Source organism: Macaca nemestrina, chromosome 6, assembly GCF_043159975.1.
Source record: "Macaca nemestrina isolate mMacNem1 chromosome 6, mMacNem.hap1, whole genome shotgun sequence".
NCBI lineage: Eukaryota > Metazoa > Chordata > Mammalia > Primates > Cercopithecidae > Macaca > Macaca nemestrina.
This window is the reverse complement of record NC_092130.1, coordinates 126,028,479-126,172,657: the sequence shown is the minus strand read 5'-3', so window position 1 is coordinate 126,172,657 and position 144,179 is coordinate 126,028,479.

The following is a 144,179-nucleotide window of genomic DNA, read 5'->3' as shown; positions in this document are numbered from 1 at the left end:
TAAGAAACTGCTTAGTGCTCTGTTAATTCATCTCACAGAGTTACATCTGTATTTCGTGGATCTGTTTGCTAGCCTTATTTCTGTGGAATCTGAGAACAGATATTTCGGATCCCTTTGAAGACTGTAGGGCCAAAGGAAATATCCTCCGATAACAAAGACAAAGAAGCTTTCTGAGAAACTTCTTTGTGTTCTGTGAAATCATCTCACAGAGTTACAGCTTTCCCCTCAAGAAGCCTTTCGCTAAGACAGTTCTTGTGGAATTGGCAAAGTGATATTTGGAAGCCCATGGTGGGCTATGGTGAAAAAGGAAATATCCTCAGATGAAATCTGGAAAGAAGCTTTCTGAGAAAATGCTTAGTGTTCTGTTAATTCATCTCACAGAGTTACATCTATATTTCGTGGATCTCTTTGCTAGCCGTATTTCTGTTCAATCTGAGAACAGATATTTCGGATCCCTTTGAAGACTATAGGGCCAAAGGAAATATCCTCCGATAACAAAGAGAAAGAAGCTTTCTGAGAAACTTCTTTGTGTTCCGTGTAATCATCTCACAGAATTACAGTTTTCCGCTCAAGAGGCCTTTCGCTATGACAGTTCTTGTGGAATTGGCAAAGTGATATTTGAAAGCCCACAGAGGGCTATGGTGAAAAAGGAAATATCCTCAGATGAAATCTGGAAAGAAGCTTTCTGAGAAACTGCTTAGTGTTCTGTTAATTCATCTCACAGAGATACATCTGTATTTCGTGGATCTCTTTGCTAGCCTTATTTCTGTGGAATCTGAGAACAGATATTTCGGATCCCTTTGAAGACTATAGGTCCAAAGGATATATCCTCCGATAACAAAGAGAAAAAAGCTTTCTGAGAAACTTCTTTTGTTCTGTGAAATCATCTCACAGAGTTACAGCTTTCCCCTCAAGAAGCCTTTCGCTAAGACAGTTCTTGTGGAATTGGCAAAGTGATATTTGCAAGTCCATTGAGGGCTATGGTGAAAAAGGAAATATCCTCAGATGAAATCTGGAAAGAAGCTTTCTGAGAAACTGCTTAGTGTTCTGTTAATTCATCTCACAGAGTTACATCTGTATTTCGTGGATCTCTTTGCTAGCCTTATTTCTGTGGAATCTGAGAACAGATATTTCGGATCCCTTTGAAGACTATAGGTCCAAAGGAAATATCCTCCTATAACAAAGAGAAAAAAGCTTTCTGAGAAACTTCTTTGTTTTCTGTGAAATCATCTCACAGAGTTACAGCTTTCCCCTCAAGAAGCCTTTCGCTAAGACAGTTCTTGTGGAATTGGCAAAGTGATATTTGGAAGCCCATAGAGGGCTACGGTGAAAAAGGAAATATCCTCAGATGAAATCTGGAAAGAAGCTTTCTGAGAAACTGGTCTATGATGTGTGACTTCCACTCACAGAGTTACATCTGTATTTCGTGGATCTCTTTGCTAGCCTTATTTCTGTTTAATCTGAGAAGAGATATTTCGGATCCCTTTGAAGACTCTAGGGTCAAAGGAAATATCCTCCGATAACAACGAGAAAGAAGCTTTCTGAGAAACTTCTTTGTGTTCTGTGAAATCATCTCAGAGAGTTACAGCTTTCCCCTCAAGAAGCCTTTCGCTAAGACAGTCCTTGTGTAATTGGCAATGTGATATTTGAAAGCCCATAGTGGGCTATGGTGAAAAAGGAAATATCATCAGATGAAATCTGGAAAGAAGCTTTCTGAGAAATTGTTTAGTGTTCTGTTAATTCATCTCACAGAGATACATCTGTATTTCGTGGATCTCTTTGCTAGCCTTATTTCTGTGGAATCTGAGAACGGATATTTCGGATCCCTTTGAAGACTATAGGTCCAAAGGAAATATCCTCCGATAACAAAGAGAAAAAAGCTTTCTGAGAAACTTCTTTGTGTTCTGTGAAATCATCTCACAGAGTTACAGCTTTCCCCTCAAGAAGCCTTTCGCTAAGACAGTTCTTGTGGAATTGGCAATGTGATATTTGGAAGCCCATAGAGGGCTATGGTGAAAAAGGAAATATCCTCAGATGAAATCTGGAAAGAAGCTTTCTGAGAAACTGCTCTATGATGTGTGACTTCCACTCACAGAGTTACATCTGTATTTCGTGGATCTCTTTGCTAGCCTTATTTCTGTTTAATCTGAGAAGAGATATTTCGGATCCCTTTGAAGACTCTAGGGCCAAAGGAATTATCTTCCGATAACAAAGAGAAAGAAGCTTTCTGAGAAACTTCTTTGTGTTCTGTGAAATCATCTCAGAGAGTTACAGCTTTCCCCTCAAGAAGCCTTTCGCTAATACAGTTCTTGTGTAATTGGCAATGTGATATTTGAAAGCCCATAGAGGGCTATGGTGAAAAAGGAAATATCATCAGATGAAATCTGGAAAGAAGCTTTCTGAGAAACTGCTTAGTGTTCTGTTAATTCATCTCACAGAGATACATCTGTATTTCGTGGATCTCTTTGCTAGCCTTATTTCTGTGGAATCTGAGAACAGATATTTCGGATCCCTTTGAAGACTATAGGGCCAAAGGAAATATCCTCCGATAACAAAGAGAAAGAAGCTTTCTGAGAAACTTCTTTGTGTTCTGTGAAATCATCTCACAGAGTTACAGCTTTCCCCTCAAGAAGCCTTTCGCTAAGACAGTTCTGGTGGAATTGGCAAAGTGATATTTGGGAGCCCTTAGAGGGCTATGGTGAAAAAGGAAATATCCTCAGATGAAATGTGGAAAGAAGTTTTCTGAGAATCTGCTTAGTGTTCTGTTAATTCATCTCACAGAGTTACATCTGTATTTCGTGGATCTCTTTGCTAGCCTTATTTCTGTGGAATCTGAGAACAGATATTTCGAATGCCTTTGCAGTTTATAGGAACAAAGAAAATATCCTCCGATAACAAAGAGAAAGAAACTTTCTGAGAAACTTCTTTGTGTTCTGTGAAATCATCTCACAGCGTTACAGCTTTCCCCTCAAGAAGCCTTTCGCTAAGACAGTTCTTGTGTAATTGGCAAAGTGATATTTGAAAGCCCATAGAGGGCAACGGTGAAAAAGGAAATATCCTCAGATGAAATCTGGAAAGAAGCTTTCTAAGAAACTGCTTAGTGCTCTGTTAATTCATCTCACAGAGTTACATCTGTATTTCGTGGATCTGTTTGCTAGCCTTATTTCTGTGGAATCTGAGAACAGATATTTCGGATCCCTTTGAAGACTGTAGGGCCAAAGGAAATATCCTCCGATAACAAAGACAAAGAAGCTTTCTGAGAAACTTCTTTGTGTTCTGTGAAATCATCTCACAGAGTTACAGCTTTCCCCTCAAGAAGCCTTTCGCTAAGACAGTTCTTGTGGAATTGGCAAAGTGATATTTGGAAGCCCATGGTGGGCTATGGTGAAAAAGGAAATATCCTCAGATGAAATCTGGAAAGAAGCTTTCTGAGAAAATGCTTAGTGTTCTGTTAATTCATCTCACAGAGTTACATCTATATTTCGTGGATCTCTTTGCTAGCCGTATTTCTGTTCAATCTGAGAACAGATATTTCGGATCCCTTTGAAGACTATAGGGCCAAAGGAAATATCCTCCGATAACAAAGAGAAAGAAGCTTTCTGAGAAACTTCTTTGTGTTCCGTGTAATCATCTCACAGAATTACAGTTTTCCGCTCAAGAGGCCTTTCGCTATGACAGTTCTTGTGGAATTGGCAAAGTGATATTTGAAAGCCCACAGAGGGCTATGGTGAAAAAGGAAATATCCTCAGATGAAATCTGGAAAGAAGCTTTCGGAGAAACTGCTTACTGTTCTGTTAATTCATCTCACACAGTTACATCTGTATTTCGTGGATCTCTTTGCTAGCCTTATATCTGTGGAATCTGATAGCAGATATTTCGGATCCCTTTGAAGACTATAGGGCCAAAGGAAATATCCTCCGATAAAAAAGAGAAAGAAGCTTTCTGAGAAACTTCTTTGTGTTCTGTGAAATCATCTCACAGTGTTACAACTTTCCCCTCAAGAAGCCTTTCGATAAGACAGTTTTTGTGGAATTGGAAAAGTGATATTTGGAAGCCCATAGAGGGCTATGGTGAAAAAGGAAATATCCTCCGATGAAATCTGGAAAGAAGCTTTCTGATGAACTGCTTAGTGTTCTGTTAATTCATCGCACAGAATTACATCTGTATTTCGTGGATCTCTTTGGTAGCCTTATTTCTGTTCACTCTGAGAACAGATATATCGGATCCCTTTCAGGAGCATAGGGCCAAAGGAAATATCTTCCGATAACAAAGAGAAAGAAGTTTTCTAAGAAACTTCTTTTTGTTCTGTGAAATCATCTCACAGAATTACAGCTTTCCCCTCAAGAAGCATTTCGCTAAGACAGTTCTTGTGGAATTGGAAAAGTGATATTTGGAAGCCCATAGAGGGATATGGTGAAAAAGGAAATATCCTCAGATTAAATTTGGAAAGAAGCTTTCTGAGAAACTGCTTAGTGTTCTGTTAATTCATCTCACAGAGTTACATCTGTATTTCGTGGATCTCTTTGCTAGCCTTATTTCTGTGGAATCTGAGAGCAGATATTTCGTGTCCCTTTGAAGACTATAGGGCCAAAGGAAATATCCTCCGATAACAAAGAGAAAGAAGCTTTCTGAGAAACTTGTTTGTGTTCTGTGAAATCATCTCACAGAGTTACAGCTTTCCCCTCAAGAAGCCTTTCGCTAAGACAGTTCTTGTGGAATTGGGAAAGTGATATTTGGAAGCCCACAGAGGGCTATGGTGAAAAAGGAAATATCTTCAGATGAAATGTGGAAAGAAGCTTTCTGAGAAACTGCTTAGTGTTCTGTTAATTCATCTCACAGAGTTACATCTGTATTTCGTGGATCTCTTTGCTAGCCTTATTTCTGTGGAATCTGAGAACAGATATTTAGAATGCCTTTGCAGTTTATAGGAACAAAGAAAATATCCTCCGATAACAAAGAGAAAGAAACTTTCTGAGAAACTTCTTTGTGTTCTGTGAAATCATCTCACAGCGTTACAGCTTTCCCCTCAAGAAGCCTTTCGCTAAGACAGTTCTTGTGTAATTGGCAAAGTGATATTTGAAAGCCCATAGAGGGCAACGGTGAAAAAGGAAATATCCTCCGATGAAATCTGGAAAGAAGCTTTCTGAGAAACTGATCTGTGATGTGTGACTTCCAGTCACAGAGTTACATCTGTATTTCGTGGATCTCTTTGCTAGCCTGATTTCTGTGGAATCTGAGAACAGATATTTCGGATCCCTTTGAAGACTGTAGGTACAAAGGAAATATCCTACGATAACAAATAGAAAGAAGCTTTCTGTGAAACTTCTTTGTGTTCTCTGAAATCATCTCACAGAGTTACAGCATTCCCCTCAAGAAGCCTTTCGCTAACACAGTTCTTGTGTAATTGGCAAAGTGATATTTGAAAGCCCATAGAGGGCTATGTTGAAAAAGGAAATATCCTCAGATGAAATCTGGAAAGAAGCTTTCTGAGAAACTGCTTAGTGTTATGTTAATTCATCTCACAGAGTTACATCTGTATTTCGTGGATCTCTTTGCTAGCCTTATATCTGTGGAATCTGAGAACATATATTTCGGATGCCTTTTAAGACTATAGGGCCAAAGGAAATATTCTCCGATAACAAAGACAAAGAAGCTTTCTGAGAAACTTCTTTGTGTTCTATGAAATCATCTCACAGAGTTACAGCGTTCCCCTCAAGAAGCCTTTTGCTAAGACAGTTCTTCTGGAGTTGGCAAAGTGATATTTGGAAGCACATAGAGGGCTATGGTGAAAAAGGAAATATCCTCAGATGAAATCTGGAAAGAAGCTTTCTGAGAAACTGCTTAGTGTTCTGTTAATTCATCTCAAAGTGTTATATCTGTATTTCGTGGATCTCTTTGCTAGCCTTATTTCTGTGCAATCTGAGAACAGATATTTCGGATCCCTTTGAAGACTATAGGGGCAAAGGAAATATCTTCCGATAACAAGGACAAAGAAGCTTTCTGAGAAACTTCTTTGTGTTCTGTGAAATCATCTCACAGAGTTATATCTTTCCCCTCAAGAAGCCTTTTGCTAAGACAGTTCTTCTGGAATTGGCAAAGTGATATTTGGAAGCCCATAGAGGGCTGAGGTGAAAAAGGATATATTCTCAGATGAAATCTGGAAAGAAGCTTTCTGAGAAACTGCTCTGTGATGTGTGACTTCCACTCACAGAGTTACATCCGTATTTCGTCGATCTCTTTGCTAGCCTTATTTCTGTGGAATCTGAGAACAGATATTTCGGATCCCTTTGAAAACTATAGGAACAAAGGAAATATGCTCCGATAACAAATAGAAAGAAGCTTTCTGAGAAACTTCTTTGTGTTCTGTGAAATCATCTCACAGAGTTACAGCTTTCCCCTCAAGAAGCCTTTCGCTAAGACAGTTCTTGTGGAATTGGCAAAGTGATATTTGGAAACCCATAGAGGGCAATGGTGAAAAAGGAAATATCCTCAGAAGAAATCTGGAAAGAAGCTTTCTGAGAAACTGCTTACTGTTCTGTTAATTCATCTCACAGAGTTATATCGGTATAGCGTGGATCTCTTTGCTAGCCTTATTTCTGTGCAATCTGAGAACAGATATTTCGGATCCCTTTGAAGACTATAGGGCCAAAGGAAATATCCTCCGATAACAAAGAGAAAGAAGCTTTCTGAGAAACTTCTTTGTGTTCTGTGAAATCATCTCACAGAGTTACAGCTTTCCCCTCAAGAACCCTTTTGCTAAGACAGTTCTTCTGGAATTGGCAAAGTGATATTTGGAAGCCCATAGAGGGCTATGGTGAAAAAGGAAATATCCTCTGATGAAATCTGGAAAGAAGCTTTCTGAGAAACTGCTCTGTGATGTGTGACTTCCACTCACAGAGTTACATCTGTATTTCGGGTATCTCTTCGCTAGCCTTATTTCTGTGGAATCTGAGAACAGATATTTCGGATCCCTTTGAAGACTACAGGGCCAAAGGAAATATCCTCCGATAACTAAGAGAAAGAAGCTTTCTGAGAAACTTCTTTGTCTTCTGTGAAAACATCTCCCAGAGTTACAGCTTTCCCCTCAAGAAGCCTTTCGCTAAGACAGTTCTTGTGGAATTGGCAAAGTGATATTTGGAAGCCCATAGAGGGCTATGGTGAAAAAGGAAATATCCTCAAATGAAATCTGGAAAGAAGCTTTCTGAGAAACTGCTTAGTGTTCTGTTAATTTATCTCAAAGTGTTATATCTGTATTTCGTGGATCTCTTTGCTAGCCTTATTTCTGTGCAATCTGAGAACAGATATTTCGGATCCCTTTGAAGACTATAGGGGCAAAGGAAATATCTTCCGATAACAAAGACAAAGAAGCTTTCTGAGAAACTTCTTTGTGTTCTGTGAAATCATCTCACAGAGTTACAGCTTTCCCCTCAAGAAGCCTTTTGCTAAGACAGTTCTTCTGGAATTGGCAAAGTGATATTTGGAAGCCCATAGAGGGCTGAGGTGAAAAAGGATATATTCTCAGATGAAATCTGGAAAGAAGCTTTCTGAGAAACTGCTCTGTGATGTGTGACTTCCACTCACAGAGTTACATCCGTATTTCGTCGATCTCTTTGCTAGCCTTATTTCTGTGGAATCTGAGAACAGATATTTCGGATCCCTTTGTAGACTATAGGAACAAAGGAAATATCCTCCGATAACAAATAGAAAGAAGCTTTCTGGGAAACTTCTTTGTGTTCTGTGAAATCATCTCACAGAGTTACAGCTTTCCCCTCAAGAAGCCTTTCGCTAAGACAGTTCTTGTGGAATTGGCAAAGTGATATTTGGAAGCCCATAGAGGGCTATGGTGAAAAAGGAAATATCCTCAGATGAAATCTGGAAAGAAGCTTTCTGAGAAACTGCTCTGTGATGTGTGAGTTCAACTCACAGAGTTACATCTGTATTTCATGTATCTCTTTGCTAGCCTTATTTCTGTGGAATCTGAGAACAGATATTTCGGATCCCTTTGAAGACTACAGGGCCAAAGGAAATATCCTCCGATAACTAAGAGAAAGAAGCTGTCTGAGAAACTTCTTTGTGTTTTTTGAAATCATCTCACAGAGTTACAGCTTTCCCCTCAAGAAGACTTTCGCTAAGACAGTTCTTGTGGAATTGGCAAAGTGATATTTGGAAGCCCATAGAGGGCTATGTTGAAAAAGGAAATATCCTCAGATGAAATCTGGAAAGAAGCTTTCTGAGAAACTGCTTAGTGTTCTGTTAATTCATCTCACAGAGTTATATCTGTATTTCGTGGATCTCTTTGGTAGCCTTATTTCTGTGCATTCTGAGAACAGATATTTCGGATCCCTTTGAAGACTACAGGGCCAAAGAAAATATCTTCCGATAACAAAGAGAAAGAAGCGTTCTGAGAAACTTCTTTGTGTTCTGTGAAATCATCTCACAGAGTTACAGCTTTCCCCCTCAAGAAGCCTTTCGCTAAGACAGTTCTTCTGGAACTGGCAAAGTGATATTTGGAAGCCCATAGAGGGCTATGGTGAAAAAGGAAATATTCTCCGATGAAATCTGGAAAGAAGTTTTCTGAGAAACTGCTTAGTGTTCTGTTAATTCATCTCACAGAGTTACATCTATATTTCGTGGATCTCTTTGCTAGCCTTATTTCTGTGGAATCTGAGAACAGATATGTCAGATCCCTTTGAAGACTATAGTGCCAAAGGAAATATCCTCCGATAACAAAGAGAAAGAAGCTTTCTGAGAAACTTCTTTGTGTTCTGCGAAATCATCTCACAGAGTTACAGCTTTCCCCTCAAGAAGTCTTTCGCTAAGACAGTTCTTGTGGAATTGGCAAAGTGATATTTGGAAGACCATAGAGGGCTACGGAGAAAAAGGAATTATCCTCAGATGAAATCTGAAAAGAAGCTTTCTGAGAAACTGCTCTGTGATGTGTGAGTTCAACTCACAGAGTTACATCTGTATGTCGTGGATCTCTTTGCTAGCCTTATTTCTGTGGAATCTGAGAACAGATATTTCGGATCCCTTTGAAGACTACAGGGCCAAAGGAAATATCCTCCGATAACTAAGAGAAAGAAGCTGTCTGAGAAACTTCTTTGTGTTCTGTGAAATCATCTCACAGAGTTACAGCTTTCCCCTCAAGAAGCCTTTTGCTAAGACAGTTCTTTTTGTGTTGGCAAAGTGATATTTGGAAGCCCATAGAGGGCTTTGGTGAAAAAGGAAATATCCTCAGATGAAATCTGTAAAGAAGCTTTCTGAGAAACTGCTCTGTGATGTGTGAATTCCGCTCACAGACTTACATCTGTATTTCGTGGATCTCTTTGCTATCCTTATTCTGTGGAATCTGAGAACAGATATTTCGGATCCCTTTGAAGACTACAGGGCCAAAGGAAATACCCTCCGATAACAAAGAGAAAGAAGCTTTCTGAGAAACTTCTTTGTGTTCTGTGAAATCATCTCACAGAGTTACAGCTTTCCCCTCAAGAAGACATTCGCTAAGACAGTTCTTGTGGAATTGGCAAAGTGATATTTGGAAACCCATAGAGGGCAATGTTGAAAAAGGAAATATCCTCAGAAGAAATCTGGAAAGAAGCTTTCTGAGAAACTGCTTAGTGTTCTGTTAATTCATCTCACAGAGTTACATCTGTATTTCGTGGATCTCTTTGCTAGCCTTATATCTGTGCAATCTGAGAACAGATATTTCGGATCCCTTTGAAGACTATAGGGCCAAAGGAAATATCCTCCGATAACAAAGAGAAAGAAGCTTTCTGAGAAACTTCTTTGTGTTCTGTGAAATCATCTCACAGAGTTACAGCTTTCCCCTCAAGAACCCTTTTGCTAAGACAGTTCTTCTGGAATTGGCAAAGTGATATTTGGAAGCCCATAGAGGGCTATGGTGAAAAAGGAAGTATCCTCAGATGAAATCTGGAAAGAAGCTTTCTGAGAAACTGCTTAGTGTTCTGTTAATTCATCTCACAGAGTTACATCTGTATTTCGTGGATCTCTTTACTAGCCTTATTTCTGGGGAATCTGAGAACAGATATTTCGGATCCCTTTGAAGACTACAATTCCAAAGGAAATATCCTCTGATAACAAAGAGAAAGAAGCTTTCTGAGAAACTTCTTTGTGTTCTGTGAAATCATCTCACAGAGTTACAGCTTTTCCCTCAAGAAGCCTTTCGCTAAGACAGTTCATGTGGAATTGGCAAAGTGGTATTTAGAAGCCCATAGAGGGCTATGGTGAAAAAGGAAATATCCTCCGATGAAATCTGGAAAGAAGCTTTCTGAGAAACTGCTCTGTGATGTGTGACTTCAACTCACAGAGTTATATCTGTATTTCATGGATCTCCTTGCTAGCCTTATTTCTGTGGAATCTGAGAACAGATATTTCGAATCCCTTTGAAGACAACAGGGCCAAAGGAAATATCCTCCGATAACAAAAAGAAAGAAGCTTTCTGAGAAACTTCTTTGTGTTCTCTGAAATCATCTCACAGAGTTACAGCTTTCCCCTCTAGAAGCCTATCCCTAAGACAGTTCTTGTGGAATTGGCAAAGTGATATTTGGATGCCCATAAAGGGGTATGGTGAAAAAGGAAATATCCTCAGATGAAATCTGGAAAGAAGCTTTCTGAGAAACTGCTTAGTGTTCTGTTAATTCATCTCAAAGAGTTATATCTGTATTTCGTGGATCTCTTTGCTAGCCTTATTTCTGTGCAATCTGAGAACAGATATTTCGGATCCCTTTGAAGACTATAGGGCCAAAGGAAATATCCTCCGATAACAAAGACAAAGAAGCTTTCTGAGAAACTTCTTTGTGTTCTGTGAAATCATCTCACAGAGTTACAGCTTTCCCCTCAAGAAGCCTTTTGCTAAGACAGTTCTTCTGGAATTGGCAAAGTGATATTTGGAAGCCCATAGAGGGCTGTGGTGAAAAAGGATATATCCTCAGATGAAATCTGGAAAGAAGCTTTCTGAGAAACTACTCTGTGATGTGTGACTTCCACTCACAGAGTTACATCCGTATTTCGTGGATCTCTTTGCTAGCCTTATTTCTGTGGAATCTGAGAACAGATATTTCGGGTCCCTTTGAAGACTGTAGGAACAAAGGAAATATCCTCCGATAACAAATACAAAGAAGTTTCTGAGAAACTTCTTTGTGTTCTGTGAAATCATCTCACAGAGTTACACCTTTCCCCTCAAGAAGCCTTTCGCTAAGACAGTTCTTGTGGAATTGGCAAAGTGATATTTGGAAGCCCATAGAGGACCATGTTGAAAAAGGAAATATCCTCAGATGAAATCTGGAAAGAAGCTTTCTGAGAAACTGCTCTGTGATGGGTGACTTCCACTCACAGAGCTACATCTGCATTTCGTGGATCTCTTTGCTAGCCTTATTTCTGTTCAATCTGAGAACAGATATTTCGGATCCCTTTGAAGACTATAGGGCCAAAGGAAATATCCTCCGATAACAAAGAGAAAGAAGCTTTCTGAGAAACTTTTTTGTGTTCTGTGAAATCATCTCACACAGTTACAGCTTTCCTCTCAACAAGCCTTTCAGTAAGACAGTTCTTGTGGAATTGACAAAGTGATATTTGGAAGCCCTTAGAGGGCTATGGTGAAAAAGGAAATATCCTCAGATGAAATCTGGAAAGAAGTTTTCTGAGAAACTGCTCTGTGATGTGAGACTTCCACTCACGGAGTTACATCTGTGTTTCGTGGATCTATTTGCTAGCCTTATTTCTGTGGAATCTGAGAACCGATATTTCGGATCCCTTTTAAGACTATAGGGCCAAAGGAAACATCCTCCGATAACAAAGAGAAAGAAGCTTTCTGAGAAACTTCTTTGTGTTCTGTGAAATCATCTTACAGAGTTCCACCTTTCTGCTAAAGAAGCCTTTCGCTAAAACAGTTTTGTGGAATTGGCAAAGTGATATTTTGAAGCCCATAGAGGGCTATGGTGAAAAAGGAAATATCCTCAGATGAAATCTGGAAAGAAGCTTTCTTGGAAACTGCTTAGTGTTCTGTTAATTCATCTCACAGAGTTACATCTGTATTTCGTGGATGTCTTTGCTAGCCTTGTTTCTGTGGAATCTGAGAACAGATATTTCGGATCCCTTTGAAGACTATAGGGCCAAAGGAAGTATCCTCTGATATCAAAGTGAAAGAAGGTTTCTGAGAAACTTCTTTGTGTTCTGTGAAATCATCTCACAGAGTTACAGCTTTCCCCTCAAGAAGCCTTTCGCTAAGACAGTTCTTGTGGAATTGGCAAAGTGATATTTGGACGCCCGTAGAGGGCTATGGTGAAAAAGGAAATATCCTCCGATGAAATCTGGAAAGAAGCTTTCTGAGAAACTGCTTAGTGTTCTGTTAATTCATCTCACAGAGTTACATCTGTATTTCGTGGATCTCTTTGCTAGCCTTATTTCTGTTCAATCTGAGAACAGATATTTCGGATCCCTTTGAAGACTATAGGGCCAAAGGAAATATCCTCCGATAACAAAGAGAAAGAAGATTTCTGAGAAACTTCTTTGTGTTCTGTGAAATCATCTCACACAGTTACAGCTTTCCCCTCTAGAAGCCTTTCGCTAAGACAGTTCTTGTGGATTCGGCCAAGTGATATTTGGAAGCCCTTAGAGGGCTATGGTGAAAAAGGAAATATCCTCAGATGAAATCTGGAAAGAAGCTTTCTGAGAAACTGCTCTGTGATGTGTGACTTCCACTCACGGAGTTACATCTGTATTTCGTGTATCTCTTTGCTAGCCTTATTTCTGTGGAATCTGAGAACAGATATTTTGGATCCCTTTGAAGACTATAGGGCCGAAGGAAATATCCTCCGATAAAAAAGAGAAAGAAGCTTACTGAGAAACTTCTTTGTGTTCTGTGAAATCATCTTAAAGAGTTTCACCTTTCTGCTAAAGAAGCCTTTCGCTAAGACAGTTTTGTGGAATTGTCAAAGTGATATTTGGAAGCCCATAGAGGGCTATGGTGAAAAAGGAAATATCCTCAGATGAAATATGGAAAGAAGCTTTCTGAGAAACTGCTTAGTGTTCTGTTAATTCATCTCACAGAGTTACATCTGTATTTCGTGGATCTCTTTGCTAGCCTTGTTTCTGTGGAATCTGAGAACAGATATTTGGGATCCCTTTGAAGACTAAATGGCCAAAGGAAATATCGTCCGATAACAAAGAGAAAGAAGCTTTCTGAGAAACTTCCTTGTGTTCTGTGAAATCATCTCACAGAGTTACACCTTTCTGCTAAAGAAGACTTTACCTAAGACAGTTCTTGTGGAATTGGCAAAGTGATATTTGGAAGCCCATAGAGGGCTATGGTGAAAAAGGAAATATCCTTAGATGGAATCTGAAAAGAAGCTTTCTGAGAAACTGATTAGTGTTCTGTTAATTCATCTCACAGAGTTACATCTGTATTTAGTGGATCTCTTTGCTAGCCTTATTTCTGTGGAATGTGAGAACAGATATTTCGGATCCTTTTGAAGACTGTAGGGTCCAAGGAAATATCCTCTGATAACAAAGAGAAAGAATCTTTGTGAGAAACTACTTTGTGTTCTGTGAAATCAACTCACACAGTTAGAGCTTTCCACTCAAGAAACCTTTCGCTAAGACAGTTCTTGTGGAATTGGCCAAGTGATATTTGGAAGCCCCTAGAGGTCTATGGTGAAAAAGGAAATATTCTCAGATGAAATCTGGAAAGAAGCTTTCTGAGAAACTGCTTAGTGTTCTGTTAATTCATCTCAAAGAGTTATATCTGTATTTCGTGGATCTCTTTGCTAGCCTTATTTCTGTGCAATCTGAGAACAGATATTTCGGATCCCTTTGAAGACTATAGGGCCAAAGGAAATATCCTCCGATGACAAAGACAAAGAAGCTTTCTGAGAAACTTCTTTGTGTTCTGTGAAATCCTCTCACAGAGTTACAGCTTTCCCCTCAAGAAGCCTTTTGCTAAGACAGTTCTTCTGGAATTGGCAAAGAGATATTTGGAAGCCCATAGAGGGCTGTGGTGAAAAAGGATATATCCTCAGATGAAATCTAGAAAGAAGCTTTCTGAGAAACTACTCAGTGATGTGTGACTTCCACTCACAGAGTTACGTCCGTATTTCGTGGATCTCTTTGCTAGCCTTATTTCTGTGGAATCTGAGAACAGATATTTCGGGTCCCTTTGAAGACTATAGGAACAAAGGAAATATCCTCCGATAACAAATACAAAGAAATTTCTGAGAAACTTCTTTGAGTTCTGTGAAATCATCTCACAGAGTTACAGCTTTCCCCTCAAGAAGCCTTTCCCTAAGACAGTTCTTGTGGAATTGGCAAAGTGATATTTGGAAGTCCATAGAGGACTATGTTGAAAAAGGAAATATCCTCAGATGAAATCTGGAAAGAAGCTTTCTGAGGAACTGCTTAGTGTTCTGTTAATTCATCTCACAGAGTTATATCTGTATTTCGTGGATCTCTTTGCTAGCCTTATTTCTGTGAAATCTGAGAAGAGTTATTTCGGATCACTTTGAAGACTATATGGCCAAAGGAAATATCCTCTGATAACAAAGAGAAAGAAGCTTTCTGAGAAACTTCTTTGTGTTCTGTGAAATCATCTCACAGAGTTACAGCTTTCCCATAGAGAAGCCTTTCGCTAATACAGTTCTTGTGGAATTGGCAAAGTGATATTTGGAAGCCCATAGAGGGCTATGGTGAAAAAGGAAATATCCTCAGATGAAATCTGGAAAGAAGTTTTCTGAGAAACTGCTTACTGTTCTGTTAATTCATCTCACAGAGTTACATCTGTATTTCGTGGATCTCTTTGCTAGCCTTATTTCTGGGGTATCTGAGAACAGATATTTCGGATCCCTTTGAAGACTATAGGGCCAAAGGAAATATCTTCCGATAACAAAGAGAAAGAAGCTTTCTGAGAAACTTCTTTGCATTCCGTGAAATAATGTCACAGAGTTACAGCTTTCCCCTCAAGAATTCTTTCGCTGAGACAGTTCTTGTGGAATTGGCAAAGTGATATTTGGAAGCCCAAAGAGGGCTACGGTGAAAAAGGAATTATCCTCATATGAAATCTGGAAACAAGCTTTCTGAGAAACTGCTTAGTGTTCTGTTAATTCATCTCACAGAGTTACATCTGTATTTCGTGGATGTCTTTGCTAGCCTTATTTCTGGGGAATCTGAGAATCGATATTTCAAATCCCTTTGAAGACTATAGGGTCAAAGGAAATATCCTCCGATAACAAAGAGAAAGAAGCTTTCTGAGAATCTTCTTTGTGTTCTGTGAAATCATCTCACAGAGTTACAGCTTTTCCCTCAAGAAGCCTTTCGCTAAGACAGTTCTTGTGGAATTGGCAAAGTGATATTTGGAAGCCCATAGAGGGCTATGGTGAAAAAGGAAATATCCTCAGATGAAATCTGGAAAGAAGCTTTCTGAGAAACTGCTTAGTGTTCTGTTAATTCATCTCACAGAGTTACATCTGTATTTCGTGGATCTCTTTGCTAGCCTTATTTCTGTGGAATCTCAGAACAGATATTTCGGATCCCTTTGAAGACTATAGGGCCAAAGGAAGTATCCTCTGATAACAAAGTGAAAGAAGGTTTCTGAGAAACTTCTTTGTGTTCTGTGAAATCATCTCACAGAGTTACAGCTTTCCCCTCAAGAAGCCTTTCGCTAAGACAGTTCTTGTGGAATTGGCAAAGTGATATTTGGACGCCCGAAGAGGGCTATGGTGAAAAAGGAAATATCCTCCGAAGAAATCTGGAAAGAAGCTTTCTGAGAAACTGCTTAGTGTTCTTTTAATTCATCTCACAGAGTTACATCTGTATTTCGTGGATCTCTTTGCTAGCCTTATTTCTGTTCAATCTGAGAACAGATATTTCGGATCCCTTTGAAGACTATAGGGCCCAAGGAAATATCCTCCGATAACAAAGAGAAAGAAGATTTCTGAGAAACTTCTTTGTGTTCTGTGAAATCATCTCACACAGTTACAGCTTTCCCCTCAAGAAGCCTTTCGCTAAGACAGTTCTTTTGGATTTGGCCAAGTGATATTTGGAAGCCCTTAGAGGGCTATGGTGAAAAAGGAAATATCCTCAGATGAAATCTGGAAAGAAGCTTTCTGAGAAACTGCTCTGTGATGTGTGACTTCCACTCACGGAGTTACATCTGTATTTCGTGGATCTCTTTGCTAGCCTTATTTCTGTGGAATCTGAGAACAGATATTTCGGATCCCTTTGAAGACTATAGGGCCGAAGGAAATATCCTCCGATAAAAAAGAGAAAGAAGCTTACTGAGAAACTTCTTTGTGTTCTGTGAAATCATCTTAAAGAGTTTCACCTTTCTGCTAAAGAAGCCTTTCGCTAAGACAGTTTTGTGGAATTGGCAAAGTGATATTTGGAAGCCCATAGAGGGCTATGGTGAAAAAGGAAATATCCTCAGATGAAATCTGGAAAGAAGCTTTCTGAGAAACTGCTCTGTGATGTGTGAATTCCGCTCACAGACTTACATCTGTATTTCATGGATCTCTTTGCTAGCCTTATTTCTGTGGAATCTGAGAACAGATATTTCAGATCCCTTTGAAGACTACAGGGCCAAAGGAAATACCCTCCGATAACAAAGAGAAAGAAGCTTTCTGAGAAACTTCTTTGTGTTCTATGAAATCATCTCTCAGAGTTACAGCTTTCCCCTCAAGAAGCCTTTCGTTCAGACAGTTCTTGTGGAATTGGCAAAGTGATATTTGGAAGCCCAAAGAGGGCTATGGTGAAAAAGGAAATATCCTCAGATGAAATCTGGAAAGAAGCTTTCTGAGAAACTGCTTAGTGTTCTGTTAATTCATCTCACAGAGTTACATCTGTATTTCGTGGATGTCTTTACTAGCCTTATTTCTGGGGAATCTGAGAGCAGATATTTCGGATCCCTTTGAAGACTATAGGGCCAAAGTAAATATCCTCCGATAACAAAGAGAAAAAAGCTTTCTGAGAAACTTCTTTGTGTTCTGTGAAATCATCTCACAGAGTTACAGCTTTCCCCTCAAGAAGACATTCGCTAAGACAGTTCTTGTGGAATTGGCAAAGTGATATTTGGAAGCCCATAGAGGGCTATGGTGAAAAAGGAAATATCCTCAGATGAAATCTGGAAAGAAGCTTTCTGAGAAACTGCTTAGTGTTCTGTTAATTCATCTCACAGAGTTACATCTGTATTTCGTGGATCTCTTTGCTAGCCTTATTTCTGTGGAATCTGAGAACAGATATTTCGGATCCCTTTGAAGACTATAGGGCCAAAGGAAGTATCCTCTGATAACAAAGTGAAAGAAGGTTTCTGAGAAACTTCTTTGTGTTCTGTGAAATCATCTCACAGAGTTACAGCTTTCCCCTCAAGAAGCCTTTCGCTAAGAGAGTTCTTGTGGAATTGGCAAAGTGATATTTGGACGCCCGTAGAGGGCTATGGTGAAAAAGGAAATATCCTCCGATGAAATCTGGAAAGAAGCTTTCTGAGAAACTGCTTAGTGTTCTTTTAATTCATCTCACAGAGTTACATCTGTATTTCGTGGATCTCTTTGCTAGCCTTATTTCTGTTCAATCTGAGAACAGATATTTCGGATACCTTTGAAGACTATAGGGCCAAAGGAAATATCCTCCGATAACAAAGAGAAAGAAGATTTCTGAGAAACTTCCTTGTGTTCTGTGAAATCACCTCACACAGTTACAGCTTTCCCCTCAAGAAGCCTTTCGCTAAGACAGTTCTTTTGGATTTGGCCAAGTGATATTTGGAAGCCCTTAGAGGGCTATGGTGAAAAAGGAAATATCCTCAGATGAAATCTGGAAAGAAGCTTTCTGAGAAACTGCTCTGTGATGTGTGACTTCCACTCACGGAGTTACATCTGTATTTCGTGGATCTCTTTGCTAGCCTTATTTCTGTGGAATCTGAGAACAGATATTTCGGATCCCTTTGAAGACTATAGGGCCGAAGGAAATATCCTCCGATAAAAAAGAGAAAGAAGCTTACTGAGAAACTTCTTTGTGTTCTGTGAAATCATCTTAAAGAGTTTCACCTTTCTGCTAAAGAAGCCTTTCGCTAAGACAGTTTTGTGGAATTGGCAAAGTGATATTTGGAAGCCCATAGAGGGCTATGGTGAAAAAGGAAATATCCTCAGATGAAATCTGGAAAGAAGCTTTCTGAGAAACTGCTCTGTGATGTGTGAATTCCGCTCACAGACTTACATCTGTATTTCGTGGATCTCTTTGCTAGCCTTATTTCTGTGGAATCTGAGAACAGATATTTCAGATCCCTTTGAAGACTACAGGGCCAAAGGAAATACCCTCCGATAACAAAGAGAAAGAAGCTTTCTGAGAAACTTCTTTGTGTTCTGTGAAATCATCTCACAGAGTTACAGCTTTCCCCTCAAAAGCCTTTCGTTCAGACAGTTCTTGTGGAATTGGCAAAGTGATATTTGGAAGCCCAAAGAGGGCTATGGTGAAAAAGGAAATATCCTCCGATGAAATCTGGAAAGAAGCTTTCTGAGAAACTGCTTAGTGTTCTGTTAATTCATCTCACAGAGTTACATCTGTATTTCGTGGATCTCTTTACTAGCCTTATTTCTGGGGAATCTGAGAGCAGATATTTCGGATCCCTTTGAAGACTATAGGGCCAAAGTAAATATCTTCCGATAACAAAGAGAAAAAAGCTTTCTGAGAAACTTCTTTGTGTTCTGTGAAATCATCTCACAGAGTTACAGCTTTTCCCTCAAGAAGCCTTTCGCTAAGACAGTTCTTGTGGAATTGGCAAAGTGATATTTGGAAGCCCATAGAGGGCTATGGTGAAAAAGGAAATATCCTCAGATGAAATCTGGAAAGAAGCTTTCTGAGAAACTGCTCTGTGATGTGTGACTTCCACTCACAGAGTTACATCTGTATTTCGTGCATCTCTTTGTTAGCCTTATTTCTGTGGAATCTGAGAACATATATTTCAGATCCCTTTGAAGACTACAGGGCCAAAGGAAATATCCTCCGGTAACAAAGAGAAAGAAGCTTTCTGAGAAAAGTCTTTGTGTTCTGTGAAATCATCTCACAGAGTTACAGCTTTCCCCTAAAAAAGCCTTTCGTTCAGACAGTTCTTGTGGAATTGGCAAAGTGATATTTGGAAGCCCAGAGAGGGCTATGGTGAAAAAGGAAGTATCCTCAGATGAAATCTGGAAAGAAGCTTTCTGAGAAACTGCTTAGTGTTCTGTTAATTCATCTCACAGAGTTACATCTGTATTTCGTGGATCTCTTTACTAGCCTTATTTCTGGGGAATCTGAGAACAGATATTTCGGATCCCTTTGAAGACTACAGGGCCAAAGGAAATATCCTCCGATAACAAAGAGAAAGAAGCTTTCTGAGAAACTTCTTTGTGTTCTGTGAAATCATCTCACAGAGTTACAGCTTTTCCCTCAAGAAGCCTTTCGCTAAGACAGTTCTTGTGGAATTGGCAAAGTGATATTTAGAAGCCCATAGAGGGCTATGGTGAAAAAGGAAATATCCTCCGATGAAATCTGGAAAGAAGCTTTCTGAGAAACTGCTCTGTGATGTGTGACTTCCACTCACAGAGTTACATCTGTATTTCGTGGATCTCCTTGCTAGCCTTATTTCTGTGGAATCTGAGAACAGATATTTCGAATCCCTTTGAAGACAACAGGGCCAAAGGAAATATCCTCCGATTACAAAAAGAAAGAAGCTTTCTGAGAAACTTCTTTGTGTTCTCTGAAATCATCTCACAGAGTTACAGCTTTCCCCTAAAGAAGCCTTTCGCTGAGATAGTTCTTGTGGAATTGTCAAAGTGATATTTGGAAGCCCAAAGAGGGCTATGGTGAAAAAGGAAATATCCTCAGATGAAATCTGGAAAGAAGCTTTCTGAGAAACTGCTTAGTGTTCTGTTAATTCATCTCACAGAGTTATATCTGTATTTCGTTGATCTCTTTGCTAGCCTTATTTCTGTGGAATCTGAGAACAGATATTTCGGATCCCTTTGAAGACTATAGGGCCAAAGTAAATATGCTCCGATAACAAAGAGAAAGAAGCTTTCTGAGAAACTTCTTTGTGTTCTGTGAAATCATCTCACAGAGTTACAGCTTTCCCCTCAAGAAGCCTTTCGCTAAGACAGTTCTTCTGGAATTGGCAAAGTGATATTTGGAAGCCCATAGAGGGCTATGGTGAAAAAGGAAATATCCTCAGATGAAATCTGGAAAGAAGCTTTCTGAGGAACTGCTTAGTGTTCTGTTAATTCATCTCACAGAGTTGCATCTGTATTTCGAGGATCTCTTTGCTAGCCTTATTACTGTGGAACCTGAGAACAGATATTTCGGATCCCTTTGAAGACTATAGGGCCAAAGGAAATATCCTCCGATAACAAAGATTAAGAAGCTTTCTGAGAAACTTCTTTTTGTTCTGTGAAATCATCTCGCAGAGTTACAGCTTTCCCCTCTAGAAGCCTATCCCTAAGACAGTTCTTGTGGAATTGGCAAAGTGATATTTGGATGCCCATAAAGGGGTATGGTGAAAAAGGAAATATCCTCAGATGAAATCAGGAAAGAAGCTTTCTGAGAAACTGCTTAGTGTTCTGTTAATTCATCTCACAGAGTTACATCTGTATTTCGTGGATGTCTTTGCTAGCCTTGTTTCTGTGGAATCTGAGAACAGATATATCGGATCCCTTTGAAGACTAAAGGGCCAAAGGAAATAACCTCTGATAACAAAGAGAAAGAAGCTTTCTGAGAAACTTCCTTGTGTTCTGTGAAATCATCTGACAGAGTTACACCTTTCTGCTAAAGAAGCCATTCGCTAAGACAGTTCTTGTGGAATTGGCAAAGTGATATTTGGAAGCCCTTAGACGGTTATGGTGAAAAATGAAATATCCTCAGATGGAATCTGAAAAGAAGCTTTCTGAGAAACTGCTTAGTGTTCTGTTAATTCATCTCACAGAGTTACATCTGTATTTTGTGGATCTCTTTGCTAGCCTTATTTCTGTGGAATCTGAGAACAGATATTTCGGATCCTTTTGAAGACTATAGGGCCAAAGGAAATATCCTCCAATAACAAAGAGAAAGAATCTTTGTGAGAAACTACTCTGTGTTCTGTGAAATCATCTCACACAGTTACAGCTTTCCCCTCAAGAAGCCTTTCAGTAAGACAGTTCTTGTGGAATTGGCAAAGCGATATTTGGAAGCCCTTAGAGGGCTATGGTGAAAAAGGAAATATCCTCAGATGAAATCTGGAAAGATTCTTTCTGAGAACCTGCTTAGTGTTCTGTTAATTCATCTCACAGAGTTACATCTGTATCTCGTGGATCTCTTTGCTAGCCTTATTTTTGTGGAATCTGAGAACAGATATTTCGGATCCCTTTGAAGACTATTGGTCCAAAGGAAATATCCTCCGATAACAAAGAGAAAGAAGATTTCTGAGAAACTTCTTTGTGTTCTGTGAAATCATCTCACAGAGTTACAGCTTTCCCCTCAAGAAGCCTTTTGCTAAGAAAGTTCTTCTGGAATTGGTAAAGTGATATTTGGAAGCCCATAGAGGGTTATGGTGAAAAAGGAAATATCCTCAGATGAAATCTGGAAAGAAGCTCTCTGAGAAACTGCTCTGTGATGTGTGACTTCCGCTCACAGAGTTACATCTGTATTTCGTGGACGTCTTTGCTAGCCTTATTTCTGTGCAATCTGAGAACCGATATTTCAAATCCCTTTGAAGACTATAGGGTCAAAGGAAATATCCTCCGATAACAAAGAGAAAGAAGCTTTCTGAGAAACTTCTTTGTGTTCTGTGAAATCATCTCACAGAGTTACAGCTTTCCCCTCAAGAAGAATTTCGCTAAGACAGTTCTTGTGGAATTGGCAAAGTGATATTTGGAAGCCCATAGAGGGCTATGGTGAAAAAGGAAATATCCTCAGATGAAATCTGGAAAGAAGCTTTCTGAGAAACTGCTTAGTGTTCTGTTAATTCATCTCACAGAGTTACATCTGTATTTCGTGGATCTCTTTGCTAGCCTTATTTCTGTGGAATCTGAGAACAGATATTTCGGATCCCTTTGAAGACTATAGGGCCAAAGGAAGTATCCTCTGATAACAAAGTGAAAGAAGGTTTCTGAGAAACTTCTTTGTGTTCTGTGAAATCATCTCACAGAGTTACAGCTTTCCCCCCAAGAAGGCTTTCGCTAAGACAGTTCTTGTGGAATTGGCAAAGTGATATTTTGACGCCCGTAGAGGGCTATGGTGAAAAAGGAAATATCCTCCGATGAAATCTGGAAAGAAGCTTTCTGAGAAACTGCTTAGTGTTCTGTTAATTCATCTCACAGAGTTACATCTGTATTTCGTGGATCTCTTTGCTAGCCTTATTTCTGTTCAATCTGAGAACAGATATTTCGGATCCCTTTTAAGACTATAGGGCCAAAGGAAATATCCTCCGATAACAAAGAGAAAGAAGATTTCTGAGAAACTTCTTTGTGTTCTGTGAAATCATTTCACACAGTTACAGCTTTCCCCTCAAGAAGCCTTTCGCTAAGACAGTTCTTGTGGATTTGGCCAAGTGATATTTGGAAGCCCTTAGAGGGCTATGGTGAAAAAGGAAATATCCTCAGATGAAATCTGGAAAGAAGCTTTCTGAGAAACTGCTCTGTGATGTGTGACTTCCACTCACGGAGTTACATCTGTATTTCGTGTATCTCTTTGCTTGCCTTATTTCTGTGGAATCTGAGAACAGATATTTCGGATCCCTTTGAAGACTATAGGGCCGAAGGAAATATCCTCCGATAAAAAAGAGAAAGAAGCTTACTGAGAAACTTCTTTGTGTTCTGTGAAATCATCTTAAAGAGTTTCACCTTTCTGCTAAAGAAGCCTTTCGCTAAGACAGTTTTGTGGAATTGTCAAAGTGATATTTGGAAGCCCATAGAGGGCTATGGTGAAAAAGGAAATATCCTCAGATGAAATCTGGAAAGAAGCTTTCTGAGAAACTGCTTAGTGTTCTGTTAATTCATCTCACAGAGATACATCTGTATTTCGTGGATCTCTTTGCTAGCCTTGTTTCTGTAGAATCTGAGAACAGATATTTGGGATACCTTTGAAGACTAAATGGCCAAAGGAAATATCGTCCGATAACAAAGAGAAAGAAGCTTTCTGAGAAACTTCCTTGTGTTCTGTGAAATCATCTCACAGAGTTACACCTTTCTGCTAAAGAAGACTTTCCCTAAGACAGTTCTTGTGGAATTGGCAAAGTGATATTTGGAAGCCCATAGAGGGCTATGGTGAAAAAGGAAATATCCTTAGATGGAATCTGAAAAGAAGCTTTCTGAGAAACTGATCAGTGTTCTGTTAATTCATCTCACAGAGTTACATCTGTATTTAGTGGATCTCTTTGCTAGCCTTATTTCTGTGGAATGTGAGAACAGATATTTCGGATCCTTTTGAAGACTGTAGGGCCCAAGGAAATATCCTCTGAAAACAAAGAGAAAGAATCTTTGTGAAAAACTACTTTGTGTTCTGTGAAATCAACTCACACAGTTAGAGCTTTCCACTCAAGAAACCTTTCGCTAAGACAGTTCTTGTGGAATTGGCCAAGTGATATTTGGAAGCCCCTAGAGGTCTATGGTGAAAAAGGAAATATTCTCAGATGAAATCTGGAAAGAAGCTTTCTGAGAAACTGCTTAGTGTTCTGTTAATTCATCTCAAAGAGTTATATCTGTATTTCGTGGATCTCTTTGCTAGCCTTATTTCTGTGCAATCTGAGAACAGATATTTCGGATCCCTTTGAAGACTATAGGGCCAAAGGAAATATCCTCCGATGACAAAGACAAAGAAGCTTTCTGAGAAACTTCTTTGTGTTCTGGGAAATCATCTCACAGAGTTACAGCTTTCCCCTCAAGAAGCCTTTTGCTAAGACTGTTCTTCTGGAATTGGCAAAGAGATATTTGGAAGCTCATAGAGGGCTGTGGTGAAAAAGGATATATCCTCAGATGAAATCTAGAAAGAAGCTTTCTGAGAAACTACTCTGTGATGTGTGACTTCCACTCACAGAGTTACATCCGTATTTCGTGGATCTCTTTGCTAGCCTTATTTCTGTGGAATCTGAGAACAGATATTTCGGGTCCCTTTGAAGACTATAGGAACAAAGGAAATATTCTCCGATAACAAATACAAAGAAATTTCTGAGAAACTTCTTTGAGTTCTGTGAAATCATCTCACAGAGTTACAGCTTTCCCCTCAAGAAGCCTTTCGCTAAGACAGTCCTTGTGGAATTGGCAAAGTGATATTTGGAAGCCCGTAGAGGGCTGTGGTGAAAAAGGAAATATCCTCAGATGAAATCTGGAAAGAAGCTTTCTGAGAAACGGCTTAGTGTTATGTTAATTCATCTCACAGAGTTACATCTGTATTTCGTGGATCTCTTTGCTAGCCTTATTTCTGTGGAATCTGAGAACAGATATTTCGGATCCCTTTGAAGACTATAGGATCAAAGGAAATATCCTCCGATAACAAAGAGAAAGAAGCTTTCTGAGAAACTTCTTCGTGTTCCGTGAAATCATCTCACAGAGTTACAGCTTTCCCCTCAAGAAGCCTGTAGCTAAGACAGTTCTTGTGGAATTGGCAAAGTGATATTTGGAAGTCCATAGAGGACTATGTTGAAAAAGGAAATATCCTCAGATGAAATCTGGAAAGAAGCTTTCTGAGAAACTGCTTAGTGTTCTGTTAATTCATCTCACAGAGTTACATCTGTATTTAGTGGATCTCTTTGCTAGCCTTATTTCTGTGGAATGTGAGAACAGATATTTCGGATCCTTTTGAAGACTGTAGGGCCCAAGGAAATATCCTCTGATAACAAAGAGAAATAATCTTTGTGAGAAACTACTTTGTGTTCTGTGAAATCAACTCACACAGTTAGAGCTTTCCACTCAAGAAACCTTTCGCTAAGACAGTTCTTGTGGAATTGGCCAAGTGATATTTGGAAGCCCCTAGAGGTCTATGGAGAAAAAGGAAATATCCTCAGATGAAATCTGGAAAGAAGCTTTCTGAGAAACCTCCTAGTGTTCTGTTAATTCGTCTCACAGAGTTATATCTGTATTTCGTGGATCTCATTGCTAGCCTTATTTCTGTTCAATCTGAGAACAGATATTTCGTATCCCTTTGAAGACTACATTGCCAAAGGAAATATCCTCCGAAAACAAAGAGAAAGAAGCTTTCTGAGAAACTGCTTACTGTTCTGTTAATTCATCTCACAGATTTACATCTGTATTTCGTGGATCTCTTTGCTAGCCTTATTTCTGGGCAATCTAGAACAGATATTTCGGATCCCTTTGAAGACTATAGGACCAAAGGAAATATCCTGCGATAACAAAGAGAAAGAAGCTTTCTGAGAAACTTCTTTGTGTTCTGTGAAATCAACTCACAGAGTTACAGCTTGTCCCTCAAGAAGCCTTTCGCTACGACAGTTCTTGTGGAATGGGCAAAGTGTTATTTTGAAGCCCATAGAGGGCTATTGTGAAAAACTAAATATCCTCAAATGAAATCTGGAAAGAAGCTTTCTGAGAAACCTCCTAGTGTTCTGTTAATTCACCTCACAGAGTTACATCTGTATTTCGTGGATCTCATTGCTAGCCTTATTTCTGTTCAATCTCAGAACAGATATTTCGGATCCCTTTGAAGACTATAGGGCCAAAGGAAATATCCTCCGATAACAAAGAGAAAGAAGCTTTCTGAGAAACTTCTTTGTGTTCTGTGTAATCATCTCACAGAGTTACAGCTTTCCCCTCAAGAATCCCTTTGCTAAGACAGTTCTTCTGGAATTTGCAAAGTGATATTTGGAAGCCCATAGAGGGCTATGGTGAAAAAGGAAATATCCTCAGATGAAATCTGGAAGAAGCTTTCTGAGAAACTGCTCTGTGATGTGTGACTTCCACTCACTAGTTACATCTATATTTCGTGGATCTCTTTGCTAGCCTTATTTCTGTGGAATCTGAGAACAGATATTTCGGATCCCTTTGAAGACTACAGGGACAAAGGAAATATCCTCCGATAACTAAGAGAAAGAAGCTTTCTGAAAAACTTCTTTGTGTTCTGTGAAATCATCTCACAGAGTTACATCTTTCCCCTCAAGAAGCCTTTCGCTAAGACAGTTCTTGGGGAAATCGCAAAGTGATATTTGGAAGTCCATAGAGGGCAACGGTGAAAAAGGAAATATCGTCAGATGAAATCTGGAAAGAAGCTTTCTGAGAAACTGCTTACTGTTATGTTAATTCATCTCACAGAGTTACATTTGTATTTCGTGGATCTCTTTGCTGGCCTTTTTTTTGGGGAATCTGAGAACAGATATTTCGGATCCCTTTGAAGACTATAGGGCCAAAGGAAATATCCTCCGATAACAAAGAGAAAGAAACTTTCTGAGAAACTTCTTTGTGTTCTGTGAAATCATCTCAAAGAGATACAGCTTTCGCTTCAAGAAGCCTTTCGCTAAGACAGTTCTTGTGGAATTGGCAAAGTGATATTTGGAAGCCCATAGAGGGCTATGGTGAAAAAGGAAATATCCTCAGATGAAATCTGGAAAGAAGCTTTCTGAGAAACTACTTAGTGTTCTGTTAATTCATTTCACAGAGTTATATCTGTATTTCGTGGATCTCTTTGCTAGCCTTATTTCTGAGGAATCTGAGAACAGATATTTCGGATCCCTTTGAAGACTATAGGGCCAAAGGAAATATCCTCCGATAATAAAGAGAAAGAAGCTTTCTCAGAAACTCCCTTGTGTTCTGTGAAATCATCTCACAGAGTTATAGCTTTCCCTCAAGAAGCCTTTCGCTAAGACAGTTCTTGTGGAATGGGCCAAGTGATATTTGGAAGCCCATAGAGGGTTATGATGAAAAAGGAAATATCCTCAGATGAAATCTGGAAAGAAGCTTTCTGAGAAATTGCTTAGTGTTTTGTTAATTCATCTCACAGATTTACATCTGTATTTCGTGCATCTCTTCGCTAGCCCTATTTCTGGGGAATCTGAGAACAGATATTTCGGATCCCTTTGAAGACTATAGGGCCAAAGGAAATATCCTCCGATAACAAAGAGAAAGAAGCTTTCTGAGAAACTTCTTTGTGTTCTGGGAAATCATCTCACACAGTTACAGCTTTCCCCTCAAGAAGCCTTTCACTAAGACAGTTCTTGTGGAATTGGCAAAGTGATGTTTGGAAGCCCATAGAGGGCTATGGTGAAAAAGGAAATATCCTCCGATGAAATCTGGAAAGAAGCGTTCTGAGAAACTGCTCTGTGATGTGTGACTTCCACTCACAGAGTTACATCTGTATTTCGTGGATCTCTTTTCTAGCCTTATATCGGTGGAATCTGAGAACAGATATTTCGGATCCCTTTGAAGACTATAGGGCCAAAGGAAATGTCATCCGATAACAAAGAGAAAGAAGCTTTCTGAGAAACTTCTTTGTGTTCTGTGTAATCATCTCACAGAGTTACAGCTTTCCCTTCAAGAAGCCTTTCGCTAAGACAGTTCTTGTGGAATTGTCAAAGTGATATTCGGAAGCCCTTAGAGGGCTATGGTGAAAAAGGAAATATCCTCGATGAAATCTGGAAAGAAGCTTTCTGAGAAAATGCTCTGTGATGTGTGACTTCCACTCACAGAGTTACATCTGTATTTCGTGGATCTCTTTGCTAGCCTTATTTCTGTGGAATCTGAGAACAGATATTTCGGATCCCTTTGAAGACTATAGGGCCATAGGAAATATCCTCCGATAACAAAGAGAAAGAAGCTTTCTGAGAAACTGCTTACTGTTCTGTTAATTCATCTCACAGATTTACATCTGTATTTCGTGGATCTCTCTGCTGGCCTTATTTCTGGGCAATCTAGAACAGGTATTTCGGATCCCTTTGAAGACTATAGGGCCAAAGGAAATATACTACGATAACAAAGAGAAAGAAGCTTTCTGAGAAACTTCTTTGTGTTCTGTGAAATCATCTCACAGAGTTACAGCTTTTCCCTAAAGAAGCCTTTCACTACGACAGTTCTTGTGGAATAGGCAAAGTGATATTTGGAAGCCCATAGAGGGCTATTGTGAAAAAGGAAATATCCTCAAATGAAATCTGGAAAGAAGCTTTCTGAGAAACTGCTTACTGTTCTGTTAATTCATCTCACAGATTTACATCTGTATTTCGTGGATCTCTTTGCTAGCCTTTTTTTTGGGGGAATCTGCGAACAGATATTTCGGATCCCTTTGAAGACTATAGGGCCAAAGGAAATATCCTCCGATAACAAAGAGAAAGAAACTTTCCGAGAAACTTCTTTGTGTTCTGTGAAATTATCTCAAAGAGATACAGCTTTCTCCTCAAGAAGCCTTTCGCTAAGACAGTTCTTCTGGAATTGGCCAAGTGATATTTGGAAGCCCATAGAGGGCTATGTTGAAAAAGGAAATATCCTCCGATGAAATCTGGAAAGAAGCTTTCTGAGAAACTGCTTAGTGTTCTGTTAATTCATCTAACAGAGTTACATCTGTATTTCATGGATCTCTTTGCTAGTCTTATTTCGGTGGAATCTGAGAATAGATATTTCGGATCCCTTTGAAGACTATAGGGCCAAAGGAAATATCCTCCGATAACAAAGAGAAGGAAGTTTTCTGAGAAACTTCTTTGTGTTCTTTGAAATCATCTAGAGTTACAGCTTTCCCCTCAAGAAGTCTTTCGCTAAGAGAGTTCTTGTGGAATTGGCAAAGTGATATTTGGAAGCCCATAGAGGGCTATGCTGAAAAAGGAAATATCCTCTGATGAAATCTGGAAAGAAGCTTTCTGAGAAAATTCTTAGTGTTCTGTTAATTCATCTCACAGAGTTACATATGTATTTCGTGGATCTCTTTGCTAGCCTTATTTCTGAGGAATCTGAGAACAGATATTTCGGATCCCTTTGAAGACTATAGGGCCAAAGGAAATATCCTCCGATAACAAAGAGAAAGAAGCTTTCTCAGAAACTTCCTTGTGTTCTGTGAAATCATCTCACAGAGTTATAGCTTTCCCCTCAAGAAGCCTTTCGCTAAGACAGTTCTTGTGGAATTGGCCAAGTGATATTTGGAAGCCCTTAGAGGGTTATGATGAAAAAGGAAATATCCTCAGATGAAATCTGGAAAGAAGCTTTCTGAGAAACTGCTTAGTGTTCTGTTAATTCATCTCACAGATTTACATCTGTATTTCGTGGATCTCTTTGCTAGCCCTATTTCTGTGGTATCTGAGAACAGATATTTCGGATCCCTTTGAAGACTATAGGGCCAAAGGAAATATCCTACGATAACAAAGAGAAAGAAGCTTTCTGAGAAACTTCTTTGTGTTCTGTGAAATCATCACACAGAGTTACAGCTTTTCCCTAAAAAGTCTTTCTCTAAGACAGTTCTTGTGGAATAGTAAAAGTGATATTTGGAAGCCCATAGAGGACTATGGTGAAAAAGGAAATATCCTCCGATGAAATCTGGAAAGAAGCTTTCTGAGAAACTGCCTAGTGTTCTGTTAATTCATCTCACAGAGTTACATCTGTATTTCGTGTATCTCTTTGCTAGCCTTATTTCTGTTCAATCTGAGAAAAGATATTTCGGAATCCTTTGAAGACTATAGGGCCAAAGGAAATATCCTCCGATAACAAAGAGAAAGAAGCTTTCTGAGAAACTTCTTTGTGATATGTGAAATCGTCTTACAGAGTTTCACCTTTCTGCTAAAGAAGCCTTTCGCTAAGACAGTTTTGTGGAATTGGCAAAGTGATATTTGGAAGCCCATAGAGGGCTATGGTGAAAAAGGAAATATCCTCAGATGAAATCTAGAAAGAAGATTTCTGAGAAACTGCTTAGTGGTCTGTTAATTCATCTCACAGAGTTACATCTGTATTTGGTGGATCTCTTTGCTAGCCTTGTTTCTGTGGAATCTGAGAACAGATATTTCGGATACCTTTGAGGACTAAAGGGACAAAGGAAATATCCTCCGATAACAAAGAGAAAGAAGCTTTCTGAGAAACTCCCTTGTGCTATGTGAAATCATCTCACAGAGTTACACCTTTCTGCTAAAGAAGCCTTTCGCTAAGACAGTTCTTGGGGAATTGGCAAAGTGATATTTGGAAGCCCTTAGAGGTATATGGTGAAAAGGAAAATATCCTCAGATGGAATCTGAAAAGAAGCTTTCTGAGAAACTGCTTAGTGTTCTGTTAATTCATCTCACAGAGGTACATCTGTATTTCGTGGATCTCTTTGCTATCCTTATTTCTGTGGAATCTGAGAACAGATATTTCGGATCCTTTTGAAGACTATAGGGCCAAAGGAAATATCCACCGATAACTAAGAGAAAGAATCTTTGTGAGAAACTACTTTGTGTTCTGTGAAATCAACTCACACAGTTACAGCTTTCCGCTCAAGAAGCCTTTCGCTAAGAGAGTTCTTGTGGAATTGGCAAAGTGATATTTGGAAGCCCATAGAGGGCTATGGTGAAAAAGGAAATATCCTCAGATGAAATCTGGAAAGAAGCTTTCTGAGAAACTGCTTAGTGTTCTGTTAATTCATCTCACAGAGTTACATCTGGATTTCGTGGATGTCTTTTCTAGCCTTATTTCTGTGGAATCTGAGTACAGATATTTCGAATCCCTTTGAAGAGTATAGGGCCAAAGGAAATATCCTCCGATAACAAAGAGAAAGAAGCTTTATGAGAAACTTCTTTGTGTTCTGTGAAATCATCTCACAGAGTTACAGCTTTCCCCTCAAGAAGCCTTTCGCTAAGGCAGTTCTTCTGGAATTAGCAAAGTGATATTTGGAAGCCCATAGAGGTCTGTGGTGAAAAAGGAAATATCCTCCGATGAAATCTGGAAAGAAGCTTTCTGAGAAACTGCTTAGAGTTCTGTTAATTCATCTCACAGAGTTACATCTGTATTTCGTGGATCTCTTTGATAGCCTTATTTCTGTGGAATCTGAGAACAGATATTTCGGATCCCTTTGAAGACTATAGGGCCAAAGGAAATATCCTCCGATAACAAAGTGAAAGAAGCTTTCTGAGAAACTTCTTTGTGTTCTGTGAAATCATCTCACAGAGTTACAGCTTTCCCCTCAAGAAGCCTTTCACTAAGACAGTTCTTGTGGAATTGGCAAAGTGATGTTTGGAAGCCCATAGAGGGCTACGGTGAAAAAGGAAATATCCTCCGATGAAATCTGGAAAGAAGCGTTCTGAAAAACTGCTCAGTGTTCTGTTAATTCATCTCAGAGAGTTTCATCTGTATTTCGTGGATCTCTTTGCTAGCCTTATATCGGTGGAATCTGAGAACAGATATTTCGGATCCCTTTGAAGACAATAGGGCCAAAGGAAATATCCTCCGATAACAAAGAGAAAGACGCTTTCTGAGAAACTTCTTTGTGTTCTGTGAAATTATCTCAAGAGTTACAGCTTTCCCCTCAAGAAGCCTTTCGCTAAGACAGTTCTTGTGGAATTGTCAAAGTGATATTCGGAAGCCCATAGATGGCTATGGTTAAAATAGGAAATATCCTCAGAAGAAATCTGGAAAGAAGCTTTCTGAGAAAATGCTCTGTAATGTGTGACTTCCACTCACAGAGTTACATCTCTATTTCGTGGATCTCTTTGCTAGCCTTATTTCTGTGGAATCTGAGACCAGATATTTCGGATCCCGTTGAAGACTATAGGGCCAAAGGAAATATCCTCCGATAACAAAGAGAAAGAAGGTTTCTGAGAAACTTCTTTGTGTTCTGTGAAATCATCTCACAGAGTTACAGCTTTCCCCTGAAGAAGCCTTTTGCTAAGACAGTTCTTGTGGAATTGGCAAAGTGATATTTGGAAGCCCATAGAGGGCTATGGTGAAAAAGAAAATATCCTCAGATGAATTCTGGAGAGAAGCTTTCTGAGAAACTGCTCCGTGATGTGTGAGTTCCACTCACAGAGTTACATCTGTATTTGGTGGATCTCTTTAGTAGCCTTATTTCTGTGGAATCTGAGAACAGATATTTCGGATCCCTTTGAAGACTATAGGGCCAAAGGAAATATCCTCCGATAACTAAGAGAAAGAAGCTTTCTGAGAAACTTCTTTGTGTTCTGTGAAATCATCTCACAGAGTTACAGCTTTCCCCTCAAGAAGCCTTTCGCTAAGACAGTTCTTGTGGAATTGGCAAAGTGATATTTGGAAGCCCGTAGAGGGCTATGGTGAAAAAGGAAATATCCTCAGATGAAATCTGGAAAGAAGCTTTCTGAGAAACTGCTTAGTGTTCTGTTAATTCATTTCAATGAGTTACATCTGTATTTCGTGGATCTCTTGGCTAGGATTATTTCTGTGCAATCTGAGAACAGATATTTCGGATCCCTTTGAAGACTATAGGGCCAAAGAACATATCCTCCGATAACAAAGAGAAAGAAGCTTTCTGAGAAACTTCTTTGTGTTCTGTGTAATCATCTCACAGAGTTACAGCTTTCCCCTCAAGAAGCCTTTCTCTAAGACAGTTCTTGTGGAATTGGCAAAGTGATATTTGGAAGCCCATAGAGGGCTATGGTGAAAAAGGAAATATCCTGAGATGATATCTGGAAAGAAGCTTTCTGAGAAACTGCTTAGTGTTCTGTTAAATCATCTCACAGAGATACATTTGTATTTCGTGGATGTCTTTGCTAGCCTTATTTCTGTGGAATCTGAGAGCAGATATTTTGGATCCCTTTGAAGACTATAGGGCCAAAGGAAATATCCTCCGATAACAAAGAGAAAGAAGCTTTCTGAGAAACTTCTTTGTGTTCGGTGAAATCATCTCACAGAGTTACAGCTTTCCCCTCAAGAAGCCTTTCGCTAAGACAGTTCTTGTGGAATTGGTAAAGTGATATTGGGAAACCCATAGAGGGCTATGGTGAAAAAGGAAATATCCTCAGATGAAATCTGGAAAGAAGCTTTCTCAGAAAGTGCTCAGTGTTCTGTTAATTCATCTCAAAGAGTTACATCTGTATTTCGTGGATCTCTTTGCTAGCCTTATTTCTGTGGAATCTGAGAACAGATATTTCGGATCCCTTTGAAGACTACAGGGCCAAAGGAAATATCTTCCGATAACAAAGAGAAAGAAGCTTTCTGAGAAACTTCTTTGTGTTCTGTGAAATCATCTCACAGAGTTAGCGCTTTCCCCTCAAGAAGCCTTTCGCTAAGACAGTTCTTGTGGAATTGGCAAAGTGATATTTGGAAGCCCATAGAGGGCTATGGTGAAAAAGGAAATATCCTCAGATGAAATCTGGAAAGAAGCTTTTTGAGGAACTGCTCTGGGATGTTTGGCTTCCACTCACAGAGTTACATCTGTATTTCGTGGATCTCTTTGCTAGCCTTATTTCTGTTCAATCTGAGAACAGATATTTCGGACCCCTTTGAAGACTATAGGGCCAAAGGAAATATCCTCCGATAACAAAGAGAAAGAAGCTTTCTGAGAAACTTCTTTGTGTTCTGTGAAATCATCTCACACAGTTACAGTTTTCCCCTCAAGAAGTCTTTCGCTAAGACAGTTTTTGTGGAATTGGCAAAGTGATATTTGGAAGCCCATAGAGGGCAATGGTGAAAAAGGAAATATCCTCCTGTGAAACCTGGAAAGAAGCGTTCTGAGAAACTGCTTAGTGTTCTGTTAATTCATCTCACAGAGTTACATCTGTATTTCGTGGATCTCTTTGGTAGCCTTATTTCTGTGGAATCTGAGAACAGATATTTCCGATCCCTTTGAAGACTATAGGGCCAAAGGAAATATCCTCCGATAACAAAGAGAAAGAAGCTTTCTGAGAAACTTCTTTGTGTTCTGTGAAATCATCTCACAGAGTTACAGCTTTCCCTTCAAGAAGCCATTCGCTAAGACAGTTCTTGTGGAATTGGCAAAGTAATATTTGGAAGCCATTAGAGGCCTATGGTGAAAAAGGAAATATCCTGAGATGAAATCTGGAATGAAGCTTTCTGAGAAACTGTTTAGTGTTCTGTTAATTCATCTCACCGAGTTACATCTGTATTTCGTGGATCTCTTTGCTAGCCTTATTTCTGTGGAATCTGAGAACAGATATTTCGGACCCCTTTGAAGACTATAGGGCCAAAGGAAATATCCTCCGATAACAAAGAGAAAGAAGCTTTCTGAGAAACTTCTTTGTGTTCTGTGAAATCATCTCACAGAGTTATAGCTTTCCCCTAAAGAAGCCGTTCGCTAAGACAGTTCTTGTGGAATTGTCAAAGTGATATTTGGAAGCACTTAGAGGGCAATGGTGAAGAAGGAAATATCCTCAGATGAAATCTGGAAAGAAGCTTTCTGAGAAACTGCTTCGTGTTCTGTTAATTCATCTCACAGAGTTATATCTGTATTTCGTGGATCTCTTTGCTAGCCTTATTTCTGTGGAATCTGAGAACAGATATTTCGGATCCCTTTGAAGACTATAGGGCCAAAGGAAATATCCTCCGATAACAAAGAGAAAGAAGCTTTCTGAGAAACTGCTTACTGTTCTGTTAATTCATCTCACAGATTTACATCTGTATTTCGTGGATCTCTTTGCTAGCCTTATTTCTTTGGAATCTGAAAACAGATATTTCTGATCCCTTTGAAGACTATAGGGCCAAAGGAAATATCCTCCGATAACAAAGAGAAAGAAGCTTTCTGAGAAACTTCTTTGTGTTCTGTGAAATCATCTCACAGAGTTATAGCTTTCTCCTCAAGAAGCCTTTCACTAAGACAGTTCTTTTGGAATTGTCAAAGTGATATTTGGAAGCCCATAGAGGGCTATGTTGAAAAAGGAAATATCCTCAGATGAAATCTGGAAAGAAGCTTTCTGAGAAACTGCTTAGTGTTCTGTTAATTCACCTCACAGAGTTACATCTGTATTTCGCGGATCTCTTTGCTAGCCTTATTTCTGTGGAATCTGAGAACAGATATTTCGGATCCCTTTGATGACTATAGGGCCAATGCAAATATCCTCCGATAACAAAGAGAAAGAAGCTTTCGGAGAAACTTCTTTGTGTTCTGCGAAATCATCTCAAAGAATTACAGCATTCCCCTCAGGAAGCCTTTTGCCAAGACAGTTCTTGTGGAATTGGCAAAGTTATATTTGGAAGCCCATAGAGGGCTCCGGTAAAAAGGAAATATCCTCAGATGAAATCTGGAAAGAAGCTTTCTGAGAAACTGCTTAGTGTTCTGTTAATTCATCTCACAGAGTTACATCTGTATTTCGTGGATCTCTTTGCTAGCCTTATTTCTGTGCAATCTGAGAACAGATATTTTGGATCCCTTTGAATACCATAGGGCCAAAGGAAATATCCTCCGATAACAAAGAGAAAGAAGGTTTCTGAGAAACTTCTTTGTGTTCTGTGAAATCATCTCACAGAGTTACAGCTTTCCCCTGAAGAAGCCTTTTGCTAAGACAGTTCTTGTGGAATTGGCAAAGTGATATTTGGAAGCCCATAGAGGGCTATGGTGAAAAAGGAAATATCCTCAGATGAAATCTGGAGAGAAGCTTTCTGAGAAACTGCTCCGTGATGTGTGAGTTCCACTCACAGAGTTACATCTGTATTTCGTGGGTCTCTTTACTAGCCTTATTTCTGTGGAATCTGAGAACAGATATTTCGGATCCCTCTGAAGACTATAGGGCCAAAGGAAATATCCTCCGATAACTAAGAGAAAGAAGCTTTCTGAGAAACTTCTTTGTGTTCTGTGAAATCATCTCACAGAGTTACAGCTTTCCCCTAAAGAAGCCTTTCGCTAAGACAGTTCTTGTGGAATTGGCAAAGTGATATTTGGAAGCCCGTAGAGGGCTATGGTGAAAAAGGAAATATCCTCAGATGAAATCTGGAAAGAAGCTTTCTGAGAAACTGCTTAGTGTTCTGTTAATTCATCTCACTGAGTTACATCTGTATTTCGTGGATGTCTTTGCTAGGATTATTTCTGTGCAATCTGAGAACAGATATTTCGGATCCCTTTGTAGACTATAGGGCCAAAGAACATATCCTCCGATAACAAAGAGAAAGAAGCTTTCTGAGAAACTTCTTTGTGTTCTGTGTAACCATCTCACAGAGTTACAGCTTTCCTCTCAAGAAGCCTTTTGCTAAGAGAGTTCTTGTGGAATTGGCAAAGTGATATTTGGAAGCCCATAGAGGGCTATGGTGATAAAGGAAATATCCTCAGATGAAATCTGGAAAGAAGCTTTCTGAGAAACTGCTTAGTGTTCTGCTTATTCATCTCACAGAGTTACATCTGTATTTCGTGGATCTCCTTGCTAGGCTTATTTCTGTGGAATCTGAGAACAGATATTTCGGATCCCCTTGAAGACTATAGGGCCAAAGGAATTATCCTCCGATAACCAAGACAAAGAAGCTTTCTGAGAAACTTCTTTGTGTTCTGTGAAATCATCTCACACAGTTACAGCTTTACCCTCCAGAAGCCTTTCGCTAAGACAGTTCTTGTGGAATTGGCAAAGTGATATTTGGAAGCCCATAGAGGGCTATGTTCAAAAAGGAAATATCCTCAGATGAAATCTGGAAAGAAGCTTTCTGAGGAACTGCTCTGGGATGTGTGGCTTACACTCACAGAGTTATATCTGTATTTCGTGGGTCTGTTTGCTAGCCTTATTTCTGTGGATTCTGAGAAAAGATATATCGGATCCCTTTGAAGATTATGGGGTCAAAGGAAATATCCTCCGATAACAAAGAGAAAGAAGCTTTCTGAGAAACTTCTTTGTGTTCTGTGAAATCATCTCACAGAGTTACAGCTTTCCCCTCAAGAAGCTTTCGCTAAGACAGTTCTTCTGGAATTGGCAAAGTGATATTTGGAAGCCCATAGAGGGCTATGGTGAAAAAGGAAATATCCTGAGATGAAATCTGGAAAGAAGCTTTCTGAGAAACTGCTTAGTGTTCTGTTAAATCATCTCACAGAGATACATTTGTATTTCGTGGATGTCTTTGCTAGCCTTATTTCTGTGGAATCTGAGAGCAGATATTTTGGATCCCTTTGAAGACTATAGGGCCAAAGGAAATATCCTCCGATAACAAAGAGAAAGAAGCTTTCTGAGAAACTTCTTTGTGTTCGGTGAAATCATCTCACAGAGTTACAGCTTTCCCCTCAAGAAGCCTTTCGCTAAGACAGTTCTTGTGGAATTGGTAAAGTGATATTGGGAAACCCATAGAGGGCTATGGTGAAAAAGGAAATATCCTCAGATGAAATCTGGAAAGAAGCTTTCTCAGAAAGTGCTTAGTGTTCTGTTAATTCATCTCACAGAGTTACATCTGTATTTCGTGTATCTCTTTGCTAGCCTTATTTCTGTGGAATCTGAGAACAGATATTTCGGATCCCTTTGAAGACTACAGGGCCAAAGGAAACATCTTCCGATAACAAAGAGAAAGAAGCTTTCTGAGAAACTTCTTTGTGTTCTGTGAAATCATCTCACAGAGTTACAGCTTTCCCCTCAAGAAGCCTTTCACTAAGACAGTTCTTGTGGAATTGGCAAAGTGATATTTGGAAGCCCATAGAGGGCTATGGTGAAAAAGGAAATATCCTAGATGAAATCTGGAAAGAAGCTTTCTGAGAAACTGCTTAGTGTTCTGTTAATTCATGTCACAGAGTTACATCTGTAAATCGTGGATCTCTTTGCTAGCCTTATTTCTGTGGAATCTGAGAACAGATACTTCGGATCCCTTTGAAGACTATAGGGCCAAAGGAAATATCCTCCGATAACAAAGAGAAAGAAGTTTTCTGAGAAACTTCTTTGTGTTCTGTGAAATCATCTCACAGTGTTACAGCTTTCCCCTCAAGAAGCCTTTGGCTAAGACAGTTCTTGTGGAATTGTCAAACTGATATTTGGAAGCCCATAGAGGGCTATGGTGAAAAAGGAAATATCCTCAGATGAAATCTAGAAAGAAGCTTTCTGAGAAACTGCTCTGGGATGTTTGGATTCCACTCACAGAGTTACATCTGTATTTCGTGGATCTCTTTGCTAGCCTTATTTCTGTTCAATCTGAGAACAGATATTTCGGATCCCTTTGAAGACTATAGGGCCTAAGGAAATATCCTCCGATAACAAAGAGAAAGAAGCTTTCTGAGAAACTTCTTTGTGTTCTGTGAAATCATCTCACAGAGTTATAGCTTTCCCCTCAAGAAGCATTTCGCTAAGACAGTTCTTGTGGAATTGTCAAAGTGATATTTGGAAGCCCACAGAGGGCTATGGTGAAAAAGGAAATATCCTCAGATGAAATCTTCAAAGAAGCTTTCTGAGAAACTGCTTAGTGTTCTCTTAATTCATCTCACAGAGTTATATCTGTATTTCGTGGATCTCTTTTCTAGCCTTAATTCTGTGGAATCTGAGAACAGATATTTCGGATCCCTTTGAAGACTATAGGTCCAAAGGAAATATCCTCCGATAACAAAGAGAAAGAAGCTTTCTGAGAAACTGCTTACTATTTTGTTAATTCATCTCACAGATTTACATCTGTATTTCGTGGATCTCTTTGCTAGCATTATTTCTGGGCAATCTAGAACAGATATTTCGGATCCCTTTGAAGACTATAGGGCCAAAGGAAATATCCTTCGATAACAAAGAGAAAGAAGCTTTCTGAGAAACTTCTTTGTGTTCTGTGAAATCATCTCACAGAGTTACAGCTTTTCCCTCAAGAAGCCTTTCACTACGACAGTTCTTGTAGAATTGGCAAAGTGATATTTGGAAGCCCTTAGAGGGCTATTGTGAAAAAGGAAATATCCTGAGATGAAATCTGGAAAGAAGCTTTCTGAGAAACTGCCTAGTGTTCTGTTAATTCATCTCACTGAGTTACATCTGGATTTCGTGGATCTCTTTGCTAGCCTTATTTCTGTTCAATCTGAGAACAGATATTTCGGACCCCTTTGAAGACTATAGGGCCAAAGGAAATATCCTCCGATAACAAAGAGAAAGAAGCTTTCTGAGAAACGTTTGGGTTCTGTGAAATCATCTCACACAGTTACAGTTTTCCCCTCAAGAAGCCTTTCGCTAAGACAGTTTTTGTGGAATTGGCAAAGTGATATTTGGATGCCCATAGAGGGCAATGTTGAAAAAGGAAATATCCTCCGATGAAACCTGGAAAGAAGCGTTCTGAGAAACTGCTTAGTGTTCTGTTAATTCATCTCACAGAGTTACATCTGTATTTCGTGGATCTCTTTGCTAGCCTTATTTCTGTGGAATCTGAGAACAAATATTTCCGATCCCTTTGAAGACTATAGGGCCAAATGAAATATCCTCCGATAACAAATACAAAGAAGCTTTATGAGAAACTTCTTTGTGTTCTGTGAAATCATCTCACAGAGTTACAGCTTTCCCTTCAAGAAGCCTTTGGCTAAGACAGTTCTTGTGGAATTGGCAAAGTAATATTTGGAAGCCATTAGAGGCCTATGGGGAAAAAGGAAATATCCTGAGATGAAATCTGGAATGAAGCTTTCTGAGAAACTGCATAGTGTTCTGTTACTTTATCTCACCGAGTTACATCTGTATTTCGTGGATCTCTTTGCTAGCCTTATTTCTGTGGAATCTGATAGCAGATATTTCGAATCCCTTTGAAGTCTACAGGGCCAAAGGAAATATCCTCCGATAACAAAGAGAAAGAAGCTTTCTGAGAAACTTCTTTGTGTTCTGTGAAATCATCTCACAGAGTTACAGCTTTCCCCTCAAGAAGCCTTTCGCTAAGACAGTTCTTGTGGAATTAGCAAAGTGATATTTGGAAGTCCATAGAGGGCTATGGTGAAAAAGGAAATATCCTCCGATGAAACCTGGAAAGAAGCTTTCTGAGAAACTGCTTAGTGTAATGTTAATTCTTCTCACAGAGTTACATCTGTATTTCGTGGATCTCTTTGCTAGCCTTATTTCTGTGGAATCTGAAAACAGATATTTCAGATCCCTTTGAAGACTATAAGAACAAAGGAAATATCCTCCGATAACAAATAGAAAGAAGCTTTCTGAAAAACTTCTTTGTGTTCTGTGAAATCATCTCACAGAGCTACAGCTTTCCCCTTAAGTAGCCTTTCGCTAACACAGTTTTTGTGTAATTTGAAAAGTGATATTTGATCCCATAGAGGGCTATGGTGAAAAAGGAAATATCCTCAGATGTAATCTGGAAAGAAGCTTTCTGAGAAACTGCTTAGTGTTCTGTTAGTTCACCTCACAGAGTTACATCTGTATTTCGTGGATCTCTTTGCTAGCCTTATTTCTGTGGAATCTGAGAACAGATATTTCGGATCCCTTGGAAGACTATAAGAACAAAAGAAATATCCTCCGATAACAAATAGAAAGAAGCTTTCTGTAAAACTTCTTTGTGTTCTGTGAAATCATCTCACAGAGCTACAGCTTTCCCCTCAAGTAGCCTTTCGCTAACACAGTTTTTGTGTAATTTGCAAAGTGATATTTGAGCCCATAGAGGGCTATGGTGAAAAAGGAAATATCCTCAGATGAAATCTGGAAAGAAGCTTTCTGAGAAACTGCTCTGTGATGTGTGACTTCCACTCACAAATTTCATCTGTATTTCGTGGATCTCTTTGCTAGCCTTATATCGGTGGAATCTGAGAACAGATATTTCGGATCCCTTTGAAGACTATAGGGCCAAATGAAATATCCTCCGATAACAAAGAGAAAGAAGCTTTCTGAGAAACTTCTTTGTGTTCTTTGAAATCATCTCACAGAGTTACAGCTTTCCCTTCAAGAAGCCTTTCGCTAAGACAGTTCTTGTGGAATTGTCAAAGTGATATTCGGAAGCCCATAGAGGGCTATGGTGAAAAAGGAAATATCCTCGATGAAATCTGGAAAGAAGCTTTCTGAGAAAATGCTCTGTGATGTGTGACTTCCACTCACAGAGTTACATCTGTATTTCGTGGATCTCTTTGCTAGCCTTATTTCTGTGGAATCTGAGAACAGATATTTCGGATCCCTTTGAAGACTATAGGGCCAAAGGAAATATCCTCCGATAACAAAGAGAAAGAAGCTTTCTGAGAAACTTCTTTGTGTTCTGTGAAATCATCTCACAGAGTTACAGCTTTCCCCTCAAGAAGCTTTCGCTAAGACAGTTCTTGTGTAATTGGCAAAGTCATATTTGGAAGCCCATAGAGGGCAATGGTGAAAAAGGAAATATCTTCCGATGAAACCTGGAAAGAAGCGTTCTGACAAACTGCTTAGTGTTCTGTTAATTCATCTCACAGAGTTACATCTGTATTTCGTGGATCTCTTTGCTAGCCTTATTTCTGTGGAATCTGAGAAAAGATATTTACGATCCCTTTGAAGACTATAGGGCCAAAGGAACTATCCTCCGATAACAAAGAGAAAGAAGCTTTCTGAGAAACTTCTTTGTGTTCTGTGAAATCATCTCACAGGGTTACAGCTTTCCCTTCAAGAAGCCTTTCGCTAAGACAGTTCTTGTGGAATTGGCAAAGTGATATTTGGAAGTCCATAGAGGGCTACGGTGAAAAAGGAAATATCCTCCGATGAAACCTGGAAAGAAGCTTTCTGAGAAACTGCTTAGTGTAATGTTAATTCATCTCACAGAGTTACATCTGTATTTCGTGGATCTCTTTGCTAGCCTTATTTCTGTGGAATCTGAAAACAGATATTTCAGATCCCTTTGAAGACTATAAGAACAAAGGAAATATCCTACGATAACAAATAGAAAGAAGCTTTCTGAAAAACTTCTTTGTGTTCTGTGAAATCATCTCACAGAGATACAGCTTTCCCCTCAAGCAGCCTTTCGCTAACACAGTTTTTGTGTAATTTGCAAGGTGATATTTGGGCCCATAGAGGGCTATGCTGAAAAAGGAAATATCCTCAGATGTAATCTGGAAAGAAGCTTTCTTGGAAACTGCTTAGTGTTCTGTTAATTCACCTCACAGAGTTACATCTGTATTTCGTGGATCTCTTTGCTAGCCTTATTTCTGTGGAATCTGAGAACAGATATTTCGGATCCCTTTGAAGACTATAGGAACAAAGGAAATATCCTTCGATAACAAAGAGAAAGAAGCTTTCTGAGAAACTTCTTTGTGTTCTGTGTAATCATCTCACAGCTTTACAGCTTTCCCCTCAAGAAGCCTTTCGCTAAGACAGTTCTTCTGGAATTGGCAAAGTGATATTTGGCAGCCCATAGAGGTCTATGGTGAAAAAGGAAATATCCTCTGATGAAATCTGGAAAGAAGCTTTCTGAGAAACTGCTTAGTGTTCTGTAAATTCATCTCACGGAGTTACATCTGTATTTCATGGATCTCTTTGCTGGCCTATTTTGTGGAATCTGAGAACAGATATTTCGGATCCCTTTGAAGACTATAGGGCCAAAGGAAATATCCTCCGATAACAAAGAGAAAGAAACTTTCTGAGAAACTTCTTTGTGTTCTTTGAAATCATCTCACAGAGATACAGCTTTCGCCTCAAGAAGCCTTTCGCTAAGACAGTTCTTGTGGAATTGGCAAAGTGATATTTGGAAGCCCATAGAGGGCTATGGTGAAAAAGGAAATATCCTCCGATGATATCTGGAAAGAAGCTTTCTGAGAAACTACTTAGTGTTCTGTTAATTCATCTCACAGAGGTACATCTGTATTTCGTGGATCTCTTTGCTAGCCTTATTTCTGAGGAATCTGAGAACAGATATTTCGGATCCCTTTGAAGACTATAGGGCCAAAGGAAATATCCTCCGATAACAAAGAGAAAGAAGCTTTCTCAGAAACTTCCTTGTGTTCTGTGAAATCATCTCACAGAGTTATAGCTTTCCCCTCAAGAAGCCTTTCGCTAAGACAGTTCTTGTGCAATTGGCCAAGTGATATTTGGAAGCCCATAGAGGGTTATGATGAAAATGGAAATATCCTCAGATGAAATCTGGAAAGAACCTTTCTGAGAAACTGCTTAGTGTTCTGTTAATTCATCTCACAGATTTACATCTGTATTTCGTGGATCTCTTTGCTAGCCCTATTTCTGGGGAATCTGAGAACAGATATTTCGGATCCCTTTGAAGACTATAGGGCCAAAGGAAGTATCCTCCGATAACAAAGAGAAAGAAGCTTTCTGAGAAACTCCTTTTGTTCTGTGAAATCATCTCACAGAGTTACAGCTTTCCCCTCAAGAAGCCTTTCGCTCAGACAGTTCTTGTGGAATTGGCAAAGTGATATTTGTAAGCCCATAGAGGACTATGCTGAAAAAGGAATTATCCTCCGATGAAATCTGGAAAGAAGCTTTCTGAGAAACTGCCTAGTGTTCTGTTAATTCATCTCACAGAGTTACATCTGTATTTCGTGGAACTCTTTGCTAGCCTTATTTCTGTTCAATCTGAGAAAAGAAATTTCGGAATCCTTTGAGGTCTATAGGGCCAAAGGAGATATCCTCCGATAACAAAGAGAAAGAAGTTTTCTGAGAAACTTCTTTGTGTTCTGTGAAATCATCTCACAAGTTACAGCTTTCCCCTCAAGAAGCCTTTCACTAAGACAGTTCTTGTGGAATTGGCACAGTGATATTTGGAAGCCCATAGAGGGCTATGGTGAAAAAGGAAATATCCTCAGATGAAATCTGGAAAGAAGCTTTCTGAGAAACTGCTCTGTGATGTGTGACTTCCACTCACAAATTTCATCTGTATTTCGTGGATCTCTTTGCTAGCCTTATATCGGTGGAATCTGAGAACAGATATTTCGGATCCCTTTGAAGACTATAGGGCCAAATGAAATATCCTCAGATAACAAAGAGAAAGAAGCTTTCTGAGAAACTTCTTTGTGTTCTGTGAAATCATCTCACAGAGTTACAGCTTTCCCTTCAAGAAGCCTTTCGCTAAGACAGTTCTTGTGGAATTGTCAAAGTGATATTCGGAAGCCCATAGAGGGCTATGGTGAAAAAGGAAATATCCTCGATGAAATCTGGAAAGAAGCTTTCTGAGAAAATGCTCTGTGATTTGTGACTTCCACTCACAGAGTTACATCTGTATTTCGTGGATCTCTTTGCTAGCCTTATTTCTGTGGAATCTGAGAACAGATATTTCGGATCCCTTTGAAGATTATAGGGCCAAAGGAAATATCCTCCGATAACAAAGAGAAAGAAGCTTTCTGAGAAACTTCTTTGTGTTCTGTGAAATCATCTCACAGAGTTATAGCTTTCCCCTCAAGAAGCTTTCGCTAAGACAGTTCTTGTGGAATTGGCAAAGTGATATTTGGAAGCCCATAGAGGGCTACGGTGAAAAAGGAAATATCCTGAGATGAAATCTGGAAAGAAGCTTTCTGAGAAACTGCTTAGTGTTCTGTTAAATCATCTCACAGAGATACATTTGTATTTCGTGGATGTCTTTGCTAGCCTTATTTCTGTGGAATCTGAGAAAAGATATTTACGATCCCTTTGAAGACTATAGGGCCAAAGGAAATATCCTCCGATAAAAAAGAGAAAGAAGCTTTCTGAGAAACTTCTTTGTGTTCTGTGAAATCAGCTCACAGGGTTACAGCTTTCCCTTCAAGAAGCCTTTCGCTAAGACAGTTCTTGTGGAATTGGCAAAGTGATATTTGGAAGTCCATAGAGGGCTATGGTGAAAAAGGAAATATCCTCCGATGAAACCTGGAAAGAAGCTTTCTGAGAAACTGCTTAGTGTAATGTTAATTCATCTCACAGAGTTACATCTGTATTTCGTGGATCTCTTTGCTAGCCTTATTTCTGTGGAATCTGAAAACAGATATTTCAGATCCCTTTGAAGACTATAAGAACAAAGGAAATATCCTACGATAACAAATAGAAAGAAGCTTTCTGAAAAACTTCTTTGTGTTCTGTGAAATCATCTCACAGAGCTACAGCTTTCCCCTCAAGCAGCCTTTCGCTAACACAGTTTTTGTGTAATTTGTAAAGTGATATTTGGGCCCATAGAGGGCTATGGTGAAAAAGGAAATATCCTCAGATGTAATCTGGAAAGAAGCTTTCTGAGAAACTGCTTAGTGTTCTGTTAATTCACCTCACAGAGTTACATCTGTATTTCGTGGATCTCTTTGCTAGCCTTATTTCTGTGGAATCTGAGAACAGATATTTCGGATCCCTTGGAAGACTATAGGGCCAAAGAAAATATCCTCCGATAACAAAGAGAAAGAAGCTTTCTGAGAAACTTCTTTGTGTTCTGTGAAATCACCTCACAGAGTTACAGCTTTCCCCTCAAGAAGCCTTTCGCTAAGACAGTGCTTGTGGAATTGGCAAAGTGATATTTGGAAGCCCATAGAGGGCTATGGTGAAAAATGAAATATCCTCCGTTGAAATCTGGAAAGAAACTTTCTGAGAAACTGCTCTGTGATATGTGGCTTCCACTCACAGAGTTACATCTGTATTTCGTGGATCTCTTTGCTAGCCTTATTTCTGTGGAATCTGAGAACAGATATTTCGGATCCCTTTGAAGACTATAGGAACAAAGGAAATATCCTTCGATAACAAAGAGAAAGAAGCTTTCTGAGAAACTTCTTTGTGTTCTGTGTAATCATCTCACAGCTTTACAGCTTTCCCCTCAAGAAGCCTTTCGCTAAGACAGTTCTCCTGGAATTGGCAAAGTGATATTTGGCAGCCCATAGAGGTCTATGGTGAAAAAGGAAATATCCTCTGATGAAATCTGGAAAGAAGCTTTCTGAGAAACTGCTTAGTGTTCTGTAAATTCATCTCACGGAGTTACATCTGTATTTCATGGATCTCTTTGCTGGCCTTTTTTTTGTGGAATCTGAGAACAGATATTTCGGATCCCTTTGAAGACTATAGGGCCAAAGGAAATATCCTCCGATAACAAAGAGAAAGAAACTTTCTGAGAAACTTCTTTGTGTTCTTTGAAATCATCTCACAGAGATACAGCTTTCGCCTCAAGAAGCCTTTCGCTAAGACAGTTCTTGTGGAATTGGCAAAGTGATATTTGGAAGCCCATAGAGGGCTATGGTGAAAAAGGAAATATCCTCCGATGATATCTGGAAAGAAGCTTTCTGAGAAACTACTTAATGTTCTGTTAATTCATCTCACAGAGTTACATCTGTATTTCGTGGATCTCTTTGCTAGCCTTATTTCTGAGGAATCTGAGAACAGATATTTCGGATCCCTTTCAAGACTATAGGGCCAAAGGAAATATCCTCCGATAACAAAGAGAAAGAAGCTTTCTCAGAAACTTCCTTGTGTTCTGTGAAATCATCTCACAGAGTTATAGCTTTCCCCTCAAGAAGCCTTTCGCTAAGACAGTTCTTGTGGAATTGGCCAAGTGATATTTGGAAGCCCATAGAGGGTTATGATGAAAATGGAAATATCCTCAGATGAAATCTGGAAAGAACCTTTCTGAGAAACTGCTTAGTGTTCTGTTAATTCATCTCACAGATTTACATCTGTATTTCGTGGATCTCTTTGCTAGCCCTATTTCTGGGGAATCTGAGAACAGATATTTCGGATCCCTTTGAAGACTATAGGGCCAAAGGAAGTATCCTCCGATAACAAAGAGAAAGAAGCTTTCTGAGAAACTTCTTTGTTTTCTGTGAAATCATCTCACAGAGTTACAGCTTTCCCCTCAAGAAGCCTTTCGCTCAGACAGTTCTTGTGGAATTGGCAAAGTGATATTTGGAAGCCCATAGAGGACTATGCTGAAAAAGGAATTATCCTCCGATGAAATCTGGAAAGAAGCTTTCTGAGAAACTGCCTAGTGTTCTGTTAATTCATCTCACAGAGTTACATCTGTATTTCGTGGATCTCTTTGCTAGCCTTATTTCTGTTCAATCTGAGAAAAGAAATTTCGGAATCCTTTGAGGTCTATAGGGCCAAAGGAGATATCCTCCGATAACAAAGAGAAAGAAGCTTTCTGAGAAACTTCTTTGTGTTCTGTGAAATCATCTCACACAGTTACAGCTTTCCCCTCAAGAAGCCTTTCACTAAGACAGTTCTTGTGGAATTGGCACAGTGATATTTGGAAGCCCATAGAGGGCTATGGTGAAAAAGGAAATATCCTCAGATGAAATCTGGAAAGAAGCTTTCTCAGAAACTGCTCTGTGATGTGTGACTTCCACTCACAAATTTCATCTGTATTTCGTGGATCTCTTTGCTAGCCTTATATCGTTGGAATCTGAGAACAGATATTTCGGATCCCTTTGAAGACTATAGGGCCAAATGAAATATCCTCAGATAACAAAGAGAAAGAAGCTTTCTGAGAAACTTCTTTGTGTTCTGTGAAATCATCTCACAGAGTTACAGCTTTCCCTTCAAGAAGCCTTTCGCTAAGACAGTTCTTGTGGAATTGTCAAAGTGATATTCGGAAGCCCATAGAGGGCTATGGTGAAAAAGGAAATATCCTCGATGAAATCTGGAAAGAAGCTTTCTGAGAAAATGCTCTGTGATTTGTGACTTCCACTCACAGAGTTACATCTGTATTTCGTGGATCTCTTTGCTAGCCTTATTTCTGTGGAATCTGAGAACAGATATTTCGGATCCCTTTGAAGATTATAGGGCCAAAGGAAATATCCTCCGATAACAAAGAGAAAGAAGCTTTCTGAGAAACTTCTTTGTGTTCTGTGAAATCATCTCACAGAGTTATAGCTTTCCCCTCAAGAAGCTTTCGCTAAGACAGTTCTTGTGGAATTGTCAAAGTGATATTTGGAAGCCCATAGAGGGCTATGGTGAAAAAGGAAATATACTGAGATGAAATCTGGAAAGAAGCTTTCTGAGAAACTGCTTAGTGTTCTGTTAAATCATCTCACAGAGATACATTTGTATTTCGTGGATGTCTTTGCTAGCCTTATTTCTGTGGAATCTGAGAAAAGATATTTACGATCCCTTTGAAGACTATAGGGCCAAAGGAAATATCCTCCGATAACAAAGAGAAAGAAGCTTTCTGAGAAACTTCTTTGTGTTCTGTGAAATCATCTCACAGGGTTACAGCTTTCCCTTCAAGAAGCCTTTCGCTAAGACAGTTCTTGTGGAATTGGCAAAGTGATATTTGGAAGTCCATAGAGGGCTATGGTGAAAAAGGAAATATCCTCCGATGAAACCTGGAAAGAAGCTTTCTGAGAAACTGCTTAGTGTAATGTTAATTCATCTCACAGAGTTACATCTGTATTTCGTGGATCTCTTTGCTAGCCTTATTTCTGTGGAATCTGAAAACAGATATTTCAGATCCCTTTGAAGACTATAAGAACAAAGGAAATATCCTACGATAACAAATAGAAAGAAGCTTTCTGAAAAACTTCTTTGTGTTCTGTGAAATCATCTCACAGAGCTACAGCTTTCCCCTCAAGCAGCCTTTCGCTAACACAGTTTTTGTGTAATTTGTAAAGTGATATTTGGGCCCATAGAGGGCTATGGTGAAAAAGTAAATATCCTCAGATGTAATCTGGAAAGAAGCTTTCTGAGAAACTGCTTAGTGTTCTGTTAATTCACCTCACAGAGTTACATCTGTATTTCGTGGATCTCTTTGCTAGCCTTATTTCTGTGGAATCTGAGAACAGATATTTCGGATCCCTTGGAAGACTATAGGGCCAAAGAAAATATCCTCCGATAACAAAGAGAAAGAAGCTTTCTGAGAAACTTCTTTGTGTTCTGTGAAATCACCTCACAGAGTTACAGCTTTCCCCTCAAGAAGCCTTTCGCTAAGACAGTGCTTGTGGAATTGGCAAAGTGATATTTGGAAGCCCATAGAGGGCTATGGTGAAAAATGAAATATCCTCAGTTGAAATCTGGAAAGAAACTTTCTGAGAAACTGCTCTGTGATGTGTGGCTTCCACTGACAGAGTTACATCTGTATTTCGTGGATCTCTTTGCTAGCCTTATTTCTGTGGAATCTGAGAACAGATATTTCGGATCCCTTTGAAGACTATAGGGCCAAAGGAAATATCCTCCGATAACAAAGAGAAAGAAACTTTCTGAGAAACTTCTTTGTGTTCTGTGAAATCATCTCACAGAGATACAGCTTTCGCCTCAAGAAGCCTTTCGCTAAGACAGTTCTTGTGGAATTGGCAAAGTGATATTTGGAAGCCCATAGAGGGCTATGGTGAAAAAGGAAATATCCTCCGATGAAATCTGGAAAGAAGCTTTCTGAGAAACTACTTAGTGTTCTGTTAATTCATCTCACAGAGTTACATCTGTATTTCGTGGATCTCTTTGCTAGCCTTATTTCTGAGGAATCTGAGAACAGATATTTCGGATCCCTTTGAAGACAATAGGGCCAAAGGAAATATCCTCCGATAACAAAGAGAAAGAAGCTTTCTCAGAAACTTCCTTGTGTTCTGTGAAATCATCTCACAGAGTTATAGCTTTCCCCTCAAGAAGCCTTTCGCTAAGACAGTTCTTGTGGAATTGGCCAAGTGGTATTTGGAAGCCCATAGAGGGTTATGATGAAAAAGGAAATATCCTCAGATGAAATCTGGAAAGAAGCTTTCTGAGAAACAGCTTAGTGTTCTGTTAATTCATCTCACAGATTTACATCTGTATTTCGTGGATCTCTTTGCTAGCCCTATTTCTGGGGAATCTGAGAACAGATATTTCGGATCCCTTTGAAGACTATAGGGCCAAAGGAAGTATCCTCCGATAACAAAGAGAAAGAAGCTTTCTGAGAAACTTCTTTGTGTTCTGTGAAATCATCTCACAGAGTTACAGCTTTCCCCTCAAGAAGCCTTTCGCTCAGACAGTTCTTGTGGAATTGGCAAAGTGATATTTGGAAGCCCATAGAGGACTATGCTGAAAAAGGAATTATCCTCTGATGAAATCTGGAAAGAAGCTTTCTGAGAAACTGCCTAGTGTTCTGTTAATTCATCTCACAGAGTTACATCTGTATTTCGTGGATCTCTTTGCTAGCCTTGTTTCTGTTCAATCTGAGAAAAGAAATTTCGGAATCCTTTGAGGTCTATAGGGCCAAAGGAGATATCCTCCGATAACAAAGAGAAAGAAGCTTTCTGAGAAACTTCTTTGTGTTCTGTGAAATCATCTCACACAGTTACAGCTTTCCCCTCAAGAAGCCTTTCACTAAGACAGTTCTTGTGGAATTGGCACAGTGATATTTGGAAGCCCATGGAGGGCTATGGTGAAAAAGGAAATATCCTCAGATGAAATCTGGAAAAAAGCTTTCTGAGAAACTGCTCTGTGATGTCTGACTTCCACTCACAAATTTCATCTGTATTTCGTGGATCTCTTTGCTAGCCTTATATCGGTGGAATCTGAGAACAGATATTTCGGATCCCTTTGAAGACTATAGGGCCAAATGAAATATCCTCCGATAACAAAGAGAAAGAAGCTTTCTGAGAAACTTCTTTGTGTTCTGTGAAGTCATCTCACAGAGTTACAGCTTTCCCTTCAAGAAGCCTTTCGCTAAGACAGTTCTTGTGGAATTGTCAAAGTGATATTCGGAAGCCCATAGAGGGCTATGGTGAAAAAGGAAATATCCTCGATGAAATCTGGAAAGAAGCTTTCTGAGAAAATGCTCTGTGATGTGTGACTTCCACTCACAGAGTTACATCTGTATTTCGTGGATCTCTTTGCTAGCCTTATTTCTGTGGAATCTGAGAACAGATATTTCGGATCCCTTTGAAGACTATAGGGCCAAAGGAAATATCCTCCGATAACAAAGAGAAAGAAGCTTTCTGAGAAACTTCTTTGTGTTCTGTGAAATCATCTCACAGAGTTACAGCTTTCCCCTCAAGAAGCTTTCGCTAAGACAGTTCTTGTGGAATTGTCAAAGTGATATTTGGAAGCCCATAGAGGGCTATGGTGAAAAAGGAAATATCCTGAGATGAAATCTGGAAAGAAGCTTTCTGAGAAACTGCTTAGTGTTCTGTTAAATCATCTCACAGTGATACATTTGTATTTCGTGGATGTCTTTGCTAGCCTTATTTCTGTGGAATCTGAGAAAAGATACTTACGATCCCTTTGAAGACTATAGGGCCAAAGGAAATATCCTCCGATAACAAAGAGAAAGAAGCTTTCTGAGAAACTTCTTTGTGTTCTGTGAAATCATCTCACTGGGTTACAGCTTTCCCTTCAAGAAGCCTTTCGCTAAGACAGTTCTTGTGGAATTGGCAAAGTGATATTTGGAAGTCCATAGAGGGCTATGGTGAAAAAGGAAATATCCTCCGATGAAACCTGGAAAGAAGCTTTCTGTGAAACTGCTTAGTGTAATGTTAATTCATCTCACAGAGTTACATCTGTATTTCGTGGATCTCTTTGCTAGCCTTATTTCTGTGGAATCTGAAAACAGATATTTCAGATCCCTTTGAAGACTATAAGAACAAAGGAAATATTCTACGATAACAAATAGAAAGAAGCTTTCTGAAAAACTTCTTTGTGTTCTGTGAAATCATCTCACAGAGCTACAGCTTTCCCCTCAAGCAGCCTTTCGCTAACACAGTTTTTGTGTAATTTGCATAGTGATATTTGGGCCCATAGAGGGCTATGGTGAAAAAGGAAATATCCTCAGATGTAATCTGGAAAGAAGCTTTCTGAGAAACTGCTTAGTGTTCTGTTAATTCACCTCACAGAGTAACATCTGTATTTCGTGGATCTCTTTGCTAGCCTTATTTCTGTGGAATCTGAGTACAGATATTTCGGATCCCTTTGAAGAGTATAGGAACAAAGGAAATATCCTTCGATAACAAAGAGAAAGAAGCTTTCTGAGAAACTTCTTTGTGTTCTGTGTAATCATCTCACAGCTTTACAGCTTTCCCCTCAAGAAGCCTTTCGGTAAGACAGTTCTTCTGGAATTGGAAAAGTGATATTTGGCAGCCCATAGAGGTCTATGGTGAAAAAGGAAATATCCTCCGATGAAATCTGGAAAGAAGCTTTCTGAGAGACTGCCTAGTTTTCTGTTAATTCATCTCACAGAGTTAAATCTGTATTTCGTGGATCTCTTTGCTAGCCTTATTTCTGTTCAATCTGAGAACAGATATTTCGGAACCCTTTGAAGACTATAGGGTCAAAGGAAATATCCTCCGACAACAAAGAGAAAGAAGATTTCTGAGAAACTTCTTTGTGTTCTGTGAAATCATCTCACACAGTTACAGTTTTCCCCTCAAGAAACCTTTCACTAAGACAGTTTTTGTGGAATTGGCAAAGTGATATTTGGAAGCCCATAGAGGGCAATGGTGAAAAAGGAAATATCCTCCGATGAAACCTGGAAAGAAGCGTTCTGAGAAACTGCTTAATGTTCTGGTAATTCATCTCACAGAGTTACATCTGTATTTCGTGGATCTCTTTGGTAGCCTTATTTCTGTGGAATCTGAGAACAGATATTTCCGATCCCTTTGAAGACTATAGGGCCAAAGGAAATATCCTCCGATAACAAAGAGAAACAAGCTTTCTGAGAAACTTCTTTGTGTTCTGTGAAATCATCTCACAGAGTTACAGCTTTCCCTTCAAGAAGCCTTTCGCTAAGACAGTTCTTGTGGAATTGGCAAAGTAATATTTGGAAGCCATTAGAGGCCTATAGTGAAAAAGGAAATATCCTGAGATGAAATCTGGAATGAAGCTTTCTGAGAAACTGCTTAGTGTTCTGTTAATTCATCTCACCGAGTTACATCTGTATTTTGTGGATCTCTTTGCTAGCCTTATTTCTGTGGAATCTGATAGCAGATATTTCGAATCCCTTTGGAGTCTACAGGGCCAAAGGAAATATCCTCCGATAACAAAGAGAAAGAAGCTTTCTGAGAAACTTCTTTGTGTTCTGTGAAATCATCTCACAGAGTTACAGCTTTCCCCTCAAGAAGCCTTTCGCTAAGACAGTTCTTGTGGAATTGGCAAAGTGATATTTGGAAGTCCATAGAGGGCTATGGTGAAAAAGGAAATATCCTCGATGAAATCTGGAAAGAAGCTTTCTGAGAAAATGCTCTGTGATGTGTGACTTCCACTCACAGAGTTACATCTGTATTTCGTGGATCTCTTTGCTAGCCTTATTTCTGTGGAATCTGAGAACAGATATTTCGGATCCCTTTGAAGACTATAGGGCCAAAGGAAATATCCTCCGATAACAAAGAGAAAGAAGCTTTCTGAGAAACTTCTTTGTGTTCTGTGAAATCATCTCACAGAGTTACAGCTTTCCCCTCAAGAAGCTTTCGCTAAGACAGTTCTTGTGGAATTGTCAAAGTGATATTTGGAAGCCCATAGAGGGCTATGGTGAAAAAGGAAATATCCTGAGATGAAATCTGGAAAGAAGCTTTCTGAGAAACTGCTTAGTGTTCTGTTAAATCATCTCACAGTGATACATTTGTATTTCGTGGATGTCTTTGCTAGCCTTATTTCTGTGGAATCTGAGAAAAGATACTTACGATCCCTTTGAAGACTATAGGGCCAAAGGAAATATCCTCCGATAACAAAGAGAAAGAAGCTTTCTGAGAAACTTCTTTGTGTTCTGTGAAATCATCTCACTGGGTTACAGCTTTCCCTTCAAGAAGCCTTTCGCTAAGACAGTTCTTGTGGAATTGGCAAAGTGATATTTGGAAGTCCATAGAGGGCTATGGTGAAAAAGGAAATATCCTCCGATGAAACCTGGAAAGAAGCTTTCTGTGAAACTGCTTAGTGTAATGTTAATTCATCTCACAGAGTTACATCTGTATTTCGTGGATCTCTTTGCTAGCCTTATTTCTGTGGAATCTGAAAACAGATATTTCAGATCCCTTTGAAGACTATAAGAACAAAGGAAATATTCTACGATAACAAATAGAAAGAAGCTTTCTGAAAAACTTCTTTGTGTTCTGTGAAATCATCTCACAGAGCTACAGCTTTCCCCTCAAGCAGCCTTTCGCTAACACAGTTTTTGTGTAATTTGCATAGTGATATTTGGGCCCATAGAGGGCTATGGTGAAAAAGGAAATATCCTCAGATGTAATCTGGAAAGAAGCTTTCTGAGAAACTGCTTAGTGTTCTGTTAATTCACCTCACAGAGTAACATCTGTATTTCGTGGATCTCTTTGCTAGCCTTATTTCTGTGGAATCTGAGTACACATATTTCGGATCCCTTTGAAGAGTATAGGAACAAAGGAAATATCCTTCGATAACAAAGAGAAAGAAGCTTTCTGAGAAACTTCTTTGTGTTCTGTGTAATCATCTCACAGCTTTACAGCTTTCCCCTCAAGAAGCCTTTCGGTAAGACAGTTCTTCTGGAATTGGAAAAGTGATATTTGGCAGCCCATAGAGGTCTATGGTGAAAAAGGAAATATCCTCCGATGAAATCTGGAAAGAAGCTTTCTGAGAGACTGCCTAGTTTTCTGTTAATTCATCTCACAGAGTTAAATCTGTATTTCGTGGATCTCTTTGCTAGCCTTATTTCTGTTCAATCTGAGAACAGATATTTCGGAACCCTTTGAAGACTATAGGGTCAAAGGAAATATCCTCCGACAACAAAGAGAAAGAAGATTTCTGAGAAACTTCTTTGTGTTCTGTGAAATCATCTCACACAGTTACAGTTTTCCCCTCAAGAAACCTTTCACTAAGACAGTTTTTGTGGAATTGGCAAAGTGATATTTGGAAGCCCATAGAGGGCAATGGTGAAAAAGGAAATATCCTCCGATGAAACCTGGAAAGAAGCGTTCTGAGAAACTGCTTAATGTTCTGGTAATTCATCTCACAGAGTTACATCTGTATTGCGTGGATCTCTTTGGTAGCCTTATTTCTGTGGAATCTGAGAACAGATATTTCCGATCCCTTTGAAGACTATAGGGCCAAAGGAAATATCCTCCGATAACAAAGAGAAAGAAGCTTTCTGAGAAACTTCTTTGTGTTCTGTGAAATCATCTCACAGAGTTACAGCTTTCCCTTCAAGAAGCCTTTCGCTAAGACAGTTCTTGTGGAATTGGCAAAGTAATATTTGGAAGCCATTAGAGGCCTATAGTGAAAAAGGAAATATCCTGAGATGAAATCTGGAATGAAGCTTTCTGAGAAACTGCTTAGTGTTCTGTTAATTCATCTCACCGAGTTACATCTGTATTTTGTGGATCTCTTTGCTAGCCTTATTTCTGTGGAATCTGATAGCAGATATTTCGAATCCCTTTGGAGTCTACAGGGCCAAAGGAAATATCCTCCGATAACAAAGAGAAAGAAGCTTTCTGAGAAACTTCTTTGTGTTCTGTGAAATCATCTCACAGAGTTACAGCTTTCCCCTCAAGAAGCCTTTCGCTAAGACAGTTCTTGTGGAATTGGCAAAGTGATATTTGGAAGTCCATAGAGGGCTATGGTGAAAAAGGAAATATCCTCGATGAAATCTGGAAAGAAGCTTTCTGAGAAAATGCTCTGTGATGTGTGACTTCCACTCACAGAGTTACATCTGTATTTCGTGGATCTCTTTGCTAGCCTTATTTCTGTGGAATCTGAGAACAGATATTTCGGATCCCTTTGAAGACTATAGGGCCAAAGGAAATATCCTCCGATAACAAAGAGAAAGAAGCTTTCTGAGAAACTTCTTTGTGTTCTGTGAAATCATCTCACAGAGTTACAGCTTTCCCCTCAAGAAGCTTTCGCTAAGACAGTTCTTGTGGAATTGTCAAAGTGATATTTGGAAGCCCATAGAGGGCTATGGTGAAAAAGGAAATATCCTGAGATGAAATCTGGAAAGAAGCTTTCTGAGAAACTGCTTAGTGTTCTGTTAAATCATCTCACAGTGATACATTTGTATTTCGTGGATGTCTTTGCTAGCCTTATTTCTGTGGAATCTGAGAAAAGATACTTACGATCCCTTTGAAGACTATAGGGCCAAAGGAAATATCCTCCGATAACAAAGAGAAAGAAGCTTTCTGAGAAACTTCTTTGTGTTCTGTGAAATCATCTCACTGGGTTACAACTTTCCCTTCAAGAAGCCTTTCGCTAAGACAGTTCTTGTGGAATTGGCAAAGTGATATTTGGAAGTCCATAGAGGGCTATGGTGAAAAAGGAAATATCCTCCGATGAAACCTGGAAAGAAGCTTTCTGTGAAACTGCTTAGTGTAATGTTAATTCATCTCACAGAGTTACATCTGTATTTCGTGGATCTCTTTGCTAGCCTTATTTCTGTGGAATCTGAAAACAGATATTTCAGATCCCTTTGAAGACTATAAGAACAAAGGAAATATTCTACGATAACAAATAGAAAGAAGCTTTCTGAAAAACTTCTTTGTGTTCTGTGAAATCATCTCACAGAGCTACAGCTTTCCCCTCAAGCAGCCTTTCGCTAACACAGTTTTTGTGTAATTTGCATAGTGATATTTGGGCCCATAGAGTGCTATGGTGAAAAAGGAAATATCCTCAGATGTAATCTGGAAAGAAGCTTTCTGAGAAACTGCTTAGTGTTCTGTTAATTCACCTCACAGAGTAACATCTGTATTTCGTGGATCTCTTTGCTAGCCTTATTTCTGTGGAATCTGAGAACAGATATTTCGGATCCCTTTGAAGAGTATAGGAACAAAGGAAATATCCTTCGATAACAAAGAGAAAGAAGCTTTCTGAGAAACTTCTTTGTGTTCTGTGTAATTATCTCACAGCTTTACAGCTTTCCCCTCAAGAAGCCTTTCGGTAAGACAGTTCTTCTGGAATTGGCAAAGTGATATTTGGCAGCCCATAGAGGTCTATGGTGAAAAAGGAAATATCCTCCGATGAAATCTGGAAAGAAGCTTTCTGAGAAACTGCCTAGTTTTCTGTTAATTCATCTCACAGAGTTAAATCTGTATTTCGTGGATCTCTTTGCTAGCCTTATTTCGGTTCAATCTGAGAACAGATATTTCGGAACCCTTTGAAGACTATAGGGTCAAAGGAAATATCCTCCGACAACAAAGAGAAAGAAGATTTCTGAGAAACTTCTTTGTGTTCTGTGAAATCATCTCACACAGTTACAGTTTTCCCCTCAAGAAACCTTTCACTAAGACAGTTTTTGTGGAATTGGCAAAGTGATATTTGGAAGCCCATAGAGGGCAATGGTGAAAAAGGAAATATCCTCCGATGAAACCTGGAAAGAAGCGTTCTGAGAAACTGCTTAATGTTCTGGTAATTCATCTCACAGAGTTACATCTGTATTTCGTGGATCTCTTTGGTAGCCTTATTTCTGTGGAATCTGAGAACAGATATTTCCGATCCCTTTGAAGACTATAGGGCCAAAGGAAATATCCTCCGATAACAAAGAGAAAGAAGCTTTCTGAGAAACTTCTTTGTGTTCTGTGAAATCATCTCACAGAGTTACAGCTTTCCCTTCAAGAAGCCTTTCGCTAAGACAGTTCTTGTGGAATTGGCAAAGTAATATTTGGAAGCCATTAGAGGCCTATAGTGAAAAAGGAAATATCCTGAGATGAAATCTGGAATGAAGCTTTCTGAGAAACTGCTTAGTGTTCTGTTAATTCATCTCACCGAGTTACATCTGTATTTTGTGGATCTCTTTGCTAGCCTTATTTCTGTGGAATCTGATAGCAGATATTTCGAATCCCTTTGGAGTCTACAGGGCCAAAGGAAATATCCTCCGATAACAAAGAGAAAGAAGCTTTCTGAGAAACTTCTTTGTGTTCTGTGAAATCATCTCACAGAGTTACAGCTTTCCCCTCAAGAAGCCTTTCGCTAAGACAGTTCTTGTGGAATTGGCAAAGTGATATTTGGAAGTCCATAGAGGGCTATGGTGAAAAAGGAAATATCCTCCGATGAAACCTGGAAAGAAGCTTTCTGAGAAACTGCTTAGTGTAATGTTAATTCATCTCACAGAGTTACATCTGTATTTCGTGGATCTCTTTGCTAGCCTTATTTCTGTGGAATCTGAAAACAGATATTTCAGATCCCTTTGAAGACTATAAGAACAAAGGAAATATCCTCCGATAACAAATAGAAAGAAGCTTTCTGTAAAACTTCTTTGTGTTCTGTGAAATCATCTCACAGAGCTACAGCTTTCCCCTCAAGTAGCCTTTCGCTAACACAGTTTTTGTGTAATTTGCAAAGTGATATTTGAGCCCATAGAGGGCTATGGTGAAAAAGGAAATATCCTCAGATGAAATCTGGAAAGAAGCTTTCTGAGAAACTGCTCTGTGATGTGTGACTTCCACTCACAAATTTCATCTGTATTTCGTGGATCTTTTGCTAGCCTTATATCGGTGGAATCTGAGAACAGATATTTCGGATCCCTTTGAAGACTATAGGGCCAAAGGAAATATCCTCCGATAACTAAGAGAAAGAAGCTTTCTGAGAAACTTCTTCGTGTTCTGTGAAATCATCTCACAGCGTTACAGCTTTCCCCTCAAGAAGCCTTTTGCTAAGAGAGTTCTTCTGGAATTGGCAAAGTGATATTTGGAAGCCCATAGAGGGCTATGGTGAAAAAGGAAATATCCTGAGATGAAATCTGGAAAGAAGTTTTCTGAGAAACTGCTTAGTGTTCTGTTAAATCATCTCACAGAGATACATTTGTATTTCGTGGATGTCTTTGCTAGCCTTATTTCTGTGGAATCTGAGAGCAGATATTTTGGATCCCTTTGAAGACTATAGGGCCAAAGGAAATATCCTCCGATAACAAAGAGAAAGAAGCTTTCTGAGAAACTTCTTTGTGTTCGTTGAAATCATCTCACAGAGTTACAGCTTTCCCCTCAAGAAGGCTTTCGCTAAGACAATTCTTGTGTAATTGGTAAAGTGATATTTGGAAACCCATAGAGGGCTATGGTGAAAAAGGAAATATCCTCAGATGAAATCTGGAAAGAAGCTTTCTCAGAAAGTGCTTAGTGTTCTGTTAATTCATCTCACAGAGTTACATCTGTATTTCGTGGATCTCTTTGCTAGCCTTATTTCTGTGGAATCTGAGAACAGATATTTCGGATCCCTTTGAAGACTACAGGGCCAAAGGAAATATCTTCCGTAACAAAGAGAAAGAAGCTTTCTGAGAAACTTCTTTGTGTTCTGTGAAATCATCTCACAGAGTTAGAGCTTTCCCCTCAAGAAGCCTTTCGCTAAGACAGTTCTTGTGGAATTGGCAAAGTGATATTTGGAAGCCCATAGAGGGCTATGGTGAAAAAGGAAATATCCTCAGATGAAATCTGGAAAGAAGCTTTCTGAGAAACTGCTTAGTGTTCTGTTAATTCATGTCACAGAGTTACATCTGTAATTCGTGGATCTCTTTGCTAGCCTTATTTCTGTGGAATCTGAGAACAGATATTTCGGATCCCTTTGAAGACTATAGGGCCAAAGGAAATATCCTCCGATAACAAAGAGAAAGAAGTTTTCTGAGAAACTTCTTTGTGTTCTGTGAAATCATCTCACAGTGTTTCAGCTTTCCCCTCAAGAAGCCTTTGGCTAAGACAGTTCTTGTGGAATTGTCAAACTGATATTTGGAAGCCCATAGAGGGCTATGGTGAAAAAGGAAATATCCTCAGATGAAATCTGGAAAGAAGCTTTCTGCGAAACTGCTCTGGGATGTTTGGCTTCCACTCACAGAGTTACTTCTGTATTTCGTGCATCTCTTTGCTAGCCTTATTTCTGTGGAATCTGAGAACAGATATTTCGGATCCCTTTGAAGACTATAGGGCCTAAGGAAATATCCTCCGATAACAAAGAGAAAGAAGCTTTCTGAGAAACTTCTTTGTGTTCTGTGAAATCATCTCACAGAGTTATAGCTTTCGCCTCAAGAAGACTTTCGCTAAGACAGTTCTTGTGGAATTGTCAAAGTGATATTTGGAAGCCCACAGAGGGCTATGGTGAAAAAGGAAATATCCTCAGATGAAATCTGGAAAGAAGCTTTCTGAGAAACTGCTTAGTGTTCTGTTAATTCATCTCACAGAGTTATATCTGTATTTCGTGGATCTCTTTTCTAGCCTTATTTCTGTGGAATCTGAGAACAGATATTTCGGATCCCTTTGAAGACTATAGGTCCAAAGGAAATATCCTCCGATAACAAAGAGAAAGAAGCTTTCTGAGAAACTGCTTACTGTTTTGTTAATTCATCTCACAGATTTACATCTGTATTTCGTGGATCTCTTTGCTAGCCTTATTTCTGGGCAATCTAGAACAGATATTTCGGATCCCTTTGAAGACTATAGGGCCAAAGGAAATATCCTACGATAACAAAGAGAAAGTAGCTTTCTGAGAAACTTCTTTGTGTTCTGTGAAATCATCTCACAGAGTTACAGCTTTTCCCTCAAAAAGTCTTCCGCTACGACAGTTCTTGTAGAATTGGCAAAGTGATATTTGGAAGCCCATAGAGGGCTATTGTGAAAAAGGAAATATCCTCAGATGAAATATGGAAAGAAGCTTTCTGAGAAACTGCCTAGTGTTCTGTTACTTCATCTCACAGAGTTAAATATGTATTTCGTGGATCTCTTTGCTAGCCTTATTTCTGTTCAATCTGAGAACAGATATTTCGGACCCCTTTGAAGACTATAGGGCCAAAGGAAATATCCTCCGATAACAAAGAGAAAGAAACTTTCTGAGAAACTTCTTTGTGTTCTGTGAAATCATCTCACAGAGATACAGCATTCGCCTCAAGAAGCCTTTCGCTAAGACAGTTCTTGTGGAATTGGCAAAGTGATAGTTCGAAGCCCATAGAGGGCTATGGTGAAAAAGGAAATATCCTCCGATGAAATCTGGAAAGAAGTTTTCTGAGAAACTACTTAGTGTTCTGTTAATTCATCTCACAGATTTACATCTGTATTTCGTGGATCTCTTTGCTAGCCTTATTTCTGAGGAATCTGAGAACAGATATTTCGGATCCCTTTGAAGACTATAGGGCCAAAGGAAATATCCTCCGATAACAAAGAGAAAGAAGCTTTCTCAGAAACTTCCTTGTGTTCTGTGAAATCATCTCACAGAGTTATAGCTTTCCCCTCAAGAAGCCTTTCGCTAAGACAGTTCTTGTGGAATTGGCCAAGTGATATTTGGAAGCCCATAGAGGGTTATGATGAAAAAGGAAATATCCTCAGATGAAATCTGGAAAGAAGCTTTCTGAGAAACTGCTTAGTGTTCTGTTAATTCATCTCACAGATTTACATCTGTATTTCGTGGATCTCTTTGCTAGCCCTATTTCTGGGGAATCTGAGAACAGATATTTCGGATCCCTTTGAAGACTATAGGGCCAAAGGAAGTATCCTCCGATAACAAAGAGAAAGAAGCTTTCTGAGAAACTTCTTTGTTTTCTGTGAAATCATCTCACAGAGTTACAGCTTTTCCCTAAAGAAGCCTTTCTCTAAGACAGTTCTTGTGGAATAGGAAAAGTGATATTTGGAAGCCCATAGAGGACTATGCTGAAAAAGCAATTATCCTCCGATGAAATCTGGAAAGAAGCTTTCTGAGAAACTGCCTAGTGTTCTGTTAATTCATCTCACTGAGTTACATCTGTATTTCGTGGATCTCTTTGCTGGCCTTATTTCTGTTCAATCTGAGAAAAGAAATTTCGGAATCCTTTGAGGTCTATAGGGCCAAAGGAGATATCCTCCGATAACAAAGAGAAAGAAGCTTTCTGAGAAACTTCTTTGTGTTCTGTGAAATCATCTCACACAGTTACAGCTTTCCCCTCAAGAAGCCTTTCACTAAGACAGTTCTTGTGGAATTGGCACAGTGATATTTGGAAGCCCATAGAAGGCTATGGTGAAAAAGGAAATATCCTCAGATGAAATCTGGAAAGAAGCTTTCTGAGAAACTGCTCTGTGATGTGTGACTTCCACTCACAAATTTCATCTGTATTTCGTGGATCTCTTTGCTAGCCTTATATCGGTGGAATCTGAGAAGAGATATTTCGGATCCCTTTGAAGACTATAGGGCCAAATGAAATATCCTCAGATAACAAAGAGAAAGAAGCTTTCTGAGAAACTTCTTTGTGTTCTGTGAAATCATCTCACAGAGTTACAGCTTTCCCTTCAAGAAGCCTTTCGCTAAGACAGTTCTTGTGGAATTGTCAAAGTGATATTCGGAAGCCCATAGAGGGCTATGGTGAAAAAGGAAATATCCTGGATGAAATCTGGAAAGAAGCTTTCTGAGAAAATGCTCTGTGATGTGTGACTTCCACTCACAGAGTTACATCTGTATTTCGTGGATCTCTTTGCTAGCCTTATTTCTGTGGAATCTGAGAACAGATATTTCGGATCCCTTTGAAGACTATAGGGCCAAAGGAAATATCCTCCGATAACAAAGAGAAAGAAGCTTTCTGAGAAACTTCTTTGTGTTCTGTGAAATCATCTCACAGAGTTACAGCTTTCCCCTCAAGAAGCTTTCGCTAAGACAGTTCTTGTGGAATTGGCAAAGTGATATTTGGAAGCCCATAGAGGGCTATGGTGCAAAAGGAAATATCCTGAGATGAAATCTGGAAAGAAGCTTTCTGAGAAACTGCTTAGTGTTCTGTTAAATCATCTCACAGAGATACATTTGTATTTCGTGGATGTCTTTGCTAGCCTTATTTCTGTGGAATCTGAGAAAAGATATTTACGATCCCTTTGAAGACTATAGGGCCAAAGGAAATATCCTCCGATAACAAAGAGAAAGAAGCTTTCTGAGAAACTTCTTTGTGTTCTGTGAAATCATCTCACAGGGTTACAGCTTTCCCTTCAAGAAGCCTTTCGCTAAGACAGTTCTTGTGGAATTGGCAAAGTGACATTTGGAAGTCCATAGAGGGCTATGGTGAAAAAGGAAATATCCTCCGATGAAACCTGGAAAGAAGCTTTCTGAGAAACTGCTTAGTGTAATGTTAATTCATCTCACAGAGTTACATCTGTATGTCGTGGATCTCTTTGCTAGCCTTATTTCTGTGGAATCTGAAAACAGATATTTCAGATCCCTTTGAAGACTATAAGAACAAAGGAAATATCCTACGATAACAAATAGAAAGAAGCTTTCTGAAAAACTTCTTTGTGTTCTGTGAAATCATCTCACAGAGATACAGCTTTCCCCTCAAGCAGCCTTTCGCTAACACAGTTTTTGTGTAATTTGCAAAGTGATATTTGGGCCCATAGAGGGCTATGGTGAAAAAGGAAATATCCTCAGATGTAATCTGGAAAGAAGCTTTCTGAGAAACTGCTTAGTGTTCTGTTAATTCACCTCACAGAGTTACATCTGTATTTCGTGGATCTCTTTGCTAGCCTTATTTCTGTGGAATCTGAGAACAGATATTTCGGATCCCTTGGAAGACTATAGGGCCAAAGAAAATATCCTCCGATAACAAAGAGAAAGAAGCTTTCTGAGAAACTTCTTTGTGTTCTGTGAAATCACCTCACAGAGTTACAGCTTTCCCCTCAAGAAGCCTTTCGCTAAGACAGTGCTTGTGGAATTGGCAAAGAGATATTTGGAAGCCCATAGAGGGCTATGGTGAAAAATGAAATATCCTCAGTTGAAATCTGGAAAGAAACTTTCTGAGAATCTGCTCTGTGATGTGTGGCTTCCACTCACAGAGTTACATCTGTATTTCGTGGATCTCTTTGCTAGCCTTATTTCTGTGGAATCTGAGAACAGATATTTCGGATCCCTTTGAAGACTATAGGAACAAAGGAAATATCCTTCGATAACAAAGAGAAAGAAGCTTTCTGAGAAACTTCTTTGTGTTCTGTGTAATCATCTCACAGCTTTACAGCTTTCCCCTCAAGAAGCCTTTCGCTAAGACAGTTCTTCTGGAATTGGCAAAGTGATATTTGGCAGCCCATAGAGGTCTATGGTGAAAAAGGAAATATCCTCCGATGAAATCTGGAAAGAAGCTTTCTGAGAAACTGCTTAGTGTTCTGTAAATTCGTCTCACAGAGTTACATCTGTATTTCATGGATCTCTTTGCTGGCTTTTTTTTGTGGTATCTGAGAACAGATATTTCGGATCCCTTTGAAGACTATAGGGCCAAAGGAAATATCCTCCGATAACAAAGAGAAAGAAACTTTCTGAGAAACTTCTTTGTGTTCTGTGAAATCATCTCACAGAGATACAGCTTTCGCCTCAAGAAGCCTTTTGCTAAGACAGTTCTTGTGGAATTGGCAAAGTGATATTTGGAAGCCCATAGAGGGCTATGGTGAAAAAGGAAATATCCTCCGATGAAATCTGGAAAGAAGCTTTCTGAGAAACTACTTAGTGTTCTGTTAATTCATCTCACAGAGTTACATCTGTATTTCGTGGATCTCTTTGCTAGCCTTATTTCTGAGGAATCTGAGAACAGATATTTCGGATCCCTTTGAAGACTATAGGGCCAAAGGAAATATCCTCCAATAACAAAGAGAAAGAAGCTTTCTCAGAAACTTCCTTGTGTTCTGTGAAATCATCTCACAGAGTTATAGCTTTCCCCTCAAGAAGCCTTTCGCTAAGACAGTTCTTGTGTAATTGGCCAAGTGATATTTGGAAGCCCATAGAGGGTTATCATGAAAAAGGAAATATCCTCAGATGAAATCTGGAAAGAAGCTTTCTGAGAAACTGCTTAGTGTTCTGTTAATTCATCTCACAGATTTACATCTGTATTTCGTGGATCTCTTTGCTAGCCCTATTTCTGGGGAATCTGAGAACAGATATTTCGGATCCCTTTGAAGACTATAGGGCCAAAGGAAGTATCCTCCGATAACAAAGAGAAAGAAGCTTTCTGAGAAACTTCTTTGTTTTCTGTGAAATCATCTCACAGAGTTACAGCTTTTCCCTAAAGAAGCCTTTCTCTAAGACAGTTCTTGTGGAATAGGAAAAGTGATATTTGGAAGCCCCTAGAGGACTATGCTGAAAAAGGAATTATCCTCCGATGAAATCTGGAAAGAAGCTTTCTGAGAAACTGCCTAGTGTTCTGTTAATTCATCTCACAGAGTTACATCTGTATTTCGTGGATCTCTTTGCTAGCCTTATTTCTGTTCAATCTGAGAAAAGAAATTTCGGAATCCTTTGAGGTCTATAGGGCCAAAGGATATATCCTCCGATAACAAAGAGAAAGAAGCTTTCTGAGAAACTTCTTTGTGTTCTGTGAAATCATCTCACACAGTTACAGCTTTCCCCTCAAGAAGCCTTTCACTAAGACAGTTCTTGTGGAATTGGCACAGTGATATTTGGAAGCCCATAGAGGGCTATGGTGAAAAAGGAAATATCCTCAGATGAAATCTGGAAAGAAGCTTTCTGAGAAACTGCTCTGTGATGTGTGACTTCCACTCACAAATTTCATCTGTATTTCGTGGATCTCTTTGCTAGCCTTATATCGGTGGAATCTGAGAAGAGATATTTCGGATCCCTTTGAAGACTAAGGGCCAAATGAAATATCCTCCGATAACAAAGAGAAAGAAGCTTTCTGAGAAACTTCTTTGTGTTCTGTGAAATCATCTCACAGAGTTACAGCTTTCCCTTCAAGAAGCCTTTCGCTAAGACAGTTCTTGTGGAATTGTCAAAGTGATATTCGGAAGCCCATAGAGGGCTATGGTGAAAACGGAAATATCCTCGATGAAATCTGGAAAGAAGCTTTCTGAGAAAATGCTCTGTGATGTGTGACTTCCACTCACTGAGTTACATCTGTATTTCGTGGATCTCTTTGCTAGCCTTATTTCTGTGAAATCTGAGAACAGATATTTCGGATCCCTTTGAAGACGATAGGGCCAAAGGAACTGTCCTCCGATAACAAAGAGAAAGAAGCTTTCTGAGAAACTTCTTTGTGTTCTGTGAAATCATCTCACTGGGTTACAGCTTTCCCTTCAAGAAGCCTTTCGCTAAGACAGTTCTTGTGGAATTGGCAAAGTGATATTTGGAAGTCCATAGAGGGCTATGGTGAAAAAGGAAATATCCTCCGATGAAACCTGGAAAGAAGCTTTCTGAGAAACTGCTTAGTGTAATGTTAATTCATCTCACAGAGTTACATCTGTATTTCGTGGATCTCTTTGCTAGCCTTATTTCTGTGGAATCTGAAAACAGATATTTCAGATCCCTTTGAAGACTATAAGAACAAAGGAAATATCCTACGATAACAAATAGAAAGAAGCTTTCTGAAAAACTTCTTTGTGTTCTGTGAAATCATCTCACAGAGCTACAGCTTTCCCCTCAAGCAGCCTTTCGCTAACACAGATTTTGTGTAATTTGCAAAGTGATATTTGGGCCCATAGAGGGCTATGGTGAAAAAGGAAATATCCTCAGATGTAATCTGGAAAGAAGCTTTCTGAGAAACTGCTCTGGGATGTTTGGCTTCCACTCACAGAGTTACATCTGTATTTCGTGGATCTCTTTGCTAGCCTTATATCGGTGGAATCTGAGAACAGATATTTCGGATCCCTTTGAAGACTATAGGGCCAAAGGAAATATCCTCCGATAAAAAAGAGAAAGAAGCTTTCTGAGAAACTTCTTTGTGTTCTGTGAAATCATCTCACAGAGTTACAGCTTTCCCTTCAAGAAGCCTTTCGCTAAGACAGTTCTTGTGGAATTGTCAAAGTGATATTCGGAAGCCCATAGAGGGCTATGGTGAAAAAGGAAATATCCTCGATGAAATCTGGAAAGAAGCTTTCTGAGAAAATGCTCTGTGATGTGTGACTTCCACTCACAGAGTTACATCTGTATTTCGTGGATCTCTTTGCTAGCCTTATTTCTGTGGAATCTGAGAACAGATATTTCGGATCCCTTTGAAGACTATAGGGCCAAAGGAAATATCCTCCGATAACAAAGAGAAAGAAGCTTTCTGAGAAACTTCTTTGCGTTCTGTGAAATCATCTCACAGAGTTACAACTTTCTGCTAAAGAAGCCTTCCGCTAAGACAGTTCTTGTGGAATTGGCAAAGTGATATTTGGAAGCCCATAGAGGGCTATGGTGAAAAAGGAAATATCCTCAGATGAAATCTGGAAAGAAGCTTTCTGAGAAACTGCTTAGTGTTCTGTTAATTCATCTCACAAAGTTACATCAGTATATCGTGGAACTCTTAGCTAGCCTTATTTCTGTGGAATCTGAGAACAGATATTTCGGATCCTTTTGAAGACTATAGGGCCAAAGGAAATATCCTCCGATAACAAAAAGAAACAATCCTTGTGAGAAACTACTTTGTGTTCTGTGAAATCATCTCACAGAGTTACAGCTTTCCCCTCAAGAAGCCTTTCGCTAAGACAGTTCTTGTGGATTTGGCAAAGTGATATTTGGAAGCCCATAGAGGGCTATGGTGAAAAAGGAAATATCCTCCGATGAAACCTGGAAAGAAGCTTTCTGAGAAACTGCTTAGTGTTCTGTTAATTCATCTCACATAGTTACATCTGTATTTCGTGGATCTCTTTGGTAGCCTTATTTCTGTGGAATCTGAGAACACATATTTCGGATCCAATTGAAGACTATAGGGCCAAAGCAAATATCCTCCGATAACAAAGAGAACGAAGTTTTCTGAGAACTTCTTTGTGTTCTGTGAAATTATCTCACAGAGTTACAGCTTTCCCCTCAAGAAGCCTTTCGCTAAGACAGTTCTTGTGGAATTGTCAAAGTGATATTCGGAAGCCCCTAGAGGGCTATGGTGAAAAAGGAAATATCCTCAGATGAAATTTGGAAAGAAGCTTTCTGAGAAACTGCTCTGTGATGTGTGACTTCCACTCACAGAGTTACATCTGTATTTCGTGGATCTCTTTGCTAGCCTTATTTCTGTGGAATCTGAGAACAGATATTTTGGATCCCTTTGAAGACTATAGGGCCAAAAGTAATATCCTCCGATAACAAAGAGAAAGAAGCTTGCTGAGAAACTTCTTTGTGTACTGTGAAATCATCTCACACAGTTAGAGCTTTCCCCTCAAGAAGCCTGTTACTAAGACAGTTCTTGTGAAATTGGCAAAGTGATATGTGGAAGCCCATAGAGGGCTATGGTGAAAAAGGAAATATCCTCAGATGAAATCTGGAAAGAAGCGTTCTGAGAAACTGCTTAGTGTTCTGTTAATTCATCTCACAGAGTTACATCTGTATTTCGTGGATCTCTTTGCTAGCCTTATTTCTGTTCAATCTGAGAACAGATATTTCGGATGCCTTTGAAGACTATAGGGTCAAAGGAAATATCCTCCGATAACAAAGAGAAAGAAGCTTTCTGATAAACTTCTTTGTGTTCTGAGAAATCATCTCACACAGTTACAGCTTTCCCCTGAAGAAGCCTTTCACTAAGACAGTTCTAGTGGAATTGGCAAAGTGATATTTGGAAGCCCCTAGAGGGCTATGTTGAAAAAGAAAATATCCTCCGATGAAATCTGGAAAGAAGCGTTCTGAGAAACTGCTTAGTGTTCTGTTAACTCATCTCACCGAATTACATCTGTATTTCGTGGATCTCTTTGCTAGCCTTATTTCTGTGGAATCTGAGAACAGATATTCCGGATCCCTTTGAAGACTATAGGGCCAAAGGAAATATCATCCGATAACAAAGAGAAAGAAGCTTTCTGAGAAACTTCTTTGTGTTCTGTGAAATCATCTCACAGAATTACACCTTTCAGCTAAAAAGCCTTTCGCTAAGACAGTTCTTGTGGAATTGGCAAAGTGATATGTGGAAGCCCATAGAGGGCTATGGTGAAAAAGGAAATATCCTGAGATGAAATCTGGAAAGAAGCTTTCTGAGTAACTGCTTAGTGTTCTGTTAATTCATCTCAAAGAGTTACATCAGTATTTCGTGGATCTCTTTGCTAGCCTTTTTTCTGTGGAATCTGAGAACAGATATTTCGGATCCTTTTGAAGACTATAGGGCCAAAGGAAGTATCCTCCGATAACAAAGAGAAAGAATCTTTGTGAGAAACTACTTTGTGTTCTGTGAAATCATCTCACAGAGTTACAGCTTTCCCCTCAAGAAGCCTTTCGCTAAGACAGTTCTTGTGGAATAGGCCAAGTGATAATTGGAAGCCCATAGAGGGCTACGGTGAAAAAGAAATATCTTCAGTTGAAATCTGGAAGGAAGCTTTCTGAGAAACTGCTTAGTGTTCTGTTAATTCATCTCACAGAGTTACCTCGGTATTTCGTGGATCTCTTTGTTAGCCTTATTTCTGTGGAATCTGAGAACAGATATTTCGGATCCCTTTGAAGACTATAGGGCCAAAGGAAATATCCTCCGATAACAAAGAGAAAGAAGCTTTCTGAGAAACTTCTTTGTGTTCTGTGAAATTATCTCACAGAGTTACAGCTTTCCCCTCAAGAAGCCTTTCGCTACGATAGTGCTTGTGGAATTGGCAAAGTGATATTTGGAAGCCCATAGAGGGCTATGGTGAAAAAGGAAATATCCTCAGATGAAATCTGGAAAGAAGCTTTCTGAGAAACTGCTTAGTGTTCTGTTAATTCATCTCACAGAGTTACATCTGTATTTCGTGGATCTCTTTGCTAGCCTTATTTCTGTGGAATCTGAGAACAGATATTTCGGATCCCTTTGAAGACTATAGGGCCAAAGGAAATATCCTCCGATAACAAAGAGAAAGAAGCTTTCTGAGAAACTTCTTTGTGTTCTGTGAAATTATCTCACAGAGTTACAGCTTTCCCCTCAAGAAGCCTTTCGCTACGATAGTGCTTGTGGAATTGGCAAAGTGATATTTGGAAGCCCATAGAGGGCTATGGTGAAAAAGGAAATATCCTCAGATGAAATCTGGAAAGAAGCTTTCTGAGAAACTGCTTAGTGTTCTGTTAATTCATCTCACGGAGTTACCTCTGTATTTCGTGGATCTCTTTGCTAGCCTTATTTCTGTGGAATCTGAGAACAGATATTTCGGATCCCTTTGAAGACCATAGGGCCAAAGGAAATATCCTCCGATAACAAAGAGAAAGAAGCTTTCTGAGAAACTTCTTTTTGTTCTGTGAAATCATCTCACAGAGTTACACCTTTCCGCTGTAGAAGCCTGTCGCTAAGACAGTTCTTGTGGAATTGGAAAAGTGATATTTGGAAGCCCACAGAGGGCTATGGTGAAAAAGGAAATATCCTCAGATGAAATCTGGAAAGAAGCTTTCTGAGAAACTGCTTAGTGTTCTGTTAATTCATCTCACAGAGTTATATCTGTTTTTCGTGGATCTCTGTGCTAGCCTTATTTCTGGGGTATCTGAGGACAGATATTTCGGATATCTTTGAAGACTATAGGGCCAAAGGAAATATCCTCCGATAACAAAGAGAAAGAAGCTTTCTGAGAAACTTCTTTGTGTTCTGTGAAATCATCTCACAGAGTTACACCTTTCTGCTAAAGAAGCCTTTCGCTAAGACAGTTCTTGTGGAATTGGCAAAGTGATATGTGGAAGTCCATAGAGGGCTATGGTGAAAAAGGAAATATCCTCCCATGAAATCCGGAAAGAAGCTTTCTGAGAAACTGCTTAGTGTTCTGTAAATTCATCTCACAGAGTTACATCAGTATTTCGTGGATCTCTTTGCTAGCCTTATTTCTGTGGAATCTGAGAACAGATATTTCGGATCCTTTTGAAGACTATAGGGCCAAAGGAAATATCCTCCGATAACAAAGAGAAAGAAGCTTTCTGAGAAACCACTTTGTGTTCTGTGAAATCATCTCACAGAGTTACAGCTTTCTCCTCAAGAAGCCTTTCGCTAAGACAGTTCTTGTGGAATTGGCCAAGTGATATTTGGAAGCCCATAGAGGGCTATGGTGAAAAAGGAAATATCCTCAGATGAAATCTGGAAAGAAGCTTTCTGAGAAACTGCTCTGTGATGTGTGACTTCCACTCACAGAGTTACATCTGTATTTCGTGGATCTCTTTGCTAGCCTTATTTCTGTGGAATCTGAGAACAGATATTTCGGATCCCTTTGAAGACTGTAGGGCCAAAGGAAATATCCTCCGATAACAAAGAGAAAGAAGCTTTCTCAGAAACTTCTTTGTGTTCTGTGAAATCATCTCACAGAGTTACAGCTTTCCTCTCAAGAAGCCTTTCGCTAAGACAGTTATTGTGGAATTCTCAAAGTGATATTTGGGAGCCCACAGAGGGCTAAGGTGAAAAACGAAATATCCTCAGATGAAATCTGGAAAGAAGCTTTCTGAGAAACTACTCTGTGATGTGTGACTTCCACTCACAGAGTTACATCTGTATTTCGTGAATCTCTTTGCTAGCCTTATTTCTGTGGAATCTGAGAACAGATATTTCGGATCCCTTTGAAGACTATAGGGCCAAAGGAAATATCCTACGATAAAGAAAGAGAAAGAAGCTTTCTGATAAACTTCTTTGTGTTCTGTGAAATCATCTCACAGAGTTACAGCTTTTCCCTTAAGAAGCCTTTCGCTAAGACAGTTCTTGTGGAATTGGCAAAGTGATATTTGGAAGCCCATAGATCGCTATGGTGAAAAAGGAAATAACCTCATATGAAATCTGGAAAGAAGCTTTCTGAGAAACTGCTCTGTGATGTGTGACTTACACTCACAGAGTTACATCTGTATTTCGTGGATCTCTTTGTGAGCCTTATTTCTGTGGAATCTGAGAACAGATATTTCGGATTCCTTTGAAGACTACATGGCCAAAGGAAATATCCTCCGATAACAAAGAGAAAGAAGCTTTCTGAGAAACTTCTTTGTGTTCTGTGAAACCATCTCACAGAGTTACAGCTTCCGCCTCAGGAAGCCTTTCGCTAAGACAGTTCTTGTGGAATTGGCAAAGTGATATTTGGAAGCCCTTAGAGGGCTATGGTGAAAAAGGAAATATCCTCAGATGAAATCTGGAAAGAAGCTTTCTGAGAAACTGCTCTGTGATGTGTGACTTCCACTCACAGAGTTACATCTGTATTTCGTGGATCTCTTTGCTAGCCTTATTTCTGTGGAATCTGAGAACAGATATTTCTTATCCCTTTGAAGACGATAGGGCCAAAGTAAATATCCTTCGATAACTAAGAGAAAGAAGCTTTCTGAGAAACTGCTTTGTGTTCTGTGAAATCATCTCACAGAGTTACAGCTTTCGCCTCCAGAAGCCTTTAGCTAAGACAGTTCTTGTGGAATTGGCAAAGTGATATTTGGAAGCCCATAGAGGGCTATGGTGAAAAAGGAAATATCCTCAGATGAAATCTGGAAAGAAGCTTTCTGAGAAACGGCTTAGTGTTCTGTTAATTCATCTCAAAGAGTTACATCTGTATTTCGTGGATCTCTTTGCTAGCCTTATTTCTGGGGAATCTGAGAACAGATATTTCGGATCCCTGTGAAGACTATAGGGCCAAAGGAAATATCCTCCGATAACAAAGAGAAAGAAGCTTTCTGAGAAACTTCTTTGTGTTCTGTGAAATCATCTCACAGAGTTACAGCTTTCCCCTCAAGAAGCCTTTCGCTGAGACAGTTCTTGTGGAATTGGCAAAGTGATATTTAGAAGCCCATAGAGGGCTATGGTGAAAAAGGAAATATCCTCAGATGAAATCTGGAAAGAAGCTTTCTGAGAAACTGCTTAGTGTTCTGTTAATTCATCTCACAGAGTAACATCTGTATTTCGTGGATCTCTTTGCTAGCCTTATTTCTGTGGAATCTGAGAACAGATATTTCGGATCCCTTTGAAGAATATAGGGCCAAAGGAAATATCCTCCGATAACAAAGAGAAAGAAGCTTTCTGAGAAACTTCTTTGTGTTCTGTGAAATCATCTCACAGAGTTACAGCTTCCGCCTCAGGAAGCCTTTCGCTAAGACAGTTCTTGTGGAATTGGCAAAGTGATATTTGGAAGCCCATACAGGGCTATGGTGAAAAAGGAAATATCCTCAGATGAAATCTGGAAAGAAGCTTTCTGAGAAACTGCTCTGTGATGTGTGACTTCCACTCACAGAGTTAAATCTGTATTTCGTGGATCTCTTTGCTAGCATTATTTCTGTGGAATCTAGGAACAGATATTTCGGATCCCTTTGAAGACTATAGGGCCAAAGTAAATATCCTTCGATAACTAAGAGAAAGAAGCTTTCTGAGAAACTGCTTTGTGTTCTGTGAAATCATCTCACAGAGTTACAGCTTCCGCCTCAGGAAGCCTTTCGCTAAGACAGTTCTTGTGGAATTGGCCAAGTGATATTTGGAAGCCCATAGAGGCCTATGGTGAAAAAGGAAATATCCTCAGATGAAATCTGGAAAGAAGCTTTCTGAGAAACTGCTCTGTGATGTGTGACTTCCACTCACAGAGTTAAATCTGTATTTCGTGGATCTCTTTGCTAGCCTTATTTCTGTGGAATCTGAGAACAGATATTTCGGATCCCTTTGAAGACTATAGGGCCAAAGTAAATATCCTTCGATAACTAAGAGAAAGAAGCTTTCTGAGAAACTGCTTTGTGTTCTGTGAAATCATCTCACAGAGTTACAGCTTTCGCCTCAAGAAGCCTTTAGCTAAGACAGTTCTTGTGGAATTGGCAAAGTGATATTTGGAAGCCCATAGAGGGCTATGGTGAAAAAGGAAATATCCTCAGATGAAATCTGGAAAGAAGCTTTCTGAGAAACTGCTTAGTGTTCTGTTAATTCATCTCACAGAGTTACATCTGTATTTCGTTGGTCTCTTTGCTAGCCTTATTTCTGGGGAATCTGAGAACAGATATTTCGGTTCCCTTTGAAGACTATAGGGCCAAAGGAAATATCCTCCGATAACAAAGAGAAAGAAGCTTTCTGAGAAACTTCTTTGTGTTCTGTGAAATCATCTCACAGAGTTACAGCTTTCCCCTCAAGAAGCCTGTCGCTAAGACAGTTCTTGTGGAATTGTCAAAGTGATAATCGGAAGCCCATAGAGGGCTATGGTGAAAAGGGAAATATCCTCAGTGAAATCTGGAAAGAAGCTTTCTGAGAAACTGCTCTGTGATGTGTGACTTCCACTCACAGAGTTACATCTGTATTTCGTGGATCTCTTTGCTAGCCTTATTTCTGTGCAATCTGAGAACAGATATTTCGGATCCCTTTGAAGGCTATAGGGCCAATGGAAATATCCTCCGATAACAAAGAGAAAGAAGCTTTCTGAGAAACTTCTTTGTGTTTTGTGAAATCATCTCACAGAGTTACATCTTTCTCTTCAAGAAGCCTTTAGCTAAGACAGTTCTTGTGGAATTGGCAAAGTGATATTTGGAAGCCCATAGAGGGCTATGGTGAAAAAGGAAATATCCTCCGATGAAATCTGGAAAGAAGCTTTCTGAGAAACTGCTCTGTGTTCCGTTAATTCATCTCACAGAGTTACATCTGTATTTCGTGGATCTCTTTGCTAGCCTTATTTCTGTGGAATCTGAGAACAGATATTTCGGATCCCTTTGAAGAATATAGGGCCAAAGGAAATATCCTCCGATAACAAAGAGAAAGAAGCTTTCTGAGAAACTTCTTTGTGTTCTGTGAAATCATCTCACAGAGTTACAGCTTTCGCCTCAGGAAGCCTTTCGCTAAGACAGTTCTGGTGGAATTGGCAAAGTGATATTTGGAAGCCCATAGAGGGCTATGGTGATAAAGGAAATATCCTCAGATGAAATCTGGAAAGAAGCTTTCTGAGAAACTGCTCTGTGATGTGTGACTTCCACTCACAGAGTTAAATCTGTATTTCGTGGATCTCTTTGCTAGCCTTATTTCTGTGGAATCTGGGAACAGATATTTCGGATCCCTTTGAAGACTACAGGGCCAAAGTAAATATCCTTCGATAACTAAGAGAAAGAAGCTTTCTGAGAAACTGCTTTGTGTTCTGTGAAATCATCTCACAGAGTTACAGCTTTCGCCTCAAGAAGCCTTTAGCTAAGACAGTTCTTGTGGAATTGGCAAAGTGATATTTGGAAGCCCATAGAGGGCTATGGTGAAAAAGGAAATATCCTCAGATGAAATCTGGAAAGAAGCTATCTGAGAAACTGCTTAGTGTTCTGTTAATTCGTCTCACAGAGTTACATCTGTATTTCGTGGATCGTTGCTAGCCTTATTTCTGTGGAATCTGAGAACAGATATTTCGGATCCCTTTGAAGACTATAAGGCCAAAGGAAATATCCTCCGATAAAAAAGAGAAAGAAGCTTTCTGAGAAACTTCTTTGTGTTCTGTGAAATCATCTCACAGAGTTACAGCTTTCCCCTCAAGAAGCATTTCGCTAAGACTGTTCTTGTGGAATTGTCAAAGTGATAATCGGAAGCCCTTAGAGGGCTATGGTGAAAAAGGAAATATCCTCAGTGAAATCTGGAAAGAAGCTTTCTGAGAAACTGCTCTGTGATGTGTGACTTCCACTCACAGAGTTACATCTGTATTTCGTGGATCTCTTTGCTAGCCTTATTTCTGTGCAATCTGAGAACAGATATTTCGGATCCCTTTGAAGGCTATAGGGCCAATGGAAATATCCTCCGATAACAAAGAGAAAGAAGCTTTCTGAGAAACTTCTTTGTGTTTTGTGAAATCATCTCACAGAGTTACATCTTTCTCTTCAAGAAGCCTTTCGCTAAGACAGTTCTTGTGGAATTGGCAAAGTGATATTTGGAAGCCCATAGAGGGCTATGGTGAAAAAGGAAATATCCTCCGATGAAATCTGGAAAGAAGCTTTCTGAGAAACTGCTTAGTGTTCTGTTAATTCATCTCACGGAGTTACCTCTGTATTTCGTGGATCTCTTTGCTAGCCTTATTTCTGTGGAATCTGAGAACAGATATTTCGGATCCCTTTGAAGACCATAGGGCCAAAGGAAATATCCTCCGATAACAAAGAGAAAGAAGCTTTCTGAGAAACTTCTTTTTGTTCTGTGAAATCATCTCACAGAGTTACACCTTTCCGCTGTAGAAGCCTGTCGCTAAGACAGTTCTTGTGGAATTGGCAAAGTGATATTTGGAAGCCCACAGAGGGCTATGGTGAAAAAGGAAATATCCTCAGATGAAATCTGGAAAGAAGCTTTCTGAGAAACTGCTTAGTGTTCTGTTAATTCATCTCACAGAGTTATATCTGTATTTCGTGGATCTCTGTGCTAGCCTTATTTCTGGGGTATCTGAGGACAGATATTTCGGATATCTTTGAAGACTATAGGGCCAAAGGAAATATCCTCCGATAACAAAGAGAAAGAAGCTTTCTGAGAAACTTCTTTGTGTTCTGTGAAATCATCTCACAGAGTTACACCTTTCTGCTAAAGAAGCCTTTCGCTAAGACAGTTCTTGTGGAATTGGCAAAGTGATATGTGGAAGTCCATAGAGGGCTATGGTGAAAAAGGAAATATCCTCCCATGAAATCCGGAAAGAAGCTTTCTGAGAAACTGCTTAGTGTTCTGTAAATTCATCTCACAGAGTTACATCAGTATTTCGTGGATCTCTTTGCTAGCCTTATTTCTGTGGAATCTGAGAACAGATATTTCGGATCCTTTTGAAGACTATAGGGCCAAAGGAAATATCCTCCGATAACAAAGAGAAAGAAGCTTTCTGAGAAACCACTTTGTGTTCTGTGAAATCATCTCACAGAGTTACAGCTTTCTCCTCAAGAAGCCTTTCGCTAAGACAGTTCTTGTGGAATTGGCCAAGTGATATTTGGAAGCCCATAGAGGGCTATGGTGAAAAAGGAAATATCCTCAGATGAAATCTGGAAAGAAGCTTTCTGAGAAACTGCTCTGTGATGTGTGACTTCCACTCACAGAGTTACATCTGTATTTCGTGGATCTCTTTGCTAGCCTTATTTCTGTGGAATCTGAGAACAGATATTTCGGATCCCTTTGAAGACTGTAGGGCCAAAGGAAATATCCTCCGATAACAAAGAGAAAGAAGCTTTCTCAGAAACTTCTTTGTGTTCTGTGAAATCATCTCACAGAGTTACAGCTTTCCTCTCAAGAAGCCTTTCGCTAAGACAGTTATTGTGGAATTCTCAAAGTGATATTTGGGAGCCCACAGAGGGCTAAGGTGAAAAACGAAATATCCTCAGATGAAATCTGGAAAGAAGCTTTCTGAGAAACTACTCTGTGATGTGTGACTTCCACTCACAGAGTTACATCTGTATTTCGTGGATCTCTTTGCTAGCCTTATTTCTGTGGAATCTGAAAACAGATATTTCGGATCCCTTTGAAGACTATAGGGCCAAAGGAAATATCCTACGATAAAGAAAGAGAAAGAAGCTTTCTGATAAACTTCTTTGTGTTCTGTGAAATCATCTCACAGAGTTACAGCTTTTCCCTTAAGAAGCCTTTCGCTAAGACAGTTCTTGTGGTATTGGCAAAGTGATATTTGGAAGCCCATAGATCGCTATGGTGAAAAAGGAAATAACCTCATATGAAATCTGGAAAGAAGCTTTCTGAGAAACTGCTCTGTGATGTGTGACTTACACTCACAGAGTTACATCTGTATTTCGTGGATCTCTTTGTGAGCCTTATTTCTGTGGAATCTGAGAACAGATATTTCGGATTCCTTTGAAGACTACATGGCCAAAGGAAATATCCTCCGATAACAAAGAGAAAGAAGCTTTCTGAGAAACTTCTTTGTGTTCTGTGAAACCATGTCACAGAGTTACAGCTTCCGCCTCAGGAAGCCTTTCGCTAAGACAGTTCTTGTGGAATTGGCAAAGTGATATTTGGAAGCCCTTAGAGGGCTATGGTGAAAAAGGAAATATCCTCAGATGAAATCTGGAAAGAAGCTTTCTGAGAAACTGCTCTGTGATGTGTGACTTCCACTCACAGAGTTACATCTGTATTTCGTGGATCTCTTTGCTAGCCTTATTTCTGTGGAATCTGAGAACAGATATTTCTTATCCCTTTGAAGACGATAGGGCCAAAGTAAATATCCTTCGATAACTAAGAGACAGAAGCTTTCTGAGAAACTGCTTTGTGTTCTGTGAAATCATCTCACAGAGTTACAGCTTTCGCCTCCAGAAGCCTTTAGCTAAGACAGTTCTTGTGGAATTGGCAAAGTGATATTTGGAAGCCCATAGAGGGCTATGGTGAAAAAGGAAATATCCTCAGATGAAATCTGGAAAGAAGCTTTCTGAGAAACGGCTTAGTGTTCTGTTAATTCATCTCAAAGAGTTACATCTGTATTTCGTGGATCTCTTTGCTAGCCTTATTTCTGGGGAATCTGAGAACAGATATTTCGGATCCCTGTGAAGACTATAGGGCCAAAGGAAATATCCTCCGATAACAAAGAGAAAGAAGCTTTCTGAGAAACTTCTTTGTGTTCTGTGAAATCATCTCACAGAGTTACAGCTTTCCCCTCAAGAAGCCTTTCGCTGAGACAGTTCTTGTGGAATTGGCAAAGTGATGTTTAGAAGCCCATAGAGGGCTATGGTGAAAAAGGAAATATCCTCAGATGAAATCTGGAAAGAAGCTTTCTGAGAAACTGCTTAGTGTTCTGTTAATTCATCTCACAGAATAACATCTGTATTTCGTGGATCTCTTTGCTAGCCTTATTTCTGTGGAATCTGAGAACAGATATTTCGGATCCCTTTGAAGAATATAGGGCCAAAGGAAATATCCTCCGATAACAAAGAGAAAGAAGCTTTCTGAGAAACTTCTTTGTGTTCTGTGAAATCATCTCACAGAGTTACAGCTTCCGCCTCAGGAAGCCTTTCGCTAAGACAGTTCTTGTGGAATTGGCAAAGTGATATTTGGAAGCCCATACAGGGCTATGGTGAAAAAGGAAATATCCTCAGATGAAATCTGGAAAGAAGCTTTCTGAGAAACTGCTCTGTGATGTGTGACTTCCACTCACAGAGTTAAATCTGTATTTCGTGGATCTCTTTGCTAGCCTTATTTCTGTGGAATCTGGGAACAGATATTTCGGATCCCTTTGAAGACTATAGGGCCAAAGTAAATATCCTTCGATAACTAAGAGAAAGAAGCTTTCTGAGAAACTGCTTTGTGTTCTGTGAAATCATCTCACAGAGTTACAGCTTCCGCCTCAGGAAGCCTTTCGCTAAGACTGTTCTTGTGGAATTGGCAAAGTGATATTTGGAAGCCCATAGAGGGCTATGGTGAAAAAGGAAATATCCTCAGATGAAATCTGGAAAGAAGCTTTCTGAGAAACTGCTCTGTGATGTGTGACTTCCACTCACAGAGTTAAATCTGTATTTCGTGGATCTCTTTGCTAGCCTTATTTCTGTGGAATCTGAGAACAGATATTTCGGATCCCTTTGAAGACTATAGGGCCAAAGTAAATATCCTTCGATAACTAAGAGAAAGAAGCTTTCTGAGAAACTGCTTTGTGTTCTGTGAAATCATCTCACAGAGTTACAGCTTTCGCCTCAAGAAGCCTTTAGCTAAGACAGTTCTTGTGGAATTGGCAAAGTGATATTTGGAAGCCCATAGAGGGCTATGGTGAAAAAGGAAATATCCTCAGATGAAATCTGGAAAGAAGCTTTCTGAGAAACTGCTTAGTGTTCTGTTAATTCATCTCACAGAGTTACATCTGTATTTCGTTGGTCTCTTTGCTAGCCTTATTTCTGGGGAATCTGAGAACAGATATTTCGGTTCCCTTTGAAGACTATAGGGCCAAAGGAAATATCCTCCGATAACAAAGAGAAAGAAGCTTTCTGAGAAACTTCTTTGTGTTCTGTGAAATCATCTCACAGAGTTACAGCTTTCCCCTCAAGAAGCCTGTCGCTAAGACAGTTCTTGTGGAATTGTCAAAGTGATAATCGGAAGCCCATAGAGGGCTATGGTGAAAAGGGAAATATCCTCAGTGAAATCTGGAAAGAAGCTTTCTGAGAAACTGCTCTGTGATGTGTGACTTCCACTCACAGAGTTACATCTGTATTTCGTGGATCTCTTTGCTAGCCTTATTTCTGTGCAATCTGAGAACAGATATTTCGGATCCCTTTGAAGGCTATAGGGCCAATGGAAGTATCCTCCGATAACAAAGAGAAAGAAGCTTTCTGAGAAACTTCTTTGTGTTTTGTGAAATCATCTCACAGAGTTACATCTTTCTCTTCAAGAAGCCTTTAGCTAAGACAGTTCTTGTGGAATTGGCAAAGTGATATTTGGAAGCCCATAGAGGGCTATGGTGAAAAAGGAAATATCCTCCGATGAAATCTGGAAAGAAGCTTTCTGAGAAACTGCTCTGTGTTCTGTTAATTCATCTCACAGAGTTACATCTGTATTTCGTGGATCTCTTTGCTAGCCTTATTTCTGTGGAATCTGAGAACAGATATTTCGGATCCCTTTGAAGAATATAGGGCCAAAGGAAATATCCTCCGATAACAAAGAGAAAGAAGCTTTCTGAGAAACTTCTTTGTGTTCTGTGAAATCATCTCACAGAGTTACAGCTTCCGCCTCAGGAAGCCTTTCGCTAAGACAGTTCTTGTGGAAGTGGCAAAGTGATATTTGGAAGCCCATAGAGGGCTATGGTGAAAAAGGAAATATCCTCAGATGAAATCTGGAAAGAAGCTTTCTGAGAAACTGCTCTGTGATGTGTGACTTCCACTCACAGAGTTAAATCTGTATTTCGTGGATCTCTTTGCTAGCCTTATTTCTGTGGAATCTGGGAACAGATATTTCGGATCCCTTTGAAGACTACAGGGCCAAAGCAAATATCCTTCGATAACTAAGAGAAAGAAGCTTTCTGAGAAACTGCTTTGTGTTCTGTGAAATCATCTCACAGAGTTACAGCTTTCGCCTGAAGAAGCCTTTAGCTAAGACAGTTCTTGTGGAATTGGCAAAGTGATATTTGGAAGCCCATAGAGGGCTATGGTGAAAAAGGAAATATCCTCAGATGAAATCTGGAAAGAAGCTTTCTGAGAAACTGCTTAGTGTTCTGTTAATTCGTCTCACAGAGTTACATCTGTATTTCGTGGATCTTTGCTAGCCTTATTTCTGGGGAATCTGAGAACAGATAATTCGGATCCCTTTGAAGACTATAGGGCCAAAGGAAATATCCTCCGATAAAAAAGAGAAAGAAGCTTTCTGAGAAACTTCTTTGTGTTCTGTGAAATCATCTCACAGAGTTACAGCTTTCCCCTCAAGAAGCATTTCGCTAAGACTGTTCTTGTGGAATTGTCAAAGTGATAATCGGAAGCCCTTAGAGGGCTATGGTGAAAAAGGAAATATCCTCAGTGAAATCTGGAAAGAAGCTTTCTGAGAAACTGCTCTGTGATGTGTGACTTCCACTCACAGAGTTACATCTGTATTTCGTGGATCTCTTTGCTAGCCTTATTTCTGTGCAATCTGAGAACAGATATTTCGGATCCCTTTGAAGGCTATAGGGCCAATGGAAATATCTTCCGATAACAAAGAGAAAGAAGCTTTCTGAGAAACTTCTTTGTGTTTTGTGAAATCATCTCACAGAGTTACATCTTTCTCTTCAAGAAGCCTTTCTCTAAGACAGTTCTTGTGGAATTGGCAAAGTGATATTTGGAAGCCCATAGAGGGCTATGGTGAAAAAGGAAATATCCTCCGATGAAATCTGGAAAGAAGCTTTCTGAGAAACTGCTTAGTGTTCTGTTAATTCATCTCACAGAGTTACATCTGTATTTCTTGGATCTCTTTGCTAGCCTTATTTCTGTGGAATCTGAGAACAAATATTTCGGATCCCTTTGAAGACTATAGGGCCAAAGGAAATATCCTCCGATAACAAAGAGAAAGAAGCTTTCTGAGACACTTCTTTGTGTTCTGTGAAATCATCTCACAGAGTTACAGCTTTCCCCTCAAGAAGCCTTTCGCTAAGACAGTTCTTGTGGAATTGGCAAAGTGATATTTGGAAGCCCATAGAGGGCTATGGTGAAAAAGGAAATATCCTCAGATGAAATCTGGAAAGAAGCTTTCTGAGAAACTGCTTAGTGTTCTGTTAATTCATCTCACAGAGTTACATCTGTATTTTGTGGATCTCTTTGCTTGCCTTATTTCTGTGGAATCTGAGAACAGATATTTCGGATCCCTTTGAAGACTATAGGGCCAAAGGAAATATCCTCCGATAACAAAGAGAAAGAAGCTTTCTGAGAAACATCTTTGTGTTCTGTTAAATCATCGCACAGAGATACTCCTTTCTCTAAGGAAGTCTTTCGCTAACACAGTTTTTGTGGAATTGGCAAAGTGATATTTCGAAGCCCATAGAGGGCTATGGTGAAAAAGGAAATATCCTCATATGAAATCTGGAAAGAAGCTTTCTGAGAAACTGCTTAGTGTTCTGTTAATTCATCTCACAGAGTTACATCTGTATTTCGTGCATCTCTTTGCTACCTTGTTTCTGTGGAATCTGATAACAGATATTTCGGATCCCTTTGAAGACTATAGGGCCAAAGGAAATATCCTCTGATAACAAAAGAAAGAAGCATTCTGAGAAACTTCTTTGTGTTCTGTGAAATCATGTCACAGAGATACACCTTTCTGCTAAGGAACCATTTCGCTAAGACAGTTCTTGTGGAATTGGCAAAGTGATATTTGGAAGCCCATAGTGGGCTATGGTGAAAAAGGAAATATCCTCAGATGGAATCTGAAAAGAAGCTTTCTAAGAAACTGCTTAGTGTTCTGTTAATTCATCTCACAGACTTACATCTGTATTTCGTGGATCTCTTTGCTAGACTTATTTCTGTTCAATCTGAGAACAGATATTTCCGATCCCTTTGAAGACTATAGGGCCAAAGGAAATATCCTCCGATAACAAAGAGAAAGAAGCTTTCTGAGAAACTTCTTTGTGTTCTGTGAAATCATCTCAGAGAGTTACAGCTTTCCCCTCAAGAAGCCTTTCGCTAAGACAGTTCTTGTGGAATTGGCAAAGTGATATTTGGAAGCCCATAGTGGGCTATGGTGAAAAAGGAAATATCCTCAGATGGAATCTGAAAAGAAGCTTTCTAAGAAACTGCTTAGTGTTCTGTTAATTCATCTCACAGAGTTACATGTGTATTTCGTGGATCTCTTTGCTAGCCTTATTTCTGTGCAATCTGAGAACAGATATTTCGGATCCCTTTGAAGACTATAGGGCCAAAGGAAATATCCCCCGATAACAAAGAGAAAGAAGCTTTCTGAGAAACTTCTTTGTGTTCTGTGAAATCATCTCACCGAGTTACAGCTTTCCCCACAAGAAGCCTTTCGCTAAGACAGTTCTTGTGGAAATGGCAAAGTGATATTTGGAACCCCTGGAGGGCTATGGTGAAAAAGGAAATATCCTCAGATGAAATCTGGAATGAAGCTTTCTGAGGAACTGCTTAGTGTTCTGTTAATTCATCTCACAGATTTACATCTGTATTTCGTGAATTTCTTTGCTAGCCCTATTTCTGTGGAATCTGAGAACAGATATTTCGGATCCCTGTGAAGACTATAGGGCCAAAGGAAGTAACCTCCGATAACAAAGAAAAAGAAGCTTTCTGAGAAACTTCTTTGTGCTCTGTGAAATCACCTCACAGAGTTACACCTTTCCGCTAAAGAAGCCTTTCGCTAAGACAGTTCTTGTAGAATTGGCAAAGTGATATTTGGAAGCCCCTAGAGGGCTATGGTGAAAAAGGAAATATCCTCAGATGATATTTGGAATGAAGTTTTCTGAGAATCTGCTTAGTGTTTTGTTAATTCATCTCACAGAGTTACATCTGTATTTCGTGGATCTCTTTGCTAGCCTTATTTCTGTTCAATCTGAGAACAGATATTTCGGAGGCCTTTGAAGACTATAGGGTCAAAGGAAATATCCTCCGATAACAAAGAGAAAGAAGCTTTCTGAGAAACTTCTTTGTGTTCTGAGAAATCATCTCACACAGTTACAGCTTTCCCCTCAAGAAGCCTTTCGCTAAGACAGTTCTTGTGTAATTGGCAAAGTGATATATGGAAGCCCATAGAGGGCTATGGTTGAAAAGGAAATATCCTGAGATGAAATCTGGAAAGAAGCTTTCTGAGAAAATGCTTAGTGTTCTGTTAATTCATCTCACAGTGTTACATCAGTATTTCGTGGATCTCTTTGCTAGCCTTTTTTCTGTGGAATCTGAGAACAGATATTTCGGATCCCTTTGAATACTATAGGAAAAAAGGAAATATCCTCCGATAACAAAGAGAAAGAAGCTTTGAGAGAAACTTGTTTGTGTTCTGTGAAATCATCTCACAGAGTTACAGCTTTCCCCCCAAGAAGCCTTTCGCTAAGACAGTTCTTGTGGAATTGGCCAAGTGATATTTGGAAGCCCATAGAGGGCTATGGTGAAAAAGGAAATATCCTCAGATGAAATCTGGAAAGAAGATTTCTGAGGAACTGCTTAATGTTCTGTTAATTCATCTCACAGAGTTACATCTGTATTTCGTGGATCTCTTTGCTAGCCTTATTTCTGTGGAATCTGAGAACAGATATTTCGGATCCCTTTGAAGACTATAGGGCCAAAGGAAATATCCTCCGGTAACTAAGAGAAAGAAGTTTTTAGAGAAACTTCTTTGTGTTCTGTGAAATCATCTCACAGAGTTACAGCTTTCCCCTCAAGAAGCCTTTCGCTAAGACAGTTCTTGTGGAATTGGCCAAGTGATATTTGGAAGCCCATAGAGGGCTATGGTGAAAAAGGAAATATCCTCAGATGAAATCTGGAAAAAAGATTTCTGAGGAACTGCTCTGTGATGTGTGACTTCCACTCACAGAGTTACATCTGTGTTTCCTGGATCTCTTTGCGAGCCTTATTTCTGTGGAATCTGAGAACAGATATTTCGGATCCCTTTGAAGACTACAGGGCCAAAGGAAATATCCTCCGATAACAAAGAAAAAAGAAGCTTTCTGAGAAACTTCTTTGTGTTCTGTGAAATCATCGCACAGAGTTACAGCTTTCCCCTCAAGAAACCTTTCGCTAAGACAGTTCTTGTGGAATTGGCAAAGTGATATTTGGTAGCCCATAGAGGGCTATGGTGAAAAAGGAAATATACTCAGATGAAATCTGGAAAGAAGCTTTCTGAGAAACTGATTAGTGTTCTGTTAATTCATCCCACAGAGTTACATCTGTATTTTGTGGATCTCTTTGCTTGCCTTATTTCTGTGGAATCTGAGAACAGATATTTCGGATCCCTTTGAAGACTATAGGGCCAAAGGAAATATCCTCCGATAACAAAGAGAAAGAAGCTTTCTAAGAAACTTCTTTGTGTTCTGTGAAATCATCGCAGAGAGATACTCCTTTCTCTAAGGAAGCCTTTCGCTAACACAGTTTTTGTGGAATTGGCAAAGTGATATTTGGAAGCCCATAGAGGGCTAGGGTGAAAAAGGAAATATCCTCATATGAAATCTGGAAAGAAGCTTTCTGAGAAACTCCTTAGTGTTCTGTTAATTCATCTCACAGAGTTACATCTGTATTTCGTGGATCTCTTTGCTAGCCTTATTTCTGTGCAATCTGAGAAGAGATATTTTGGTTCCCTTTGAAGACTATAGGGCCAAAGGAAATATCCTCCGATAACAAAGAGAAAGAAGCTTTCTGAGAAACTTCTTTGTGTTCTGTGAAATCATCTCACAGAGTTACAGCTTTCCCCTTAAGAAGCCTTTCGCTAAGACAGTTCTTGTGGAATTGGCAAAGTGATATTTGGAAGCCCATAGAGGGCTATGGTGAAAAAGGAAATATCCTCAGATGAAATCTGTAAAGAAGCTTTCTGAGAAACTGCTCTGTGATGTGTGACTTCCACTCACAGAGTTACATTTGTATTTCGTGGATCTCTTTGTGAGCCTTATTTCTGTGGAATCTGAGAACAGATATTTCGGATCCCTTTGAAGACTATATGGCCAAAGGAAATATCCTCCGATAACAAAGAGAAAGAAGCTTTCTGAGAAACTTCTTTGTGTTCTGTGTAATCATCTCACAGAGTTACAGCTTTCCCCTCAAGAAGCCTTTCGCTAAGACAGTTCTTGTGGAAATGGCAAAGTGATATTTGGAAGCCCATAGAGGGCTGTGGTGAAAAAGGAAATATCCTCTGATGAAATCTGGAATGAAGCTTTCTGAGGAACTGCTTAGTGTTCTGTTAATTCATCTCACAGAGTTACATCTGTATTTCGTGGATCTCTTTGCTAGCCTTATTTCTGTGGAATCTGAGAACAGATATTTCGGATCCCTTTGAAAACTATAGGGCCAAAGCAAATATCCTCCGATAACAAAGAGAAAGAAGCTTTCTGAGAAACTTCTTTGTGTTCTGTGAAATCATCTCACAGAGTTACAGCTTTCCCCTCAAGAAGCCTTTCGCTAAGACAGTTCTTGTGGAATTGGCAAAGTGATATTTGGAAGCCCATAAAGGGTTATGGTGAAATGGGAAATATCCTCAGATGAAATCTGGAAAGAAGCTTTCTGAGAAACTGCTCTGTGATGTGTGACTTCCACTCACAGAGTTACATCTGTATTTCGAGGATGTCTTTGCTAGCCTTATTTCTGTGGAATCTGAGAACAGATAATTCGGATCCCTTTGAACACCATAGAGCCAAAGTAAATATCCTCCGATAACAAAGAGAAGGAAGCTTTCTGAGAAACTTCTTTGTGTTCTCTCAAATCATCTCACAGAGTTACAGCTTTCCGCGCAAGAAGCCTTTCACTAAGACAGTTCATGTGGAATTGGCAAAGTGATATTTGGAAGCCCATAGAGGGCTATGGTGAAAAAGGAAATATCCTCAGATGAAATTTGGAACGAAGCTTTCTGAGAAACTGCTCTGTGATGTGTGACTTCCACTCAAAGAGTTACATCTGTATTTCGTGGATCTCTTTGCTAGCCTTATTCCTGTGGATTCTGAGAAAAGATATTTCGGATTCCTTTGAAGACTATAGGAACAAAGGAAATATCCTCCGATAACAAAGAGAAAGAAGCTTTCTGAGAAACTTCTTTGTGTTCTGTGAAATCATCTCACAGAGTTACAGCTTTCCCCTCAAGAAGCCTTTCACTAAGACAGTTCTTGTGGAATTGGCAAAGTGATATTTGGAAGCCCATAAAGGGCTATGGTGAAAAAGGAAATATCCTCAGATGAAATCTGGAAAGAAGCTTTCTGAGAAACTGCTTAGTGTTCTGTTAATTCATCTCACAGAGTTACATCTGTATTTCGTGGATCTCCTTGCTAGCCTTATTTCTGTGGAATCTGAGAACAGATATTTCGGATCCCTTTGAAGACTATAAGGCCAAACGAAATATCCTCCGATAACAAAGAGAAAGAAGCTTTCTGAGAAACTTCTTTGTGTTCGGTGAAATCATCTCACAGAGTTACAGCTTCCGCCTCAGGAAGCCTTTAGCTAAGACAGTTCTTGTGGAATTGGCAAAGTGATATTTGGAAGCCCATAGAGGGCTATGGTGAAAAAGGAAATATCCTCAGAAGAAATCTGGAAAGAAGCTTTCTGAGAAACTGCTCTGTGATGTGTGACTTCCACTCACAGAGTTAAATCTGTATTTCGTGGATCTCTTTGCTAGCCTTATTTCTGTGGAATCTGAGAACAGATATTTCGGATCCCTTTGAAGACTATAGGGCCAAAGTAAATATCCTTCGATAACTAAGAGAAAGAAGCTTTCTGAGAAACTGCTTTGTGTTCTGTGAAATCATATCACAGAGTTACAGCTTTCGCCTCCAGAAGCCTTTAGCTAAGACAGTTCTTGTGGAATTGGCAAAGTGATATTTGGAAGCCCATAGAGGGCTATGGTGAAAAAGGAAATATCCTCAGATGAAATCTGCAAAGAAGATTTCTGAGAAACTGCTAAGTGTTCTGTTAATTCATCTCACAGAGTTACATCTGTATTTCGTGGATCTCTTTACTAGCCTTATTTCTGTGGAATCTGAGAATAGATATTTCGGATCCCTTTAAAGACTATAGGGCCAAAGGAAATATCCTACGATAACAAAGAGAAAGAAGCTTTCTGATAAACTTCTTTGTGTTCTGTGAAATCATCTCACAGAGTTACAGCTTTCCCCTTAAGAAGCCTTTCGCTAAGACAGTTCTTGTGGAATTGGCAAAGTGATATTTGGAAGCCCATAGAGGGCTATGGTGAAAAAGGAAATATCCTCAGATGAAATCTGTAAAGAAGCTTTCTGAGAAACTGCTCTGTGATGTGTGACTTCCACTCACAGAGTTACATCTGTATTTCGTGGATCTCTTTGTGAGCCTTATTTCTGTGGAATCTGAGAACAGATATTTCGGATCCCTTTGAAGACTATATGGCCAAAGGAAATATCCTCCGATAACAAAGAGAAAGAAGCTTTCTGAGAAACTTCTTTGTGTTCTGTGTAATCATCTCACAGAGTTACAGCTTTCCCCTCAAGAAGCCTTTCGCTAAGACAGTTCTTGTGGAAATGGCAAAGTGATATTTGGAAGCCCATAGAGGGCTGTGGTGAAAAAGGAAATATCCTCTGATGAAATCTGGAATGAAGCTTTCTGAGGAACTGCTTAGTGTTCTGTTAATTCATCTCACAGAGTTACATCTGTATTTCGTGGATCTCTTTGCTAGCCTTATTTCTGTGGAATCTGAGAACAGATATTTCGGATCCCTTTGAAGACTATAGGGCCAAAGCAAATATCCTCCGATAACAAAGAGAAAGAAGCTTTCTGAGAAACTTCTTTGTGTTCTGTGAAATCATCTCACAGAATTACAGCTTTCCCCTCAAGAAGCCTTTCGCTAAGACAGTTCTTGTGGAATTGGCAAAGTGATATTTGGAAGCCCATAAAGGGTTATGGTGAAATGGGAAATATCCTCAGATGAAATCTGGAAAGAAGCTTTCTGAGAAACTGCTCTGTGATGTGTGACTTCCACTCACAGAGTTACATCTGTATTTCGAGGATGTCTTTGCTAGCCTTATTTCTGTGGAATCTGAGAACAGATAATTCGGATCCCTTTGAACACCATAGATCCAAAGTAAATATCCTCCGATAACAAAGAGAAGGAAGCTTTCTGAGAAACTTCTTTGTGTTCTCTCAAATCATCTCACAGAGTTACAGCTTTCCGCGCAAGAAGCCTGTCACTAAGACAGTTCATGTGGAATTGGCAAAGTGATATTTGGAAGCCCATAGAGGGCTATGGTGAAAAAGGAAATATCCTCAGATGAAATTTGGAAAGAAGCTTTCTGAGAAACTGCTCTGTGATGTGTGACTTCCACTCAAAGAGTTACATCTGTATTTCGTGGATCTCTTTGCTAGCCTTATTCCTGTGGATTCTGAGAAAAGATATTTCGGATTCCTTTGAAGACTATAGGAACAAAGGAAATATCCTCCGATAACAAAGAGAAAGAAGCTTTCTGAGAAACTTCTTTGTGTTCTGTGAAATCATCTCACAGAGTTACAACTTTCCCCTCAAGAAGCCTTTCACTAAGACAGTTCTTGTGGAATTGGCAAAGTGATATTTGGAAGCCCATAAAGGGCTATGGTGAAAAAGGAAATATCCTCAGATGAAATCTGGAAAGAAGCTTTCTGAGAAACTGCTTAGTGTTCTGTTAATTCATCTCACAGAGTTACATCTGTATTTCGTGGATCTCTTTGCTAGCCTTATTTCTGTGGAATCTGAGAACAGATACTTCGGATCCCTTTGAAGACTATAGGGCCAAAGGAAATATCCTCCGATAACAAAGAGAAAGAAGCTTTCTGAGAAACTTCTTTGTGTTCTTTGAAATCATCTCACAGAGTTACAGCTTTCCCCTCAAGAAGCCTGTCGCTAAGACAGTTCTTGTGGAATTGGCAAAGTGATATTTGGAAGCCCATAGAGGGCTATGGTGAAAAAGGAAATATCCTCAGATGAAATCTGGAAAGAAGCTTTCTGAGAAACTGCTTAGTGTTCTGTTAATTCATCTCACAGAGTTACATCTGTATTTCGTGGATCTCTTTGCTAGCCTTATTTCTGTGCAATCTGAGAAGAGATATTTCGGTTCCCTTTGAAGACTATAGGGCCAAAGGAAATATCCTCCGATAGTAAAGAGAAAGAAGCTTTCTCAGAAACTTCTTTGTGTTCTGTGAAATCATCTCACAGAGTTACAGCTTTCCCCTCAAGAAGCCTTTCGCTAAGACAGTTCTTGTGGAATTGGGAAAGTGATATTTGGAAGCCCATAAAGGGCTATGGTGAAAAAGGAAATATCCTCCGATGAAATTTGGAAAGAAGCTTTCTGAGAAACTGCTTAGTGTTTTGGTAATTCATCTCACAGAGTTACATCTGTGTTTCGTCTATCTCTTTGCTTGCCTTACTTCTGTGGAATCTGAGAAGAGATATTTAGGATCGCTTTGAAGACTATAGGGCCAAAGGAAATATCCTCCGATAACAAAGAGAAAGAAGCTTTCTGAGAAACTTCTTTGTGTTCTGTGAAATCATCTCACAAGGTTACAGCTTTCCGCTCAAGAAGCCTTTCGCCAAGACTTTTCTTGTGGAATTGGGAAAGTGATATTTGGAAGCCCGTGGAGGGCTATGGTGAAAAAGGAAATATCCTCATATGAAATCTGCAAAGAAGCTTTCTGAGATACTGCTTCGTGTTCTGTTAATTCATGTCACAGAGATACATCAGTTTTTCGTGGATCTCTTTGCTAGCCTTATTTCTGTGGAATCTGAGAACAGATATTTCGGATCCCTTTGAAGACTATAGGGCCAAAGGAAATATCCTCCGATAACAAAGAGAAAGAAGCTTTCTGAGAAACTTCTTTGTGTTCTGTGAAATCATCTCACAGAGTTACAGCTTTCCCCTCAAGAAGCCTTTGGCTAAGACAGTTCTTGTGGAATTGTCAAAGTGATATTTGGAAGCCCTTAGAGGGCTATGGTGAAAAAGGAAATATCTTAAGATGAAATCTGGAAAGAAGCTTTCTGAGAAAATGCTTAGTGTTCTGTTAATTCATCTCACAGAGTTACATCAGTATTTCGTGGATCTCTTTGCTAGCCTTATTTCGGTGGAATCTGAGAACAGATATTTCGGATCCCTTTGAAGACTATAGGGCCAAAGGGAATATCCTCCGATAACAAAGAGAAAGAAGCTTTCTGAGAAACTTCTTTGTGTTCTGTGAAATCATCTCACAGAGTTACAGCTTTCCGCTCAAGAAGCCTTTCGCTAAGACAGTTCTTGTGGAATTGGCAAAGTGATATTTGGAAGCCCATAGAGGGCTATGGTGAAAAAGGAAATATCCTCAGAGAAATCTGGAAAGAAGCTTTCTGAGAAACTGCTCTGTGATGTGTGACTTCCACTCACACAGTTACATCTGTATTTCGTTGGTCTCTTTGCTAGCCTTATTTCTGTGGAATCTGAAAACAGATATTTCGGATCCCTTTGAAGGCTATAGGGCCAAAGGTAATACCCTCCGATAACAAACAAAAAAAAGCTGTCTGAGAACCTTCTTTGTGTTCTGTGAAATCATCTCACAGAGTTACAGCTTTCCGCTCAAGAAGCCTTTTGCAAAGACTGTTCTTGTGGAATTGGCAAAGTGATATTTGGAAGCCCATAGAGGTCGAAGGTGAAAAAGGAAATATCCTCAGATGAAATCTGGAAAGAAGCTTTCTGAGAAACTGCTTAGTGTTCTGTTAATTCACCTTACAGAGTGACATCTGTATTTCGTGGATCTCTTTGCTAGCCTTATTTCGGTGGAATCTGAGAACAGATATTTCGGATCCCTTTGAAGACTATAGGGCCAAAGGAAATATCCTCCGATAACAAAGAGAAAAAAGCTTTCTCAGAAACTTCTTTGTGTTCTGTGAAATCATCTCACAGAGTTACAGCTTTCCCCTCAAGAAGCCTTTCGCTAAGACAGTTCTTGTGGAATTGGCAGTGTGATATTTGGAAGCCCATAGTGGGCTATGGTGAAGAAGGAAATATCCTCAGATGAAATCTGGAAAGAAGCTTTTTGAGAAACTGCTTAGTGTTCTGCTAATTCATCTCACAGAGTTAAATCTGTATTTCGTGGATCTCTTTGCTCTCCTTATTTCTGTGAAATCTTAGAACAGATATTTCGGATCCCTTTGAAGACTATAGGGACAAAGGAAATATCCTGCGGTAACAAAGAGAAAGAAACTTTCCGTAAAACTTTTTTGTGTTCTGTGAAATCATCTCACAGAGTTACAGCTTCCTCCTCAAGAATTCTTTCGCTAATACAGTTATTGTGGAATTGGCAAAGTGATATTTGGAAGCTCATAGAGGGCTATGGTGAAAAAGGAAATAAACTCAGATGAAATCTGGAAAGAAGCTTTCTGAGAAACTGCTTAGTGTTCTGTTAATTCATCTCACAGTGTTACATCTGTATTTCGAGGATCTCTTTGCTAGCCTTATTTCTGTGGAATCTGAGAACAGATATTTTGGATCCCTTTGAAGACTATAGGGCCAAAGGAAATATTCTCCGATAACAAAGAAAAAGAAGATTTCTGAGAAACTGCTTAGTGTTCTGTTAATTCATCTCACAGAGTTACATCTGTATTTCGTGAATCTCTTTGCTAGCCTTATTTCTGTGGAATCTGAGAACAGATATTTCGGATCCCTTTGAAGACTATAGGGCCAAAGGAAATATCCTCCGATAACAAAGAGAAAGAAGCTTTCTGAGAAACATCTTTGTGTTCTGTGAAATCATCGCACAGAGATACTCCTTTCTCTAAGGAAGTCTTTCGCTAACACAGTTTTTGTGGAATTGGCAAAGTGATATTTCGAAGCCCATAGAGGGCTATGGTGAAAAAGGAAATATCCTCATATGAAATCTGGAAAGAAGCTTTCTGAGAAACTGCTTAGTGTTCTGTTAATTCATCTCACAGAGTTACATCTGTATTTCTTGCATCTCTTTGCTACCTTGTTTCTGTGGAATCTGATAACAGATATTTCGGATCCCTTTGAAGACTATAGGGCCAAAGGAAATATCCTCTGATAACAAAAGAAAGAAGCATTCTGAGAAACTTCTTTGTGTTCTGTGAAATCATCTCACAGAGTTACAGCTTTCCCCTCAAGAAGCCTTTGGCTAAGACAGTTCTTGTGGAATTGTCAAAGTGATATTTGGAAGCCCTTAGAGGGCTATGGTGAAAAAGGAAATATCTTAAGATGAAATCTGGAAAGAAGCTTTCTGAGAAAATGCTTAGTGTTCTGTTAATTCATCTCACAGAGTTACATCAGTATTTCGTGGATCTCTTTGCTAGCCTTATTTCTGTGGAATCTGAGAACAAATATTTCGGATCCCTTTGAAGACTATAGGAAAAAAGGAAATATCCTCCGATAACAAAGAGAAAGAAGCTTTCTGAGAAACTTCTTTGTGTTCTGTGAAATCATCTCACAGCGTTACAGCTTTCCCCTCAAGAAGCCTTTCGCTAAGACAGTCCTTGTGGAATTGGCCAAGTGATATTTGGAAGCCCATAGAGGGCTATGGTGAAAAAGGAAATATCCTCAGATGAAATCTGGAAAGAAGATTTCTGAGGAACTGCTTAGTGTTCTGTTAATTAATCTCACAGAGTTACATCTGTATTTCGTGGATCTCTTTGCTAGCCTTATTTCGGTGGAATCTGAGAACAGATATTTCGGATCCCTTTGAAGACTATAGGGCCAAAGGGAATATCCTCCGATAACAAAGAGAAAGAAGCTTTCTGAGAAACTTCTTTGTGTTCTGTGAAATCATCTCACAGAGTTACAGCTTTCCGCTCAAGAAGCCTTTCGCTAAGACAGTTCTTGTGGAATTGGCAAAGTGATATTTGGAAGCCCATAGAGGGCTATGGTGAAAAAGGAAATATCCTCAGAGAAATCTGGAAAGAAGCTTTCTGAGAAACTGCTCTGTGATGTGTGACTTCCACTCACACAGTTACATCTGTATTTCGTGGATCTCTTTGCTAGCCTTATTTCTGTGGAATCTGAAAACAGATATTTCGGATCCCTTTGAAGGCTATAGGGCCAAAGGTAATACCCTCCGATAACAAACAAAAAAAAGCTGTTTGAGAACCTTCTTTGTGTTCTGTGAAATCATCTCACTGAGTTACAGCTTTCCGCTCAAGAAGCCTTTTGCAAAGACTGTTCTTGTGGAATTGGCAAAGTGATATTTTTAAGCCCATAGAGGTCGAAGGTGAAAAAGGAAATATCCTCAGATGAAATCTGGAAAGAAGCTTTCTGAGAAACTGCATAGTGTTCTGTTAATTCACCTTACAGAGTGACATCTGTATTTCGTGGATCTCTTTGCTAGCCTTATTTCTGTGGAATCTGAGAACAGATATTTCGGATCCCTTTGAAGACTATAGGGCCAAAGGAAATATCCTCCGATAACAAAGAGAAAAAAGCTTTCTCAGAAACTTCTTTGTGTTCTGTGAAATCATCTCACCGAGTTACAGCTTTCCCCTCAAGAAGCCTTTCGCTAAGACAGTTCTTGTGGAATTGGCAGTGTGATATTTGGAAGCCCATAGTGGGCTATGGTGAAGAAGGAAATATCCTCAGATGAAATCTGGAAAGAAGCTTTTTGAGAAACTGCTTAGTGTTCTGCTAATTCATCTCACCGAGTTAAATCTGTATTTCGTGGATCTCTTTGCTATCCTTATTTCTGTGAAATCTGAGAACAGATATTTCGGATCCCTTTGAAGACTATAGGGACAAAGGAAATATCCTGCGGTAACAAAGAGAAAGAAACTTTCCGTAAAACTTTTTTGTGTTCTGTGAAATCATCTCACAGAGTTACAGCTTCCTCCTCAAGAATTCTTTCGCTAATACAGTTATTGTGGAATTGGCAAAGTGATATTTGGAAGCTCATAGAGGGCTATGGTGAAAAAGGAAATATCCTCAGATGAAATCTGGAAAGAAGCTTTCTGAGAAACTGCTTAGTGTTCTGTTAATTCATCTCACAGTGTTACATCTGTATTTCGAGGATCTCTTTGCTAGCCTTATTTCTGTGGAATCTGAGAACAGATATTTTGGATCCCTTTGAAGACTATAGGGCCAAAGGAAATATTCTCCGATAACAAAGAAAAAGAAGCTTTCTGAGAAACTGCTTAGTGTTCTGTTAATTCATCTCACAGAGTTACATCTGTATTTCGTGAATCTCTTTGCTAGCCTTATTTCTGTGGAATCTGAGAACGGATATTTCGGATCCCTTTGAAGACTATAGGGCCAAAGGAAATATCCTCCGATAACAAAGAGAAAGAAGCTTTCTGAGAAACATCTTTGTTTTCTGTGAAATCATCGCACAGAGATACTCCTTTCTCTAAGGAAGTCTTTCGCTAACACAGTTTTTGTGGAATTGGCAAAGTGATATTTCGAAGCCCATAGAGGGCTATGGTGAAAAAGGAAATATCCTCATATGAAATCTGGAAAGAAGCTTTCTGAGAAACTGCTTAGTGTTCTGTTAATTCATCTCACAGAGTTACATCTGTATTTCGTGCATCTCTTTGCTACCTTGTTTCTGTGGAATCTGATAACAGATATTTCGGATCCCTTTGAAGACTATAGGGCCAAAGGAAATATCCTCCGATAACAAAGAGAAAGAAGCTTTCTGAGAAACTTCTTTGTGTTCTGTGAAATCATGTCACAGAGATACACCTTTCTGCTAAGGAACCATTTCGCCAAGACAGTTCTTGTGGAATTGGCAAAGTGATATTTGGAAGCCCATAGTGGGCTATGGTGAAAAAGGAAATATCCTCAGATGGAATCTGAAAAGAAGCTTTCTAAGAAACTGCTTAGTGTTCTGTTAATTCATCTCACAGACTTACATCTGTATTTCGTGGATCTCTTTGCTAGACTTATTTCTGTTCAATCTGAGAACAGATATTTCGGATCCCTTTGAAGACTATAGGGCCAAAGGAAATATCCTCCGATAACAAAGAGAAAGAAGCTTTCTGAGAAACTTCTTTGTGTTCTGTGAAATCATCTCAGAGAGTTACAGCTTTCCTCTCAAGAAGCCTTTCGCTAAGACAGTTCTTGTGGAATTGGCAAAGTGATATTTGGAAGCCCATAGTGGGCTATGGTGAAAAAGGAAATATCCTCAGATGGAATCTGAAAAGAAGCTTTCTAAGAAACTGCTTAGTGTTCTGTTAATTCATCTCACAGAGTTACATCTGTATTTCGTGGATCTCTTTGCTAGCCTTATTTCTGTGCAATCTGAGAACAGATATTTCGGATCCCTTTGAAGACTATAGGGCCAAAGGAAATATCCCCCGATAACAAAGAGAAAGAAGCTTTCTGAGAAACTTCTTTGTGTTCTGTGAAATCATCTCACCGAGTTACAGCTTTCCCCTCAGGAAGCCTTTCGCTAAGACAGTTCTTGTGGAAATGGCAAAGTGATATTTGGAACCCCTAGAGGGCTATGGTGAAAAAGGAAATATCCTCAGATGAAATCTGGAATGAAGCTTTCTGAGGAACTGCTTAGTGTTCTGTTAATTCATCTCACAGATTTACATCTGTATTTCGTGAATTTCTTTGCTAGCCCTATTTCTGTGGAATCTGAGAACAGATATTTCGGATCCCTGTGAAGACTATAGGGCCAAAGGAAATAACCTCCGATAACAAAGAAAAAGAAGCTTTCTGAGAAACTTCTTTGTGCTCTGTGAAATCACCTCACAGAGTTACACCTTTCCGCTAAAGAAGCCTTTCGCTAAGACAGTTCTTGTAGAATTGGAAAAGTGATATTTGGAAGCCCCTGGAGGGCTATGGTGAAAAAGGAAATATCCTCAGATGATATTTGGAATGAAGTTTTCTGAGAATCTGCTTAGTGTTCTGTTAATTCATCTCACAGAGTTACATCTGTATTTCGTGGATCTCTTTGCTACCCTTATTTCTGTTCAATCTGAGAACAGATATTTCGGAGGCCTTTGAAGACTATAGGGTCAAAGGAAATATCCTCCGATAACAAAGAGAAAGAAGCTTTCTGAGAAACTTCTTTGTGTTCTGAGAAATCATCTCACACAGTTACAGCTTTCCCCTCAAGAAGACTTTCGCTAAGACAGTTCTTGTGTAATTGGCAAAGTGATATATGGAAGCCCATAGAGGGCTATGGTTGAAAAGGAAATATCCTGAGATGAAATCTGGAAAGAAGCTTTCTGAGAAAATGCTTAGTGTTCTGTTAATTCATCTCACAGAGTTACATCAGTATTTCGTGGATCTCTTTGCTAGCCTTATTTCTGTGGAATCTGAGAACAGATATTTCGGATCCCTTTGAAGACTATAGGAAAAAAGGAAATATCCTCCGATAACAAAGAGAAAGAAGCTTTGAGAGAAACTTCTATGTGTTCTGTGAAATCATCTCACAGAGTTACAGCTTTCCCCCCAAGAAGCCTTTCGCTAAGACAGTTCTTGTGGAATTGGCCAAGTGATATTTGGAAGCCCATAGAGGGCTATGGTGAAAAAGGAAATATCCTCAGATGAAATCTGGAAAGAAGATTTCTGAGGAACTGCTTAATGTTCTGTTAATTCATCTCACAGAGTTACATCTGTATTTCGTGGATCTCTTTGCTAGCCTTATTTCTGTGGAATCTGAGAACAGATATTTCGGATCCCTTTGAAGACTATAGGAAAAAAGGAAATATCCTCCGATAACAAAGAGAAAGAAGTTTTTAGAGAAACTTCTTTGTGTTCTGTGAAATCATCTCACAGAGTTACAGCTTTCCCCTCAAGAAGCCTTTCGCTAAGACAGTTCTTGTGGAATTGGCCAATTGATATTTGGAAGCCCATAGAGGGCTATGGTGAAAAAGGAAATATCCTCAGATGAAATCTGGAAAAAAGATTTCTGAGGAACTGCTCTGTGATGTGTGACTTCCACTCACAGAGTTACATCTGTGTTTCGTGGATCTCTTTGCGAGCCTTATTTCTGTGGAATCTGAGAACAGATATTTCGGATCCCTTTGAAGACTATAGGGCCAAAGGAAATATCCTCCGATAACAAAGAAAAAAGAAGCTTTCTGAGAAACTTCTTTGTGTTCTGTGAAATCATCTCACAGAGTTACAGCTTTCCCCTCAAGAAACCTTTCGCTAAGACAGTTCTTGTGGAATTGGCAAAGTGATATTTGGAAGCCCATAGAGGGCTATGGTGAAAAAGGAAATATCCTCAGATGAAATCTGGAAAGAAGCCTTCTGAGAAACTGATTAGTGTTCTGTTAATTCATCCCACAGAGTTACATCTGCATTTTGTGGATCTCTTTGCTTGCCTTATTTCTGTGGAATCTGAGAACAGATATTTCGGATCCCTTTGAAGACTATAGGGCCAAAGGAAATATCCTCCGATAACAAAGAGAAAGAAGCTTTCTGAGAAACTTCTTTGTGTTGTGTGAAATCATCTCACAGAGTTACAACTTTTCGCTTAAGAAGCCTTTCGCCAAGACTTTTCTTGTGGAATTGGGAAAGTGATATTTGGAAGCCCGTAGAGGGCTATGGTGAAAAAGGAAATATCCTCAGATGAAATCTGGAAAGAAGCTTTCTGAGAAACTGCTCTGTGATGTGTGACTTCCACTCACAGAGTTACATCTGTATTTCGAGGATATCTTTGCTGGCCTTATTTCTGCGGAATCTGAGAACAGATCATTCGGATCCCTTTGAAGACCATAGAGCCAAAGTAAATATCCTCCTATAACAAAGAGAAGGAAGCTTTCTGAGAAACTTCTTTGTGTTCTCTCAAATCATCTCACAGAGTTACAGCTTTCTGCGCAAGAAGCCTTTCACTAAGACAGTTCATGTGGAATTGGCAAAGTGATATTTGGAAGCCCATAGAGGGCTATGGTGAAAAAGGAAATATCCTCAGATGAAATTTGGAAAGAAGCTTTCTGAGAAACTGCTCTGTGATGTGTGACTTCCACTCAAAGAGTTACATCTGTATTTCGTGGATCTCTTTGTTAGCCTTATTCCTGTGGATTCTTAGAAAAGATATTTCGGATTCCTTTGAAGACTATAGGAACAAAGGAAATATCCTCCGATAACAAAGAGAAAGAAGCTTTCTGAGAACCTTCTTTGTGTTCTGTGAAATCATCTCACAGAGTTACAGCTTTCCCCTCAAGAAGCCTTTCACTAAGACAGTTCTTGTGGAATTGGCAAAGTGATATTTGGAAGCCCATAGAGGGCTATGGTGAAAAAGGAAATATCCTCAGATGAAATCTGGAAAGAAGCTTTCTGAGAAACTGCTTAGTGTTCTGTTAATTCATCTCACAGAGTTTCATCTGTATTTCGTGGATCTCTTTGCTAGCCTTATTTCTGTGGAATCTGAGAACAGATATTTCGGATCCCTTTGAAGACTATAGGGCCAAAGGAAATATCCTCCGATAATAAAGAGAAAGAAGGTTTCTGAGAAACTTCTTTGTGTTCTGTGAAATCATCTCACAGAGTTACAGCTTTCCCCTCAAGAAGCCTTTCGCTAAGACAGTTCTGTGGAAATGGCAAAGTGATATTTGGAAGCCCATAGAGGGCTATGGTGAAAAAGGAAATATCCTCAGATGAAATCTAGAAAGAAGCTTTCTGAGAAACTGCTTAGTGTTCTGTTAATTCATCTCACAGAGTTACATCTGTATTTCGTGGATCTCTTTGCTAGCCTTATTTCTGTGCAATCTGAGTAGAGATATTTCGGTTCCCTTTGAAGACTATAGGGCCAAAGGAAATATCCTCCGATAACAAAGAGAAAGAAGCTTTCTCAGAAACTTCTTTGTGTTCTGTGTAATCATCTCACAGAGTTACAGCTTTCCCCTCAAGAAGCCTTTCGCTAAGACAGTTCTTGTGGAATTGGCAAAGTGATATTTGGAAGCCCATAAAGGGCTATGGTGAAAAAGGAAATATCCTCCGATGAAATCTGGAAAGAAGCTTTCTGAGAAACTGATTAGTGTTCTGTTAATTCATCTCACAGAGTTACATCTGTGTTTCGTCTATCTCTTTGCTTGCCTTACTTCTGTGGAATCTGAGAAGAGATATTTAGGATCGCTTTGAAGACTATAGGGCCAAAGGAAATATCCTCCGATAACAAAGAGAAAGAAGCTTTCTGAGAAACTTCTTTGTGTTCTGTGAAATCATCTCACAAGGTTACAGCTTTCCGCTCAAGAAGCCTTTCGCCAAGACTTTTCTTGTGGAATTGGGAAAGTGATATTTGGAAGCCCGTGGAGGGCTATGGTGAAAAAGGAAATATCCTCATATGAAATCTGCAAAGAAGCTTTCTGAGATACTGCTTCGTGTTCTGTTAATTCATGTCACAGAGTTACATCAGTTTTTCGTGGATCTCTTTGCTAGCCTTATTTCTGTGGAATCTGAGAACAGATATTTCGGATCCCTTTGAAGACTATAGGGCCAAAGGAAATATCCTCCGATAACAAAGAGAAAGAAGCTTTCTGAGAAACTTCTTTGTGTTCTGTGAAATCATCTCACAGAGTTACAGCTTTCCCCTCAAGAAGCCTTTGGCTAAGACAGTTCTTGTGGAATTGTCAAAGTGATATTTGGAAGCCCTTAGAGGGCTATGGTGAAAAAGGAAATATCTTAAGATGAAATCAGGAAAGAAGCTTTCTGAGAAAATGCTTAGTGTTCTGTTAATTCATCTCACAGAGTTACATCAGTATTTCGTGGATCTCTCTGCTAGCCTTATTTCTGTGGAATCTGAGAACAAATATTTCGGATCCCTTTGAAGACTATAGGAAAAAAGGAAATATCCTCCGATAACAAAGAGAAAGAAGCTTTCTGAGAAACTTCTTTGTGTTCTGTGAAATCATCTCACAGCGTTACAGCTTTCCCCTCAAGAAGCCTTTCGCTAAGACAGTCCTTGTGGATTTGGCCAAGTGATATTTGGAAGCCCATAGAGGGCTATGGTGAAAAAGGAAATATCCTCAGATGAAATCTGGAAAGAAGATTTCTGAGGAACTGCTTAGTGTTCTGTTAATTAATCTCACAGAGTTACACCTGTATTTCGTGGATCTCTTTGCTAGCCTTATTTCGGTGGAATCTGAGAACAGATATTTCGGATCCCTTTGAAGACTATAGGGCCAAAGGGAATATCCTCCGATAACAAAGAGAAAGAAGCTTTCTGAGAAACTTCTTTGTGTTCTGTGAAATCATCTCACAGAGTTACAGCTTTCCGCTCAAGAAGCCTTTCTCTAAGACAGTTCTTGTGGAATTGGCAAAGTGATATTTGGAAGCCCATAGAGGGCTATGGTGAAAAAGGAAATATCCTCAGAGAAATCTGGAAAGAAGCTTTCTGAGAAACTGCTCTGTGATGTGTGACTTCCACTCACACAGTTACATCTGTATTTCGTGGATCTCTTTGCTAGCCTTATTTCTGTGGAATCTGAAAACAGATATTTCGGATCCCTTTGAAGGCTATAGGGCCAAAGGTAATACCCTCCAATAACAAACAAAAAAAAGCTGTCTGAGAACCTTCTTTGTGTTCTGTGAAATCATCTCACAGAGTTACAGCTTTCCGCTCAAGAAGCCTTTTGCAAAGACTGTTCTTGTGGAATTGGCAAAGTGATATTTGGAAGCCCATAGAGGTCGAAGGTGAAAAAGGAAATATCCTCAGATGAAATCTGGAAAGAAGCTTTCTGAGAAACTGCTTAGTGTTCTGTTAATTCACCTTACAGAGTGACATCTGTATTTCGTGGATCTCTTTGCTAGCCTTATTTCTGTGGAATCTGAGAACAGATATTTCGGATCCCTTTGAAGACTATAGGGCCAAAGGAAATATCCTCCGATAACAAAGAGAAAAAAGCTTTCTCAGAAACTTCTTTGTGTTCTGTGAAATCATCTCACAGAGTTACAGCTTTCCCCTCAAGAAGCCTTTCGCTAAGACAGTTCTTGTGGAATTGGCAGTGTGATATTTGGAAGCCCTTAGTGGGCTATGGTGAAGAAGGAAATATCCTCAGATGAAATCTGGAAAGAAGCTTTTTGAGAAACTGCTTAGTGTTCTGCTAATTCATCTCACAGAGTTAAATCTGTATTTCGTGGATCTCTTTGCTATCCTTATTTCTGTGGAATCTGAGAACAGATATTTCGGATCCCTTTGAAGACTATAGGGACAAAGGAAATATCCTGCGGTAACAAAGAGAAAGAAAATTTCCGTAAAACTTTTTTGTGTTCTGTGAAATCATCTCACAGAGTTACAGCTTCCTCCTCAGGAATTCTTTCGCTAATACAGTTATTGTGGAATTGGCAAAGTGATATTTGGAAGCTCATAGAGGGCTATGGTGAAAAAGGAAATATCCTCAGATGAAATCTGGAAGGAGCTTTCTGAGAAACTGCTTAGTGTTCTGTTAATTCATCTCACAGTGTTACATCTGTATTTCGAGGATCTCTTTGCTAGCCTTATTTCTGTGGAATCTGAGAACAGATACTTTGGATCCCTTTGAAGACTATAGGGCCAAAGGAAATATTCTCCGATAACAAAGAAAAAGAAGCTTTCTGAGAAACTGGTTAGTGTTCTGTTAATTCATCTCACAGAGTTACATCTGTATTTCGTGAATCTCTTTGCTAGCCTTATTTCTGTGGAATCTGAGAACAGATAATTCGGATCCCTTTGAAGACTATAGGGCCAAAGGAAATATCCTCCGATAACAAAGAGAATGAAGCTTTCTCAGAAACTTCTTTGTGTTCTGTGAAATCATCTCACAGAGTTACTGCTTTCCCCTCAAGAAGCCTTTTGCTAAGACAGTTCTTGTGGAATTGGCAAAGTGATATTTGGAAGCCCATAGTGGGCTATGGTGAAAAAGGAAATATCCTCAGATGAAATCTGGAAAGAAGATTTCTGAGAAACTGCTTAGTGTTCTGCTAATTCATCTAACAGAGTTACATCTGTATTTCGTGGATCTTTTTGCTGGCCTTATTTCTGTGGAATCTGAGAACACATATTTCGGATCCCTTTGAAGACTATAGGGCCAAAGGAAATATCCTCCGATAACAAAGAGAAAGGAGCTTTCTGAAAACCTTCTTTGTGTTTTGTGAAATCATCTCACAGAGTTACAGCTTCTTGTTCAAGAAGTCTTTCGCTAATACAGTTCTTGTGGAATTGGCAAAGTGATATTTGGAAGCCCATAGAGGGATATGGTGAAAAAGGAAATACCCTCACAGGAAATCTGGAAAGAAGCTTTCTGAGAAACTGTTCTGTGATGTGTGACTTCCACTCACAGAGTTACATCTGTATTTCCTGGATCTCTTTACTAACCTTATTTCTGTGGAATCTGAAAACAGATATTTCGGATCCCTTTGAAGGCTATAGGGCCAAAGGAAATACCCTCCGATAAAAAAGAAAAAAAAGCTGTCTGAGAAACTTCTTTGTATTCTGTGAAATCATCTCACAGAGTTACAGCTTTCCGCTCAAGAAGCCTTTCGCTAAGACAGTTCTTGTGGAATTGGCAAAGTGATATTTGGAAGCCCATAGAGGGCTATGGTGAAAAACGAAATATCCTCCGATGAAATCTGGAAAGAAGCTTTCTGAGAAACTGCTTAGTGTTCTGCTAATTCATCTCACAGATTTACATCTGTATTTCGTGGATCTCTTTGCTAGCCTTATTTCTGTGGAAGCTGAGAACAGATATTTCGGATCCCTTTGAAGACTATAGGGCCAAAGGAAATATCCTCCGATAACAAAGAGAAAGAAGCTTTCTGAGAAACTTCTTTGTGTTCTGTGAAATCATCTCACAGAGTTACAGCTTTCCCCTCAAGAAGCCTTTTACTAAGACAGTTCTTGTGGAATTGGCAAAGTGATATTTGGAAGCCCATAGAGGGCTATAGTGAAAAAGGAAATATCCTCAGAGAAATCTGGAAAGAAGCTTTCTGAGAAACTGCTCTGTGATGTGTGAATTCCACACACAGAGTTACATCTGTATTTCGTGGATCTCTTTGCTAGCCTTATTTCTGTGGAATCTGAAAACAGATATTTCGGATCCCTTTGAAGGCTATAGGGCCAAAGGAAATACCCTCCGATAACAAAAAAAAAAAAAAAAAAAAAAGCTGTCTGAGAACCTTCTTTGTGTTCTGTGAAATCATCTCACAGAGTTACAGCTTTCCGCTCAAGAACTCTTTCGCCAAGACTGTTCTTGTGGAATTGGTAAAGTGATATTGGGAAGCCCATGGAGGGCTATGATGAAAAAGGAAATATCCTCAGATGAAATCTGGAAAGAAGCTTTGTGAGAAACAGCTCTGTGATGTGTGACTTCCACTCACACTGTTACGTCTGTATTTCGTGGATCTCTTTGCTAGCCTTATTTCTCTGGAATCTGAGAACAGATATTTCGGATCCCTTTGAAGACTATAGGGCCAAAGGAAATATCCTCCGATAACAAAGAGAAAGAAGCTTTCTGAGAAACTTCTTTGTGTTCTGTGAAATCATCTCACAGAGTTACAGCTTTCACCTCGAGAATCCTTTTCCTAAGATAGTTCTTGTGGAATTGGCAAAGTGATATTTGGAAGCCCATAGAGGGCTATGGTGAAAAAGAAAATATCCTCAGATGAAATCTGGAAAGAAGCTTTCTGAGAAACTGCTTAGTGTTCTGTTAATTAATCTCACAGAGTTACATCTGTATTTCGTGGATCTCTTTGCTAGCCTTATTTCTGTGGAATCTGAGAACAGATATTTCGGATCCCTTTGAAGACTATAGGGCCAAAGGAAATATCCTCCGAAAACAAAGAGAAACATGCTTTCTGAGAAACATCTTTGTGTTCTGTGAAATCATCTCAGAGAGTTACAGCTTTCGCCTCAAGAAGCCTTTCGCTAAGACAGTTCTTGTGGAATGGGCAAAGTGATATTTGGAAGCCCATAGAGGGCTATGTTGAAAAAGGAAATATCCTCAGACGAAATCTGGAAAGAAGCTTTCTGAGAAACTGCTGTGTGATGTGTGACTTCCACTCACAGAGTTACATCTGTATTTGGTGTATCTCTTTGCTAGCCTTATTTCTGTGGAATCTGAAAACAGATATTTCGGATCCCTTTGAAGGCTACAGGGCCAAAGGAAATACCCTCCGATAACAAAGAGAAAAAGCTGTCTGAGAACCTTCTTTATGTTCTGTGAAATCATCTCACAGAGTTACAGCTTTCCCCTCAAGAAGCCTTTCGCTAAGACAGTTCTTGTGGAATTGGCAATGTGATATTTGGAAGCCCATAGTGGGCTATGGTGAAAAAGGAGATATCCTCAGATGAAATCTGGAAAGAAGCTTTTTGAGAAACTGCTTCGTGTTCCGCTAATTCATCTCACAGAGTTACATCTGTGTTTCGTGGATCTCTATGCTAGCCTTATTTCTGTGGAATCTGAGAACAGATATTTCGGATCCCTTTGAAGACTATAGGGCCAAAGGAAATATCCTCCGATAACAAAGAGAAAGAAGCTTTCTGAGAAACTTCTTTGTGTTTTGTGAAATCATCTCACAGAGTTACAGCGTTTCCCTCTAGAAGCCTTTCGCACAGACAGTTTTAGTGGAATTGGCGAAGTGACATTTGGAAGTTCACAGAGGGCTATTTTGAAAAAGGAAATATCCTCAGATGAAATCTGGAAAGAAGCTTTCTAAGAAACTGCTCTGTGATGTGTGACTTCCACTCACACAGTTACATCCGTATTTCGTGGATCTCTTTGCTAGCCTTATTTCTGTGGAATCTGAGAACAGATATTTCGTATCCCTTTGAAGACTATATGGCCAAAGGAAATATCCTCCGATAAGAAAGAGAAAGAAACTTTCTGAGAAACTTCTTTGTGTTCTGTGAAATCATCTCACAGAGTTACAGCTTTCCCTTCAAGAAGCCTTTCGCAAAGACAGTTCTTCTGGAATAGGCAAACTGATATTTGGAAGCCCATAGAGGGCTATGGTGAAAAAGGAAATATCCTCAGATGAAATCTGGAAAGAAGCTTTCTGAGAAACTGCTTAGTGTTCTGTTAATTCATCTCACAGAGTTACATAAGTATTTCGTGGATCTCTTTGCTAGCCTTATTTCTGTGGAATCTGAGAACAGATATTTCGGATTTCTTTGAAGACTATAGGGCCAAAGGAAATATCCTCGGATAACAAAGAGAAAGAAGCATTCTAAGAAACTTCTTTGTGTTTTGTGAAATCATCTCAGAGTTACAGATTTTCCCTCTAGAAGCCCTTCGCTCAGACAGTTCTTGTGGAATTGGCGAAGTGATATTTGGAAGCTCACAGAGGGCTACTTTGAAAAACAAATATACTCAGATGAAATCTGGAAAGAAGCTTTCTGAGAAACTGCTCTATGATATGTGACTACCACTCACACAGTTACATCTGTATTTCGTGGATCTCTTTGCTAGCCTTATTTCTGTGGAATCTGAAAACAGATATTTCGCATCCCTTTGAAGACTATAGGGCCAAAGGAAATATCCTCCGATAACAAAGAGAAAGAAGCTTTCTGAGAAACTTCTCTGTGTTCTGGGAAATCATCTCACAGAGTTACGGTTTTCCCCTCAAGAAGCCTTTCGCTAAGACAGTTCTTGTGGAATGGGCAAAGTGATATTTGGAAGCCCATAGAGGGCTATGGTGAAAAAGGAAATATCCTCAGATGAAATCTGGAAAGAAGCTTTCTGAGAAACTGCTCTGTGATGTGTGACTTCCACTCACAGAGTTACATCTTTATTACGTGGATCTCTTTGCTAGCCTTATTTCTGTGGAATCTGAGAACATATATTTCGTATCCCTTTGAAGACTATATGGCCAAAGGAAATATCCTCCGATAACAAAGAGAAAGAAGCTTTCTGAGAAACTTCTTTGTGTTCTGTGAAATCATCTCACATAGTTACAGCTTTTCCCTCAAGAAGCCTTTCGCAAAGACAGTTCTTCTGGAATTGGCAAAGTGATATTTGGAAGCCCATAGAGGGCTATGGTGAGAAAGGAAATATCCTCAGATGAAATCTGGAAAGAAGCTTTCTGAGAAACTTCTTAGTGTTCTGTTAATTCATCTCACAGAGTTACATCTGTATTTCGTGGATCTCTTTGCTACCCTTATTTCTGTGGAATCTGAGAACAGATATTTCGGATCCCTTTGAAGACTATAGGGCCAAAGGAAATATCCTCCGATAACAAAGAGAAAGAAGCATTCTAAGAAACTTCTTTGTGGTTTGTGAAATCATCTCAGAGTTACAGCTTTTCCCTCTAGAAGCCTTTCGCTCAGTCAGTTCTTGTGGAATTGGCGAAGTGATATTTGGAAGCTCACAGAGGGCTCTTTTGAAAAAGGAAATATCCTCAGATGAAATCTGGAAAGAAGCTTTCTGAGAAACTGCTCTATGATATGTGACTACCACTAACACAGTTACATCTGTATTTCGTGGATCTCTTTGCTAGCCTTATTTCTGTGGAATCTGAAAACAGATATTTCGGATCCCTTTGAAAACTATAGGGCAAAAGGAAATATCCTCCGATAACAAAGAGAAAGAAGCTTTCTGAGGAACTTCTTTGTGTTCTGTGAAATCATCTCACAGAGTTACAGCTTTTCCCTCAAGAAGCCTTTCGCAAAGACAGTTCTTCTGGAATTGGCAAACTGATATTTGGAAGCCCACAGAGGGCTTTGGTGAAAAAGGAAATATCCTCAGATGAAATCTGGAAAGAAGCTTTCTGAGAGACTGTTTAGTGTTCTGCTAATTCATCTCACAGAGTTACATCTGTATTTCGTGGATCTCTTTGCTAGGCTTATTTCTGTGGAATCTGAGAACAGATATTTCGGATCCCTTTGAAGACTACAGGGCCAAAGGAATATCCTCCGATAAGAAAGAGAAAGAAGCTTTCTGAGAAACTTTTTTGTGTTCTGTGAAATCATCTCACAGAGTTTCAGCGTTCCCCTCAAGAAGCCTTTCGCTAAGACAGTTCTTGTGGAATTGGCGAAGTAATATTTGGAACCCCTAGAGGGCTATGTTGAAAAAGGAAATATCCTCAGATGAAATGTGGAAAGAAGCTTTCTGAGAAACTGCTCTGTGATGTGTGACTTCCACTCACAGAGTTACATCTGTATTTCGTGGATCTCTTTGCTAGCCTTATTTCTGTGGAATCTGAAAAGAGATATTGCGGATCCCTTTGAAGGCTATAGGGCCAAAGGAAATACCCTCCGATAACATAGAGAAAAAAGCTGTCTGAGAAACTTCTTTGTCTTCTGTGAAATCATCTCACAGAGTTACAGCTTTCCCCTCAAGAAGCCTTTCGCAAAGACAATTCTTCTGGAATTGGCAAAGTGATATATGGAAGCCCATAGAGGGCTATGGTGAAAAAGGAAATATCTTCTGATGAAATCTGGAAAGAAGCTTTCTGAGAAACTGCTTAGTGTTCTGTTAATTCATCTCACAGAGTTACATCTTTATTTAGTGGATCTCTTTGCTAGCCTTATTTCTGTGGAATCTGAGAACAGATATTTGGGATACCTTTGAAGACTATAGGGCCAAAGGAATTATCCTCCGATAACAAAGAGAAAGAAGCTTTCTGAGAAACTTCTTTGTGTTCTGTGAAATCATCTCACAAAGTTACAGCTTTCGCCTCAAGAAGCCTTTCACTAAGACAGTTCTCGTGGAATTGGCAATGTGATATTTAGAAGCCCATAGTGAGCTATGATGAAAAAGTAAATATCCTCAGATGAAATCTGGAAAGAAGCTTTCTGAGAAACTGCTTAGTGTTCTGTTAATTCATCTCACAGAGTTACATCTGTATTTCGTGGATCTCTTTGCTAGCCTTATTTCTGTGGAATCTGAGAACAGATATTTCGTATCCCTTTGAAGACTATAGGGCCAAAGGAAATATCCTCCGATAACAAAGAGAAAGAAGCTTTCTGAGAAACTTCTTTGTGTTCTGTGAAATCATCTCACCGAGTTACAGCTTTGCCTTCAAGAAGCCTTTCGCTAAGTCAGTTCTTTTGGAATTGGCAAAGTGATATTTGGAAGCCCATAAAGGACTATGGTGCAAAAGGAAATATCCTCAGATGAAATCTGGAAAGAAGCTTTCTGAGAAACTGCTCTGTGATGTGTGATTTCCACTCACACAGTTACATCTGTATTTCGTGGATCTCTTTGCTAGCCTTATTTCTGTGGAATGTGAAAACAGATATTTCGGATCCCTTTGAAGACTATAGGGCCAAAGGAAATATCCTCCGATAACAAAGAGAAAGAAGCTTTCTGAGGAACTTCTTTGTGTTTAGTGAAATCATCTGACAGAGTTACAGCTTTTCCCTCAAGAAGCCTTTCGCTCAGACAGTTCTTCTGGAATTGGCGAAGTGATATTTGGAAGCCCTTAGAGGGCTATGGTGAAAAAGGAAATATCATCAGATGAAATCTGGAAAGAAGCTTTCTGAAAAACTGCTCTGTGATGTGTGACTTCCACTCAAACAGTTACATCTGTATTTCGTGGAACTCTTTGCTAACCTTATTTCTGTGGAATCTGAGAACAGATATTTCGCATCCCTTTGAAGACTATAGGGCCAAAGGAAATATCCTCCGATAACAAAGAGAAAGAAGCTTTCTGAGAAACTTCTTTGTGTTCTATGAAATCATCTCACAGAGTTACAGCTTTCTCCTCAAGAAGCCTTTCGATAAGAGGGTTCTTGTGGAATTGGCAATGTGATATTTGGAAGCCCATAGAGGGCTACGGTGAAAAAGGAAATATCCTCAGATGAAATCTGGAAAGAAGCTTTCTGAGAAACTGCTTAGTGTTCTGTTAATTGATCTCACAGAGTTACATCTGTATTTCGTGGATCTCTTTGCTAGCCTTATTTCTGTGTAATCTGAAAACAGATATTTCGGATCCCTTTGAAGGCTATAGGGCCAAAGGAAATACCCTCCGATAACAAAGAGAAAAAAGCTTTCTGAGAAACTTCTTTGTCTTCTGTGAAATCATCTCACAGAGTTACAGCTTTACCCTCAAGAAGCCTTTCGCAAAGACAGTTTTTCTGGAATTGGCAAAGTGATATTTGGAAGCCCATAGAGCTCTATGGTGAAAAAGGAAATATCTTCAGATGAAATCTGGAAAGAAGCTTTCTGAGAAACTGCTTAGTGTTATGTTAATTCATCTCACAGAGTTACCTCTGTATTTAGTGGATATCTTTGCTAGCCTTATTTCTGTGGAATCTGAGAACAGATATTTCGGATCCCTTTGAAGACTATAGGGCCAAAGGAAATATTCTCCGATAACAAAGAGAAAAAACCTGTCTGAGAAACTTCTTTGTGTTCTGTGAAATCATCTCTCAGAGTTTCAGCTTTCCCCTCAAGAAGCCTTTCTCAAAGACAGTTCTTCCGGAATTGGCAAAGTGATATTTGGAAGCCCATAGAAGGCTATGGTGAAAAAGGAAATATCCTCAGATGAAATCCGGAAAGAAGTTTCGGAGAAACTGCTCTGTGATGTGTGTCTTCCACTCACAGATTTACATCTGTATTTTGTGGATCTCTTTAGTAGCCTTATTTCTGTGGAATCTGAGAACAGATATTTCGGATCCCTTTGAAGACTATAGGGCCAAAGGAAATATCCTCCGATAAAAAAGACAAAGAAGCTTTCTGAGAAACTTCTTTCTATTCTGTGAAATCATCTCACAGAGTTACAGCTTTCCCCTCAAGAAGCCTTTCGGTAAGACAGTTCTTGTGGAATTGGCAAAGTGATATTTGGAAGCTCATAGAAGGCTATTTTGAAAAAGGAAATATCCTCAGATGAAATCTGGAAAGAAGCTTTCTGAGAAACTGCTCTGTGATGTTGACTTCCACTCACACAGTTACATTTGTATTCGTGGATTTCCTTGCTACCCTTATTTCTGTGGAATCTGAGAACAGATATTTCGGATCCCTTTGAAGACTCTACGGCCAAAGGAAATATCCTCCGATAACAAAGAGAAAGAAGCTTTCTGAGAAACTTCTTTGTGTTTAGTGAAATCATCTCACAGAGTTACAGCTTTTCCCTCATGAAGCCTTTCGCTGAGACAGTTCGTGTGGAATTGGCGAAGTGATATTTTGAAGATCACAGGGGGCTATTTTGAAAAAGAAAATATCATCAGATGAAATCTGGAAAGAAGCTTTCTGAGAAACTGCTCTGTGATGTGTGGCTTCCACTCAGACAGTTACATCTGTATTTCGTGGAACTCTTTGCTAGCCTTATTTCTGTGGAATCTGAGAACAGATATTTCGGATCCCTATGAAGACTATAGGGCCAAAGGAAATATCCTCCGATAACAAAGAGAAAGAAGCTTTCTGAGAAACTTCTTTGTGTTTTGTGAAATCATCTCACAGAGTTATAGCTTTTCCCTCAAAAAGCCTTTCGCTCAGACAGTTCTTGTGGAATTGGCAAAGTGATATTTGGAAGCACATAGAGGGCTATTTTGAAAAAGGAAATATCCTCAGATGAAATCTGGAAAGAAGCTTTCTGAGAAACTGCTCTGTTATGTGTGACTTCCACTCACACAGTTACATCGGTATTTCGTGGATCTCTTTGCTAGCCTTATTTCTGTGGAATCTGAGAACAGATATTTCGGATCCCTTTGAAGAGTATAGGGCCAAAGGAAGTATCCTCCGATAATCAAGAGAAAGAAGCTTTCTGAGAAACTCCTTTGTGTTCTGTGAAATCATCTCACAGAGTTACAGCTTTCCCCTCAAGAAGCCTTTCGATAAGACAGTTCTTGTGGAATTGGCAAAGTGATATTTCGAAGCCCATAGAGCTCTACGGTGAAAAAGGAAATATCTTCAGATGAAATCTGGAAAGAAGCTTTCTGAGTAAGTGCTTAGTGTTCTCTTAAATCATCTCACAGAGTTACATCTGTATTTAGTGGATCTCTTTGCTAGCCTTATTTCTGTGGAATCTGAGAACAGATATTTGGGATCCCTTTGAAGACTACAGGGCCAAAGGAAATATCCTCCGATAACAAAGAGAAAGAAGCTTTCTGAGAAACTTCTTTGTGTTCTGTGAAATCATCTCACAGAGTTACAGCTTTCCCCTCAAGAAGCCTTTCGCTAAGACAGTTCTTGTGGAATTGGCAATGTGATATTTGGAAGCCCATAGTGGGCTATGATGAAAAAGGAAATATCCTCAGATGAAATCTGGAAAGAAGTTTTCTGAGAAACTGCTTAGTGTTCGGCTAATTAATCTCACAGAGTTACATCTGTATTTCGTGGATCTCTTTGCTAGCCTTATTTCTGTGGAATCTGAGAACAGATATTTCGGATCCCTTTGAAGAGTATAGGAGCAAAGGAAATATCCTCCGATAACAAAGAGAAAGAAGCTTTCTGAGAAACTTCTTTGTGTTCTGTGAAATCATCTCACAGAGTTACAGCTTTCCCCTCAAGAAGTCTTTCGCTAAGACAGTTCTTGTGGAATCGGGACAGTGATATTTGGAAGCCCATAGAGGGCAATGGTGAAAAAGGAAATATCCTCAGATGAAATCTGGAAAGAAGCTTTCTGAGAAACTGCTCTGTGATGTGTGACTTCCACTCACAGAGTTACATCTGTATTTCGTGGATCTCTTTGCTAGCCTTATTTCTGTGGAATCTGAAAACAGATACTTCGGATCCATTTGAAGGCTATAGGGCCAAAGGAAATACCCACCGATAACAAAGAGAAAAAAGCTGTCTGAGAAACTTCTTTGTGTTTAGTGAAATCATCTCACAAAGTTACTGCTTTTCCCTCAAGAAGACTTTCGCTAAGACAGTTCTTGTGGAATTGGCAAAGTGATATTTGGAAGCCCATAGAGGGCTATGGTGAAACAGGAAATGTCCTCAGATGAAATCTGTAAAGAATCTTTCGGAGAAACTGCTCGGTGATGTGTGACTTCCCCACACAGAGCTACATCTGTATTTCGTGGATCTCTTTGCTAGCCTTATTTCTGTCGAATCTCAGAACAGATATTTCGGATCCCTTTGAAGACTATAGGGACAAAGGAAATATCCTCCGATAACAAAGAGAAAGAAGCTTTCTGAGAAACTTCTTTGGGTTCTGTGAAATCATCTCACAGAGTTACATCTTTTCCCTCAAGAAGACTTTGGCTCAGACAGTTCTTGTGGAATTGGCAAAGTGATATTTGGAAGCCCATAGAGGGCTATGGTGAAAAAGGAAATATCCTCAGATGAAATCTGGAAAGAAGATTTCTGAGAAACTGCTTAGTGTTCTGTTAATTCATCTCTCAGAGTTACATCGGTGTTTCATGGAACTCTTTGCTAGCCTTATTTCCGTGGAATCTGAAAACAGATATTTCGGATCCCTGTGAAGACTACAGGGAAAAGGAAATATCCTCCGATAACAAAGAGAAAGAAGCTTTCGGAGAAACTTCTTTGTGTTCTGTGAAATCACCTCACAGAGTTACAGCTTTCTCCTCAGGTAGACTTTCGCTCAGACAGTTCTCGTGGAATTGGCAAAGTGATATTTGGAAGCCCATAGAGGGCTATGGTGAAACAGGAAATATCCTCAGATGAAATCTGGAAAGAATCTTTCTGAGAAACTGCTCTGTGAGGTATGACTTCCACTCACAGAGTTACATCTGTATTTCGTGGATCTCTTTGCTAGCCTTTTTTCTGTGGAATCTGAGAACAGATATTTCGGATCACTTGGAAGACTATAGGGCCATAGGAAATATCCTCCTATAACAAAGAGAAAGAAGCTTTCTGAGAAACTTCTTTGTGTTCTGTGAAATCATCTCACAGAGTTACAGCTTTCCCCTCAAGAAGCCTTTCGCTCAGACAGTTCTTTTGGAATTGGCAAAGTGATATTTGGAAGCCCATAGAGGGCTATGGTGAAAAAGGAAATATCCTCAGATGAAATCTGAAAAGAAGCTTTCTGTGAAACGGCTTAGTGTTCTGTTAATTCATCTCACAGAGTTACATCGGTGTTTCGTGGATCTCTTTGCTAGCCTTATTTTTGTGGAATCTGAGAACAGATATTTCGGATCCCTTTGAAGGCTATAGGGTCAAAGGAAATATCCTCCGATAACAAAGAGATAGAAGCTTTCTGAGAAACCTATTTGTGTTCTTTGAAAACATCTCACAGAGTTACAGCTCTCCCCTCAAGCAGCCTTTCGCTCCGACAGTTCTTGTGGAAATGGCAAAGTGATATTTGGAAGCCCATAGAGGGCTATGGTGAAAAAGGAAATATCCTCAGATGAAATCAGAAAGAAGCTTTCTGAGAAACTGCTTAGTGTTCTGTTAATTCATCTCATAGTGTTACAACTGTATTTCGTGGATCTCCTTGCTAGCCTTATTTCTGTGGAATCTGAGAACAGATATTTCGGATCCCATTGAAGACTATAAGGACAAAGGAAGTATCCTCCGATAACAAAGAGAATGAAGCTTTTTGAGAAACTTCTTTGTGTCTGTGAAATCATCTCACAGAGTTACAGCTTTCCCCTCAAGAAGCCTTTCTCTAAGACAGTTCTTGTGGAATTGGCAAAGTGATATTTGGTAGCCCTTAGAGAGGTATGGTGAAAAAGGAAATATCCTCAGATGAAATCTGGAAAGAAGCTTTCTAAGAAACTGGTTAGTGTTCCGTTAATTCATCTCACAGAGTTACATCTGTATTTCGTGGATCTCTTTGCTAGCATTATTTCTGTGGAATATGAGAACAGATATTTCAGATCTCTTTGAAGACTATAGGGCCAAAGGAAATATCCTCCGATAACAAAGAGAAAGAAACTTTCTGAGAATCTTCTTTGTGTTCTGTGAAATCATCTCACAGAGTTACAGCTTTCCCCTCAAGAAGGCTTTCGTTAAGACAGTTCTTGTGGAATTGGCAAAGTGAGATTTGGAAGCCCATAGAGTCCTAAGTTGAAAAAGGAAATATCCTCAGATGAAATCTGCAAAGAACCTTTCTAAGCAACTGCTTAGTGTTCTGTTAATTCATCTCTCAGAGTTACATCTGTATTCGTGGATCTCTTTGCTAGCCTTATTTCGGTGGAATCTGAGAACAGATATTTCAGATCCCTTTGAAGACTATAGAGCCAAAGGATATATCCTCCGATAACAAAGAGAAAGAAGCTTCCTGTGAAACGTATTTGTGTTCTGTGAAATCATCTCACAGAGTTAACAGCGTACCCCTCAAGAAGCCTTTCACTAAGACAGTTTTTGTGGAATTGGCAAAGTGATATTTGGAAGCCCTTTGAGGGCTATGGTGAAAAAGGAATTATCCTCAGATGAAATCTGGAAAGCAGGTTTCAGAGAAACTGCTCTGTGATGTGTGACTTCCACTCACAGAGTTATATCTGTATTTCGTGTATCTCTTTGCTAGCCTTACTTCTGTGGAATCTGAGAACAGATATTTCAGATCCCTTTGAAGACTACAGGGCCAAAGGAAATATCCTCCGATAACAAAGAGAAAGAAGCTTTCTGAGAAACTTCTCTGTGTTCTGGGAAATCATCTCACAGAGTTACGGTTTTCCCCTCAAGAAGCCTTTCGCTAAGACAGTTCTTGTGGAATGGGCAAAGTGATATTTGGAAGCCCATAGAGGGCTATGGTGAAAAAGGAAATATCCTCAGATGAAATCTGGAAAGAAGCTTTCTGAGAAACTGCTCTGTGATGTGTGACTTCCACTCACAGAGTTACATCTTTATTACGTGGATCTCTTTGCTAGCCTTATTTCTGTGGAATCTGAGAACATATATTTCGTATCCCTTTGAAGACTATATGGCCAAAGGAAATATCCTCCGATAACAAAGAGAAAGAAGCTTTCTGAGAAACTTCTTTGTGTTCTGTGAAATCATCTCACATAGTTACAGCTTTTCCCTCAAGAAGCCTTTCGCAAAGACAGTTCTTCTGGAATTGGCAAAGTGATATTTGGAAGCCCATAGAGGGCTATGGTGAGAAAGGAAATATCCTCAGATGAAATCTGGAAAGAAGCTTTCTGAGAAACTTCTTAGTGTTCTGTTAATTCATCTCACAGAGTTACATCTGTATTTCGTGGATCTCTTTGCTACCCTTATTTCTGTGGAATCTGAGAACAGATATTTCGGATCCCTTTGAAGACTATAGGGCCAAAGGAAATATCCTCCGATAACAAAGAGAAAGAAGCATTCTAAGAAACTTCTTTGTGGTTTGTGAAATCATCTCAGAGTTACAGCTTTTCCCTCTAGAAGCCTTTCGCTCAGTCAGTTCTTGTGGAATTGGCGAAGTGATATTTGGAAGCTCACAGAGGGCTCTTTTGAAAAAGGAAATATCCTCAGATGAAATCTGGAAAGAAGCTTTCTGAGAAACTGCTCTATGATATGTGACTACCACTAACACAGTTACATCTGTATTTCGTGGATCTCTTTGCTAGCCTTATTTCTGTGGAATCTGAAAACAGATATTTCGGATCCCTTTGAAAACTATAGGGCAAAAGGAAATATCCTCCGATAACAAAGAGAAAGAAGCTTTCTGAGGAACTTCTTTGTGTTCTGTGAAATCATCTCACAGAGTTACAGCTTTTCCCTCAAGAAGCCTTTCGCAAAGACAGTTCTTCTGGAATTGGCAAACTGATATTTGGAAGCCCACAGAGGGCTTTGGTGAAAAAGGAAATATCCTCAGATGAAATCTGGAAAGAAGCTTTCTGAGAGACTGTTTAGTGTTCTGCTAATTCATCTCACAGAGTTACATCTGTATTTCGTGGATCTCTTTGCTAGGCTTATTTCTGTGGAATCTGAGAACAGATATTTCGGATCCCTTTGAAGACTACAGGGCCAAAGGAATATCCTCCGATAAGAAAGAGAAAGAAGCTTTCTGAGAAACTTCTTTGTGTTCTGTGAAATCATCTCACAGAGTTTCAGCGTTCCCCTCAAGAAGCCTTTCGCTAAGACAGTTCTTGTGGAATTGGCGAAGTAATATTTGGAACCCCTAGAGGGCTATGTTGAAAAAGGAAATATCCTCAGATGAAATGTGGAAAGAAGCTTTCTGAGAAACTGCTCTGTGATGTGTGACTTCCACTCACAGAGTTACATCTGTATTTCGTGGATCTCTTTGCTAGCCTTATTTCTGTGGAATCTGAAAAGAGATATTGCGGATCCCTTTGAAGGCTATAGGGCCAAAGGAAATACCCTCCGATAACATAGAGAAAAAAGCTGTCTGAGAAACTTCTTTGTCTTCTGTGAAATCATCTCACAGAGTTACAGCTTTCCCCTCAAGAAGCCTTTCGCAAAGACAATTCTTCTGGAATTGGCAAAGTGATATATGGAAGCCCATAGAGGGCTATGGTGAAAAAGGAAATATCTTCTGATGAAATCTGGAAAGAAGCTTTCTGAGAAACTGCTTAGTGTTCTGTTAATTCATCTCACAGAGTTACATCTTTATTTAGTGGATCTCTTTGCTAGCCTTATTTCTGTGGAATCTGAGAACAGATATTTGGGATACCTTTGAAGACTATAGGGCCAAAGGAATTATCCTCCGATAACAAAGAGAAAGAAGCTTTCTGAGAAACTTCTTTGTGTTCTGTGAAATCATCTCACAAAGTTACAGCTTTCGCCTCAAGAAGCCTTTCACTAAGACAGTTCTCGTGGAATTGGCAATGTGATATTTAGAAGCCCATAGTGAGCTATGATGAAAAAGTAAATATCCTCAGATGAAATCTGGAAAGAAGCTTTCTGAGAAACTGCTTAGTGTTCTGTTAATTCATCTCACAGAGTTACATCTGTATTTCGTGGATCTCTTTGCTAGCCTTATTTCTGTGGAATCTGAGAACAGATATTTCGTATCCCTTTGAAGACTATAGGGCCAAAGGAAATATCCTCCGATAACAAAGAGAAAGAAGCTTTCTGAGAAACTTCTTTGTGTTCTGTGAAATCATCTCACCGAGTTACAGCTTTGCCTTCAAGAAGCCTTTCGCTAAGTCAGTTCTTTTGGAATTGGCAAAGTGATATTTGGAAGCCCATAAAGGACTATGGTGCAAAAGGAAATATCCTCAGATGAAATCTGGAAAGAAGCTTTCTGAGAAACTGCTCTGTGATGTGTGATTTCCACTCACACAGTTACATCTGTATTTCGTGGATCTCTTTGCTAGCCTTATTTCTGTGGAATGTGAAAACAGATATTTCGGATCCCTTTGAAGACTATAGGGCCAAAGGAAATATCCTCCGATAACAAAGAGAAAGAAGCTTTCTGAGGAACTTCTTTGTGTTTAGTGAAATCATCTGACAGAGTTACAGCTTTTCCCTCAAGAAGCCTTTCGCTCAGACAGTTCTTCTGGAATTGGCGAAGTGATATTTGGAAGCCCTTAGAGGGCTATGGTGAAAAAGGAAATATCATCAGATGAAATCTGGAAAGAAGCTTTCTGAAAAACTGCTCTGTGATGTGTGACTTCCACTCAAACAGTTACATCTGTATTTCGTGGAACTCTTTGCTAACCTTATTTCTGTGGAATCTGAGAACAGATATTTCGCATCCCTTTGAAGACTATAGGGCCAAAGGAAATATCCTCCGATAACAAAGAGAAAGAAGCTTTCTGAGAAACTTCTTTGTGTTCTATGAAATCATCTCACAGAGTTACAGCTTTCTCCTCAAGAAGCCTTTCGATAAGAGGGTTCTTGTGGAATTGGCAATGTGATATTTGGAAGCCCATAGAGGGCTACGGTGAAAAAGGAAATATCCTCAGATGAAATCTGGAAAGAAGCTTTCTGAGAAACTGCTTAGTGTTCTGTTAATTGATCTCACAGAGTTACATCTGTATTTCGTGGATCTCTTTGCTAGCCTTATTTCTGTGTAATCTGAAAACAGATATTTCGGATCCCTTTGAAGGCTATAGGGCCAAAGGAAATACCCTCCGATAACAAAGAGAAAAAAGCTTTCTGAGAAACTTCTTTGTCTTCTGTGAAATCATCTCACAGAGTTACAGCTTTACCCTCAAGAAGCCTTTCGCAAAGACAGTTTTTCTGGAATTGGCAAAGTGATATTTGGAAGCCCATAGAGCTCTATGGTGAAAAAGGAAATATCTTCAGATGAAATCTGGAAAGAAGCTTTCTGAGAAACTGCTTAGTGTTATGTTAATTCATCTCACAGAGTTACCTCTGTATTTAGTGGATATCTTTGCTAGCCTTATTTCTGTGGAATCTGAGAACAGATATTTCGGATCCCTTTGAAGACTATAGGGCCAAAGGAAATATTCTCCGATAACAAAGAGAAAAAACCTGTCTGAGAAACTTCTTTGTGTTCTGTGAAATCATCTCTCAGAGTTTCAGCTTTCCCCTCAAGAAGCCTTTCTCAAAGACAGTTCTTCCGGAATTGGCAAAGTGATATTTGGAAGCCCATAGAAGGCTATGGTGAAAAAGGAAATATCCTCAGATGAAATCCGGAAAGAAGTTTCGGAGAAACTGCTCTGTGATGTGTGTCTTCCACTCACAGATTTACATCTGTATTTTGTGGATCTCTTTAGTAGCCTTATTTCTGTGGAATCTGAGAACAGATATTTCGGATCCCTTTGAAGACTATAGGGCCAAAGGAAATATCCTCCGATAAAAAAGACAAAGAAGCTTTCTGAGAAACTTCTTTCTATTCTGTGAAATCATCTCACAGAGTTACAGCTTTCCCCTCAAGAAGCCTTTCGGTAAGACAGTTCTTGTGGAATTGGCAAAGTGATATTTGGAAGCTCATAGAAGGCTATTTTGAAAAAGGAAATATCCTCAGATGAAATCTGGAAAGAAGCTTTCTGAGAAACTGCTCTGTGATGTTGACTTCCACTCACACAGTTACATTTGTATTCGTGGATTTCCTTGCTACCCTTATTTCTGTGGAATCTGAGAACAGATATTTCGGATCCCTTTGAAGACTCTACGGCCAAAGGAAATATCCTCCGATAACAAAGAGAAAGAAGCTTTCTGAGAAACTTCTTTGTGTTTAGTGAAATCATCTCACAGAGTTACAGCTTTTCCCTCATGAAGCCTTTCGCTGAGACAGTTCGTGTGGAATTGGCGAAGTGATATTTTGAAGATCACAGGGGGCTATTTTGAAAAAGAAAATATCATCAGATGAAATCTGGAAAGAAGCTTTCTGAGAAACTGCTCTGTGATGTGTGGCTTCCACTCAGACAGTTACATCTGTATTTCGTGGAACTCTTTGCTAGCCTTATTTCTGTGGAATCTGAGAACAGATATTTCGGATCCCTATGAAGACTATAGGGCCAAAGGAAATATCCTCCGATAACAAAGAGAAAGAAGCTTTCTGAGAAACTTCTTTGTGTTTTGTGAAATCATCTCACAGAGTTATAGCTTTTCCCTCAAAAAGCCTTTCGCTCAGACAGTTCTTGTGGAATTGGCAAAGTGATATTTGGAAGCACATAGAGGGCTATTTTGAAAAAGGAAATATCCTCAGATGAAATCTGGAAAGAAGCTTTCTGAGAAACTGCTCTGTTATGTGTGACTTCCACTCACACAGTTACATCGGTATTTCGTGGATCTCTTTGCTAGCCTTATTTCTGTGGAATCTGAGAACAGATATTTCGGATCCCTTTGAAGAGTATAGGGCCAAAGGAAGTATCCTCCGATAATCAAGAGAAAGAAGCTTTCTGAGAAACTCCTTTGTGTTCTGTGAAATCATCTCACAGAGTTACAGCTTTCCCCTCAAGAAGCCTTTCGATAAGACAGTTCTTGTGGAATTGGCAAAGTGATATTTCGAAGCCCATAGAGCTCTACGGTGAAAAAGGAAATATCTTCAGATGAAATCTGGAAAGAAGCTTTCTGAGTAAGTGCTTAGTGTTCTCTTAAATCATCTCACAGAGTTACATCTGTATTTAGTGGATCTCTTTGCTAGCCTTATTTCTGTGGAATCTGAGAACAGATATTTGGGATCCCTTTGAAGACTACAGGGCCAAAGGAAATATCCTCCGATAACAAAGAGAAAGAAGCTTTCTGAGAAACTTCTTTGTGTTCTGTGAAATCATCTCACAGAGTTACAGCTTTCCCCTCAAGAAGCCTTTCGCTAAGACAGTTCTTGTGGAATTGGCAATGTGATATTTGGAAGCCCATAGTGGGCTATGATGAAAAAGGAAATATCCTCAGATGAAATCTGGAAAGAAGTTTTCTGAGAAACTGCTTAGTGTTCGGCTAATTAATCTCACAGAGTTACATCTGTATTTCGTGGATCTCTTTGCTAGCCTTATTTCTGTGGAATCTGAGAACAGATATTTCGGATCCCTTTGAAGAGTATAGGAGCAAAGGAAATATCCTCCGATTACAAAGAGAAAGAAGCTTTCTGAGAAACTTCTTTGTGTTCTGTGAAATCATCTCACAGAGTTACAGCTTTCCCCTCAAGAAGTCTTTCGCTAAGACAGTTCTTGTGGAATCGGGACAGTGATATTTGGAAGCCCATAGAGGGCAATGGTGAAAAAGGAAATATCCTCAGATGAAATCTGGAAAGAAGCTTTCTGAGAAACTGCTCTGTGATGTGTGACTTCCACTCACAGAGTTACATCTGTATTTCGTGGATCTCTTTGCTAGCCTTATTTCTGTGGAATCTGAAAACAGATATTTCGGATCCATTTGATGGCTATAGGGCCAAAGGAAATACCCACCGATAACAAAGAGAAAAAAGCTGTCTGAGAAACTTCTTTGTGTTTAGTGAAATCATCTCACAAAGTTACTGCTTTTCCCTCAAGAAGACTTTCGCTAAGACAGTTCTTGTGGAATTGGCAAAGTGATATTTGGAAGCCCATAGAGGGCTATGGTGAAACAGGAAATGTCCTCAGATGAAATCTGGAAAGAATCTTTCGGAGAAACTGCTCGGTGATGTGTGACTTCCCCACACAGAGCTACATCTGTATTTCGTGGATCTCTTTGCTAGCCTTATTTCTGTCGAATCTCAGAACAGATATTTCGGATCCCTTTGAAGACTATAGGGACAAAGGAAATATCCTCCGATAACAAAGAGAAAGAAGCTTTCTGAGAAACTTCTTTGGGTTCTGTGAAATCATCTCACAGAGTTACATCTTTTCCCTCAAGAAGACTTTGGCTCAGACAGTTCTTGTGGAATTGGCAAAGTGATATTTGGAAGCCCATAGAGGGCTATGGTGAAAAAGGAAATATCCTCAGATGAAATCTGGAAAGAAGATTTCTGAGAAACTGCTTAGTGTTCTGTTAATTCATCTCTCAGAGTTACATCGGTGTTTCATGGAACTCTTTGCTAGCCTTATTTCCGTGGAATCTGAAAACAGATATTTCGGATCCCTGTGAAGACTACAGGGAAAAGGAAATATCCTCCGATAACAAAGAGAAAGAAGCTTTCGGAGAAACTTCTTTGTGTTCTGTGAAATCACCTCACAGAGTTACAGCTTTCTCCTCAGGTAGACTTTCGCTCAGACAGTTCTCGTGGAATTGGCAAAGTGATATTTGGAAGCCCATAGAGGGCTATGGTGAAACAGGAAATATCCTCAGATGAAATCTGGAAAGAATCTTTCTGAGAAACTGCTCTGTGATGTATGACTTCCACTCACAGAGTTACATCTGTATTTCGTGGATCTCTTTGCTAGCCTTTTTTCTGTGGAATCTGAGAACAGATATTTCGGATCACTTGGAAGACTATAGGGCCATAGGAAATATCCTCCTATAACAAAGAGAAAGAAGCTTTCTGAGAAACTTCTTTGTGTTCTGTGAAATCATCTCACAGAGTTACAGCTTTCCCCTCAAGAAGCCTTTCGCTCAGACAGTTCTTTTGGAATTGGCAAAGTGATATTTGGAAGCCCATAGAGGGCTATGGTGAAAAAGGAAATATCCTCAGATGAAATCTGAAAAGAAGCTTTCTGTGAAACTGCTTAGTGTTCTGTTAATTCATCTCACAGAGTTACATCGGTGTTTCGTGGATCTCTTTGCTAGCCTTATTTTTGTGGAATCTGAGAACAGATATTTCGGATCCCTTTGAAGGCTATAGGGTCAAAGGAAATATCCTCCGATAACAAAGAGATAGAAGCTTTCTGAGAAACCTATTTGTGTTCTTTGAAAACATCTCACAGAGTTACAGCTCTCCCCTCAAGCAGCCTTTCGCTCCGACAGTTCTTGTGGAAATGGCAAAGTGATATTTGGAAGCCCATAGAGGGCTATGGTGAAAAAGGAAATATCCTCAGATGAAATCAGAAAGAAGCTTTCTGAGAAACTGCTTAGTGTTCTGTTAATTCATCTCATAGTGTTACAACTGTATTTCGTGGATCTCCTTGCTAGCCTTATTTCTGTGGAATCTGAGAACAGATATTTCGGATCCCATTGAAGACTATAAGGACAAAGGAAGTATCCTCCGATAACAAAGAGAATGAAGCTTTTTGAGAAACTTCTTTGTGTCTGTGAAATCATCTCACAGAGTTACAGCTTTCCCCTCAAGAAGCCTTTCTCTAAGACAGTTCTTGTGGAATTGGCAAAGTGATATTTGGTAGCCCTTAGAGAGGTATGGTGAAAAAGGAAATATCCTCAGATGAAATCTGGAAAGAAGCTTTCTAAGAAACTGGTTAGTGTTCCGTTAATTCATCTCACAGAGTTACATCTGTATTTCGTGGATCTCTTTGCTAGCATTATTTCTGTGGAATATGAGAACAGATATTTCAGATCTCTTTGAAGACTATAGGGCCAAAGGAAATATCCTCCGATAACAAAGAGAAAGAAACTTTCTGAGAATCTTCTTTGTGTTCTGTGAAATCATCTCACAGAGTTACAGCTTTCCCCTCAAGAAGGCTTTCGTTAAGACAGTTCTTGTGGAATTGGCAAAGTGAGATTTGGAAGCCCATAGAGTCCTAAGTTGAAAAAGGAAATATCCTCAGATGAAATCTGCAAAGAACCTTTCTAAGCAACTGCTTAGTGTTCTGTTAATTCATCTCTCAGAGTTACATCTGTATTCGTGGATCTCTTTGCTAGCCTTATTTCGGTGGAATCTGAGAACAGATATTTCAGATCCCTTTGAAGACTATAGAGCCAAAGGATATATCCTCCGATAACAAAGAGAAAGAAGCTTCCTGTGAAACGTATTTGTGTTCTGTGAAATCATCTCACAGAGTTAACAGCGTACCCCTCAAGAAGCCTTTCACTAAGACAGTTTTTGTGGAATTGGCAAAGTGATATTTGGAAGCCCTTTGAGGGCTATGGTGAAAAAGGAATTATCCTCAGATGAAATCTGGAAAGCAGGTTTCAGAGAAACTGCTCTGTGATGTGTGACTTCCACTCACAGAGTTATATCTGTATTTCGTGTATCTCTTTGCTAGCCTTACTTCTGTGGAATCTGAGAACAGATATTTCAGATCCCTTTGAAGACTATAGGGCCAAAGGAAATATCCTCCGATAACAAAGAGAAAGAAGCTTTCTGAGAAACTACTTTGTGTTCTGTGAAATCGTCACACAGAGTTACACCTTTCCCCTCAAGAAGACTTTCCCTAAGACAGTTCTTGTGGAATTGGCAAAGTGATATTTCGAAGCCCATAGAAGGCTATGGTGAAAAAGGAAATATCCTCAGATGAAATCTGGAAAGAAGCTTTCTGAGAAACTGCTTAGTGTTCTGTTAATTCATCTCACAGAATTACATCTGTATTTCGTGGATCTCTTTGCTAGCCTTATTTTTGTGGAATCTGATAACAGATATTTCGGATCCCTTTGAAGACTATAGGGTCAAAGGAAATATCCTCCGATAACAAAGAGATAGAAGCTTTCTGAGAAACCTATTTGTGTTCTGTGAAATCATCTCACAGAGTTACAGCTTTCCCCTCAAGAAGCCTTTCACTGAGACCGTTCTTGTGGAATTGGCAAAGTGATATTTGGAAGCCCTTAGAGGGCTAAGTTGTAAAAGGAAATATCCACAGATGAAATCTGGAAAGAAGCTTTCTGAGAAACTGCTCTGTGATGTGTGACGTCCACTCACACAGTTACATCTGTATTTCGTGGATCTCTTTGCTAGACTTATTTCTGTGGAATCTGAGAACAGATATTTCCGATCCCTTTGAAGACTATAGGGAGAAAGGAAATATCCTCCGATAACAAAGAGAAAGAAGCTTTCTGAGAAACTGCTCTGTGATATGTGACTTCCACTCACAAAGTTACATCTGAATTTCGTGGATCTCTTTGCTAGCCTTATTTGTGTGGAATCTGAAAACAGATATTTCGGATCCCTTTGAAGACTATAGGGCCAAAGGAAATATCTTCCGATAACAAAGAGAAAGAAGCTTTCTGAGAAACTTCTTTCTGTTCTGTGAAATCATCTCACAGAGTTACAGCTTTCCCCTCAAGAAGCCTTTCACTAAGACAGTTCTTGTGGAATTGGCAAAGTGATATTTGGAAGACCATAGTGGGCTATGGTGAAAAAGGAAATATCCTCAGATGAAGTCTGGAAAGAAGCTTTCTGAGAAACTGCTTAGTGTTCTGTTAATTCATCTCACACAGTTGCATCTGTATTTCGTGAATTTCTTTGCTAGCCTTATTTCTGTGGAATCTGAGAACAGATATTTCGGATCCCTTTGAAGAGTATAGGAGCAAAGGAAATATCCTCTGATAACAAAGAGAAAGAAGCTTTCTGAGAAACTTCTTTGTGTTCAGTGAAATCATCTCACAGACTTACAGCTTTCCCCTCAAGAAGCCTTTCGCTAAGACAGTTCTTGTGCAATTGGCAAAGTGATATTTGGAAGCCCTTAGATGGCGATGGTGAAAAAAGAACTATCCTCAGATGAAATCTGGAAAGAAGCTTTCTGAGAAACTGTTTAGTGTTCTGTTAATTCATCTCACAGAGTTGCATCTGTATTTCGGGGATCTCTTTGCTAGCCTTATTTCTGTGGTATCTGAGAACAGATATTTCGGATCCCTTTAAAGACTATAGGGCCAAGGAAATATCCTTCGATAACAAAGAGAAAGAAGCTTTCTGAGAAACTTCTTTGTGTTCTGTGAAATCATCTCACAGAGTTACAGCTTTCCCCTCAAGAAGCCTGTCGCTAAGACAGTTCTTCTGGTATTGGCAAAGTGATATTTGGAAGCCCATACAGGGCTATCTTGAAAAAGGAAATATCCTCAGATTAAAACTGGATAGAAGCTTTGTGAGAAACTGCTCTGTGATGTGTGACTTCCACTCACAGAGTTACATCTGTATTTCGTGGATCTCTTTGCTAGCCTTATTTCTGTGGAATCTGAGAACAGATATTTCAGATTCCTTTGAAGACTATAGGGCCAAAGGAAATATCCTCCAATAACAAAGAGAAAGAAGCATTCTCAGAAACTTCTTTGTGTTCTGAGAAATCATCTCACAGAGTTACAGCTTTCTCCTCAAGAAGCCTTTCGCTAAGACAGTTCTTGTGGAATTGGAAAAGGGATATTTTGAAGCCCTTAGAGGGCTATGGTGAAAAAGGAAATATCCTCAGATGAAATCTGGAAAGAAGTTTTCTGAGAAACTGCTTAGAGTTCTGTTAATTCATCTCACAGAGTTACATCTGTATTTCGAGGATCTCTATGCTAGCCTTATTTCTGTGGAATCTGAGAACAGATATTTCAGATTCCTTTGAAGACTATAGGGCCAAAGGAAATATCCTCCAATAACAAAGAGAAAGAATCTTTCTGAGAAACTTCTTTGTGTTCTGAGAAATCATCTCACAGAGTTACAGCTTTCTCCTCAAGAAGCCTTTCGCTAAGACAGCTCTTGTGGAATTGGAAAAGCGATATTTGGAAGCCCATAGAGGGCTATGGTGAAAAAGGAAATATTCTCAGATGAAATCTGGAAGAAGTTTTCTGAGAAACTGCTTAGAGTTCTGTTAATTCATCTCACAGAGTTACATCTGTATTTCGTGGATCTCTTAGCTAGCCTTTTTCTGTGGAATCTGAGAACAGATATTTCGGATCCCTTTGAAGACTATAGGGCTAAAGGAAATATCCTCCGATAACAAAGAGACAGAAGCTTTCTGAGAAACTTCTTTGTGTTCTCTGAAATCATCTCACAGAGTTACAGGTTTCCCCTCAAGAAGCCTTTCGCTAAGACAGTTCTTGTGGACTTGGCAAAGTGATATTTGGAATTCCATAGAGGACTACGGTGAAAAAGGAAATATCCTCAAATGAAATCTGGAAAGAAGTTTTCTGAGAAACTTCTCTGTGACGTGTGACTTCCACTCACAGAGTTACATCTGCATTTCTTGGATCTCTTTGCCTGCCTTTTTCTGTGGAATCCAAAAACAGATATTTCGGATCCCTTTGAAGGCTATAGGGCCAAAGGAAATACCCTCCGATAACAAAGAGAAAAAAGCTGTCTGAGAAACTTCTTTGTGTTCTGTGAAATCATCTCACAGAGTTACAGCTTTCCACTCAAGAAGCCTTTCGCAAAGTCAGTTCTTGTGGAATTGGCAAAGAGATATTTGGCAGCCAATAGAGGGCTATTTTGAAAAAGGAAATATCCTCAGATGAAATCTGGAAAGGAGATTTCTGAGAAACTGCTTAGTGTTCTGTTAATTCATCTCACAGAGTTACATCTGTATTTCGTGGATCTCTTTGCTAGCCTTATTTCTGTGGAATAGGAAAACAGATATTTCGTATCCCTTTGAAGACTATAGGGCCAAAGGAAATATCCTCCGATAACAAAGAGAAAGAAGCTTTCTGAGAAACTTATTTGTGTTCAGAGAAATCAACTCACAGAGTTACAGCCTTCCCCTCAAGAAGCCTTTCACTAAGACAGTTCTTGTGGAATTGGCAATGTGATATTTGGAAGCCCATAGTGGGCTATGGTGAAAAAGGAAATATCCTCAGATGAAATCTGGAAAGAAGCTTTATGAGAAACGTCTTAGTGTTCTGTTAATTCATCTCACAGAGTTACATCTGTATTTCGTGGATCTCATTGCCAGCCTTATTTCTGTGGAATCTGAGAACAGACATTTCGGATCCCTTTGAAGACGATAGGGCCAAAGGAAATATCCTCCGATAACAAAGAGAAAGAAGCTTTCTGAGAAACTTCTTTGTGTTCTGTGAAATCATCTCACAGAGTTACAGCTATCCCCTCAAGAAGGCTTTCGCTAAGACAGTTCTTGTGGAATTGGCAAAGTGATATTTGGAATCCCATAGAGGGCTATGGTGAACAAGGAAATATCCACAGATGAAATCTGGAAGGAAGCTTTCTGAGAAACTGCTCATTGTTATGTTAATTCATCTCACAGAGTTACATCTGTATTTCGTGGATCTCTTTACTAGCCTTATTTCTGTGGAATCTGAGAACAGATATTTCGGATCCCTTTGATGACTATAGGGCGAAAGGAAATATCCTCCGATAACAAAGAGAAAGAAGCTTTCTGAGAAACTTCTTTGTCTTCTGTGAAATCATCTCACAGAGTTACAGCTTTCCCCTCAAGAAGGCCCTCGCTAAGACAGTTCTTGTGGAATTGGCAAAGTGATATTTGGAAGCCCAAAGAGGGCTATCTTGAAAAATGAAATATCCTCAAATGAAATCTGGAAAGAAGCTTTCTGAGAAACAGCTCTTTAATGTGTGACTTCCACTCACAGAGTTACATATGTATGTTGTGGATCACTTTGCTGGCCTTATTCCTGTGGAATCTGAGAACAGATATTTCGGATCCCTTTGAAGACTATAGGGCCAAAGGAAATATCCTCCGATAACAAAGAGAAAGAAGCTTTCTGAAAAACTTTTTTGTGTTCTGTGAAATCATCTCACAGAGTTACAGCTTTCCCCTCAAGAAGGCTTTCGCTAAGACAGTTCTTGTGGAATTGTCAAAATGATATTTGGAATCCCATAGAGGGCTACGGTGAAAAAAGGAAATATCCTCAGACGAAATCTGGAAACAAGCTTTCTGAGAAACTGCTTAGTGTTCTGTTAATTCATCTCACAGAGTTACATCTGTATTTCGTGGATCTCTTTCATAGCCTTATGTCTGTGGAATCTGAACAGATATTTCTGATCCCTTTGAAGACTATAGGTCCAAAGGAAATATCCTCCCATAACAAAGAGAAAGAAGCTTTCTGAGAAACTTCTTTGTGTTCTGTGAAATCATCTCACAGAGTTACAGCTTTCCCTTCAGGAAGCCTTTCGCTAAGACAGTTCTTGTGGAATTGACAAAGTGAGATTTGGAAGCCCATAGAGGCCTAAGGTGAAAAACGAAATATCCTCAGATGAAATCTGGAAGGAAGCTTTCTGAGAAACTGCTCAGTGTTCTGTTAATTCATCTCACAGAGTTACATCTGTATTTCGTGGATCTCTTTCCTAGCCTTATTTATGTGGAATCTGAGAACAGATATTTCAGATCACTTTGAACACTGTAGGGCGAAAGGAAATATCTTCCGATAACAAAAAGAAAGAAGCTTTCTGAGAAACTTCTTTGTGTTCTGTGAAATCATCTCACAGAGATACAACTTTTCCCTCAAGAAGCCTTTCGCTCAGACAGTTCTTGTCGAATTGGCAAACTGATATTTGGAAGCCTTTAGAGGGCTTTGGTGAAAAAGGAAATATCCTCAGATGAAATTTGGAAAGAAGCTTTCTGAGAAACTGCTCTGTGATGTGTGACTTCCACTCACAGAGTTACATCTGTATGTCGTGGATCTCTTTGCTACCCTTATTTCTGTGGATTCTGAGAAAAGATATTTCGGATTCCTTTGAAGACTATAGGAACAAAGGAAATATCCTCCGATAACAAAGAGAAAGAAGCTTTCTGAGAAACTTCTTTGTGTTCTGTGAAATCATCTCACAGAGTTACAGCGTACCCCTCAAGAAGCCTTTCACTAAGACAGTTTTTGTGGAATTGGCAAAGTGATATTTGGAAGCCCTTTGAGGGCTATGGTGAAAAAGGAAATATCCTCAGTTGAAATCTGGAAAGCAGCTTTCAGAGAAACTGCTCTGTGATGTGTGACTTCCACTCACAGAGTTACATCAGTATTTCGTGTATCTCTTTGCTAGCCTTATTTCTGTGGAATCTGAGAACAGATATTTCGGATCCCATTGAAGACTATAGGGCCAAAGGAAATATCCTCCGATAACAAAGAGAAAGAAGCTTTCTGAGAAACTACTTTTTGTTCTGTGAAATCATCTCAGAGAGTTACAGCCTTCCCCTCAAGAAGACTTTCCCTAAGACAGTTCTTGTGGAATTGGCAAAGTGATATTTGGAAGCCCATAGAAGGCTATGGTGAAAAAGGAAATATCCTGAGATGAAATATGGAAAGAAGCTTTCTGAGAAACTGCTTAGTGTTCTGTTAATTCATCTCACAGAATTACATCTGTATTTCGTGGATCTCTTTGCTAGCCTTATTTTTGTGAAATCTGAGAACAGATATTTCGGATCCCTGTGAAGACTATAGGGTCAAAGGAAATATCCTCCGATAACAAAGAGACAGAAGCTTTTGGAGAAACTTCTTTGTGTTCTGTGAAATCATCTCACAGAGTTACAGCTTTCTACTCAGGTAGCCTTTCGCTCACACAGTTCTTGTGGAATTGGCAAAGTGACGTTTGGAAGCCCTTAGAGGGCTATGGTGAAACAGGAAATATCCTCAGATGAAATCTGGAAAGAATCTTTCGGAGAAACTGCTTGGTGATGTGTGACTTCCCCTCACAGAGCTACATCTGTATTTCGTGGATCTCTTTGCTAGACTTATTTCTGTGGAATCTGAGAAAAGATATTTCGGATCCCTTTGAAGACTACAGGGCCAAAGGAAATATCCTCCGATAACAAAGAGAAAGCAGCTTTCGGAGAAACTTCTTTGTGTTCTGTGAAATCATCACACAGAGTTACAGCTTTCCCATCAAGAAGCCTTTCGCTAGGACAGTTCTTGTGGAATTGGCAAAGTGATATTTGGAAGCCCATAGAGGGCTATGGTGAAAAAGGAAATATCCTCAGATGAAATCTGGAAAGAAGCTTTTTGAGAAACTACTCTGTGATGTGTGACTTCTACTTACAAAGTTACATCTCTATTTCGTGGATCTCTTTGCTAGCCTTATTTCTGTGTAATCTGAGAACAGATATTTCGGATCGCTTTGAAGACTATAGGAGCAAAGGAAATATCCTCCGATAACAAAGAGAAAGAAGTTTTCTGAGAAACTTCTTTGTGTTCTGTGAAATCATCTCACAGAGTTACAGCTTTCTCCTCAGGTAGCCTTTCGCTCAGACAGTTCTTGTGGAATTGGCAAAGTGACATTTGGAAGCCCATAGAGGGCTATGGTGAAACAGGAAATATCCTCAGATGAAATCTAGAAAGAATCTTTCGGAGAAACTGCTCGGTGATGTGTGACTTCCCCTCACAGAGCTACATCTGTATTTCGTGGATCTCTTTGCTAGACTTATTTCTGTGGAATCTGAGAAAAGATATTTCGAATCCCTTTGAAGACTATAGGGCCAAAGGAAATATCCTCCGATAACAAAGAGAAAGAAGCTTTCTGCGAAACTTCTTTGTGTTCTGTGAAATCATCTCACAGAGTTACAGCTTTCCCCTCAAGAAGCCTTTCGCTAAGACAGTTCTTGTGGAATTGGCAAGGTGAGATTTGGAAGCCCATAGAGGGCTATGGTGAAAAAGGAAATATCCTCAGATGAAATCTGGAAAGAAGCTTTCTGAGAAACTGCTTAGTGTTCCGTTAATTCATCTCACAGTGTTACATCTGTATTTCTTGGATCTCTTTGCTAGCCTTATGTCTGTGGAATCTGAGAACAGATATTTCGGATCCCTTTGAAGACTAAAGGGCCAAAGGAAATATCCTCCGATAACAAAGACAAAGAAGCTTTCTGAGAAACTTCTTGTTGTTCTGTTAAATCATCTCACAGAATTACAGCTTTCCCCTCAACAAGCCTTTCGCTAAGACAGTTCTTGTGGAATTGGCAAAGTGACATTTGGAAGCCCATAGAGGGCTATGGTGAAACAGGAAATATCCTCAGATGAAATCTGGAAAGAATCTTTCGGAGAAACTGCTCGGTGATGTGTGACTTCCCCTCACAGAGCTACATATGTATTTCGTGGATCTCTTTGCTAGCCTTATTTCTGTGGAATCTGACAACAGATATTTCGGATCCCTTTGAAGACTACAGGGCCAAAGGAAATATCCTCCGATAACAAAGAGAAAGAAGCTTTTGGAGAAACTTCTTTGTGTTCTGTGAAATCATCACACAGAGTTACAGCTTTCCCATCAAGAAGCCTTTCGCTAGGACAGTTCTTGTGGAATTGGCAAAGTGATATTTGGAAGCCCATAGAGGGCTATGGTGAAAAAGGAAATATCCTCAGATGAAATCTGGAAAGAAGCTTTTTGAGAAACTACTCTGTGATGTGTGACTTCTACTTACAAAGTTACATCTCTATTTCGTGGATCTCTTTGCTAGCCTTATTTCTGTGTAATCTGAGAACAGATATTTCGGATCGCTTTGAAGACTATAGGACCAAAGGAAATATCCTCCGATAACAAAGAGAAAGAAGTTTTCTGAGAAACTTCTTTGTGTTCTGTGAAATCATCTCACAGAGTTGCAGCTTTCCCCTCAGGTAGCCTTTCGCTCAGACAGTTCTCGTGGAATTGGCAAAGTGATATTTGGAAGCCCATAGAGGGCTATGGTGAAACAGGAAATGACCTCAGATGAAATCTGGAAAGAATCTTTCGGAGAAACTGCTCGGTGATGTGTGACTTCCCCTCACAGAGCTACATCTGTATTTCGTGGATCTGTTTGCTAGCCTTATATCTGTGGAATCTGAGAACAGATATTTCGGATCCCTTTGAAGACTATAGGGCCAAAGGAAATATCCTCCGATAACAAAGAGAAAGAAGCTTTCTGAGAAACTTCTTTGGGTTCTGTGAAATCATCTCACAGAGTTACATCTTTTCCCTCAAGAAGACTTTCGCTCAGACAGTTCTTGTGGAATTGGCAAAGTGATATTTGGAAGCCCATAGAGGGCTATGGTGAAAAAGGAAATATCCTCAGATGAAATCTGGAAAGAAGCTTTCTGAGAAACTGCTTAGAGTTCTGTTAATTCATCTCTCAGAGTTACATCGGTGTTTCATGGAACTATTTGCTAGCCTTATTTCCGTGGAATCTGAAAACAGATATTTCGGATCCCTGTGAAGACTACAGGGCCAAAGGAAATATCCTCCGATAACAAAGAGAAAGAAGCTTTCGGAGAAACTTCTTTGTGTTCTGTGAAATCATCTCACAGAGTTACAGCTTTCTCCTCAGGTAGCCTTTCGCTCAGACAGTTCTTGTGGAATTGGCAAAGTGACATTTGGAAGCCCATAGAGGGCTATGGTGAAACAGGAAATATCCTCAGATGAAATCTAGAAAGAATCTTCCGGAGAAACTGCTCGGTGATGTGTGACTTCCCCTCACAGAGCTACATCTGTATTTCGTGGATCTCTTTGCTAGCCTTATTTCTGTGGAATCTGAGAAAAGATATTTCGGATCCCTTTGCAGACTATAGGGCCAAAGGAAATATCCTCCGATAACAAAGAGAAAGAAGCTTTCTGAGAAACTGCTCTGTGATATGTGACTTCCCCTCACATAGTTACATCTGAATTTCGTGGATCTCTTTGCTAGCCTTATTTGTGTGGAATCTGAAAACAGATATTTCGGATCCCTTTGAAGAGTATAGGAGCAAAGGAAATATCCTCTGATAACAAAGAGAAAGAAGTTTTCTGAGAAACTTCTTTGTGTTCAGTGAAATCATCTCACAGAATTACAGCTTTCCCCTCAAGAAGCCTTTCGCTAAGACAGTTCTTGTGCAATTGGCAAAGTGATATTTGGAAGCCCTTAGATGGCGATGGTGAAAAAAGAAATATCCTCAGATGAAATCTGGAAAGAAGCTTTCTGAGAAACTGTTTAGTGTTCTGTTAATTCATCTCACAGAGTTGCATCTGTATTTCGGGGATCTCTTTGCTAGCCTTATTTCTGTGGTATCTGAGAACAGATATTTCGGATCCCTTTAAAGACTATAGGGCCAAGGAAATAACCTTCGATAACAAAGAGAAAGAAACTTTCTGAGAAACTTCTTTGTGTTCTGTGAAATCATCTCACAGAGTTACAGCTTTCTCCTCAAGAAGCCTGTCGCTAAGACAGTTCTTCTGGTATTGGCAAAGTGATATTTGGAAGCCCATACAGTGCTATCTTGAAAAAGGAAATATCCTCAGATTAAAACCGGATAGAAGCTTTGTGAGAAACTGCTCTGTGATGTGTGACTTCCACTCACAGAGTTACATCTGTATTTCGTGGATCTCTTTGCTAGCCTTATTTCTGTGGAATCTGAGAACAGATATATCAGATTCCTTTGAAGACTATAGGGCCAAGGGGAATATCCTCCGATAACAAAGAGAAAGAAGCTTTCTCAGAAACTTCTTTGTGTTCTGAGAAATCATCTCACAGAGTTACAGCTTTCTCCTCAAGAAGCCTTTCGCTAAGACAGTTCTTGTGGAATTGGAAAAGGGATATTTTGAAGCCCTTAGAGGGCTATGGTGAAAAAGGAAATATCCTCAGATGAAATCTGGAAAGAAGTTTTCTGAGAAACTGCTTAGAGTTCTGTTAATTCATCTCACAGAGTTACATCAGTATTTCGTGGATCTCTTTGCTAGCCTTATTTCTGTGGAATCTGAGAACAGATATTTCGGATCCCTTTGAAGAGTCTAGGGTCAAATGAAATATCCTCCGATACAAAAGAGAAAGAAGTTTTCTGAGAAACTTCTTTGTGTTCTGTGAAATCATCTCACAGAGTTACAGCTTTCCCCTCAATAAGTCTGTCGCTAAGACAGTTCTTGTGGTATTGGCAAAGTTATATTTGGAAGCCCATACAGGGCTATCTTGAAAAAGGAAATATCCTCAGATTAAAACTGGATAGAAGATTTGTGAGAAACTGCTCTGTGATGTGTGACTTCCACTCACAGAGTTACATCTGTATTTCGTGCATCTCTTTGCTAGCCTTATTTCTGTGGAATCTGAGAACAGATATTTCAGATTCCTTTGAAGACTATAGGGCCAAAGGAAATATCCTCCAATAACAAAGAGAAAGAAGCTTTCTGAGAAACTTCTTTGTGTTCTGAGAAATCATCTCACAGAGTTACAGCTTTCTCCTCAAGAAGCCTTTCGCTAAGACAGCTCTTGTGGAATTGGGAAAGCGATATTTGGAAGCCCATAGAGGGCTATGGTGAAAAAGGAAATATTCTCAGATGAAATCTGGAAGAAGTTTTCTGAGAAACTGCTTAGAGTTCTGTTAATTCATCTCACAGAGTTACATCTGTATTTCGTGGATCTCTTTGCTAGCCTTATTTCTGTGGAATCTGAGAACAGATATTTCGGATCCCTATGAAGACTATAGGGCCAAAGGAAATATCCTCCGATAACAAAGAGAAAGAAGCTTTCTGAGAAACTTCTTTGTGTTTTGTGAAATCAGCTCCCACAGTTACAGCTTTTCCCTCCAGAAGCCTTTCGCTCCGACAGTTCTTGTGGAATTGGCAACGTGATATTTGGAAGCTCATAGAGGGCTATTTTGATAAAGGAAATATCCTCAGATGAAATCTCGAAAGAAGCTTTATGAGAAACTGCTCTGTGATGTGTGACTTCCACTCAAACACTTACATCTGTATTTCGTGGATCTCTTTGCTAGCCTTATTTCTGTGGAATCTGAGAACAGATATTTCGGATCCCTTTGAAGACTATAGGGCTAAAGGAAATATCCTCCGATAACAAAGAGAAAGAAGCTTTCTGAGAAACTTCTTTGTGTTCTCTGAAATCATCTCACAGAGTTACAGGTTTCCCCTCAAGAAGCCTTTCGCTAAGACAGTTCTTGTGGACTTGGCAAAGTGATATTTGGAATTCCATAGAGGACTACGGTGAAAAAGGAAATATCCTCAAATGAAATCTGGAAAGAAGTTTTCTGAGAAACTTCTCTGTGATGTGTGACTTCCACTCACAGAGTTACATCTGTATTTCGTGGATCTCTTTGCCTGCCTTATTTCTGTGGAATCCAAAAACAGATATTTCTTATCCCTTTGAAGGCTATAGGGCCAAAGGAAATACCCTCCGATAACAAAGAGAAAAAATCTGTCTGAGAAACTTCTTTGTGTTCTGTGAAATCATCTCACAGAGTTACAGCTTTCCACTCAAGAAGCCTTTCGCAAAGTCAGTTCTTGTGGAATTGGCAAAGAGATATTTGGCAGCCAATACAGGGCTATTTTGAAAAAGGAAATATCCTCAGATGAAATCTGGAAAGGAGATTTCTGAGAAACTGCTTAGTGTTCTGTTAATTCATCTCACAGAGTTACATCTGTATTTCGTGGATCTCTTTGCTAGCCTTATTTCTGTGGAATATGAAAACAGATATTTCGTATCCCTTTGAAGACTATAGGGCCAAAGGAAATATCCTCCGATAACAAAGAGAAAGAAGCTTTCTGAGAAACTTATTTGTGTTCAGAGAAATCATCTCACAGAGTTACAGCCTTCCCCTCAAGAAGCCTTTCGCTAAGACAGTTCTTGTGGAATTGGCAATGTGATATTTGGAAGCCCATAGTGGGCTATGGTGAAAAAGGAAATATCCTCAGATGAAATCTCGAAAGAAGCTTTATGAGAAACGTCTTAGTGTTCTGTTAATTCATCTCACAGAGTTACATCTGTATTTCGTGGATCTCATTGCCAGCCTTATTTCTGTGAAATCTGAGAACAGACATTTCGGATCCCTTTGAAGACGATAGGGCCAAAGGAAATATCCTCCGATAACAAAGAGAAAGAAGCTTTCTGAGAAACTTCTTTGTGTTCTGTGAAATCATCTCACAGAGTTACAGCTATCCCCTCAAGAAGGCCTTCGCTAAGACAGTTCTTGTGGAATTGGCAAAGTGATATTTGGAATCCCATAGAGGGCTATGGTGAACAAGGAAATATCCTCAGATGAAATCTGGAAAGCAGCTTTCAGAGAAACTGCTCTGTGATGTGTGACTTCCACTCACAGAATTACATCTGTATTTCGTGTATCTCTTTGCTAGCCTTATTTCTGTGGAGTCTGAGAACAGATATTTCGGATCCCATTGAAGACTATAGGGCCAAAGGAAATATCCTCCGATAACAAAGAGAAAGAAGCTTTCTGAGAAAATACTTTGTGTTCTGTGAAATCATCTCAGAGAGTTACAGCTTTCCCCTCAAGAAGACTTTCCCTAAGACAGTTCTTGTGGAATTCGCAAAGGGATATTTGGAAGCCCATAGAAGGCTATGGTGAAAAAGGAAATATCCTCAGATGAAATCAGAAAGAAGCTTTCTGAGAAACTGCTTAGTGTTCTGTTAATTCATCTCATAGTGTTACATCTGTATTTCGTGGATCTCCTTGCTAGCCTTATTTCTGTGGAATCTGAAAACAGATATTTCGGTTCCCTTTGAAGACTATAAGGCCAAAGGAAGTATCCTCCGATAACAAAGAGAAAGAAGCTTTCTGAGAAACTTCTTTGTGTCTGTGAAATCATCTCACAGAGTTACAGCTTTCCCCTCAAGAAGCCTTTCGCTAAGACAGTTCTTCTGGAATTGGCAAAGTGATATTTGGAAGCCCATAGAGAGGTATGGTGAAAAAGGAAATATCCTCAGATGAAATCTGCAAAGAAGCTTTCTTAGAGACTGCTTAGTGTTCCGTTAATTCATCTTACAGGGTTACATCTGTATTTCGTGGATCTCTTTGCTAGCCTTATTTCTGTGGAATATGAGAACAGATATTTCAGATCCCTTTGAAGACTATAGAGCCAAAGGATATATCCTCCGATAACAAAGAGAAAGAAGCTTCCTGTGAAACGTATTTGTGTTCTGTGAAATCATCTCACAGAGTTAACAGCGTACCCCTCAAGAAGCCTTTCACTAAGACAGTTTTTGTGGAATTGGCAAAGTGATATTTGGAAGCCCTTTGAGGGCTATGGTGAAAAAGGAATTATCCTCAGATGAAATCTGGAAAGCAGCTTTCAGAGAAACTGCTCTGTGATGTGTGACTTCCACTCACAGAGTTATATCTGTATTTCGTGTATCTCTTTGCTAGCCTTACTTCTGTGGAATCTGAGAACAGATATTTCCGATCCTTTTGAAGACTATAGGGCCAAAGGAAATATCCTCCGATAACAAAGAGAAAGAAGCTTTCTGAGAAACTACTTTGTGTTCTGTGAAATCATCACACAGAGTTACACCTTTCCCCTCAAGAAGACTTTCCCTAAGACAGTTCTTGTGGAATTGGCAAAGTGATATTTCGAAGCCCATAGAAGGCTATGGTGAAAAAGGAAATATCCTCAGATGAAATCTGCAAAGAACCTTTCTAAGCAACTGCTTAGTGTTCTGTTAATTCATCTCTCAGAGTTACATCTGTATTCGTGGATCTCTTTGCTAGCCTTATTTCGGTGGAATCTGAGAACAGATATTTCAGATCCCTTTGAAGACTATAGAGCCAAAGGATATATCCTCCGATAACAAAGAGAAAGAAGATTCCTGTGAAACGTATTTGTGTTCTGTGAAATCATCTCACAGAGTTAACAGCGTACCCCTCAAGAAGCCTTTCACTAAGACAGTTTTTGTGGAATTGGCAAAGTGATATTTGGAAGCCCTTTGAGGGCTATGGTGAAAAAGGAATTATCCTCAGATGAAATCTGGAAAGCAGCTTTCAGAGAAACTGCTCTGTGATGTGTGACTTCCACTCACAGAGTTATATCTGTATTTCGTGTATCTCTTTGCTAGCCTTACTTCTGTGGAATCTGAGAACAGATATTTCAGATCCCTTTGAAGACTATAGGGCCAAAGGAAATATCCTCCGATAACAAAGAGAAAGAAGCTTTCTGAGAAACTACTTTGTGTTCTGTGAAATCATCACACAGAGTTACACCTTTCCCCTCAAGAAGACTTTCCCTAAGACAGTTCTTGTGGAATTGGCAAAGTGATATTTCGAAGCCCATAGAAGGCTATGGTGAAAAAGGAAATATCCTCAGATGAAATCTGGAAAGAAGCTTTCTGAGAAACTGCTTAGTGTTCTGTTAATTCATCTCACAGAATTACATCTGTATTTCGTGGATCTCTTTGCTAGCCTTATTTTTGTGGAATCTGATAACAGATATTTCGGATCCCTTTGAAGACTATAGGGTCAAAGGAAATATCCTCCGATAACAAAGAGATAGAAGCTTTCTGAGAAACCTATTTGTGTTCTGTGAAATCATCTCACAGAGTTACAGCTTTGCCCTCAAGAAGACTTTCGCTCAGACAGTTCTCGTGGAATTGGCAAAGTGATATTTGAAAGCCCATAGAGGGCTATGCTGAAAAATGAAATATCCTCAGATGAAACCTGGAAAGAAGCTTTCTGAGAAACTGCTTAGTGTTCTGTTAATTCATCTCACAGAGTTACTTCTGTATTTCGTGGATCTCGTTGCTAGCCTTATTTGTGTGGAATCTGAGAACAGATATTTCGGATCCCTTTGAAGACTATAAGGCCAAAGGAAATATCCTCCGATAACAAAGAGAAAGAAGCTTTCTGAGAAACTTCTTTGTGTTCTGTGAAATCATCTCACAGAGTTACAGCTCTCCCCTCAAGCAGCCTTTCGCTCCGACAGTTCTTGTGGAATTGGCAAAGTGATATTTGGAAGCCCATAGAGGCCTAAGGTGAAAAAGGAAATATCCTCAGATGAAATTTGGAAAGAAGCTTTCTGAGAAACTGCTCTGTGATGTGTGACTTCCACTCACAGAGTTACATCTGTATTTCGTGGATCTCTTTGCTACCCTTATTTCTGTGGAATCTGAGAACAGATATTTCGGATACCTTTGAAGACTATAGAGCCAAAGCATATATCCTCCGATAACAAAGAGAAAGAAGCTTTCTGAAAAACGTATTTGTGTTCTGTGAAATCATTTCACAGAGTTACAGCGTACCCCTCAAGAAGCCTTTCACTAAGACAGTTTTTGTGGAATTGGCAAAGTGATATTTGGAAGCCCTTAGAGGGCTATGGTGAAAAAGGAAATATCCTCAGATGAAATCTGGAAAGCAGCTTTCAGAGAAACTGCTCTGTGATGTGTGACTTCCACTCACAGAGTTACATCTGTATTTCGTGTATCTCTTTGCTAGCCTTATTTCTGGGGAATCTGAGAACAGATATTTCGGATCCCATTGAAGACTATAGGGCCAAAGGATATATCCTCCGATAACAAAGAGAAAGAAGATTTCTGAGAAACTACTTTTTGTTCTGTGAAATCATCTCAGAGAGTTACAGCTTTCCCCTCAAGAAGAGTTTCCCTAAGACAGTTCTTGTGGAATTGGCAAAGTGATATTGGAAGCACATAGAAGGCTATGGTGAAAAAGGAAATATCCTGAGATGAAATATGGAAAGAAGCTTTCTGAGAAACTGCTTAGTGTTCTGTTAATTCATCTCACAGAATAACATCTGTATTTCGTGGATCTCTTTGTTAGCCTTATTTTTGTGGAATCTGAGAACAGATATTTCGGATCCCTTTGAAGACTATAGGGTCAAAGGAAATATCCCCCGATAACAAAGAGATAGAAGCTTTCTGAGAAACTTGTTTGTGTTCTGTGAAATCATCTCACAGAGTTACAGCTTTCCCCTCAAGAAGACTTTCGCTCAGACAGTTCTTGTGGAATTGGCAAAGTGATATTTGAAAGCCCATAGACGGCTATGCTGAAAAATGAAATATCCTCAGATGAAACCTGGAAAGAAGCTTTCTGAGAAACTGCTTAGTGTTCTGTTAATTCATCTCACAGAGTTACTTCTGTATTTCGTGGATCTCCTTGCTAGCCTTACTTCTGTGGAATCTGAAAACAGATATTTCGGATCCCTTTGAAGACTATAAGGCCAAAGGAAGTATCCTCCGATAACAAAGAGAAAGAAGCTTTCTGAGAAACTTCTTTGTGTCTGTGAAATCATCTCACAGAGTTACAGCTTTCCCCTCAAGAAGCCTTTCGCTAAGACAGTTCTTTTGGAATTGGTAAAGTGATATTTGGAAGCCCATAGAGAGGTATGGTGAAAAAGGAAATATCCTCAGAAGAAATCTGGAAAGAAGCTTTCTAAGAAACTGGTTAGTGTTCCGTTAATTCATCTCACAGAGTTACATCTGTATTTCGTGGATATCTTTGCTAGCCTTATTTCTGTGGAATCTGAGAACAGATATTTCGGATCTTTCTGAAGACTATAGGGCCAAAGGAAATATCCTCCGATAACAAAGGGAAAGAAGCTTTCTGAGAATCTTCTTTGTGTTCTGTGAAATCATCTCACAGAGTTACAGCTTTCCCCTCAAGAAGGCTTTCGTTAAGACAGTTCTTGTGGAATTGGCAAAGTGAAATTTGGAAGCCCATAGAGGCCTAAGTTGAAAAAGGAAATATCCTCAGATGAAATCTGCAAAGAACCTTTCTAAGCAACTGCTTAGTGTTCTGTTAATTCATCTCTCAGAGTTACATCTGTATTCGTGGATCTCTTTGCTAGCCTTAATTCGGTGGAATCTGAGAACAGATATTTCAGATCCCTTTGAAGACTATAGGGCCAAAGGAAATATCCTCCGATAACAAAGAGAAAGAAGCTTTCTGAGAAACTACTTTGTGTTCTGTGAAATCATCACACAGAGTTACACCTTTCCCCTCAAGAAGACTTTCCCTAAGTCAGTTCTTGTGGAATTGGCAAAGTGATATTTCGAAGCCCATAGAAGGCTATGGTGAAAAAGGAAATATCCTCAGATGAAATCTGGAAAGAAGCTTTCTGAGAAACTGCTTAGTGTTCTGTTAATTCATCTCACAGAATTACATCTGTATTTCGTGGATCTCTTTGCTAGCCTTATTTTTGTGGAATCTGAGAACAGATATTTCGGATCCCTTTGAAGACTATAGGGTCAAAGAAAATATCCTCCGATAACAAAGAGATAGAAGCTTTCTGAGAAACCTATTTGTGTTCTGTGAAATCATCTCACAGAGTTACAGCTTTCCCCTCAAGAAGCCTTTCGCTCAGACAGTTCTCGTGGAATTGGCAAAGTGATATTTGCAAGCCCATAGAGGGCTATGCTGAAAAATGAAATATCCTCAGATGAAACCTGGAAAGAAGCTTTCTGAGAAACTGCTTAGTGTTCTGTTAATTCATCTCACAGAGTTACTTCTGTATTTCGTGGATCTCGTTGCTAGCCTTATTTCTGTGGAATCTGAGAACAGATATTTCGGATCCCTTTGAAGACTATAAGGCCAAAGGAAATATCCTCCGATAACAAAGAGAAAGAAGCTTTCTGAGAAACTTCTTTGTGTTCTGTGAAATCATCCCACAGAGTTACAGCTCTCCCCTCAAGCAGCCTTTCGCTCCGACAGTTCTTGTGGAATTGGCAAAGTGATATTTGGAAGCCCATAGAGGCCTAAGGTGAAAAAGGAAATATCCTCAGATGAAATTTGGAAAGAAGCTTTCTGAGAAACTGCTCTGTGATGTGTGACTTCCACTCACAGAGTTACATCTGTATTTCGTGGATCTCTTTGCTACCCTTATTTCTGTGGAATCTGAGAACAGATATTTCGGATCCCTTTGAAGACTATAGGGTCAAAGGAAATATCCTCCGATAACAAAGAGATAGAAACTTTCTGAGAAACTTCTTTATGTTCTGTGAAATCATCTCACAGAGTTACAGCTTTCCCCTCAAGAAGCCTTTCGCTAAGACAGTTCTTGTGGAATTGGAAAAGTGATATTTGGAAGCCCATAGAGGCCTATGGTGAAAAAGGAAATATCCTCCGATGAAATCTGGAAAGAAGCTTTCTGAGAAACTGCTTAGTGTTCTGTTAATTCATCTCACAGAGTTACATCTGTATTTCGTGGTTCTCTTTGCTAGCCTTATTTCTGTGGAATCTGAGAACAGATATTTCGGATCCCTTCGAAGATTATTGGGCCAAAGGAAATATCCTTCGATAAAAAAGAGAAAGAAGCCTTGTGAGAAACTTCTTTGTGTTCTGTGAAATCATCTCACAGAATTACCGCTTTCTCCTCAAGAAGCCTTTCGCTCAGCCAGTTCTTGTGGAATTGGCAAAGTGATATTTGGAAGCCATTAGAGGGCTATGGTGAAAAGGGAAATATCCTCAGATGAAATCTGGAAAGAAGCTTTCTGAGAAACTGCTTAGTGTTCTGTTAATTCATCTCACAGAGTTACATTCTTATTTGTGGATATCTTTGCCAACCTTATTTCTGTGGAATCTGAGAACAGTTATTTCGGATCCCTTTCAGGACTATAGGGCCAAAAGAAATATCCTCCGATAACAAAGAGAAAGAAGCTTTCTGAGAAACTTCTTTGTGTTCTGTGAAATCATCTCACAGTGTTACAGCTTTCCCCTCAAGCAGCCTTTCTCTCCGACAGTTCTTGTGGAATTGGCAAAGTGATATTTGGAAGCCCATAGAGGGCAATGGTGAAAAAACAATTATCCTCACATGAAATCAGAAAGAAGCTTTCTGAGAAACTGCTTAGTGTTCTGTTAATTCATCTCATAGTGTTACATCTGTATTTCGTGGATCTCTTTGCTAGCCTTATTTCTGTGGAATGTGAGAACAGATATTTCGGATCATTTTGAAGACTATAGGGCCAAAGGAAATATCCTCTGATAACAAAGAGAAAGAAGCTTTCTGAGAAACTTCTTTGTGTTCTGTGAAATCATCTCACAGAGTTACATCTTTCCCCTCAAGAAGCCTTTCGCTCAGACAGTTCTTGTGGAATTGGCAAAGAGATATTTGGAAGCCCATAGAGGGTTATGGTGAAAAAGGAAATATCCTCAGATGAAATCTGGAAAGAAGCTTTCTGAGAAACTGCTTAGTGTTCCGTTAATTCATCTCTCAGAGTTACATCGGTGTTTCATGGATCTCTTTGCTAGCCTTATTTCCGTGGAATCTGACAACAGATATTTCGGATCCCTGTGAAGACTATAGGGCCAAAGGAAATATCCTCCGATAACAAAGAGAAAGAAGCTTTCGCAGAAACTTCTTTGTGTTCTGTGAAGTCATCTCACAGAGTTACAGCTTTCTACTCAGGTAGCCTTTCGCTCAGACAGTTCTTGTGGAATTGGCAAAGTGACGTTTGGAAGCCCATAGAGGGCTATGGTGAAACAGGAAATATCCTCAGATGAAATCTGGAAAGAATCTTTCGGAGAAACTGCTCGGTGATGTGTGACTTCCCCTCACAGAGCTACATCTTTATTTCGTGGATCTCTTTCCTGGCCTTATTTCTGTGCAATCTGAGAAAAGATATTTCGGATCCCTTTGAAGACTACAGGGCCAAAGGAAATATCCTCCGAGAAGAAAGAGAAAGAAGCTTTCTGAGAAACTTCTTTGTGTTCTGTGAAATCATATCACAGAGTTACAGCTTTCCCCTCAAGAAGCCTTTCGCGAAGACACTTCTTGTGGAATTGGCAAAGTGAGATTTGGAAGCCCATAGAGGGCTATGGTGAAAAAGGAAATATCCTCTGATGAAATCTGGAAAGAAGCTTTCTTAGAAACTGCTTAGTGTTCCGTTAATTCATCTCACAGAGTTACATCTGTATTTCGTTGATCTCTTTGCTAGCCTTATTTCTGTGGAATCTGAGAACAGATATTTCGGATCCCTTTGAAGACTTTAGGGCCAAAGGAAATATCCTCCGATAACAAAGACAAAGAAGCTTTCTGAGAAACTTCTTGTTGTTCTGTTAAATCATCTCACAGAATTACAGCTTTCCCGTCAACAAGCCTTTCGCTCAGACAGTTCTTGTGGAATTGGCAAAGTGACATTTGGAAGCCCATAGAGGGCTATGGTGAAAGAGGGAATATCCTCAGATGAAATCTGGAAAGAATCTTTCGGAGAAACTGCTCGGTGATGTGTGACTTACCCTCACAGAGCTACATCTATATTTCGTGGATCTCTTTGCTAGCCTTATTTCTGTGGAATCTGAGAAAAGATATTTCGGATCCCTTTGCAGACTATAGGGCTAAAGGAAATATCCTCCGATAACAAAGAGAAAGAAGCTTTCTGAGAAACTTCTTTGTGTTCTGTGAAATCATCTCACAGAGTTACAGCTTTCCCCTCAAGAAGCCTTTCGCTAAGACAGTTCTTG